We start from the raw sequence: 130,190 nt of genomic DNA, 5'->3' as shown, positions 1-130,190 counted from the left end.
CCCAAACCAAATAATTGGAGAATGAGAGTTCACATAAAGTGAAAAGATTCTGTTACTCCCAAAAGAAATTCAACCTGTGAGTCAGTGTAAAAAAAGTCACATAAAAAATGTTTTAAAAATCAAGTCGTAGATGATCGGCCATCTAAATTGAAGTCTCTATCTTGGTGCTTTCATTTTCTTTTGCTGCAAAGTGGTTAAGGTAAAACATATGCATGAGACAAGTATGTCTGCTTTCGAGAATCTTTTTTCATATATACTTCCCATAACCTTTTCTAATTGGATCACCTTACATTCTGCCCTAATTTCGACATCTTAGGAATATTACTAAAACAATATGGTAAGTCAAGGTCCAGTATTTTCATATTCTTGCTTTAATTTGCTGTGTGTGTTTTGGGAATCAATTTTGTGTTTAGGGTCCTTTTTGTTCTCCCCACTCCTTAGCTACACATTATTTGAGTGATTAATTAATAAAGATGGATGATGGATCTCTTTGGCTGTATTTACCTATAACTAAATTCAACATTATTTAATCATGTAGTACTGGTATTTATTCAATGACTTATTGGTTTTTTTTAATTATTTATTAAGAGAAATCATATCAATATGTGACCGTTAGTTATACGTAACTTTCTAATGTGTGATTGATTTCTCATAATAGAAAAGTAGAATAAAATTAGATGCAATCTCATCGGGAAAGAAATAGAATGATAATGTGTATTCGTCTATAGCACAATTATTACATGCAGGAGGAAGAAAAAGGGAAGATGAAAACGGCCCATGATGTTCACTAGTCGAAGAGAACAACTTTATAGAAAATGATATAATAAATGTGCAAAAGTAATAATGCTCTAATGAAGCTAGTTAAATATACTATTTTAAGGCCAATTCTATAAATAAAGGCATGTCCGCATGTTTATTTGCTAGATCACATACTGAAGCTTAATATTGTAAATCAAGGCTGTTAATGGCAAAACAGTTTACTTTTAAAGAGATTTTGGTTTAGAGTCTAAAATATCTTTATTGCTAATTATTGAAACCGTGTTAAACAGAATAGTAGTAGCATTACTGATGAATCCGCGAATTTTTGATGATGATGAATGCTCGTAAAAATAAATTACGACACAGAGAATTTTACGTGGTTCGATTTACTGAGGTAAATCTACGTCCACGGGGAGAAATGGGGGCAGGTTTGTATTGCTTGATCTGCCAATTACAGCTTACAACACAGACTTGCTATATGATTATTTCTCTAGAGAGATTCTAACCTCTTCTATCAGATCTAAGTTCTATTTATACATTGAACTAAGATCGTGGCTTACATCATCACTCTAGGTCGTGGATGTCGTGTAGGTCATGGCCTAAGATCGTGGCCTGAGTTGACGCCACGTGGTAGTGGGTGTGTTGGAAGTTGTGGAAATCCTGCATGGGTCCACTAACTCCTTGTTCGGTCGAATACTGAGACCGAACTGCTTTGGTTGCCGATCTGAGAGTAGAGCTTGATGCCGACCTGAGAGCAGAGCTTGATTGGTTGGCTTTTACCGAGCTGTAGGCTGAGGCCGAACTCTTTGGTAATGCCGAACTCATCCGAACTCTTTGGTCATGCCGAACTCATACTCTTCCTTGGGCTTCGGGCTGATGGGCCGTCATTGCTGTTGGGCTTGTTTAGTCCGTACCCCATCACTACCCCCCCCGAAAGACGAAGTGAATCACTTCGGCGAAGCGAGTCACTTCGGCATTCTGGATAAAGGTACGGGGGAGGCTGACGTCAGGGGACGTGCCTTGCATGTGACTGCATTAAATGCGACAGTAAAATCCGGCCGTTGAATCCTGAAAAGGTGGGATTCGAAACGGTGCGACGATTTTGAAATCTTCGCCGAATCTGATAAATATGCTCTTTCTTCCTCATTTGAACACCTTTGCTGTTGCGTCTTCTATACTCTCTCTTTCTCGAGAAATTTTCTTCCGCTTTCAAGAGCTTCTTCAGACTTTCTTCACTTTCAAAAAGTAAGAAAAATGTCTTCTTCTTCTTCTTCGGTGTCGGGTAGCGGTAGGAAAGGGGATAAGGGGTCTTCTAGCCGGAAAGAATCCGGGGAGAAGACCGTAGAGTATTTTCACAGTATCTTGAGTAAGGATACTGTGATATACCTTCACGAGAAATATTTTTTACCTGGGGGGAAGGCGGTGGTTCCCGACGATGATCATAGGGCTAACGACCCGCCGGAGGGTTATGCCACCGTTTACGAAGCCTGCTTAGAATGCGGGCTTCGTTTTCCTCTTCCCCCACCTTTTGTAGAGCTTCTTGATTTTTTTCAACTCCCTTTAGGTCAGGTGACTCCGAACTCTTGGAGGCACTTATCGGCTTTTGCTGCCGAACTGCGTAGGCTAGATAAGGATCTGTCTCTGAGGGCAATCCTTAATTTTTTCCAGTTTAAAAGGAAGGGATCTTGGTTTTACTTGATCCCCTTACAGTCTTTTAGGGCCTTCTGCAAAACCAAGTGGCCGAAATGGCAAAACCGTTTCTTTTTTTATAATAGGACTTCGGCTCCGGGCTTTCCTTGGAGAAGGCCGAAGTCCGTGATTCCCCATCCTCGGTTAGAACCGTTGGCCGAGCTCGAGGGCGAGCTCAATAAGATTCCTATGATTAGGAAACAGTATTCGGAAACTGAGCTCGTCAAGGGCGACCTCGTGTTCAATATCTCGTCTTCGGACGAAGAGGCCGAGGGTGAGGATTTCTCTTTATCTTTATGCTCTACTGCTTTAACGAAGAAAACTAGCCTTGTTTTCTTGCTTTTTGGCAGTGTTCATGCTGAATAAGGCTATCCGAAAGTCCTCCGAGCTTGAGGAGCCGGAGAAAGAGAAGGCTACCAGCTCGGCGCCTGATGCCGAGAAGAATCCGAAGAGGCAAAAGACCTCTTCGGGTCCAAAGAAGCCGGAGTCGACTTCGGCAAGTAGGAAGGGGAGGACCCAGAAGCCCCCGAGAGCGCCAGAGAAAGACGTGGTCTTGGCGCCTCCTTCGGAGCATATCTGTGAGCCATTTTTATGGCCCACGGACTTCGCCGAGGTGAATTGTCTTCTTGATTCTTGGGCCTGGCTTCTGTCCTGTATTTTTGGTGCCCTCTGTTGACTTTTTTCCTTATCCATTTTCAGAGGAACGATATGCTCTCCAAGCTCGTCGCCGTCGAACTCTCCAAAGCGTCCAACGACTATGCTGAGATGCAGAGGAAATTGGCGGCTGCTTGTCACCGGGCCGAGCAGGCCGAGGCAAACTTTGAGAAAGCCAGAGCTGCTAGGATTTCGGCCCAGGATGAAGCTCAGTTTGCCAAAAACCAGCTCGTCATCCAGCGAGAGCAGACGAAACGGAGTGATGCTGCCGCCGTGGTTGCCCAAGGAGAGGGTCTCCGTGTTTACACGGAGAAACTCTTTTTGAGCAGCCAGTTCTCGGCCTTTGTCGGTAGCCTGGTAAGGCTAATTGCCGATAAGGGCGAGCAGGGGGCCGATGTCGTGCTGCCTCTGTACAGCCGAGAGATAGCAGCTCGGCTTCAGAATCTGCCGCTCCTTGAGGAGCTCGCTTCATCCTCGGTCCTGCTTTCTGCAGACCGAGTCCGGAGTTGTCGAGCTGATCGGGACGAGAACCTGGAGGCTATCTTTGCCTCCGTGGGACCCGTTTCACCCGCTTCGACTTACAACGGAGAGGGTGAGGCCGAGCCGCTGGAGCGGGAGGCCGAAGTCGAGCGAGCCGGGCATCCGGAGGAGGAAGCCGATCAGGAGACGCAGCAGATCGGCTACGGTGGCGCCGAGCAGGCTGAGGAGAGCAAGGAGGCAGAGGCTGAAGCTGAAGCAGATAAGGAGAAGGAAGCTGAACCTCACCGAGAAGGTGGAGACGAAGCTAGCGAAGTATGATTTCGTCTCCCTTCTCTTAGTTTAGTTTCTTCCTTTATGTAAAATGGCCTTGAAGCCCTCCTTGTATAGAAAAATTTTTTTTTTTCTTATGAATGAAAAAATTCTTCTTTCTGCTCTTGTGTCTTCGTATAGCCTTTCGTACTCTCTTACTCCTGTTGTGGTTTACTACCTGCTCGGTAAGCTGAAATGCCGAACTGACGTAGCTGCTTTGTATTCTTAACTCTCAAGGAGCTGGAGGTACTTCACTGGAAGCGGCTGTACTCTTCGGCTTTAGACGAAGCTGAGAAAAGAGCTATAGCCGATCAGACGAAGAATGACGAGCTTCTGGCTCGTTTGGTGAAGCTGGATGCCGATAATAAGGACTTAGAGTCCGATAAGAATGATCTGGAGGCCGAGCTGAATACGACCATTGCTGAGAGGACTGCGTACGAGGATTACATCCGTGTGCGCGGGGGAATGACCATATCAGATGTTCAGAGTCGAGTTGACGAACTGTGGGAGGAATATAATGTACTCCGGAGGAACAATGCGCTGGAGAGCTCGGCTTGCCAACAAGTCGTGACATCATTGCGGCGCTGGGCTTCTCGGTACAACATTGTTCTTTCTCGGCGCCCCTCCATAGAAAGATTCCTTCGGCATATCGTGCCAACAGATGCTCGCACTCCAGATCAAACCTTTGATTCACTTGCTCAAAACCGTACTCCAAGTCAGCAACGAACTCTGGAACAGCCGGAAACGTCAAGACGAGAACAGGCTGAAGTTCGTAGAGGAGCTGTGATTATGAGTGAGCAAGATCAACAAATGCTTCGTGAAGAGACTCTTCGCCGCCGAGGTGCTAGGGCTTCCCGGGCTCAGAGAAGAGGTGGCAGGTCGATTAGAGCATCTCGTCGACCTGCTTATTCTGCAGCTGCCTGGAACGCCCGAACTCAGCTTCACGAGGATTTTGTGAATAGATGGCTCAACTTTAGCAACCCTGGACAGTAGAATAGTCCTTTGTAATAGCGTAACGCCATCTTGTAGGGTAGCGGAGTTGTGTGCCGAACAAGATTTGAAAATGAAATTTTGTTTTTGTTTTCGCTTCTAACACTGTGTATTTACAGCTTAGCGAAAAAAATTTCATCGTACTTGTCCTCGGTCTTATGAAGTAAACTTCTTTGACCGGACTTGTCTTTGGTCTGATGAAATAAACATCTTTGACCGGACTCGTCTTTGGTCTGATGAAATAAACATCTTTGACCGGACTCGTCTTTGGTCTGATGAAATAAACATCTTTGACCGGACTCGTCTTTGGTCTGATGAAATAAACATCTTTGACCGGACTCGTCTTTGGTCTGATGAAATAAACATCTTTGACCGGACTCGTCTTTGGTCTGATGAAATAAACATCTTTGACCGGACTCGTCTTTGGTCTGATGAAATAAACATCTTTGACCGGACTCGTCTTTGTGTTCTAATTTGGCGATTTTCGTCGCCGGGATCGAACTTTCCTTGTCCTAATTCGGCGAGTTTTATCGCGTGGATCGGACTTTCCCAGTTAACCGAAGTGGTCTTATGCAGTAAACCTCTTTGACTAGACATGGTCGTCCTCGGTCTTATGAGGTAAACTGCTTTGACCGAACTTGGTCGTCCTAATTCGGCGAGTTTTATCGCGTGGATTGGACTTTCCCTTGTCCTAATTCAGGCAAGTTTTATCGCGAGAATCGGACTTTTGTTGCAGTTCGTTTCAGACGAAGTGCTTGATTCTTAAGCAGAATTGTGGTCTTGTATCCTCTTTAGAAGCTTTGACACACAATCGTGGGCTTGTTGCAGCTCGTTTCAGACGAACTGCTTGTTTAAGCTGAATTGTGGTCTTGTATCCTCTTTAGAAGCTTTGACGCACAATCGTTGGCTTGTATGTTCTAAAAAGGGGATCAGCCTTTGAAGAACGAGATACCTCAGTTTTATTTGTAAGAGACGACACTCACATAGACAGACACAACGCACGTAGAGACAAGAACAAGTAAAAAACAAAGAAAACACATAAGACTGACTGACCGGACTGTCTCTTACAAATGGAACTTCTTGAGGTTGGAAACGTACCATGTTCGGGGTACTTGTGCTCCTGACGCGTGAGTCAATTTTTAAGACCCTTTGCCGAGGACTTCTGACACCCGATATGGACCTTCCTATGTGGGCTCGAGTTCGCCCAGCTTTTCTGCTCGGCTTACTTCGTTGTTTCTCAAGACGAGATCTCCCACTTGAAATTGCAGCTTCTTCACCCTTTGGTTGTAATACCGGGCTACTTGCTCCTTGTACTTGGCTGCTTTTAGGCAGGCCAATTCTCTTCTTTCTTCGGCAAGATCTAGTTCGGCTCTCAGTCCATCACCATTCATTTCTGAGGAGAAATTGAGTTCGGGGACCGGATATGCCGATCTCAACCGAATCACGGCTTCAGTGCCGTACGCCATCGAGTTCGGCTCCGGTGTGACTTCGGCCATTTCGCCGGCCTCTGATTCCGGCTGCTGTGATTGCTATGCTTGATGGTGCCGAACTGATTGCTTGGCACTTTTAAGCGCAATCTGCGAACACACTTGCTCTTGATCACCTCGGATGACCGCTATCTCTCCTTTAGTGGAGAAGGTGTTCGGCGAGGATGCCTCTGATCGCTATGACCGGGCTTCTTTTTGTCTTCTCTGGATGAGCTGTCTAAAGACCGTTTTCGACGGTCTGCCTCATCGGCACGAGAAAACTTGTCCGCAATGTCCCACATCTCTTGAGCTGTTTGCGGACCGCACTCCACGAGCTTTCTGTAGAGAGCTCCGGGCAGGATTCCATTTTGGAATGCCGAAATGACAAGTAGATCATTGAGATTATCTACTTGTAGGCATTCCTCGTGGAATCTCGTCATAAAATCGCTGATCTTTTCGTCGCGACCTTGACGTATAGAAAGCAGCTGAGCCGAAGTGCTTCTGGCTTCCGCTTTCTGAAAGAACCTCCTGTGGAAAGCATCCATTAGATCTCGGTAGGATCTAATGCTGCCTTGAGGGAGGCTATCGAACCACCTTCTTGCGTTCCCGATTAGCAGCTCGGGAAACAGCTTGCACATGTGGACCTCGTTGAGACCCTGGTTCGCCATGTTATATTGATAGCGTCCCAAGAAATCATGAGGATCCACGAGTCCGTCATAGGTTATCGACGGAGTTCGGTAGTTCTGTGGTAGGGAAGTTCGGGTAATATCGTCCGAGAACGGAGTCCTCAATGCTCCGTACATGGCGAACCCGACATTTCTTCGGTATGGAGGAGACGGAGTTCTCCTGTGATTCCGGTACCGAGGATTCTTTCTTCTGGAAGACACGACACTACTGCGGTAGTGACTGTCTCGTATGGAGGGAGAGGGAGAATCCGCCGTTTTCGCCTCCGGCTGCTTTTGGCTTCTCTGCAGGAAGGTTAAGAATTCCTTCTGCTTTTCAGCCAAAAACAGCTTGACAGCCTCGTTCAAATCGGGCTGCTGGGAAGACTCGGTGTGACGGCTTTTGGAGCGGCTTGTTCCTCCGCCATGAGAACTGGTGGTGGATTTATCCCTAGGCTGTTTTCCAGACCTATGGGATGGATTGGCTTCCTCCTGGTTCTCACGGGCAGGAATACGGGTACTCTGCGATCTGGTATGCATTTTTTGGGTTGAAAAAATGGTCAAAAATTCGCTTTATCACAAATTTGGTTCTCTGTTTCCCACAGACGGCGCCAGTGATGAATCCGCGAATTTTTGATGATGATGAATGCTCGTAAAAATAAATTACGACACAGAGAATTTTACGTGGTTCGATTTACTGAGGTAAATCTACGTCCACGGGGAGAAATGGGGGCAGGTTTGTATTGCTTGATCTGCCAATTACAGCTTACAACACAGACTTGCTATATGATTATTTCTCTAGAGAGATTCTAACCTCTTCTATCAGATCTAAGTTCTATTTATACATTGAACTAAGATCGTGGCTTACATCATCACTCTAGGTCGTGGATGTCGTGTAGGTCATGGCCTAAGATCGTGGCCTGAGTTGACGCCACGTGGTAGTGGGTGTGTTGGAAGTTGTGGAAATCCTGCATGGGTCCACTAACTCCTTGTTCGGTCGAATACTGAGACCGAACTGCTTTGGTTGCCGATCTGAGAGTAGAGCTTGATGCCGACCTGAGAGCAGAGCTTGATTGGTTGGCTTTTACCGAGCTGTAGGCTGAGGCCGAACTCTTTGGTAATGCCGAACTCATCCGAACTCTTTGGTCATGCCGAACTCATACTCTTCCTTGGGCTTCGGGCTGATGGGCCGTCATTGCTGTTGGGCTTGTTTAGTCCGTACCCCATCAATTACAATTTTTTTCTGGTATGATCTCAATCGAATCCTTTTCCCATTTTAAACAAACAAAACAAGGCCACCAAAGTTGACGAGGTTGCTCCATAGGTCGGAACTCCAACCGGGAGTCAATCAATGGCGCGATAATCAATACTTACGCTAACATCGGTTTCATAATAAAGAATCAAAAATTTGAAAGCAAAATTCCAATACTATTCAAAATGAATATGACACCGGACAACAACTTATCGCTCCTGCGACAATGCAAGTGCCCCATCCACATGTCAATCGGGCCAATTCATCGGGTTCAATCTAATATGGTCGAGTTATTTACATACGAGCCATTTGAGTTATAACTTTTTCAACCCTAATTTTACATTTTCGGATTGCAAGATAATCCATTGAGCCTATTAGGTTAAAAGTAATTGTTATAAAGTAATTGTTTTTACGAATAATTTTACATCTATAATAAATGAATACACACTGACACACATGATGTTCTTTGAAGTAACTAGAAAGAGCATGTGACTTTATTTCTCAATCCAACAAGTCCAGATGATTCACTAGATCACATGGCCTAGGAGATCATGAATCTATCAGAAATGGTCGTTGGATACGCTTTTTCTGCTTCAAAACCTCAACCTACTATACTATTGGCTAGTATATGGAAGTAAGGATCGATCCCACGAGGACGGACGTGCTACGAAACTGCATTCAAGATGTTTTGGGAGGGGTTGGCTGTTGCCACGCAACAAGTGGGTCGAGTGTTTAAACTACCGGACTTGAGAAATCAAAACTAGATTACTCTATCAACTGGGTCCAGGAAACGGGAACGTACGGCACATGCATGACTCAGAATGCAAAACTAACTTGAGAAACAAAATCAAACAAATTGGAGATTAAACAGACTTTCCCAAAATGGCCAAACAAACTAGCACAGAAAGAGGTGACCAATTTCCCTTAACTAGTCAGGTGCTGAAAGGTTGCAGAAAAGTAAGAGAACAAAGCAGGGAGAATAGACAGATTGCATATTTGATCCTAACTACTAACAAACTTCATCTTCTTCAGGAATCCAACGAAAAATGAAGAGTAAAACAGAACATCAAACACCATGAAAACAGAGCAAGTTTCAGATCTGGATTCAAACAAGAAATTTAAGACTAAACTCAACAGATCTAAACAAAGGTTGGCCACTTCGGGTAAATGCCGTCGGCAAGATAGTACCCCATTTTATACCGCCGGTTGTTAGCGATGAAGTTGATGGCCGACGCTTTACCATCCAAAACTTCGGCGAAGAGGTCGGATTGGTTGAGCACGTTGACGTCATTGTTCGATCCGGGGACCCTGAAGTACGCATGTCAAATCTATAGCCGGTAGTCGGCAACGGCCTCGAGTATAACGGTGGGGTGGGTGCCTTTATGGCCGCTCGTGTATGACCCCCTACACACCACAGGGCAATTCTTCCATTGCCAATGCATGGAATCGACCCTGCCAAGCATCCCGGGGAATCCGTGCACTTCTTCGTGAAGGTGGAGCAGAAACTGACAATCTGCCGTGCTTGGCTTCCGGAGAAATTCGTCGGTGAAGGCTGCTCGGACGCCTTTGCAGAAGTTCATCAAGCACATTCTCTCAGTGCTTTCTTCAATGTGGAGGTATTCGTCGAACAAATCCGTCGTTTGTCTAGTAGCAAGCTAACGAATTGCTGTAGTACATTTCTGCAGCGTCTTGTAGCTGGGACGGCCAACGGCGTCGAACCCTTCTTGGAAGAACTCTTCCCGGGCTGCTAATGTATTTGCGATGTGGAGAAATAACAGTTTCTGCATGAGGAAACGGCGACGGAAGTAGGTATCTCCCTATACCGGGTTATCACAGAAGTAGTCGCGTACTAACCTTGCGGTGGCTTCCTCCCGGTTACGATGGATGTAAGTTCGGGATCGTCTTTGGGGCGGCGCGGCTTCCTCCGCCTCCCTACGTTGATCTTCTTCAAGCGATTCTTCCATTATTCGACGCATTTGTTCAAATGGATCCATGAATGGATTAAATTTGGGAGAAGAATAAAAGAGATGATTTGAGATAAAAATTGGAGACGAATGAGAGATTATTTGAGAAGAATAGATGTGTGTGTGTGTGTGTGAAAGAGGAGTATTTATAGAATAAAAAATAATTTTTTTTAAAATGACCGTTATTTATTTTTATTTTTTTTTAAATATTTTTTTATTAAATTCGAATTTTAAAAAAATGATTTATTGCATCAGTGTGACGAAGCCCACTCGCGGGCAGGTGAGTGGGCGTCACTTGTGGCGCCAGCGCGCGCCACGTCGCGCGGGCGAACGGCTCGCCATCCGTCTCGGTGGGACGGGTGTTTCGGCGGGATGGTGACGAGACGGGACGCTGCAACGCGTCCCATTTCCGTCTCGTCTCGGAGGGACGAAATAAGAGACACCCGCGAGATGCGTTGCAGGTGCTCTTAATATTTTCCAATAATTATGGGAATTTTTTTTCTATCAGAAATCTAACAATAAAGTACTCCGTATACATGAAATGCGTTATCTGAAATTATGAATCACGGTAAACTGAATTTCTTGTTTGTTTTTTACTGATGAATGTTAGTAGATTCTAAGGTAGACGGAAGAAAGATTGTCTGATAAGGTTTGCAGTTTAGGCCTCCAACAATATGCTTATTTTATATATGCCACAAACAAAAAATGAACAAAAAAACAAAAAGAAAATGCTAGTGATTGGTAGTGAAGTGGGTGGCCGGAGTGATGGAAGCGAACTTAGCCAGCTCCTGAGGCAGAAACGGCCCAGCGCCGTCTCCGCCCATGCCGAGAAAATCCCTCGTGAAACCATGCAAATTAGCTGCGCCACCGAGACTGTTGCTGAAATTCATGATATTATTAGCGGCGGGATTCTCAAACACCCGATGCAGCTCGCTGGACGACGACGTCGCGGTCATTAGCCCGACCGCGTTGCCGAAGAAGGCCGGGCTACTCTTTGTGGACCCCATCTGTGCTGCGAAGAAGGCCGGGCTACTCTTTGTGGACCCCATCTGTGCTGCTTTCTGCAGTAGCGCCGTGGCGGAGTTGTGGCTGTTGGAGTAGATTGAAGCGAGAGAATCCGGCATCGTGGTCGCGGTTGCGGTCTCCTCCTTCATCATCCCTTGCAGTGGGGATAAGGAAAGATTTGCGTAGTTAACCATGGATGGATTGGAGGTGAAGAGGTTGTTGGACGCCATCTGAACGATGTCGTTTGATGAAGGTATGAACATGTTTGAATTGTTATCAGAGCTAGCCTGATCCAGCCAAAGCGACAGCCTCGGCTTCTGCTGATTTGGATTTCCGAAATTGTTCATCAAATTCCCACATAAATCATTCAGATTGCTGGGGGTAACGACAACCCTGGCGCTCTCCTCCGCGAGGGCGTCGCAGAAAGCGCGGTGGGTGATGAAACTGTCCTTTCTGTAAAATATATAAATGATTTATAAATTATTAATTGGAAAGCTCATGATGAGCATTAATTGATGGAAATAATACCTGGAGAAGAGGGTTCCGCAGTCGCATTTGTACTCTCTGGTGCCGCAGGTCTTGGAGTGAGCCTTCCAGTCCGACTGCACCGCGTATTTCTTAGAGCATTTCTCGCACTTCCACTTCTTCTCGCCGTGCTTGCGGCTGAAGTGCTTCTTGATCCCGGTGAGGTCGCCCAGGGCCCGGCCGGGGTCGTGGTGGACGCAGCTCTTCTCCGGACAGATGTACACCTTTTTCTTGATTTGGTCCTTGTTAGCTCTTTGTTTCAGCTTCCATGGCAGATTGTGGCCTCTCCTGTGCAGCTGCAGATTCTGGTCTCGCTGAAAGCCTTTGTTGCAGATTTCGCAGATGAATCGGTTGGTCGCCATAAGCGTCTTCGGCGAGAGCGCGATGACTTCCGCATCTGGATCTATGTATACATGTATAAATTCATCAATAGGCTTGAACGGAATTGGAATTAATGACACGTACCTGGCGTGCCGGGGAGATTTCTTCGCTTTTTAGCAGAGGGGGGTTTGGAGTTAGGGTTTATTTGGGGAGAAAACACATCAGCAGACATCATTTGATGAAGTGTAATTTGGGAGAAGGAGAGTAAAACAAGCAAGCTCTCCAAATACAAACAGATGGATGCTTTCGTGAGTATTCCAAACTAAGGAGACGAAAACACACAAGAACAAGACCACAAATTATAGTATACTACTTTCTAATAAGGTTTTGAAACACACCACAAGAATACAACTCACAAGAATGACTTAATTCGACGTCTTGCTCACAGAGATCTGTTGGAGGCTTTGTTTGATTTCAACACAAAAACACCAAAGAATATCACTCTATCCTAAAGAGAATATTTCCAAGCAACCCTCTCTCTCTCTCTCTGGCAATTAAGCTTCCTATCTCTTTATCTCTTAAATTCAAACTTGGTCAGCCATACAAATAGGAGATGGGGCCATCTCTCTCTCTCTCTCTAGATAGATAGATACACTTGTTTGTACGTATGCATTGGCTGTATGCTGCTTGTAACCAGAATGTGTAGAGCTGTGTGTCATCCGTGGTTTTTCGAGCTGATTTTATTAATTTATTATATTATCAACACCCTATAAATATTTAAATATATGTATTTTTCCGTTTATATTAGTAGTATAGATATTCAATACTATTTCCCCTCTCCTACCTAAGATTTTTTCGCCCTTGTTTTAGAAAAATGATACTAATATGTATAAGGAACCAAAAAATTGTTTGTTTGTACGCATTGGCTAGGACAGAGGGAGTAGTAGTTTGCTTATATTTGTACAATAGTCTCTCTATAGGTATGGCAATTGGCTATATGCAGCATGCATATATTTCTTTTTCGTTTTTACTTTTATTTTTTGAATCGTTTCAAATTGGACAATAAGTAATTTTATGCACATTTAAAATGTTAAATACTATGTAAACATATAGAAAAGGGTAAATATATGGAACCAAAAATTGAAAAAGGCGTGCCTAAAATAGAGTGAGAAAGGTCAAACGGGAAATGGTTTTAAGTTTCAACTTTTTGACAAACATAGGGCTCTCAGGCTCTGTGACATGTAGGCAAATAGATTTCTAATTTCAATACTTTTGGGTTCACACTTTTAGATCTCAAAGAAATAATATACTAGTGAAAAAGGAGTAATTTGTAAAAAGTGTGTTAGCTTTTTTGCTCGTGTGTTGGCGAATAAAATCATTACGACATAATTAAAAGTTTGAATATTTTATTCGATAATTGCAGATGCAAATATTAGTATATGAGAATAGAATACTAGTATACTTGCTAATGCTACCATTGTTTGATGATAAAGTAATTTATAAGTGGAGGAGCAGTGTCAGAATGAGTTTTTGCAATTCCCGATGAGGTTCCAGCCATCCGTGACCTAAGGGACCCATTATCAATCTCAAGTAGTATGATGTGATGACTATGTTGACAGCATCCGCAGTAGCGCATATTAAGTAGTACGTTAGATAGGATTAGCGGGATCGTGTCCATTGTAACAGCGGATGAGAGATAGGACGTCCCGAAGTAGGACGAGCGCTCGTCCACCCCCGAAACCGGATGTCCTGATTTTTTTATTTTTTTATTTATATTTAATATTTACAACTCATTTTATATATTTGATAAACACTAATAATTAAAATGATGTATTGTATTTTTTAATTTGTTTTATTGGCTAGGGCATCGGCTAGTCCTAGTGCTAGGCTATTATTGTGCAGTGGGATGTCCTAGTGATGTGACCGTACAGTAGGATATTCTAGTGACATGAGAGGAGGTGTTTTTGGGATGTCCTATTACTAAGCTATTGAGTTGTCTGTCCTACTGTAGATGGTCTTATAAATATGTAAGTATATTTGAATCAGTGGAGTCTTTGTTAAGAGAAATGGAGAATTATATTATTGTCTACTCATAGCATAGATATAGTCAGGTTTAACAATTTTATAACATAAACTTATTGAACATTCAATTTGTTAGGAGAAATAGAGAATTATACCACTCATACCGTTATAATAGTTAGGAAATTTAATTTTAGTATTCCAGCTAAAATTAAATGACTTTAACAAAAGCTTCCCAAAAAAAATAAAATATTAAGTATAGTGGAGAACTGTGTTCTCAACTTAAAATTATCTCTTTGCACCCTCAATTTTGATATTTTAAAAATTTTCTAATACAATTATGTAAATAATTGCGTCTCTAATTTTATATTATTATAAGATAAATTTCTTGTAGTTAATGAAGTTGAATTACCACACTCATAAGTCATAACACATAAGTTCAATGTGCTATGTTAAAACGACATAATTTTGGATTGGTATGTAACTCGTTGGTATTTGATAACAATTAGGAATTTGTTAAGTTTTGTTTTACAAGTTTATGCTTGAGATTAACTTGATTGTTAGTTATACCAAATTTGGACCACTCCGTTGAGTTGAAATTGACGCTTGAGTAGCTTGAAAATACTTATTTTATTTTCTATAAGTTGAAATTGAACCGAATTTTAAAGCCTATTGAACCATAAACATTCCAATCTTGATTTTATGTATAAAAATTTATAAAACTATAGGCTTGATTTTAATATGATAAGAGGACACATGCATGTTCCTGAATCCCGATCGTCTCATAATTTTACCAGTGGTCTATTCACTTTCAACGCAAGCTTGAAATTTTCCTCATAAATTTTGTGGTTCACGATTTAATCAAGAGGAATCATATATATCCATATAGTGATATAGATGTGGTCCATCAATCTCTATTATCTCACTCAATAACATATACAGTACTAGTATTTTTTTAATGGTGAAAAGAATATTAGTATTATCTACAATAGAGGTTTGAAAATATATTATCAAGATATGCCTATAATAAAGAATTAGATGAGCAATATACTCCCCCGTCCCACAAAGATTGTCTCACTTTGACCGGGCACGTGTTTTAAGAAATGTAATGAAAAGTGAGTTGAAAAAAGTTAGTGGAATATAAGTCCTACTTTTATATAATAAAATGTGAGTAGGAATAAGTTAGTATAATATGAATTCTACTGCAAAAAATGGTAAAAAAGTGAAATGAGACAAATTTTATGGGACGGACGAAAATGGAAAAATAGAACAATCTTTGTGCAACGGAGGGAGTATAATTTTAACTGTTTTTGGCAGCAAGCACTTGGATCTTACTACAAAACGAATTATTCTCCTCTCACATGTCCACTACCATACCCATATCTGTATCACACTAATTCTCTTCTCTCTCTCCCTGTATAATGATTCTATGTCTAAATTGTATGCTTTGACCAATTGTTCATAAGTTCACTGCAAATAACGTTTTTATTGTTGGTGCCCAGATAAAATAAGGAAATGCAAATGAAAACATCTTAAAAAAGCAAAAAATTAAGGTAATTTATCTTCAACTTAGGAACACCTTATTTTGCATCCAAAATTGTATTATTTTCAAATAAATTTAACGGATATACATAATTGCTTCTCTATTTTGTGTCCTCAAAAAATACATTGTTTAAAATCTTTCTTGGTTTGAATATTAATTTGGTTGTCTATATATATGTCTTAGAGATATATAAAAAGTTAATGTTAATCATCATCAAATCCTTACTAGCCAAAAGTTTCGAATAAAATTGCATGAAAATAATAAAATACAAGCACTTGTTGCTTAATTATACTATGTCTATAAGTAAATTGGTTGGTGATGAATAATCAATTAGACATGCACATGCATATGTACGTAGGGACATATTGGACCTAAAAATTTGCCTACAAAAAAATTAAAATAAGCCCTGATTTCGAGGGTGAAATTGAAATTGACGGATTAAGATTTGATTTGCTGTCGTCCGACCACATACGACATTACTTCCATCCATAACTTTCCTATTCCCTATATATAACTCTTCTACGCAACACAATATTTATTCTTAATTTGATGTGCTGCAAATTTTTAATTGATGATGGGAATTATTAGTTGAAAATTTGCAGCCTAAAACGCGTTCTAATGTCGCATTTTCAAGGCGCCTATAGAAATTAGTAAAACCCTACTACCAAGAAATTTGGGTCCATCATCAAACCCTATGCAATTCCTTATACACATTATTTAGTAGAGTAATATATTACGACCTTTAGGGCATTCGAAACGCGTCTCGTTGCGATCCCTATCTCGTCTCGGAGAGACGAGACGGGAGCGAGACAGTGTTGCGGGCACCATCTCGTCCCCATCCCGTCCCGTAACTCGTATCAGAGAGACACTCGGCGAGCTGTCTCGCCACGCACGTTGGCGACGTGGCGAGCTGCGGTTCGTCCGTGACGCCCACTCTCCGGCCCGCGAGTGGACGTCGTTTATTTGCGTTGAAAATGTATTTTTTATTGTTTTTTTAAAAAAATTCAGAAAAAATTCGAAAAAAAATTCCCAAAATTATACTAGCCGTTTTTAGCCGTTTTTGACAAATTTTTTTATTATTTTTTTATTATTTTTAAGCCCTCAATCACTTCTATAAATATCAAATCATTCCCACAAATTAATCCACAAAAAAAAACTCTCTATTCTCACTCAAACACTCTCAAACACTCTACATTCTTCATCTCAAAACATTATTCTTCTCCAAAAATTAATTCATTCATAGATCCATTTGAGCAAATGCGTCGAATAATGGAAGAATCGCTAGCAGAAGATCGACGTCGGGAGGAGGAGAAAGCCGCGACGCCTCAAAGACGATCCCGGACTTACATCCATCGTAACCGGGAGGAACCCGCCGCAAGGAAGAAATTAAGTTATGTATTTTTAATATTTTTTAAAGATTTTAATTATGTGTTTTTTAATTTTTTTTAGAATTTGAAGTTGTAATTTTATTTTGTTTAATGAAGGGTGTTTTTATTGATTGAATTTGTTGGAAATAAAAATAAAAAATGAAATTGAATGAATAGTTAAGAGATGAGATGGTTAAGAGACGGATAAGAGATTGAGGGTTGCAGATGATGTCTCTTAGTTAAGAGACGGGGTGAAAAGCACATTGGGGCCCATGAATATTTAGAGATGAGACGGTTAAGAGACGGATAAGAGACAGTGTTGCGGATGACCTAATGAGCTAACACAAGACTCTAAAGAGATCTTGGCTTTAATTTCGTTGTGGTGGAGTAAGTGTAGTATATTGTCTAAATTTAATCATAGAATTTCCTCAAATTTAATGGAGCCAAAGCATGAATTTTATAACAATGCATTAGAGCATCCACATCCGTGCTATTTGGCAAGAGCACGGATGTGGGCCCGGATCCACTTTTATTAATTTTTTACTCCATGTTCTTCCCCAAGAGCACAACACCCACATACATGCTCTTCCGCAAGAACATGCTCAAGGGTCCCACCATTCTATTATTCAATTTAAATAAAAACATTTCCACAATATTAAAATGCATTAAAAATACCCGGAATACTTTTACAAATTAAAAAAAATTAAAAATTTCATAATTAAGGTCTTAAAAATTAAAAATTACATAATTTAAATCATAAAAATTAAAAATTACATAATTAAATTCATAAAATTAAAAAAACCCACTACTCGTGGCCGAATTTCACCCAAATGGATGATGAATGTGTGTATTTATAGATGATTTTGGGATTAATTTTTTAAAAAAAATTCAAAATAATTTAAAAAAAAACGGTAATAAAATGACTATATTTTTGGGAATCAGAAAATATATATTTTTTCAATTTTTGGTATTATTTTCAACTTTAAAAAAAAGAAAAAAAATGCCAACGGCCAATAGAAACACGCCACGTCGCTCTGCTCAGCGGCACAGACGTGCTTTATGTATCGAGCAGAGCCGTGCTGTTGGTAAGAGCACAGCAACGGACAGGGGCGTGCCGTGCCAGCGGCACGGACTCCGTCCTCCTCAGCGAGCACCGCTTTGGATGCTCACTATTCTGAAAAAATGACGTAAATTTGTACCTTCATTGGAACCTTAGGCTGTACAATGACGCCAGAAAACACCATAAAATCTGATGGAGGAATCTCTAACACATTGGTCCCATTATTCTTTCTGTATTTTTTTCTTTTGCTCAAATTAATCATTATTTGTGAATACATATAATGGAGAGAATCATATATACTCATATCCTACAAACAACAAGAAAATTGTGGGAAAAGATCAAATAAAACACAAATTCGATCAATGTGCACCTCCAAGATTTAGTTATGACACGAGTTTTAAGAAATTTGTGGAGTGTGTAATAAATGAAGTGAGGTAGTGGTTGTTGGAGTGTGTAATAATTGAAGTGAGTTAGTGGAAAGTGAAACCCTTTTAACTTTTTGTATGTTTAGAATTTTATTTTGTTTTATTTTTATAAAAGTAATGACATTTGAGTCTAAATTTGATGAATAATGAGGTTAAATTTTATGTCCAAATATTATAGATTCTAAATGTGACTCTTAAATTGAGACGGATTTAAATGACAAAATGTGACAAAATGGGATAGAGGGAGTATAAATTTTAGTTTGGTACGGTAGTGATTAGTTGCTCTTTGAGGATCCAAGATCTTTCTAGTTGCGTATATTTAAGGAAGAATCACATCATGCAAGATAATATACTACTACCATATAGGCATATACAAGAATAAAAGAAAATAAAGCAAAAAAAAGATGGTACTACATATTTTAACTATTTAATTAGGCTTAGCGTACCGGCGCTTCTTAAGCATATATCGGCATGCTCTATTGTCTAATTAAAGTCTAATACGTGGGATTATTTTTTATTTTTTTCGTATTTTACTTCTTATTGATGTAATATAGATATTGTTCAAAAGCATATGATAATGTAAAGACTGAATACTGAATGTTCATCATTGTAAATATTTTTACTCTTTAAAATTGTAATATGCTTTAATTAAGATAAATGTTATAGTCTTAACACATAATCCATGTATTGGAAGTGGGTAAATTTTCATTTTGAAATTTGTATTAAGAAACCTGATCAATTTCCACCTACTCGTTCTGTCTAATTCCTAAAAAATACGTTCAAAAAAATTCATTCAAATTATTACTTTTCCCGAGTGTAACAAATAACATACTATAACAATGAAGCACAACTTAATTGGTAAGACGTTTCTCCTCTAATTGATAAGTCGAAGGTTTGAATCATCACGTGGACAAATAGAGAACCATTAATAATCTTTTTAAAAAATAAACAACATAACTAAGTACTCCAAATAATTGGGCAAAGATTCCACACATATACAAGAATAATCAGTGGAAATTAAGATTTGGCCTAAGGTGGGATACAAGTACACATAACACACATAGTAGTGTAAAATAAGGGAGTTTTTTTTTGAGAAAGTAAAATAAGAGAGTTAGGTCATCCGCAACGCGTCTCGCCGAGCGGCTCGTCCTTCCGAGACGGCTGGCGCGCGCTGGCACTAGGCGTGACGCCCACTCGCCGGCCCGCGAGTGGGCGTCGGCACGCTGACGCAATAAATTATTTTTTTTAAATTCAATTTTAATAAAAAAAATATATAAAAATTAAAAAACGGTAATATGACCTTTCAACGGTTATTTTTTAATATTTTTTTAATATTATTTTTTTTATTCTATAAATACTCTTCTTTCATTATCATTACACACACAAACACACATCTATTCTTCTCAAATCATCTCTTTCCTCTCCAATTTTCATCTCAAATCATCTCTTTTATTCTTCTGTCAAATTTAAATCATCTATGGATCCATTTGAGCAAATGCGTCTCATAATGGAAGAATCCCTAGCAGAAGATCGACGTCGGGAGGAGGAGGAATCCGCGGCGCCTCCAAGGCGATCCCGGGCTTACATCCATCGTAACCGGGAGGAAGTCGTCGCAAGGTTGGTATGCGACTACTTTTGTGACAACCCGGTATGGGGAGAGACCTACTTCCGTCGCCGTTTCCGCATGCGGAAACGGCTATTTATGCACATCGCAAATACGTTGGAATCCCGGGAAGAGTTCTTCCAAGAAGGGTTCGACGCCGTTGGCCGTCCCAGTCACACGACGCTGCAGAAATGTACTGCAGCAATCCGTCAGTTTGCTACTGGACAAACGGCGGATGTGTTCGACTAATACCTGCACGTCGGGGAAAGCACTGGGAGAATGTGTCTGATAAACTTCTGCAAAGGCGTCCGGGCAGCCTTCACCGACGAATTTCTCCGGAGGCCAAGCACGGCAGATTGTCAGTTTATGCTGCGACTTCACGAAGAAGTGCACGGATTCCCCGGGATGCTTGGCAGTGTCGATTGCATGCATTGACAATGGAAGAATTGCCCTGTGGCGTGGAGGGGGTCATACACGAGCTGCCACAAAGACACCCACCCCACCGTTATACTCGAGGCCGTTGCCGACTACCGGCTATGGATTTGGCATGCGTATTTCGGGTTCCCCGGATCGAAAAACGACGTCAACGTGCTCAACCAATCCGACCTCTTCACCGAAGTTTTGAATGGTAAAGCGCCGACCATCAACTTCATCGCTAACAACCGGCAGTATAAAATGGGGTACTATCTTGCCGACGACATCTACCCGAAGTGGCCAACCTTCGTGAAGACGTTCAACAGGCCGGTGAACGAAAAACAGGCTCTTTTTGCGCAGAAGCAAGAGGCTGCTCGCAAGGATGTGGAGAGAGCGTTCGGGGTTCTCCAAGCTCGTTTCAACATTATCAAAGCCCCGACTCGTACGTGGTTTATGGAGAATATGGTCGACATCATGTATACGTGCATAATCTTACACAACATGATTGTCGCCGACGAAGGACCTGAGGCGGGAAATTGGTTCGACCCTGAAACCCCGAGAAGCTCTACCGCAAGTAGTCCGCCTCGCAGTGGAGTGCATCCGTCTATGCAAGATCGATTGCCTATTCGGGCAAGGACACGTGATTCTACCGCCCACGCCCAACTCCAAGATGATCTAATGGAGCACATTTGGGCAAACTTTGGCAACCAGTAGAGTGCGCGGAAGAAATTAAAGTATGTATTTTTAATATATTTTTAGGATTTTAATTATGTGTTTTTAAATTTTTTTTAGAATTTGAAGTTGTAATTTTATTTTATTTTATTTAATGAAGTGTGTTTTTATTAATTGAATTTGTTGGAAATAAAAATAAAAAATGAAATTGAATGAATAGTTAAGGGATGAGATGGTTAAGAGACGGTTAAGAGATGCAGGGTTGCAGGTGCTGTTTCTTAGTTAAGAGAAGGGATGAAAAGTACAGTGGGACCCATAAATAGTGAAGAAATAAGACGGTTAAGAGACAGATAAGAGACAATGTTGCGGACGGTCTTAATTTCGGGTTTATGCATACATATAATATAAACAAATTTGGTATTTAGATCTTCTAATATTATTTGATCATTTATATACACTCCCATTGGCAGATCGAGAACCCTAAAATGGAGAGAGCAAAGTTAAATATCAAAGAATTAAATACTATAGTTTAATAAAAAAAATTATAGTAATATATTAATATTCAAGTAGCATTGGCATTTGTTAGCCTAAAACTACAATATAGATAACACTAAAAGTCAAATTACGTTTCGAAAATACATCAAAGTTTGCAATAAAAATAGGATATTCATGCAGATAATTGATAATGCATGTGTTTAAGTGTAAAAGGAATTTGATCATGTTTTAGTTCATCAGTCAAATTCGAAAAGAAATAATAAGTGGGAGAAACAAATTTAGTTTTATTGTAAATTTTATACAAATATATTTAAGTGTTAAAGATTAAGCTTTCAAAATAAATAAAATATATTATTTCCATCCTTTAAAAATAGAAACTATTTTCATTTTAATTAGTCCCTTAAAATTAACATTTTTTATTTTAGAAAAAAAAAATCTCATTAAGAGTGGTAACACAAATAGTGGTCATTTAAATGAAAACTGGTCAAATAGAAAGAGACATTTAAGATTGGTAATAAAAACAATAATATGTTCATATAGTATGAAAGAAAAATACCACAAATAGTGGTCATTGAAAACCAGTAAAGTAGAAAGAGACATTTAAGATTGGTAATAATAACAATAATATGTTCATATGGTAATGAAAGAAAAATGAAACACAATAGTGAAGTTTATGATTAATTTCTGTGACGATGTGAAAATATATAAAAAAGTATTAATCTCCACAACACAAGTTGCACGTTTGCCCATGGCAAACAATTCCATTCGATTACACATGGGGTTGTCTATTTATAGAAAAATATAAAGATGAGTATCCAATGTTCAATTTCTCTACTCAACCTACACGTCCACATCTCCCTTTCCACACCCTCAACAAAATCCCATTCAAATTTATATTTTTATTACCCCCAAGACTCGAGGTTTATGATATATTTGATGATAAGAATGTCAATTAACCCAATTTATACTCCAAACCCACTGAATAATGATATTATATTCTTTTAAAATAGATCCTCTTCCCCTATACATACAACAAGTTTATGTGTAATAATAGTACCCAATGTACAGAAATAAATAAATAGGTCAACTTTCTGGAGATGCATTAAAATTTATGGAACAATAAAATGAGTTCGGACCTAAAGAAATGGAGTTCAATTTTCAGGTTAATTGAACATTTTCAATAAGCAATCAAACAAGATATGAGAAGAGATGCAAATACATGGCCACTCAAAAGCATCCTCTCTCTCCACATGATTAAACATTTGCCCATGTCAGAATTATTAAAATCAAGATATTATATTTTTATATTCGTTTCAATTTTATTATCTCATAAATTTATTATTGACGTTACTAATTAATTTACATAAATATCAAAACTTGATCTATTTATTAGCTTTATAATTTCAAAAAATGAAATAAATCAAGCTTTGTTTTATATGTAATTTAAAATTTAATGATGTCAATAACATTATTTTATTTATATATTTATTTTAAAAAATACTCCCTCCGTCCCACAAGAATATGCACTCTTTCCTTTTTAGTCAGTCCAACAAGAATATGCACTTTCTAATTTTGAAAACCTCCTACTCACTAATGAGGTGGGACTCATTCTCTATTAACAATACTATATTTACTTTTTTCTCTTTACCTCTCTTACTTTACAAATTTTTTATTAAAATCTGTGCCGAACCCAAAGTGCATATTCTTTGGGGACGGAGGGAATACTATTGACTTAATTATTTTTATAAATTATATAAATATTAAAATTACTTTATTCTTTATATAACTTCGAATAGTAAATAAATAAACTTAAAGTATTAGAATTATACTAAATGCGTAAAATAAATAATGCTAACACCACTAAATAAGAGCGATGTATTCACTGATGTTGTGCTCGGATAAGTTATATAGCATAATAGATATTTCTCCGTGTGTGTTAAGTGGTCAGATTTTAGAAAATAAATGTGTTGAGATAATCTTTTATTAGATCTGTATGTTTAAAATAGAGGAAATCCTGAAATTCATCAAACAAATATACTACCAAGTAACATGGGTATGACTATCTTGGCCTGAAGTTGTCGGCATATAATAAAATTATGGACTCTGTATAATGGTGGGTGTTCAATCCCAATCTTGCTAATCAATTATTTATTACCAATTCTGCATTAACAATCTTGGTTAAATTGCCCCCTAGTTATGATTTAGGGGGCCAATAATAATATTAACAAGAAGTAAAATATCATCCCCTATATATTATTGTTTAATCACCCAGCTGACTCTGGTGATAACTAATTCAACATTATCTTACTCCATTTATTATATCGGATTTACCAACATACAACACCAATTACATTTTTCAAACTTCAGTTCTAAATAAAATTATAAAATCTTAAGTCAATATTATTGCGAGGAGAATTCTCTCAAACAATCTCACAGGCGATCAAGACTTGTTCAACATAAAAGCTTAAATCTTGACCAACAACAAGTTTTTATTAAAGCACACTACAAAAAAACCCTCATTAAGGACATTTTTAATGCAATTAAGGACGTTAAATATTTGTCCTTCGTTTAGGAACGCTTTCGTTTGCATCATAAATTATTTGTTATTTTTTAAAAATTCCAACACAAGTAATTCTGTTTCAATTTTTGTGTCTTAAAAAATGGAGTAAGTTTTTGTAGTGGCATATCAACAAAAAGGTAACTTTCCATTTTTTCTTAAAGTTAAGTTTCATTATATATATCTAGTCAGCAAATAATGAGAGATGTGTGTAAATATCACAACTGAAGAACATTGAATGTGATGCGCAAACAATAAACATCAATACAACAAAAACAAAACAAATTGTTGACAACGAAAAAGCAAAAAAAAGAGACATACAAACAAGGAGAAAATTAGCTGGAAACAAGTTAAGTCACCATTGTTTTATATTTTGATGTTCCCTTGAACGGTTGCATGTATGCATAAAGAAAGGCACATCACAAGAATATATACTAATAGATGTATATATTTCAAAAATTGAAATTTGCCTTCTTCATTTTTATTTACATAGAGCCTACTTATATATCTCCATCAAATGTCTATAAGCACATTGCATGGTAAATCTTTGCAGTCTTGAAAAGCACATTTCAATTCATTTATTTTGTGTTACACTGCTTCGTTTCCCCCATCTTAAGTTATTTCAACAAATGAAAAATATAGGATTCTATATTCTTATCAAACTGAAAGCGCAAACGAATCATCCATGCAATCATAGCATTGCAACCGAAATTGTAATAAAGTTTAATATTTTAATTGGAGTGAGAAAAAATAGTTGAATGTATTAAATGGAAATAGAAGTTACCAAAAATATAAATGTGTCATCTTATTTGAGACAAACTAAAAAATAAAATGTGTCATCTTATTTGAAACAAACTAAAAAAATAAAATGTGTTATTTTAATTGGGACGGATGAAGTAATAGTTTTTCTCCATTTAACTGTCTTACCAACTAAGTTGAGCTTTGTTATCTTTAAGCAAGTAGTGCTTGATTATCAAACATATATATATATATATATATATAGGTGTGATCAAATACAAACTCTCTAAAATACAAACTATACAAACTATGTCACCGGAGTATACAAATTCTGTCACCGGAGTGTACAAATTATGTCAACGGACTGTACAAATTATGTCACCGGGGGTCGATGTCAACGGAATGTACAAATTATGTCACCGGGGGATGTACGGAGTGTACAAATTCTGTCGACGGAGGTGTCCAAATTCTGATTTTTCGATGTCAAAATGTTGACATTAGAAAAAAAATCTCTTATATTAACCGTTGATTAATTGTATTAAGTGAGTATGATTAAATGTTGACATTAGAAAAATCTCTTTTATATATATATATATATACATTTTAGCACCAAAATTTTTTGTGGATTATCCACCTGAATTAAACCCAATCAGGATCCATGAATCACAATTACTATATAATATATTAATTATAATTAGAGTGTATCAACCATCATCACAATTTAACTCATTCAAATATATTATTTTGAATGAATATTTAACTAGCGCATGTGAATCGCAAAATGCAAATTCGACTGCAAATAAAAACACCCTATTGGAGTTTAAAATTGATGCAAGATATTAAAAAAGTTGATACTTTCTTTAATTTGGACTGGGCTACTGAGTGATTAAAGAACATGGGGTTTTCATAAATAATAAATAAGCCCAATAAATAACAAACCCAAATGTATTATTGCTCCTTTGGGATCGGATGAAAAATAAACACCTTCAGAAAAAGTCCAACATTTCTTCATCAAGACCGCTCCAATTTTGACACACTCAGATTGCCCACAACTTTGATTATTATTTCACACTCAGATTGCCAAATCTTGGGAAATCTCATTATGTGATTGTGATATATTCTTGAAGCAAATAGAAATATCACTAAGCTAATAGAAGAGGAAGTTGACATTTGACAAGGAATGCTGGTAGAATATGAGTCTAGTAATGAAGCAATAATAGTTGCTTCTGATATCTCTCGCTAACAGTACTCCCTTCGTCCTATAAAAGATATCTCACTTTCCTTTTTAATTTGTCTCATTCAAGATGTCACATCTCAATTTTCATGAAAAGTTCACTCTTACAATAATATAAATATTATATTTCCTCTTTCTACCTAACACATAAAATAAAATTTCCTAAAATTCCGTATCATTCTATAAGTGTGACTTTTTTTTGGGACGGAGGGAGTAATACGTAGATGATTTAAAGGTTATTTTTATAATACACTCAGTAAACATTCATGTGGTAGAGTTGTATTGTATTGGAATCATAATTGCACTTCATTTTCTATATTTTTGTCAATTTAAATTTCTCTACTTCTATTCTTGGACGACTATTCCGTCTTATCCTTTGTTATTCCTAGTATATTTAATTAAAATATCCGCTCGTTAATGACAAAAACACTGACAAACATATTAGGAAATATGTCAAATATCGGATAAACAAAAAATTCCAAGTCCTTGAAAGAAAACGAAAGTCAAAGAAGTGAAAATATAGAAAAAAACCACAAACGAAAAGTAATACTATAAAATAAGAATTGAGAAAATATAGAAAAAAACCACAAACGAAAAGTAATACTATAAAATAAGAATTGAGAAACATTATCTGTTTGTTGAAATTCCAATTCAATTAATGCTAAAAAATATCGTTGATGAAGTATCAATTAATTAGCACTACAAAAAAAAAGAGATTTTACCTAGCACCAAAGTGCTAGGAAAACCCGAAAGTGTTAGGAAAAACAGAGGTTTCCGAGCACCTTAAGTGCTAGTCATTTGCTCCCTCGGAATTATCTCCTAGCACCTATCCAAGCAACACACAAGTTTTTCCTAGCACCCGAAACGTGCTCGAAAAGTTGGTCAACTCCTTTATGAGATGTCCGAGCACCAGAGTATTCGGAATTTATACCTGACAGCTCTTCCTAGCACCAGCGTGTGCTCGGAATAATGCCATTCGAGAATCCTAGCACCAGTTGTGCTAGGAGGGACATTTCGGCCTTGTAATATTCCGAGCACTCATGTGCTCGGAGTTCTTTGATTTTTCATATTTTTCATTATTATTATTATTATTATTATTATTATTTCAGCTTCATTTTAAATTGTTAATTCAATGAAATTAAAATGGCATTAAACTAAAAGTAGGAATAATATATACATATTAAAATACCCATGGATTGCTGAGAATAAAAGTGTTTCACAAACGAGTTAAATTGTTTCACCCTAATTTTAAAATTTTTCAGTAAATAAAGTCTGTGAATGTGTTCTTGCATCTGTTCCTTCGTCAATTCCATTTTCTTCTCCGACGCTTCTTCGATCTTTCTAACTCTCTCTTCCATCCGGGCTTCCATCTGGGCTTCTATTCGCTCCCGCTCTTCTTGAAGTCTGTGAAAGTGTGTCCATGCAAACTACTGATTTGATCGAGTGGTGGAGCCGAGCTGCAGCTCAAAGAAGAGATCAAGAAATGAAGCTCGGCTTTGAGCTAGCTCGGCTAGAAAGGAGTTCGGCTAGAAAGGAGCTCGGTGAAAGGAGTTCGGTAAGCTCGGCTTACCGAGCTGGAACTAGCCTGGAACTAGCCGAGAAGAAGAAGGCAGAAGAAGGAAGCTCGGCTTTGAGCTGGAACTAGCCGAGAAGGAAGAGTTCGGTTTTGAGCCGAGTAGCGGTTATAACTAACTTTGGGAAATAGAGTTAGTTGGATTTTATTTCTTGATTGCATCTTGTATAAATAGCTCGATAGAGCTCAGTAGTGAAGGAGCAGAATTACACCATATACACACACACCCAGAGAGATTAATTCTCAAGATAGCGAGCGGTTGTGAGCGGTAGAGTGTGAGTGTGAGTTCATTGTAATTGTAAAGAGTTCATCAATAAGATTCCGGTCATCTTCTCCGTGGACGTAGGTGGTTTATCACCGAACCACGTTATATCGTTTGCGTGCTTTATTTTCTCGATTACGTGTGTGAGATCAGCGGCAACGCAACCCAACAGGTGGCGCCGTCTGTGGGAATTTCCCAAAGGAGTTCTTGATTGCTTTCTGGGATAGTTAGGGTCCAAGAATTCCGGTACTTGAGCTGATCTTGGCGATTGCCCACCGTCTGTTTGAGAAATGTCTACAGCTAAGTTTGAGGTGGAGAAGTTCACCGGGAAAAATGACTTTGGGCTGTGGAGGTTGAAGATAAAGGCCATCTTGATGCAGCAGGGCCTATGGAATATCTTGAAGAATGAAGTCGATGCCGAGAAAGAAGCGGAGGTCGATGAAAAAGAGAAAGGAAAGCTTCAGGATATGCAGTATAGAGCCTACAGCACCCTAATCTTGAATTTGTCAGATAGGGTTCTGAGGGAAGTCTCCAAAGAGGAGACAGCTGCGGGAGTATGGACAAAACTTGAGTCATTGTACATGACCAAGTCCATTACAAATCGTTTACACCTGAAGCAGAAGCTCCTTGCATTCAGATTCTCAGATGCGAGAGGAATTACAGAGCAACTTGAAGAATTTGGTAAGTGTGTAGATGATTTGGAAAATATCGATGAAATGATCAAGGATGAAGATAAAGCCTTGATGCTGCTGAATTCGCTTCCTAAGAGTTTTGAACACTTCAAGGATGCGGTGTTACTTGGAAGAGAGTCCAAGGTTACATATGAAGAAATTCATTCTGCTCTGAAAATGAAGGAATCGCATAAGAATGATTATTCCACTTCTACTAGACAAAATGATCCAGTGGCTGAGAGTCTTTTCTTGAAGAAGGGTCAGAACAAGAAAGTTTTCAACAAGAAGAAACAAAACAAAGATAAGGCTGAGGGAGAGAGGGAGACTAGAAGCTGCTACTATTGCAGAAAGCCGGGTCACTTGAAGAAGGCATGTTTTGCTTGGAAAAGGAAGCAAGAACAAGCGATCAATGCAGGTTCAAATACTGTAGATCTTGCTCAGGAAGTGGAGGCCAATGAGGCCTTGAATATACTCTCAGGGGCAAGAATTGAAGAATGTTGGATCATGGACTCGGGTTGCTCCTTTCATATATGCTCCCACAGATCCTGGTTTCAAAAGTTGACAGCACACACAGGATCAGTAATGTTGGGGAATGATCAGACATGTGATGTTAGAGGGATTGGAGAAATCAAGCTGAAGGTGAGTGATGGTAGTGTAAAAACTCTCACAGAAGTGAGGTTCATACCTCAGATCAAGAGAAACTTGATTTCTTTAGGGCTGCTAGAGTCCAAGGGCTACAGGTTTGAGTCCAGTAACGGAGTGCTCAGGGTGACAAAGGGTCCCAGAATAGTCATGGAGGCCAAAAGAAAGAATAGCCTGTATTACTTGGTGGGTGAAACCGTGATCAATGCAGCAAATGTTACTCAGTCAGAGAGCCTGGATCTGTGGCATGCTAGACTTGGGCATGTGGGGGAAAAAGGCATCAAGGAGCTTGCTAAGCTGGGTGTAATGAGGCTGGGGACATCAGAGAGGCTCAACAAATGTGAGTCTTGTATTCTTGGAAAGGCAAAAAGGCTACCATTCTCTGGTGGAAAGCACACTACAACAGCTCCCTTTGTATATGCTCACAGTGACTTATGGGGGCCTTCTCCAGCAGAATCCATAGGTGGAGGTAAGTATTTCATATCTATTATAGATGACTATTCAAGAAAGGTATGGGTTTACATCCTCAAAGAGAAGTCTCAAGCATTTGAGAGGTTTAGAGAATGGCATACTAGATATGAAAATGAGAGAGGGTCAGTGCTGAAGTACTTAAGAACTGATAATGGGATGGAGTTCTTATCTACTGAGTTTGATAGCTTCTGTAAAATGAAAGGGATAAGAAGGCATAGGACCGTGCCAAGGAACCCTCAACAGAACGGGCTGGCAGAGAGGATGAACAGGACGTTGCTAGAAAGAGTGAGATGCATGTTGTTCTACTCTGGAATGCCAAAGAAATTTTGGGCAGAGGCTGTTTCTACTGCAGCTGATCTGATTAACAAATGCCCCTCTTCATCAATTTCTAATGAGACTCCTGATCAGAGATGGTATGGAACTTTGGGAGACTACTCAGGCTTGAAGATTTTTGGGTGTGCGGCTTATGCACATATCAAGCAGAATAAGTTGGAACCAAGAGCAAGAAAATGTGTGATGTTGGGATACCAAGATGGAGTGAAGGGGTATAGGTTATGGAATATGGATGAAGGGGGTCAGAATATCATTGTGAGTAGAGATGTAGTGTTCGATGAAGGAGAAATGCCATTCAAGAAAAGTAGAGCACCCCCTGGTGGTGACAGTAGCTCTAGCATACAAGAGTTTGAGTTTGATGAGAAATCTGCTTGGTCTGATGCTGATGAGGATGTTGAAATCTCTGAACACCAAGAAGAAGGTGGAGCTTCCAGTTCTCAGTCAGATGAAAACACAAGAGGTGGAGATCCATCAAATCAAGGAAACAGAAGAAATCCAAGAAGGAATGCAGGCTTGCCCAGCAGGTTTTCAGATTATGATATGAGCTTCTTTGCTCTTTGTGTAGCAGAGGTGCTCATGTTCTCAGAGCCTTCAACCTATGAAGAAGCCATAAAATGCAAAGAAAGTCAGAAGTGGATCAGAGCCATGGAAGAAGAAATAGAGTCCTTGTTGAGAAATGGGACTTGGATTTTGGTGAATGACCCAGGGACTCAGAAACTCATAAGTTGCAAGTGGCTATTTAAGAAGAAGGTTGAAGTTGGGGAAGTTGAAAGCATACGTTTCAAGGCAAGGTTGGTAGCTAGAGGATTCACACAAGTAGAAGGTATTGACTACACTGAGGTGTTCTCTCCAGTGGTAAAACACACCTCCATTCGGATCTTATTGGCCTTGACAGCTCATTTTGATTGGGAGCTGCATCAACTCGATGTAAAAACAGCTTTTTTACATGGGGATCTAGAGGAGACGATCTATATGATGCAGCCTAAGGGTTTTGAAAGGCCTGGAGAAGAAAAGAAGGTTTGCTTACTTAAGAAAAGCCTATACGGGCTCAAGCAGAGCAGTAGGCAGTGGAACAAGAAGTTCCATGAGCAAATGGAGCTGATGGAGTTTGAGAGATCCAGCTTTGATAGCTGTGTATATGTCAAGAGAAGTGGAGATTTGATAATAGCCTACCTGTTACTGTATGTAGATGATATTCTACTAGCTGGATCAAGCTTGAGTGAATTGCAGATTGTAAAAGATGAGCTTAAACAAAAGTTTGAGATGAAGGATCTTGGGGAGGCAAAACGAATCCTAGGCATGGACATTGTCAGAAATAGGAAGAAGAAGGAACTGAGGCTTGTGCAAGCTGAGTACATCAAGAAAGTGATAAGGAAATATCAGGTGACAAATGCAAAGGCAGTCTCTACTCCATTAGCAGGCCATTTTAAGTTGAGCAAAGAACAGGCGCCTAAAACCGATGAAATCAGAAGGGAAATGAGTGCGATACCATATGCGAATATAGTGGGAAGCATAATGTACTTGATGATATGTACAAGGCCGGATGTGGCTCATGCTATAAGCGTGGCTAGCAGGTACATGGCTGATCCGGGTAGAGAACACTGGATGGCTCTGAAATGGATCTTGAAATATTTGGGAGGATCTGTTATGATTGGTTTGAGATTTGGTGGAAAAGCATGGTCTGAGAAAGATGAGATTCTTGTAGGCTACTGTGATTCTGATTATGCGGCCAACTTGGATAATAGGAAGTCCCAAAGCGGCTACATATTCACTTTGTTTGGTACAGCCATTAGTTGGAAGTCGAATCTACAACCGGTGGTCGCATTGTCCACAACTGAGGCAGAATATATTGCACTAACAGAGGCCGCAAAGGAGGGAAAATGGCTACAAGGAATCTTACAAGATCTGGGGATAGAGCTGGGAGCAGTAATGATTAATTGTGACAGCAATTCAGCCATATGCTTAGCCAAGCACCAAATGTTCCATGAGAGATCTAAACATATCGATGTAAGGAGGCACTTCATCAGAGACGAAATTCAGAGTGGGAAGATCAATGTGGTGAAGGTTCCCACTGAAGAAAATGCCTCAGACATGTTAACCAAGTCACTACCAACTTTGAAGTTCAAGCATTGCTTGAAGTTGGTGGAAATTGTGGAATGTTGAAGTATGGAACAGGATTGAGAAGGGAATCTAGATATTGATGGAGTTTTGCAAGGACAAGGTGGAGATTTGTGAAAGTGTGTCCATGCAAACTACTGATTTGATCGAGTGGTGGAGCCGAGCTGCAGCTCAAAGAAGAGATCAAGAAATGAAGCTCGGCTTTGAGCTAGCTCGGCTAGAAAGGAGTTCGGCTAGAAAGGAGTTCGGTGAAAGGAGTTCGGTAAGCTCGGCTTACCGAGCTGGAACTAGCCTGGAACTAGCCGAGAAGAAGAAGGCAGAAGAAGGAAGCTCGGCTTTGAGCTGGAACTAGCCGAGAAGGAAGAGTTCGGTTTTGAGCCGAGTAGCGGTTATAACTAACTTTGGGAAATAGAGTTAGTTGGATTTTATTTCTTGATTGCATCTTGTATAAATAGCTCGATAGAGCTCAGTAGTGAAGGAGCAGAATTACACCATATACACACACACCCAGAGAGATTAATTCTCAAGATAGCGAGCGGTTGTGAGCGGTAGAGTGTGAGTGTGAGTTCATTGTAATTGTAAAGAGTTCATCAATAAGATTCCGGTCATCTTCTCCGTGGACGTAGGTGGTTTATCACCGAACCACGTTATATCGTTTGCGTGCTTTATTTTCTCGATTACGTGTGTGAGATCAGCGGCAACGCAACCCAACAAAGTCGTTGCTCGTAGAGCTCGTCCATCTTCCTAGGGTCACTGCCGGTCGAACGTCCAGATGCATATGCTGAAGTAGCTGAAGGGAAGTATAATTTTGTTACACTTCCTGCACCGGGAATCTGCTTTCTCTTCTTCACCTTCCCATAAAGCTCCAAGAGGATGGCATCTTTATCCGGATTGTCTATACCTTCGGCCCTTCTCATAATATCATCCTTCCAACAAGCAAACACAAATTAGATACGCGAACAAACAAACAGTTTCACAGCTTTCTCTTCAATAGTGCAAGACAACAGTCAAATCAGAATTGCAGGGCAGAGGCAACAGTCAAATTTCATGCACACTCAGAATTGCATACAATTACAGAGTATAGACAGAACAGACCAAGTAACTAGTAAATGCAACATAGAAAATAAGCAGCAATTCAAGGTGAATTTAAACATTGCAGTTTCTATATACACATCAGCAGTTTTCATGATTCATGTATGGATTCGCTGCGAGCTCTTATTTCAAACCACAAAACATTTGCATGGATTTTTACTGTAGTTCGCAAAACACACTGCATCTTTTTTAATTCAGGAAAAGTTGGAACTACTGTTGGGGGATCCAGACTTCTAGCAATCTATATTTCTCAATTCTCAATAAAATGATCTACACATTTTCACAAAATTTTAAGTAACTCCAATGTTTGCATGAAGCATGTGAATAACAAAAAAGAGCAAATTATGATACAAAATTACATAAGTTACCTTGTAGAAAAATGGATGAAAATTTTGGCACTGTAGTTAGTTCATAGTACAAAATTACATATGTTACCAGATAATCTGCATCATTTAATCCGGGACTATGATGTGTAATATCAGGACAAGATATGGCAAGGTTATCATGAACTTTTAATGTGACAGGTAATGAATAATCTCATATGTACACTTCATACAGCAAAGTGGAGAGGGGGAATTAATTTAGTGTAGTATAGTATACTGTGTAACCTATAACTCAAGGAGAAGGGTCAATAATAACAATAAGATATCTAAAAAACCATTATCAAATTGCAAATTCGATCAAATCTTAAGTTCCCCACTGAACCAATACCAGAAATGACACAGTTACTATCAAACAGAAACGAGGAGGCTCACCAAGTAAGTAGAATATGAGAATGAAACTTACATTAATCTGAGAGGTGTTTTGTGAAACCATGCCTTGTGAATCTTTTGTTTTGAACATGTGGGTTTTACCAAAGACATCTATAAATATAGGCAATATCCCGTTGTTTTCCTCGGTCTGCAAACAACATTAAAAAGGATTTTAAAAATAATTAAAAAAGTAAACAAATTAAACTAGAAAAATAAAAAATTTACCATCTTTTCTACGGTCTCTTCAAATGGAATACAACCATTACAATGAGTTCCAAAGGCCTTCTCCCGCCCTGTCTTCGATTTTTCGAGCATGTTGGAATCGTGCTTGGTCAAATGATTTTTGACTAATAATAAATGTTACAAGACATTTAATTTTGTGAAATTAAATGCAATAACGTCGATCTACGTTCCGAGTAGATGACCGTAGTATATTCATTTTCTCAAATCCGATTCCCGGTGAGTGAGAAATAATATATTAAAGTTGGTCATAATAAAGCTAGAAATGAGCTATGTGAAAAGACTAAGGGATTAATTAACTAAGTGTTAATTATCCCACATCGAGGATGATAGACTTCTTTGATGAAGTATTTAATCAGATAAATTATCATGTGTAATAATTATCGTGGAATAAGATGGGTGACAGAGCCCAAACGCGCGCACACGCGCCGCCGCCGCCGCCCGCCCGCGAGCCGTGAGCCGCGACCCGTGCACCGGGTGCCTTGTGCCTTGTGCGGTTCTTTGGAGCTGGTCGTTGAGCATGGTTCGAGCCCCGCTTGTTCTTTTTAGACCACCCCAAACTCCACGATATCCCCGACGGGTCCTAGTCCACGTCATGGTCCCGCTGGACCTCGACGCATGACGGGAGACAAAAGGTCCCCGCTGGACCCCGACGCATAACGGGAGACGAAAGGTCCCCGATGGAACCCGACGGTCCATGGTGTATCCCATCGTGTAGCATGTCTAGGTGCGTCGTGTCTCTTCAGCTCCCACTGGCTAGTGCACCAGTCAGTAACCCCCAACGGTTACAGTCAAACCATCATGGCACACATGATGGCTGTTGACTCCATCAATGCTCCTGCGGGTGGACTTGGTCTATAAATAGGCAGCCACTTCATGCATTGCACACAAGATTAGACACACAACACATTTGCATAGCTCTTTCCCTCTCTGCATAGTCTTCCCATCGAAGCTCTGCCCTCGCCATCATCTAGTTCGCCGGAGCTTGTTCCTTCTGCGGTGCTGCAACGAACAAGACGAAGCCGTTTTATCTTTGGGGACGACACGCCAAACCGAGAGCACTACCGGGGCGTATCTCGTCTTGCGGAAAGAGGACTCCTCGACTCGGCTTACATCTTTATGGGTTATTGTTTCGAATTCTTCTTTGTAATTTCAATTCAATTTATTTTCCGTTTAATTTCTCTTTTCTTCATTGGGTTGTACTACGCCCTGTTAGTGTATCTTTGTATCGCAGTTAAACAATCATTTTCGACAACAATCGCAAGACGAGATATACTTTCCGTTGAAGAAGGAGTTTGAACTTTAAATTGAATCTAAAACTTTCGAAACTAATACCTTAGCGTGGAGATGGATCCCGTCGCTGCGTTCCCCACCGTCGCTTTCCCCGACTCCAACACCGACGTGCCCACTGTTCCTCGTCGGGTCCCCGCCATGACCACGACTCCCGTCGAGTCCACATCATCACACTTAATTACTCAAGCGCCTTGAGCGCTTACTAACCCATTTGGGTCGACTGGTGCATCCACCTTTGGTGGCACCGATTGTTCCACATTAAGTGGTTCCATTGGATCCTTGATAGGATCGAGTGTTGGACCTTCGAGGTCAACACGGGTGTTGGGGCCTTCGGGACCAACAAGAAGAAAGACGGTTCCACTTTTTGTGGTTCCGCGAGATCCTCCAATGGATCATGTGTTGAGTCCTTTGGGATCAACACGAGTGTTGGGGCCTTCAGGGCCAACACGCAAACTGACGGTTCCACTATTAGTGGTTCCTTTAGATCCTCTAACGGATCAAGTGTTGAGTCCACGTTTAGTGGCTCCATAGAATCCTCTGATGGATTGAGTGTTGGGACCGTCGGGTCCAACACGAGAGTTGATGCCGTTGGGATCAACACGACTGACTCCAATGTGGGGGAGAGACCTCATGAATGGCCAATGACAGGGAAGTCCTACGGGACGTCTCCCGTCGTTCTCATGGATAGGGTCGTTGGGCGTGTCCCATTGGTCTCAAGGGACGTCTCCCGTTCGTCGGGAGACATGGGAGACGTTTTACTCCCGTCCGTGCCTTAGAAAATGTTGGAAGACATTTGGCACACGTTAGGTACCAAGGGACGTCTCCCGTTCGCAGGGAGACATGAGGGACATTCGACTCCCGTCTGTGGCATGAGAAATCTCGGGAGACATTTCTCACCCCGTCCTTGTCTTCAAAACATCGGGAGACATGGAAGACGTTTCGCTCCCGTTAGTGCCTTAGAATCTGTCGGAAGACGTATGGCACACATCTGCGCCGTGGGAAATGTCGGGAGCAAATTTCGCACCCGTCGGTCTCCTGTTCGTCGGGAGACCTGGGCTCCCATCCGTGCCTTAGGAAATGTCAGTAGATGTTTTGCACCCTTACATCCCATGTGAAATGGCTGGACAAAATTTGCACCCGTCGATCTCCCGTTCGTCGGGAGACATAGGGAGACATTTGGCTCATGTTCGTGCCTTAGCAAATGTCAGGAGACATAAGGCACACGTCAGTCCTTTAGAAAATATCGGGAGACGTTTGACACCCGTCCGTGTCTTGACAAAATGTCGGGAGACATTTGGCCCCGCCCATTCCATGAGAAAGATAAAGCCACCAACCAAGAAGCTTGGTGGATCCAAATTTATCAAACATGTCAAAGGCAACATAGCCGTCGTGGTAACTGAAGAAGTCAACCACGTCGAGAACAAATGTGGTTGGTATATCGACACGGGCGTCACTGTCTACGTGTGTGCCTATAGAAGTAAATTCTACACTTACAAGACTGTTGAGGGGAGGAAGCTCAACATGGGGAACCAAGCCTCGTCCAAATGTGTCGACTTAGGAGATATGGTCCTCAAGATGACGTCCGACGTGACACTCACTCTAAGAAAGTGCTACATGTCTCGGACATACGCAAGAACATAGTTTCTGGACCAATACTTGCAAATAGGGGTTTTTACCTTGTATTTGAATCCGGTAAGTTCTTTGTATACAAGTTTGGAAAATCCATCGGAAAATGTTATGTAACTGAGGGTCTTTTTTTTTAAACTAAGTGTATCGGCTATTCGCCGTGTTTGAAAGGCCATTGGCTAATAATGAAAATGCAAATACTTCCTCCTATTTGTAGCATTATAGATTAGGACATGTGAATTCTAATGCTATAAAAGTTTAGTAAACTTGAATTTACTTAAGACAAAAGAAGTCTATACCCAAAATAAATGTGAGATTAGTCTTGAGGTGAAAAGTGACTAGATTACCGTTTCATTCTGTTGAACGGAACACGAAACCCCTTGAATTAATTCACCCCAATGTATGTGATTTAAAATTCGTGCAAACTAGAAGTGGTATAACATACTTTATCACGTTCATAGATGATTGCACAAGATGTTGCTATCTTTATTTTTTAAGAAGTAAAGATGAAGCAATTGAAGTGTTCAAAAATTATAAGAACAAAGTCGAGAATCAACTTGGATTGTAAATCAAAATGATTCGAAGTGATAGAGGAGGCGAATACGTAGCCCTGTTTGGGGAATTATGCAACACAAGTGGTATAATTCTTCAAACGGTTGCACTATATTCACCACAATCTATTGGTGCTACAGAACGCAAGAAACTGAATTCTTAAAGAGATGATAAATGCGTTACTGATTAGTCCAGGGATGCCCCAGAACATGTGGGGGAAAGCTATCTTGACAGCTAACTACATCCTAAACAAAATCCCACTCAAAAGTAAGGATGTCACTCCTTATGAGTTGTGAAAGGGAATGAAGTCATCCTACAAATACCTCAAAGTGTGGGGGGTGTTTGACAAAGGTGATGGCTCCTCTGCCGAAAGAAGTTACAATCGGTCATAACACGGTTAATTGCATCTTTATTGGGTATGCACTTAATAGTAGTGCATATCGATTTGTTGTCCACAAGTCTGAAATATCGACTGTGACCGTGGGAACAACAATCGAGTCAAGAAATGTTATATTTCTTGAAAAATATATTTCCTCACAAAGATAAGGAAAATATTGCACCCAATTCTGAGACGAGAATTGAGGATGAAGCCACTAGTTATTAATCAGCGGATGAAGAGCCAGAATCGCACAAACGAACAAGGCCCGATCCAAACGATACAATACTAAGACGTGGTAGTAGGGTCAGTACACCAAAGACATTTGGTCCTGACTATAATGCTTTTATGTTGGATGAAGAACTAACATTAATAAAAGTAGCCTTTGCTGGCCCAGATAGGCTGCATTAAAGACAAACTGTTCAAAGCGAAATTGATTCAATTTTGCTAAACCACACTTGGGTGTTGGTTGATCTACCTGAAGGTGCTAAACCTTTAGGATGCAAATGAGTCATTAAAAGTAAGTTTAAGGCCGTTGGAACAGTTGACAAGTTTAAATGGTGATTTAATATGAAATCTATATGGAATAACCTAAAAGTTTTGTAGTACCTGGACAAGAGAGAAAGGTTTGCAAACCGGTTAAATCCCTCTATGGATTGAAACAAGCGTCGTTGCAATGACAATTGAAATTTGATAATGTGATGTTATCAAATGGATTTAAAATCAACGAATGTGAAAAATATGTCTACATTAAGAACACTGATAATGGATACGTTATAGTGTATCTCTACGTTGACGATATGTTAATCATGAGTAGTAACACCTAAGTGATTAACTATACGAAAACCATGTTAAAGAGAAACTTTGACATGAAGGATATGGGTCTAGCCGATGTGATTTTTGGAATGAAAAATTCTAATTCAAAGGAATCATCTTGACACGATCTCATTATATTGAGAAAGTACTAAAGAGATTCAACGCCTATGATGGCATCCCGGCTAAGACGCCTATAGAGCTCAAAGTTCACTTGAGCAAGAACAAGGGCAAGCCCGCTGCATAAGAAGATTATGCACTGGGCAATGAATACATTATGCATTTGACTAATTACACTAGACTTGACATTGCTTGCATTGTGAACAAGTTGAGTCGTTACACGAGCAATCCAAGCAAAGAGCATTGGAAAGCTCTTGTAAGAGTTTTGAGATATCTCAAGTATACTCAAAATCATGGGCTATACTTTTCGAGATACCCCCGGTACTTGAAGGGTACTGCGATGCAAATTGGATATCCTCCAGTGTTAATTCACCGTGATAGACAAGCCGCTATTGGGAGGGTAAACAGTGGCTTGTACAATGGTAAGTCTCGACACATTCGTCGACGACATAATACCGTGAGACATTTGATCACAACAGGGGTGATTACAATTGACTACGTGAAGTCATTGGATAATCTAGTGGATCCGCTAACCAAAGGATTAAATCGTGATCAAATGAATAAATTGCTAGAGGGAATGAGTTTGAAATCCACAAACTAAAGAATTGTCATAGTGGTAACCCAACCATGATGACTGGAGATCCCAAGAACTTGGTTCAATGGGAAAACTAAGCTATGAGAGTTCGTGTGAAACACTCATCTACATCTATTCCCTAGAGTGCAATAGAGTGTTGGAAAACTTGCCTAGTGGTGAGGTTAAGTCTATGACTTTTAATGATCCCTAAAGGATCTCGTTGAGAAGAAGTTCTCAAGGAGACTAAGTATGACAAGATACTTAACGAGGAATCACCTATGTAAGTGTGAAGTGGAGCCACTTCAAACAATACACTTATGAATCCAAAGTGGTGTCCAAGGCCTGAAATGGACAAAAAACGTGAGAACGGATGAGGTTGATGTGTTTAAGTGTTAACATCATTGTCTCGGTGCTCGCCGTGGAGGAATAGTTCAAAGCATCGCGCTACTAGTCCGCCTGTGTATCCGGTGGTGTTGACTATGGATGGTTCAAAGCCAAAAACTACATATCCTTATGCTTACATACCTCTTGAGGGTTGAGCTTGTGTCTGCATACATATGCATTTGGCAATTTCCACTCATATGGGGGATTGTTGGAATCGTGCTTGGTCAATTGATTTTTGACTAATAATAAATGTTACAAGACATTTAATTTTGTGAAATTAAATGCAATAACGTCGATCTACGCTCCGAGTAGATGACCGTAATATATTCATTTTCTCAAATCTGATTCCCGGTGAGTGAGAAATAATATATTAAAGTTGGTCACAATAAAGCTAGAAATGTGCTATGTGAAAAGACTAAGGGATTAATTAACTAAGTGTTAATTATCCCACCTCGGGGATGATATACTTCTTTGATGAAGTATTTAATGAGATGAATTATCATGTGTAATAATTATCGTGGAATAAGACGGGTGACAGAGCCCACACGCGCGCGCCGCCGCCTCCCGCCCGCGACCCGCGACCCGTGACCCGTGCCCGTGCACCGGGTGCCTTGTGCCTTGGGCCTTGGATCTTGGCAATTGGTCTTTGGGTGGTCTTTGGGTTGTTCTTTGGAGCTGGTCGTTGAGCGTGGTTCGAGCCCCGCTTGTTCTTTTTAGACTACCCCAAACTCCACGATATCCCCGACGGGTCCTAGTCCACGTCATGGTCTCGCTGGACCTCGACGCATGACGGGAGACAAAAGGTTCCCGCTGGACCCCGACGCACAACGGGAGATAAAAGGTCCCCGCTGGACCCCGACGCATAACGGGAGACGAAAGGTCCCCGATGGAACCCGACGGTCCATGGTGTATCCCGTCGTGTAGCATGTCCAGGTGCGTCGTGTCTCTTCAGCTCCCACTGGCTAGTGCACCAGTTAGTAACCCCCGGCGGTTACAGTCAAACCATCATGGCACACATGATGGCTGTTGACTCCATCAATGCTCCTGCGGGTGGACTTGGCCTATAAATAGGCAGTCACCTCATGCATTGCACACAATTAGAGACACAACACATTTGCATAGCTCTTTCCCTCTCTCTGCATTGTCTTCCCGTCGAAGCTCTGCCCTCGCCATCATCTAGTTCGCCGGAGCTTGTTCCGTCTGCGGTGCTGCAACGAACAAGACGAAGCCGTTTTATCTTTGGGGACGACACGCCAAACCGAGAGCACTACCGGGGTGATGAGTCGGCGAATTCTTGATGATGACAAATGCTCGTAAAAATAAATTACGACACAGAGAATTTTACGTGGTTCGATTTACTGAGGTAAATCTACGTCCACGGGGAGAAATGGGGGCAGGTTTGTATTGCTTGATCTGCGAATTACAGCTTACAACACAGACTTGCTATATGATTATTTCTCTAGAGAGATTCTAACCCTTTTCTACCAGATCTAAGTTCTATTTATACATTGAACTAAGATCGTGGCTTACATCATCACTCTAGGTCGTGGATGTCGTGTAGGTCATGGCCTAAGATCGTGGCCTGAGTTGACGCCACGTGGTAGTGGGTGTGTTGGAAGTTGTGGAAATCCTGCATGGGTCCACTAACTCCTTGTTCGGTCGAATACTGAGACCGAACTGCTTTGGTTGCCGATCTGAGAGTAGAGCTTGATGCCGACCTGAGAGCAGAGCTTGATTGGTTGGCTTTTACCGAGCTGTAGGCTGAGGCCGAACTCTTTGGTAATGCCGAACTCATCCGAACTCTTTGGTCATGCCGAACTCATACTCTTCCTTGGGCTTCGGACTGATGGGCCGTCATTGCTGTTGGGCTTGTTTAGTCCGTACCCCATCACTACCCCCCCCGAAAGACGAAGCGAATCACTTCGGCGAAGCGAGTCACTTCGGCATTCTGGATAAAGGTACGGGGGAGGCTGACGTCAGGGGACGTGCCTTGCATGTGACTGCATTAAATGCGACAGTAAAATCCGGCCGTTGAATCCTGAAAAGGTGGGATTCGAAACGGTGCGACGATTTTGAAATCTTCGCCGAATCTGATAAATATGCTCTTTCTTCCTCATTTGAACACCTTTGCTGTTGCGTCTTCTATACTCTCTCTTTCTCGAGAAATTTTCTTCCGCTTTCAAGAGCTTCTTCAGACTTTCTTCACTTTCAAAAAGTAAGAAAAATGTCTTCTTCTTCTTCTTCGGTGTCGGGTAGCGGTAGGAAAGGGGATGAGGGGTCTTCTAGCCGGAAAGAATCCGGGGAGAAGACCGTAGAGTATTTTCACAGTATCTTGAGTAAGGATACTGTGATATCCCTTCACGAGAAATATTTTTTACCTGGGGGGAAGGCGGTGGTTCCCGACGATGATCATAGGGCTAACGACCCGCCGGAGGGTTATGCCACCGTTTACGAAGCCTGCTTAGAATGCGGGCTTCGTTTTCCTCTTCCCCCACCTTTTGTAGAGCTTCTTGATTTTTTTCAACTCCCTTTAGGTCAGGTGACTCCGAACTCTTGGAGGCACTTATCGGCTTTTGCTGCCGAACTGCGTAGGCTAGATAAGGATCTGTCTCTGAGGGCAATCCTTAATTTTTTCCAGTTTAAAAGGAAGGGATCTTGGTTCTACTTGATCCCCTTACAGCCTTTTAGGGCCTTCTGCCGAACCAAGTGGCCGAAATGGCAAAACCGTTTCTTTTTTTATAATAGGACTTCGGCTCCGGGCTTTCCTTGGAGAAGGCCGAAGTCCGTGATTCCCCATCCTCGGTTAGAACCGTTGGCCGAGCTCGAGGGCGAGCTCAATAAGATTCCTATGATTAGGAAACAGTATTCGGAAACTGAGCTCGTCAAGGGCGACCTCGTGTTCAATATCTCGTCTTCGGACGAAGAGGCCGAGGGTGAGGATTTCTCTTTATCTTTATGCTCTACTGCTTTAACGAAGAAAACTAACCTTGTTTTCTTGCTTTTTGGCAGTGTTCATGCTGAATAAGGCTATCCGAAAGTCCTCCGAGCTTGAGGAGCCGGAGAAAGAGAAGGCTACCAGCTCGGCGCCTGATGCCGAGAAGAATCCGAAGAGGCAAAAGACCTCTTCGGGTCCAAAGAAGCCGGAGTCGACTTCGGCAAGTAGGAAGGGGAGGACCCAGAAGCCCCCGAGAGCGCCAGAGAAAGATGTGGTCTTGGCGCCTCCTTCGGAGCATATCTGTGAGCCATTTTTATGGCCCACGGACTTCGCCGAGGTGAATTGTCTTCTTGATTCTTTGGCTTGGCTTCTGTCCTGTATTTTTGGTGCCCTCTGTTGACTTTTTTCCTTGTCCATTTTCAGAGGAACGATATGCTCTCCAAGCTCGTCGCCGTCGAACTCTCCAAAGCGTCCAACGACTATGCTGAGATGCAGAGGAAATTGGCGGCTGCTTGTCACCGGGCCGAGCAGGCCGAGGCAAACTTTGAGAAAGCCAGAGCTGCTAGGATTTCGGCCCAGGATGAAGCTCAGTTTGCCAAAAACCAGCTCGTCATCCAGCGAGAGCAGACGAAACGGAGCGATGCTGCTGCCGTGGTTGCCCAAGGGGAGGCTCTCCGTGTTTACACGGAGAAACTCTTTTTGAGCAGCCAGTTCTCGGCCTTTGTCGGTAGCCTGGTAAGGCTAATTGCCGATAAGGGCGAGCAGGGGGCCGATGTCGTGCTGCCTCTGTACAGCCGAGAGATAGCAGCTCGGCTTCAGAATCTGCCGCTCCTTGAGGAGCTCGCTTCATCCTCGGTCCTGCTTTCTGCAGACCGAGTCCGGAGTTGTCGAGCTGATCGGGACGAGAACCTGGAGGCTATCTTTGCCTCCGTGGGACCCGTTTCACCCGCTTCGACTTACAACGGAGAGGGTGAGGCCGAGCCGCTGGAGCGGGAGGCCGAAGTCGAGCGAGCTGGGCATCCGGAGAAGGAAGCCGATCAGGAGACGCAGCAGATCGGCTACGGTGGCGCCGAGCAGGCTGAGGAGAGCAAGGAGGCAGAGGCTGAAGCTGAAGCAGATGAGAAGGAAGCTGAACCTCACCGAGAAGGTGGAGACGAAGCTAGCGAAGTATGATTTCGTCTCCCTTCTCTTAGTTTAGTTTCTTCCTTTATGTAAAATGGCCTTGAAGCCCTCCTTGTATAAAAAAATTTTTTTCTTATGAATGAAAAAATTCTTCTTTCTGCTCTTGTGTCTTCGTATAGCCTTTCGTACTCTCTTACTCCTGTTGTGGTTTACTACCTGCTCGGTAAGCTGAAATGCCGAACTGACGTAGCTGCTTTGTATTCTTAACTCTCAAGGAGCTGGAGGTACTTCACTGGAAGCGGCTGTACTCTTCGGCTTTAGACGAAGCTGAGAAAAGAGCTATAGCCGATCAGACGAAGAATGACGAGCTTCTGGCTCGTTTAGTGAAGCTGGATGCCGATAATAAGGACTTAGAGTCCGATAAGAATGATCTGGAGGCCGAGCTGAACACAACCATTGCTGAGAGGACTGCGTACGAGGATTACATCCGTGTGCGCGGGGGAATGACCATATCAGATGTTCAGAGTCGAGTTGACGAACTGTGGGAGGAATATAATGTACTCCGGAGGAACAATGCGCTGGAGAGCTCGGCTTGCCAACAAGTCGTGACATCATTGCGGCGCTGGGCTTCTCGGTACAACATTGTTCTTTCTCGGCGCCCCTCCATAGAAAGATTCCTTCGGCATATCGTGCCAACAGATGCTCGCACTCCAGATCAAACCTTTGATTCACTTGCTCAAAACCGTACTCCAAGTCAGCAACGAACTCTGGAACAGCCGGAAACGTCAAGACGAGAACAGGCTGAAGTTCGTAGAGGGGCTGTGATTATGAGTGAGCAAGATCGACAAATGCTTCGTGAAGAGACTCTTCGCCGCCGAGGTGCTAGGGCTTCCCGGGCTCAGAGAAGAAGTGGCAGGTCGATTAGGGCATCTCGTCGACCTGCTTATTCTGCAGCTGCCTGGAACGCCCGAACTCAGCTTCACGAGGATTTTGTGAATAGATGGCTCAACTTTAGCAACCCTGGACAGTAGAATAGTCCTTTGTAATAGCGTAACGCCATCTTGTAGGGTAGAGGAGTTGTGTGCCGAACAAGATTTGAAAATGAAATTTTGTTTTTGTTTTCGCTTCTAACACTGTGTATTTACAGCTTAGCGAAAAAATTTCATCGTACTTGTCTTCGGTCTTATGAAGTAAACTTCTTTGACCGGACTTGTCTTTGGTCTGATGAAATAAACATCTTTGACCGGACTCGTCTTTGGTCTGATGAAATAAACATCTTTGACCGGACTCGTCTTTGGTCTGATGAAATAAACATCTTTGACCGGACTCGTCTTTGGTCTGATGAAATAAACATCTTTGACCGGACTCGTCTTTGTGTTCTAATTTGGCGATTTTCGTCGCCGGGATCGAACTTTCCCTTGTCCTAATTCGGCGAGTTTTATCGCGTGGATCGGACTTTCCCAGTTAACCGAAGTGGTCTTATGCAGTAAACCTCTTTGACTAGACGTGGTCGTCCTCGGTCTTATGAGGTAAACTGCTTTGACCGAACTTGGTCGTCCTAATTCGGCGAGTTTTATCGCGTGGATTGGACTTTCCCTTGTCCTAATTCAGGCAAGTTTTATCGCGAGAATCGGACTTTTGTTGCAGTTCGTTTCAGACGAAGTGCTTGATTCTTAAGCAGAATTGTGGTCTTGTATCCTCTTTAGAAGCTTTGACACACAATCGTGGGCTTGTTGCAGCTCGTTTCAGACGAACTGCTTGTTTAAGCTGAATTGTGGTCTTGTATCCTCTTTAGAAGCTTTGACACACAATCGTGGGCTTGTTGCAGCTCGTTTCAGACGAACTGCTTGTTTAAGCTGAATTGTGGTCTTGTATCCTCTTTAGAAGCTTTGACGCACAATCGTTTAGCTTATATATGTTCTAAGAAGGGGATCAGCCTTCGAAGAACAAGATACCTCAGTAACATTTGTAAGAGACGACACGCACATAGACAAGGCATATAGACAAATAAAAAGCACATAGAGACGAACAAAAACCAAGCAAACCAAAGAAAGCACATTGACCGGACTGTCTCTTACAAATGGAACTTTTTGAGGTTGGAAACGTACCATGTTCGGGGTACTTGTGCTCTTGACACGTGAGTCAATTTGTAAGACCCTTTGCCGAGGACTTCTGACACCCGATATGGAACTTCCCATGTGGGTTCGAGTTCGCCCAGCTTTTCTGCTCGGCTTACTTCGTTGTTTCTCAAGATGAGATCTCCCACTTGAAATTGCAGCTTTTTCACCCTTTGGTTATAATACCGGGCTACTTGCTCCTTGTACTTGGCTGCTTTTATGCAGGCCAATTCTCTTCTTTCTTCGGCCAGATGTAGTTCGGCTCTTAGTCCATCACCATTCATTTCTGAGGAGAAATTGAGTTCGGGGACTGGATATGCCGATCTCAACCGGAATCACGGCTTCAGTGCCGTACACCATCGAGTTCGGCTCCGGTGTGACTTCGGTCATTTCGCCGGCCTCTGATTCCGGCTGCTGTGATTGCTATGCTTGATGGTGCCGAACTGATTGCTCGGCACTTTTAAGCGCAATCTGCGAACACACTTGCTCTTTTTCGATCACCTCGGATGACCGCTATCTCTCCTTTAGTGGAGAAGGTGTTCGGCGAGGATGCCTCTGATCGCTATGACCGGGCTTCTTTTTGTCTTCTCTAGATGAGCTGTCTAAAGACCGTTTTCGACGGTCTGCCTCATCGGCACGAGAAAACTTGTCCGCAATGTCCCACATCTCTTGAGCTGTTTGCGGACCGCACTCCACGAGCTTTCTGTAGAGAGCTCCGGGCAGGATTCCATTTTGGAATGCCGAAATGACAAGTAGATCATTGAGATTATCTACTTGTAGGCATTCCTTGTGGAATCTCGTCATAAAATCGCTGATCTTTTCGTCGCGACCTTGACGTATAGAAAGCAGCTGAGCCGAAGTGCTTCTGGCTTCCGCTTTCTGAAAGAACCTCCTGTGGAAAGCATCCATTAGATCTCGGTAGGATCTAATGCTGCCTTGAGGAAGGCTGTCGAACCACCTTCTGGCGTTCCCGATGAGCAGCTCGGGGAACAGCTTGCACATATGGACCTCATTGAGACCTTGGTTCGCCATATTATATTGATAGCGTCCCAAGAAATCATGAGGATCCACGAGTCCGTCATAGGTTATCGACGGAGTTCGGTAGTTCTGTGGTAGGGAAGTTCGGGTAATATCGTCCGAGAACGGAGTCCTCAATGCTCCGTACATGGCGAACCCGACATTTCTTCGGTATGGAGGAGATGGAGTTCTCCTGTGATTCCGGTACCGAGGATTCTTTCTTCTGGAAGACATGCTACTACTGCGGTAGTGACTGTCTCGTATGGAGGGAGAGGGAGAATCCGCCGTTTTCGCCTCCGGCTGCTTTTGGCTTCTCTGCAGGAAGGTTAAGAATTCCTCCTGCTTTTCAGCCAAAAACAGCTTGACAGCCTCGTTCAAATCGGGCTGCTGGGAAGACTCGGTGTGACGGCTTTTGGAGCGGCTTGTTCCTTCGCCATGAGAACTGGTGGTGGATTTATCCCTAGGCTGTTTTCCAGACCTATGGGATGGATTGGCTTCCTCCTGGTTCTCACGGGCAGGAATACGGGTACTCTGCGATCTGGTATGCATTTTTTGGGTTGAAAAAACGGTCAAAAATTCGCTTTATCACAAATTTGGTTCTCTGTTTCCCACAGACGGCGCCAGTGATGAGTCGGCGAATTCTTGATGATGACAAATGCTCGTAAAAATAAATTACGACACAGAGAATTTTACGTGGTTCGATTTACTGAGGTAAATCTACGTCCACGGGGAGAAATGGGGGCAGGTTTGTATTGCTTGATCTGCGAATTACAGCTTACAACACAGACTTGCTATATGATTATTTCTCTAGAGAGATTCTAACCCTTTTCTACCAGATCTAAGTTCTATTTATACATTGAACTAAGATCGTGGCTTACATCATCACTCTAGGTCGTGGATGTCGTGTAGGTCATGGCCTAAGATCGTGGCCTGAGTTGACGCCACGTGGTAGTGGGTGTGTTGGAAGTTGTGGAAATCCTGCATGGGTCCACTAACTCCTTGTTCGGTCGAATACTGAGACCGAACTGCTTTGGTTGCCGATCTGAGAGTAGAGCTTGATGCCGACCTGAGAGCAGAGCTTGATTGGTTGGCTTTTACCGAGCTGTAGGCTGAGGCCGAACTCTTTGGTAATGCCGAACTCATCCGAACTCTTTGGTCATGCCGAACTCATACTCTTCCTTGGGCTTCGGACTGATGGGCCGTCATTGCTGTTGGGCTTGTTTAGTCCGTACCCCATCACGGGGCGTATCTCGTCTTGCGGAAAGAGGACTCATCGACTCGGCTTACATCTTTACGGGTTATTGTTTCGAATTCTTCTTTGTAATTTCAATTTATTTTTTGTTTAATTTCTCTTTTCTTCATTGGGTTGTACTACGCCTGGTTAGTGTATCTTTGTATCGCAGTTAAACAATCATTTTCGACAACAGAGCACCTCTCAGAAACCTTGATATTATCAGGAAGCTTCCAGGCATCGGTGTATGTTGTCCACTGGGCATCCGTGAAGTAGGCCGGTTTCTTCATTGTCTCTCTCTTATAACTAATGGAATTGCCATATCTAGCTTTGCATTGGCTGCGAAAAGTTTTCTTGCATTCCACTTGATCATAAGCTTCGCAGTTTGCATCTTTCTGCAAAATAATAAAGTATTAAATAATTTATGATAATTGAGTTACAAATATAAAAAGCGCAATTTGACCTGAAATTCTTTCCAATAATGTTCAATGTATTCTTCTGAAAGCGTTGCCTGACTGTATCCTCCCGGGTCAATTATGTGCTTGAAAGAACTATTGCATATGTTACCCGTCGGACACAATCTGCATATTAATATACAATTAGTAACTTAAAATAATATAATGAGTGCATAAAATTATCTAAGCACATACGTTCCATCCCTAAGGTGTACATAGATGCGGCCTCTTGCGTCCTTAAATCCATCTTTTTTTGACTTTTTTGCATTATTAGTACTTGCATCTGCCCCCGGCTGAATGTTCTCCTTCACTGTTCTCGTCCATTAACTCTAAAGTACCAAGTGGTGGTAAGTCATCAGAGTGTGTAGTTGAACGTCCCACCTCTCATTTCTACAATTAAATAACTACCACAGACAAGGCAGAAAGGAGCATGTGATTAGTACTTTTCAGTAGCCATGAAGAAAGAAAAACAATATAGTAATGTTGACATCACATATATCACCAATGACTATGTATCTCGCTGTCATTTAGAAGAAATAACTATGCTCTTTCACATTTATGTTTGTGGTTATATATATGAAGTGGGAAAATCAGTACACAAGTCTAAAAGATTTCCAGAATACTAGTGAATAATTTGAAAGAAATAGGCAAGGATTTTTTCTCTTTGGCCCTGAAAACAACAGATTTCTTTGAGTGATATAGTCCAGGATCAATAATTATAGGCCTAGCTCTTTGTTGTCAGCAAATAAGACATAAAATTGAATTATAGAAGAAGAAATGATCAATCAAGGGAAATGATGATATCAGAAAATGAAACTCAGTAGTATTGCTATTTCAACAAAATAAACACGAGCTAAAGATCTGGAGGCGATGAGCGTGAAAGATCTGCAGAACATGAAGCAGCAACTTGACAGTGCGAACTAAAGTAACAGAATCAAATATTGAAACAAGCAGAATATAGTAGTACTATATAAATGTCATTTTTGTGCCTTTCTTAATTTCCTCTCGTCTCTCGTGTAGTTTTCCTATAATTGGGTTTTGAAAATAGTTTCCAATAGAATGAGTTTATCAAAGAGAGACGAGAGACGAGAGAAGTGAGAGAGGAATTGCTTCATGATAAGATTACACACCACATTAATCTAAAAAGCTGAAAATTAATTACTTCATGATAAGATTACACACCACATTAAGGACTGCAATTGCTATTTTTCTAAGAGCATCCACAATAGCGCCTAGCGCACCGCCTAGCCGAGCGTTGGCACTAGGCGGTGCGCTAGGCGGTCTATTGCAGCCGCCCAGCGATTTTCACGAAAAAAAACCGCCTAGCGCTCGGCGGTTCCGTGGCGCTAGGCGGTGCGCTAGGAGATCCGCTAGGCGCTATTGCAGCGTCCGGATCGCCTAGCGCACCGCCTAGCGCGAATTTTTAATTTTGTTTTGTTTCCGAAACACTATATATACGCGACTTGCCCGACATGCGCCAAACGGAGGCTCATATTCGACTCCAAAATGATTTAATTGAAGAGTTATGGGCGTGGAGGACTGCACGGCATTAGTTTTTTTGTTAATTATGTAATTTTTTTTAATTAATGTACTTTTTAAATTTTAATAATATTATTGAATTTTCTCGTATATGTATCGTAAATTAAATTGCGTATTTTGTGTGATTGTTAATTATTTGTTTTATATAATTTTGAGTGATGTGGCTATTGATGTGGCTGGGCTATTTATGATGCGGCAGGAGGATTTTTAGTGTTGATAATGTGGCAGAAGGAGTTTGTGGCTAGGCTATGACTGGGCTATTGCTGGACTATTCCTATTGTGGATGGCCTAAGGAATTGCAAAAGTGAAAATGACATAGTTTAGAAACTTAATGTGTAATGCGTACAAGACATAATAAACTAAAAAGATAAAAATAATTGACTTTTGGAAAAGAGGAAATGACTAATTAAATTTAGGATATCTACAAGAAATATGAAACAATTTAATAATTAACGATAAAGACATGCTATTTAACAATTAGGAATTAATATAGTTATTAAAACTTAATAACCAACAATTAGAAAGTACTAAACCATAACTAACTAGAATTTAGTTGCAACCATCTGCACTAAGCATTTGCAGTTAATGTCATGACTTGATTGCTCAAGAGTAGTTTTAATTAAAATCCCGTGTCCAATAGTCAAAATCCTCATCCCATAATCAAATAATAAAAAAAGATTATGTTTACTAAATGCTGTACCAGGATTTGATATCGTAATTAGTTGCTTCACACGCAATACGTGTGGTCACCACGAAAATCACATATACTATATAATACAGTATCCTTTTATACTACTTCATTTGATAGAGACAATAGACCTAGTCTCATTCATTAATTTTATCGGAGTTGATTTTCCTGGTACACTTTTATTATAATATTCATTAATATGTCACCATATACTTTTTCTGTTTAATCTACTAACGACATCAAATTATTGAACAAATTAAATACTACCGACCATGGCGCACAATACTACGTGTGCTGTTTATATACTCCTCCATTCCGTCACAACTGAGACATTTCTTTAGGTACGAGATTGGAAAAAAAAAGATGTTTATTATGTTAAATGAAGGGAGAGAAAAGTAAGAGAGGAAAAATAGAGAAAATAATGTAAGAGATAGTTTATAGTAGGAAATGAAAAGTGATTTAATTATAAAAAATAACTCAACTATAATAGAACAAATAGAATAGTCTAAATATTGTTTCTACTACATATTTGAATAAGTACGATATAAAATTAAGTTTAGGTTCGACCAACCAAATTTCAAATATTGTTAAAGATGACTAAACACCAAATTATTGCATACTCCACTTGGTTTATCGTGGATGTTAGATTTGATTATATTAATTAGTTTCAAATTGTGAGCAAGAATCGTACTTATTCGTAATTAAAGTAAGAAATAGCGAGAATGGTCATACTAGCTGTATAGCTATTGCTCTTTATACAATGAATTTATTAGGAAATAGATCATCACATAAAAAAAACACACCAATTAATGAAACTACATTTGGTGGACTGAAATTCAAAAATAAAATAAATGGAAAGAAAGAAATCGGAACTAGCATTGGGGAAGATCGGCTGGCGGTGGAGGCAACGTTGTGTCCGGTGTTGGCCCATTCTCGATGATAAAAGCATTAGCCAGACCCCACGGCACGTGTCCATCTATGTGACAATGCACGAACCATACACCTGAAAATCAAAATTAATTTTTGTATATTTAGCGCGTAGAGTAAATAATTCATCTGAATTAAGTAATTACCTGGATTATTAGCCCGGAACCTAATGACCACCCATCCAAGGCTAGGAACGACAACTGTATTCCGCTCCTGCGGATTGACCAAGTTCAAATTGGCACCATCCGTTTGGGGGTTGTAGTTCCCCAGCCCTTGCCCAACCACGTAAAAACTGAGGCCGTGCAGATGCATCGGATGATCATCCGACGACAGCACCGCCGTATTATGGAACACCATCTCCACCGTCGCGTTGTACTTGAACTGCTTCACCCTCGTCGCCTTCTCCGTCGCAAACAACGCCGCGTTCTGCGTGTTGTTCGGGTTATTGTAGTCGAACACCACCGGCGGGTTGTCGGGGAAGTCCGCGGTGTAGACCCCACTCACGTTGTTCACGTACGCCTCCATGAGCGAAGTCCCCTGCGGCAGCACAAACGATACGTTGTTCATCGACGCCGCGACTTCCAGCCCGCCTGGCCCGAGGCAGACCCCGCTCGGGTTGCGGCACTGGATCAGCCCTAACCCGGTAGTCACGAACATGCGCTCGTCTATCTCCAGTGGGACCGGGATCCAGTGCGGGCTGCTGGTCAACCCGGTCAACCCGCTCAAGAACCTGTTCGCTAACTCCGTGTCGTTTCTGCGGGGCATTACGGGCATTAGTGGCGTCGAATTCCCCGCTGCCCCCGCGTACGACATGATGGCGGTGGTGGATGTTTGGACGTAGGGAGCGAGGAGTGGGATCACGTACGCGCTCGCCGCCATGTAGTAGCGATTTATCGGTTGATCGGCAGTCATGAGGGCGTCGACGGTCTGCCCCGGTGCTAAAACTAGCACGTCGGTGTTGTAGGGGTCGGTGTAGGCCGCGTCCACTGCCATCACGGTGAAATTGTGGTTGGCGATTTTGAAGAATAGCGGAGTGTTGAGTGCAGCGTTGATTACTCGGAGAAGATAGGTCCTTCCTTGTACCAACGTAAATCTGACAGTGTCTGTAGAAAACAGACTCAATTAATCGTGGAGTACAAATAGTTAATTTGATATATGTGTGGACTTACTATTTGAGGAGCACGGGAAGAGATCTCCGGGCTGACCGTTAATAGTAAAAGCATTAGAAGCATTGGGCGCACTCCCTGTTGAGACAGCTTCCTCTTCCACATCCATGATATCAGCATTCCACCATTCCCCTGCACCCAATATATCAATATTCACCTAGTATTACATATGTTTAATTAATGAATTTGAATATGAAATATAATACTGACCCAGAACAATTGGGATTTCACGGAATGGCGTTGGGAATGGGTAGGTGCGACCGGGTGCGGGTCGGATTATAAAGGCTCCATGAACCGTGGCTCGGAGTGCTTTGAAATGTGCGTGCCACAAGAGAGTCCCTTCTTGGCGGGTCACGTTGAATCTGTAGGTGAAGCTTTGACCGGGCCGGATCGGGCATTGCGTAATGTATTCGGGCCCATCGGCCCATGCGCTCAATAGCTGGAACACCCCATGCCTGTGCCCATTACACAATTATTTACCCAAAATATAAAATTTTTACAAATGCTAGCCTCTAATTTTGGCGATTAAGATTGTTTGAAAATATCGTTTATTGGTCGATTAATTAATTAATCAATATGCAACGACGACTTGACCTAGTCCCTGTATATACACACGATTCCGGATTTTTTGACGTATGAAATTTTGTATTATACATGTGGATCATCAGTTCATTTTAATGTATCATGATTTGATAGACTAAATTAAATTAATCAACTAGATGAGTGGCAATGAATATTGCATTGAAATTTCGGTTTTTTTTAACTTTTATTTAATTATGATATAAAAACAAGGTCGTTGTAAGATAATACTATATCTTTCGCTTTATATATAATCAAATTTAAAAAATTATTTAAGTTTAGATGAAATGACATACCAATGAATTGTGACATTATATGGTGATACGTTATTAACACGAACAACAAGCGTATCACCATCTTCGGCTACAATAGTTGGTCCAGGAAGACCGCCATTTACCGCAGTGATTACTTGGTCTCGGCATAGCCGATTCACAGTAAGATTTCCCACCTGCAATTTAGCACGTTAAGTTTGTTCGCTCAAATTAAATCAAATTATAACTCAATCAATTTAATTTTGACTGCATGCATAATATGTTGCACTCACAGAGCCAATAAAAATTGAAAAAGGAATATATCCATTACATTAAAAGTATGTCGAACGATTCGAGCAGAGGCAAATGACGAAGAGCACGCCAAAAGAGCTAAAGCCGAAGCTAAAAGCAACAAGGAGCGACGCATTGCTACGTATAGTAATTAAGATACGAATGAATTAATGAAAGGAATAAAAATCTCAAATATGAAGGAGGTAGATTGAATGTGAAGAGATGGATTAATTGGTGAAGAAAGTTAAGGAGATGAGTGCCTATTTATACCAAAAAAAATATGATCGACTTGGTCGTCGATTGATAATTGTCAAAGTCTGGTTTTGTGAAGAGTGTATATATGCAATTTTATAATGTAGAGGTGAGAATTAATGTACATAAAATAATGGTAAAATGTTGGATTTTCCATTGATTATGTAATTTAGCGTGAGGAAGAACAAATAAATATCCTGAGTTGTTGATTATGGCCGAAGCTAATAGAGAATTTGGTTGCAACAGAAGCTTCATATGATCATCAAATGAATTGAATATATATTTTTAATGCATAATGTCAAAGTGGTTACGATTTCCATTTACAACCGTGTTCTCTTGTCATTATTTTGACCAGCTCTTTCTTTTTTTACTACTATTACTAGCAATCCTATTTTGGTCTTGGTTATTCTTTTTCCAATTACTTGAAAATAGTAAAAAAAATAAAAAAAAAAATTATGCTCAATTTATGATCAAATGAACCGCAATTACAATTCATGTGTAGCACTCCAATTAATTAGGTCTATTTTTGCTGCTGGGGAAGTTGCAATTTTGATGATTGTATTTGAAGGATTGATGTCAAAATCTTCAAATCATTATTCCAATATTCTAGTATGTCAACGCCCGCACTTCTCTTCTTATCCGCGTTTTCGGATGGATAATCATTATTTTTATTGTTTAAGTTTGACTGTACATCATATAATACCAGAGACCTTGATTTCAATAATAAAACTCATCTAATTATTTCGTGTAAGCCGCTAAAGAGACTCATTAGATAAGCTTTTAATTTCAGATTAAATCTAATTTTCCAGATCAACAATTTTCTATCTCGTACTGATCATGGAATATTTGAAACAGCTTTTTGAATTAAATATTTAAATGCATTGGGTAAGAAGTGAGTTCACGTTCAATCCCTAAGCATGAAGAGTTAAAAGCTAAAGAGGAAAGGAAGAAGCAAGATAGGAACTAGCCGTTGGAGTTAGTTAGTTTATTAGGAAAGAGCTGTTGGAAGCTCTTGTTTCTTGATTCTTGATTCTTGATTCTTGATTCCATTCTGTTAGTGACAGTTACCATAATTGTATGAGCTTTAAGTAGCTCGGTTTTCACTTGTATTCTAGTGTTAGGAATCAATCAATAAAAGAGAATCCATTTTCTCCAAGAAATCATCTATCTCTCTTCTTCTTCAATTAGTGTGTGTTCTCTGTGTGTGAGTGTTCATACTGAGTGTGTGTGAGTTACTCGGAGAGTGTGTAAGTCTTGTGTGTTGTGTTAACAAGTGGCGCCGTTCTGGTGGGAAGTTGAGGCTGATTTGCAGAAGTTCAAATAGTCTTAGAGATGGCAGCAAGGCTAGATGCAGAGAAATTAAAAGGCAAAAACGATTATGGCATGTGGAAAATGAAGATGAAGGCAGTCTTGATCCAACAAGGCTTGGCAGCAGTTCTTGCATCTGCAACAGAGAAGGGAAAGGCTCTTGCTCTTGATGAAAAATCTCAGGTCAAGTTTGATGAGATGCAGCTCAAAGCCCATTCTGCAGTCATCTTGTGCCTAGGTGATAAAGTGTTGAGGGATGTGCAAGAAGCCAAGACTGCAGTGAAGATCTTAGAGAAATTAGATGAAGTCTATTTGGCTAAATCTTTAGCAAATAGGCTTTACATGAAGAAAAAAGCTATACTCCTACAGTTTTACTGCTGAAAGATCAGTAATAGAGCAACTGGAGGAGTTTAACAAGATCATTGATGATCTTTGCTCTGTTGATGTCAAGATTTCAGATGAAGATAAGGCTATCTTGACACTCAATGCCTTGCCTAGCTCTTATGATCAACTGAGTGATGCCATCATCTATGGCAGAGATAAGCCAATCACCTATGCAGAGGTGTATTCAGCTCTGATGGCCAAGGAACTTCAGAGAAGTACCAACAAAGGCTCTGATGTGCAAGCTGCAGAGGCCTTAAATGTCAAGAAATTCAAAAAGTAGAAATTCAAGAAGAAATTTGAAGATTCTAAAGCCTCCAGCTCTAATGCTCAGAAAGAAACCAGATCTTGCCACTGGTGTAAAAAACCAGGGTACTTAAAGAAGAATTGTTATGCATGGAAGAGGAAGCAAGCCTATGAGGAAAATGGACAAAATACTTCTGATTCTGTGGATAGTGTAGATCTTCCAGCTCAACTTCTGAATGTAGTTGATAAATGAGTCAGTCAGAGGTGGATCATGGACTCTGGGTGCAGTTTTCATATGTGCCCCAACAAGAGCTGGTTTCATGAGCTTCAAGAAACAGAAGGAACTGTTCTCCTAGGCAATAATCATATCTGACAGATCAGAGGGATAGGGAAGGTGAAGCTGAGGCTACAAGATGGTTCTATAAAAATTCTTACCGGAGTGAGATTTATTCCTGAAGTAAAAAGGAATTTAATCTCATTAGGAATGTTGGAGCAGAATGGCTTCAACATATTACTAAATCAGGGAAAGTTGTTTGTGAGGTCTGGGAATCAGGTGGTGATGGAGGCTGACAGAGAGCATATCCTTTATTATCTCACTGCTAAAGCTGTTGATGGTGAAAGCAATGTTGTGTCAGATGAGAGCTTGAGGCTGTGGCACATGGGATTAGGCCATCCAGCTGAAGGAAGCATGAAATAAGGATGTCAATCGAGCCAGCCCACCGGGTTTCGGGCCAACCCTATTCGGGTTGAGGGTCAATCGGGTGCGGGCTAATCGAGTTGTGATTTTTCCGGGTTATAAAAGTTCAACCCTAACCCTAAAAGCTCGGGTTTCGGGCTAGCCCATCGGGTTAATCGAGTTGCTACCGATAAAATTAACATGCGATCAATCTAATAAATAATGGTGAAAATTAGTTATATTTTTAAAATATACAATATTTAATTATGATAAATTTGAGATATATGCTTAAACTCAAACATAAATATGATCAAATACTAATATTTGAGATTTATGCAAAATAAAACATAAACATCAAGAAATTTTAAAGCATGTTTAGAAATTTAAATATATTTTTTAGTGAATTTGAAGTTTCTAATTCATTTATCTATTATTATATTAATAAAAACTTAATATATAATTTATATATTTAATATATAAAATGGAAAGTTATTTTTTCTGTAATCTATATTATAAAATAATCAATGAAGTGTCGAAATAGAGTTAAACAAATAAAATAATAGAAATTTTATCGGGTTTTCGGGCCAGCCCATCGGGTTTTCGGGTCTGGCCCTAACGAGTTGCGGGTTAATCGGGTGCGGGCTAATCGGGCTGTAATTTTATCGGCTGGAAATTTTCAGCCCTAACCCTATAAATTTGGCGGGCTATTCAGGCCAGCCCACGGGTTGCGGGCTAAATTGACATCCATAGCATGAAAGAACTGATAAGAAAGGCCTAATTCCTGAAGATAACAACAACAAGATGGATCCCTGTGAGCAGTGCATCCTTGGAAAGGAAAAGAAGGCTCCTTATCCTACAAGTATTCATTCCTCTACACCACCTCTTGCCAACATACGCAGTGATCTTTGGGGCCCCTCACCTGTTAATTCAGTTGGTGGTGGGAGATATTATCTTTCTATTATTATGATTATACTAGAAAGCTTTGGGTGTATATTCTGAGAGATAAGTCAGAAACTTTTGCAAAGTTCAAAATGTGGTGCAAAGAGGTGGAGTTAGAAAATGGAAGAAGTGTGAAATTCCTTAGGACTGACAATGGCCTAGAATATCTTTCTACTGAGTCTGATTTATTTTGCAAAGAGAATGGCATGAAGAGGCATAGGACAGTCCCTTGCAACCCCAACAAAATGGGGTTGCAGAGAGGATGAATTAAACAATACTTGAGAGAGTAAGGTGTTTGCTTCTTGGCTCTGGCTTGAGCAGCAGGTTCTGGGGTGAGGCAATGTATACAGCTGCCTATCTGATCAACAAATGCCCTGCTACAGCCTTAAAATATGAGACCCCAGATTATATGTGGTATGGAGCTCACAGTGACTACTCGAAGTATAAGGTGTTTGGGTGTGCAGCCTATGCTCATGCTAGGTAAAGTAAGCTTGAAGCTAGGGCTCTAAAGTATATAATGCTGGGCTATCAGAAAGGTGTTAATGGGTATAGGCTCTGGTGTATTGAGCCTGGGAAACAGAAAGTAATCATCAGTAGAGATGTGGTGTTTGTTAAGAATCAAATGCCTTACTTAAAAGAAAATAAGAACTCTGATGAAGCTGACAGTGACTTCTTCAAGGTAGAGTCTGTGGGACTGAGCCAAAGTGCAGGTGGAGTTAGTGACTCAGAGAGTGAGTCTGAGCTAGAGAATGATGATGCTTCAAATCAAGGTGGAGGCAGTACTGAGACTACAGCTACAGATACAAGAGAGTATCAGATTGCCAGAGATAGAGGAAGAAGATATGCTAAACCTCCTGAGAAATTCTCTGATGTGGTCTACTATGCTCTTTGTGCTGCTGAGAACATTGAGTTTGTTGATCCTCTCACTTATAAAGAAGCCATGAGAAGTAAAGACAGAGAAAAATGGATAGAAGCTATGAATGAAGAGATTGAGTCTTTATTCAAGAATAAAACCTGAATTTTGGTGGATAAATCTCAGCTCAAATCTGATGGGAAGGAAAGGAGATTAGTAAGCTACAAATGAGTGTTTAAAAAGAAGACTGAAACTACTAATAAAGACAGAATCAAGTTCAAAGCTCGTTTTGTGGATAGAGGTTTTACACAGCAAAAAGGTGTGGACTTCAATGAGGTGTTTGCTCCTGTCGTGAAGCACACTTCTATTAGAATTTTACTGACTGTGGTGAATCAATTAGATTGGGAATTGTAGCAGTTTGATGTCAAAACTGCTTTTCTCAATGGAGATCTTGAGGAAACTATTTTCATGGATCAGCCTGAGGGTTATGTGAAAGTTGTTGGTTATAGAATGACTGTGATACAAGGATACACTAACCGGGCGTAATACAACCCAATGAAGAATGGAGAAATTAAACGGAAATAAACTGAATTGAAATTACAAAGAAGAATTCGAAACAATAAACCGTAAAGATGTAAGCCGAGTCGAGGAGTCCTCTTTCCGCAAGATGAGATACGCCCCGGTAGTGCTTATGGTTTGGCGTGTCGTCCCCAAAGATAAAATGGCTTCGTTTCTGAAGTAGCAGCACCGCTAGCAGCAGAGCTCCGGCAAACGAGAGTAAGGCGGGGGCAGGGCTTCGACGGGAAGATTATGCAGAGAGGGAGAGAGTGTGTATGCAAGAATGCTTGTGTATGTTCTGTCCAGAAGGCAATGGATGCATGCCTATTTATAGGCCAAGTCCACCCGCAGGGGCATTGATGGAGTCAACAGCTATTATGTGTGCCATGATGGCTTGACTGTAACCGCGAGGGGTTACTGACTGGTGCACTAGCCATTAGGAGCTGAAGAGACATGACGCATCTGGACACACTACACGACAGGATACACCATGGACCGTCGGGGTCCATCGGGGACCTTTTGTCTCCCGTTATGCGTCGGGGTCCAGCGGGGACATGACGTGGACCAGGACCACCATGAGTCGGGGTCCGTCGGGGATAGCGTGGAGTTTGAGGTGGTCTAAAAAGAACAAACGGGGCTTGAACCACGCTCAAAGACCAGCTCTAAAGAGCAGCCCAAAGATCACCCAAAGACCAATTGCCAAGGCACAAGGCACACGACGCACGGGGCACGGGTCACGGTGCGCGGCTCGCGGCTCGTGGGTGGGTGGCGGCGCGCGCTTGTGGGCTCTGTTACCCATCTTATTCCTAGATAATTACTCCCTCCGTCCAGCAATAGGAGTCCCGTTTTTCTGTTTTGGGATGTCCGGGAATAGGAGTCCCGGTTCTACTTGCCATATTTGGACAATTTAATTACCCTCCCCCTTCTTACTAATTTACACAATTGCCATAAAAAAAACACCCCTCCCCTTCATTCTCTCACCCTCACTCTCGGTCTCCCTCATTCTCTCACCCTCACTCTTGACACTCTCGGTCTCCCTCCTCCTCTCACCTCTCCCAATCGCCGCCCCCCTCCTCCTCTCCCAATCGCCGCCCTCCTCCTCCTCCTCTCCCAGTCGCCGCTCTCTGTGGAACCATAATCCACGCCTCCTCCTCTTCCTTCTCCAAATCGCCGCCTCCTCCTCCTCCAAATCGCCGCTCTCTGTGTTTAATTCTTCATTTTAATGTTTTAATTTGCTAATAAGTTTGGATTTTGGATTTTGATTTGGATTTTGATTTTGATTTGGATTTCGATTTTGATTTGGATTTCGATTTTGGATTTGGATTTCGATTTGGATTTTCAATTTGGATTTCGATTTTGGATTTTCATTTCGATTTTGGATTCTTCATTTTGGATTTCGATTTCGATTTCGATTTGGATTTCGATTTTGGATTCTTCATTTTGGATTCTTCATTTTCATGTCCGATTTCAATTTTGGATTTGGATTTCGATTTTGGATTTCAATTTGGATTTCGATTTGGATTACGATTTCGGATTTGGATTTGGATTTGGATTTCGATTTCGATTTTGGATTCTTCATTTTCGATTTTGGATTCTTCATTTTCATGTCTGATTTTGATTTGCTGATAAATTTGGTGATAAGTTTCGATTTTAGAGGCAGTAAATTTCGAATTTTTGGAAGCCAAAAATTTAACACACTTGAGGTGGGTCCCAAATTCCACTATCACACACCATTTATTACACACTCCAACAACTTTCTTAAAACCCGTGCCATGGAGAAATGGGACTCCAATTGCTGGACGGAGGGAGTATTACACATAACAATTCATCTTATTAAATACTTCATCAAAGAAGTTTATCATCCCCGATGTGGGATAATTAACACTCAGTTAATTAATCCCTTAGTTTTTCTCATAGCTCATTTCTAGCTTTATTGTGACCAACTTTAATATATTATTTTTTCACTCACCGGGAATCGGATTTGAGAAAATGAATATACTACGGTCATCTACTCGGAACGTAGATCGACGCTATTACATTTAATTTCACAAAATTAAATGTCTTGTAACATTTATTATTAGTCAAAGTCATTTGACCAAGCACGATTCCAACAAAAGTTGGAGAAGAAGACAAAGTTTGCTTGCTGAAAAAGAGACTTTATGGACTAAAACAAAGACCTAGGCAGTGGAATATGAAGTTTGATGGGCAGATGAGGAAAATTGGTTTCATAAGGTCACAATTTGATGACTGCATTTACATAAAGAAGAAAGGCAGTACAACAGTTGCCTATCTATTGCTTTATGTAGATGATATGCTCCTTGCTGGATCACCTATGGTTGAGATACAGAAAGTCAAGGAAGATTTGAAGTCTAGTTTTGAAATAAAGGATTTGGGTGAAGCAAGGAAGATCCTGGGCATTAATATTCACAGGGACAGAAGCTGTAAAAGGCTGTGACTGCTTCAAACTGACTACATTGAGAAAGTTCTGGAAAAAATTCAATATGGACAATGCTAAAGTTGCATCAACATCTCTATCACAGAGTTTTAAGCTGTCAAAGTAGTAGACTCCTAAATCTAAACAAGAAGCATAGGAGATGGAGTCTATTCCTTATGCTAGTGTGGTTGGAAGCATTATGTACACTATGATCTGTACAAGGCCAGACCTGGCGCATGACATTTATATTACTAGCAGGTACATGGCAGATCCTGGGAAAGAGCATTCCAATGCTCTTAAGTGGATTCTGAGATACATGAAGTGCACTAGTAGCTGGGGAATTGTATTTAATGGCTGTGATAAGGTGAGTGAGGAGGTAATGGTGGGCTACTGTGATGCAGATTATGCTACAATTTGGATAATAGGAAGTCCCAAACTGGTTATCTCTTTACCATGTTTGGAACTGTGGTTAGCTGGAAATCTGGGCTACAGAGTGTTGTTGCTCTATCAACAACAGAAGCTGAATATATGGCTCTCACAACAGCTGTGCAAGAGAGCTTATGGATTCAGGGTGTGATATCAGATTTTGGTTTTGATCACAGAACTATGGTGGTGCATTGTGATAGCAGTTCAGCTATATGCTTGGCTAGGCATCAGTATTTCCATGAGAGGAGTAAGCATATAGACATCAGACTACATTTCATTAGAGATGAGATTGAAAGAGGAAGAGTGAAGGTGGTCAAGATTGATATTTTGCACAATCCAGCTGATATACTCACCAAGTCTCTAGGAAGAGACAAGTTTGATTATTGCAAGGAATTAATCAAGGTGTGCTGCAAGAACTGAAGTGTGTACTCAGGTGGAGAATTGTAAGAAGTGAGTTCACATTCAGTCCCTAAGCATGAAGAGTTAAAAGCTGAAGATGAAAGGAAGAAGCAAGAAAGGAACTAGCCGTTGGAGTTAGTTAGTTTGTTAGGAAAGAGCCGTTGGAAGCTCTTGTTTCTTGATTCTTGACTCCATTCTATTAGTGGCACTTACCACAATTTTATGAGCTTTAAGTAGTTCGATTTTCACTTGTATTCTAGTGTTAGGAATCAATCAATAAAAGGGATTCCCTTTTCTCCAAGAAATCATCTATCTCTCTTTTTCTTCAATTAGTGTGTGTGAGTGTTCATGCTGAGTGGGTGTGAGTTACTCGGAAAGTTCGGAAAGTGTGTAACTCTTGTTTGCCGTGTTAACACATTAATATATTTGTTTTACCAATTACGAAATTTGAGCGAGTTATGTTTTTCGAAATTTGAGCGAAGCTTATCAAACTGTATACAATTGTTATTAGCATTAAAATAGTATTAAAACTTAAAGAAAATTATGGATATTGAATCACCGGTATCAATAATAAACTACTATTATAACCTTCGTCCCTTAAATATATGAAATTATAATTTTTTTATTTTAAAAAATATTTCTTTTTAGTGAGGGTACTCATTTTCAATTAATATTACTCCCTTCGTCCCATAAAAATATAGGTGGATAAAATGACACGGGAATTAAGACAAAATTGGTAAAGTAAGAGAGATGCGGAGAATAATATGGTAAACTAAGAGAGATGAGAAGAATGATAGTTAAAGTATAGTTAGTGGATAGTGGGACTTATATTATTAAATTGATATAACTTTCCAAAAATGGAATGCACATATTTTTGTAGGACAGATGATGGTTGGGCGAATTTTTGATGGTAGTAAATGCAGGTAATGAATATAGATCACGACACAAGGAATTACGTGGTTCGATTTACTGAAGTAAATCTACGTCCACGGGAAGAAAGGAGGGCAAGATTGTATTGCTTGATCTGGTTTACAGCTTACAAATACAGACTTGCTATATGTTATTTGATGTCTAGAGCCCCCCCTCTATCTGATCTAAGTTCTATTTATACATTGAACTAAGATCGTGGCTTGCATCACCACTAACTAGGTCGTGGCTTGCATCACCACTAACTAGGTAGTGGATGTCGTGGAGGTCATGAGATCCTGCATGGGTCCACTATCTCTTTGTTTGGTCCGCTATCCTGCATGAGACCCTGCATGAGTTGACACCACTAAATAGATCGTCTAGTGGAGGTCGTGGAGGTTCTGCATGAGTCCACTATCTCCCAGTTCGGTCGAATACTGAGACCGAACTTCTGAACTATTGCCGAGCAGCTTTTGCCGATCTGAGAGTAGAGCTTGATTGGTCGGCTTTTACCGAGCTGTAGGCTGGGGCCGAACTCTTTGGTAATGCGGTTGGGGCCGAACTCTTTGGTAATGCCGAACTGATACTCTTCCTTGGGCTTTGGGCTGATGGGCCGTCACTGCTATTGGGCTTGTTTAGTACGTACCCCATCACTACCCCCCCCCGAAAAGCGAAGTGAATCACTTCGGCGAAGCGAGTCACTTCGGCATTCTGGATAAAGGTACGGAGGAGGCTGACGTCAGGGGACGTGCCTTGCGCGTGACTGCATTAAATGCGACAGTAAAATCCGGCCGTTGAATCCTGAAAAGGTGGGATTCGAAACGGTGCGATGATTTTGAAATCTTCTCCGAATCTGATAAATACGTCCTTTCTTCATCATTTGAACACTTTTGCTATTGCTTCTTCTGCATTCTCTCTCTTTTGCGTAAAAATTTCCTTCCACTTTCAAGAATTTCTTCAGAATTTCTACAGACTTTCAAAGAGTAAGAACCATGTCTTCTTCTTCTTCTTCTGAGTCAGGTAGCGGTAGGAAAGGGGGTAAGGGGTCTTCTAGCCGGAAAGAATCCGGGGAGAAGACCGTAGAGTATTTTCACAGCATCTTGAGTAAGGATACTGTGATATCCTTACACGAAAAATATTTTTTTCCTGGGGGGAAGGTTGCGATTCCCGACGACCTTCATAGGGCTGACTCGCCGCCGGAGGGTTACGCCACCGTTTATGAAGCCGGCTTGGAATGCGGGCTTCGTTTCCCTCTTCCCCCTGCCTTTGTAGAGCTGCTAGATTTTTTTCAACTCCATTTAGGTCAGGTGACTCCGAACTCTTGGAGGCACTTATCGGCCTTTGCTGCCGAACTGCGTAGGCTAGATAAGGATCTGTCTCTGAGGGCAATCCTTAATTTCTTCCAGTTTAAGAGGAAGGGATCTTGGTTTTACTTGATCCCTTTACAGCCCTTTAGGGCCTTCTGCAAAACCAAGTGGCCAAAGTGGCAACATCGCTTCTTTTTTTATAATAGGACAGCGGCTCCGGGCTTTCCCTGGAGAGGGCCGAAGTCCGTGATTCCTCATCCTCGGTTAGAACCGTTGGACGAGCTCGAGGGCGAGCTCAATAAGATTCCTATGATTAGGAAGCAGTACCTGGAGTCTGAGCTCGTCAAGGGCGACTTCGTGTTCGACTCCTCGTCTTCGGACGAAGAGACTGAGGGTGAGGAATTCTTTTTTATGCATTACTGCCTTGACGACGAAAACTAACCTTGTTTTCTTGCTTTTTGGCAGTGAACTTGCTGAACAAGATTAGTCGCAAATCCTCCGAATCTAAAGAACCGGAGAGGCCGAAAACCACCAGCTCGGCGTCTGATGCCGAGAAGAATCCGAAGAGGCAAAAGACCTCTTCTTCGGATCCAAAAAAGCCGGAGTCCACTTCGGCAAAGGGGAAGGGGAAGACCCAGAAGCCCCCAAGAGCGCCAGAGAAAGACGTGGTCTTGGCGCCTCCTTCGGAACATATCTGTGAGCCATTTTTATGGCCCACGGACTTCGCCGAGGTGAATTCTCTTCTTGATTTTCTGGCCTTGCTTTTTTCCTGTATTTTTTGTGGCCCCTCGGTTTACTTTTTCCTTTTTCCATTTTCAGAGGAACGATATGCTCTCCAAGCTCGTCGCCGTTGAACTCTCCAAAGCGTCCAACGATTATGCTGAGATGCAGAGGAAGTTGGCGGCTGCTCGTCACCAGGCCGAACAGGCTAAGGCAGACTTTGAGAAGGCCAGAGCTGCTAGGATCTCGGCCCAGGATGAAGCCCAGTTTGCCAAAAACCAGCTCGTCATCCAGCGAGAGCAGACGAAACAGAGGGATGCTGCCGCCGTGGTTGCCCAAGGGGAGGTTCTCCGTGCTTTCGCGGAGAAACTCTTTCTGAGCAATCAATTTTCGGCCTTTGTCGGTGATCTGCTGAAACTGATGACCGATAATGCCGAGCAGGGGCCCGAAGTCGTTCTGCCGCTGTACGGCCGAGAGATAGCAGCTCGTCTCCAGAGTCTGCCGCTCCTTGAGGAGCTTGCTTCGTCCTCGGTCCTGCTTTCTGCTGACCGAGTTCGTAGTTGCCGAGCTGACCGGGACGAGAATATGGAGGCTATCTTTGCCTCCTTAGGGCCAGTTTCACCCGCTCCAATTTTCCACGGAGAGGGTGAGACCGAGCAGCTTGATCAGCAGACCGGAGACAGGCAGGCCGAGCAAGAGGTGCTGCTGATCGGTGATGGGGGCACCGAGCAGGCTGGGGGGAGCAGGGAGGCCGAGGCTGAAGCTGAGGCAGACAAGGAGAAGGAAGCTGAACCTCACCGAGGAGCCGGAGACGAAGCTGGCGGAGTATGATTTCGTCTCCCTTCTCTTAGTTTAGTTTCTTCCTTGTTGTAAAATGGCCTTGAAGCCCTCCTTGTGTAAAAATTTTTTTTCTTATGAATGAAAAAATTCTTCTTTCTGCACTTGTGTCTTCGTATAGCTTTTCGTACTCTCTTTTACTCCTATTGTGGTTTACTACCTGCTCAGTAAACTGAAATGCCGAACTGACATAGGCTGCTTTGTATTCTTAACTCTTAAGGAGCTGGAGGTACTTCACTGGAAGCGGCTGTACTCTTCCGCTTTAGACGAAGCTGAGAAAAAAGCCATAGCTGACCAGATGAAGAATGACGAACTCTTGGCTTGTTTAGTGAAGCTGGAGGCCGACAATAAGGACTTAGAGTCCGAAAAGAAAGATCTGGAGGCCGAACTGAATACTGCTGTCGCTGAGAGGACTGCGTATGAGGATTTCATCAGCAGGCGCGGGGGAATGACCATCTCTGAAGTTCAGGAACGAGTTGACGAACTGTGGGAGGAATATCATGTACTCCGGAGGAACAATGCGCTGGAGAGCTCGGCTTGCCAACAAGTTGTGAAATCATTGCGGCGCTGGGCTTCTCGGTACGACATCGTTCTTTCCCGGCGTCCTTCAATCGAGAGATTCCTTAGGCATTTCCCGCCAACAGATGCTCATACACCAGCTCAAACCTCTGATCCACTTGCTCAAAATCCTACTCCAAATCAGCAACGAACTCAGGAGCAACCGGAAACGTCAAGACGAGAACGGACTCAGGAGCAACCGGAAACGTCAAGACAAGGACGGACTGAAGTTCGTAGAGGAGCTGTGATTATGAGTGAGCAAGATCAACAAATGCTTCGTGAAGAGACTCTTCGCCGCCGAGGTGCCAGTACTTCCCGGACTCAAGGAAGAGGCGGTAGGTCGATCAGAGCATCTCGTCGACCTGCTTATTCTTCAGCTGCCCGGAACGCCCGAACTCGGCTTCACGAGGATTTTGTGAATAGATGGCTCAACTTTAGCAACCAGGGACAGTAGAATAGTCCTTTGTAATAGCGTAACGCCTTCTCGTAGGGCAGCGGAGTTGTATGCCGAACAAGTTTTAATAAATGAAATCTTCATTTCGCTTCTATCACTGCGTATTTACAGCTCAGCGAAAAAATTTCGTGCTCGTCCTCGGTCTTATGAAGTAAACTTCTTTGACCGGACTCGTCCTTGGTCTTATGAAGTAAGCTCCTTTGACCGGACTCGTCTTTGGTCTTATGAAGTAAACTTCTTTGACCGGACTTGGTCCTCGGTCCTATGAAATAAACTTCTTTGAACGGACTCGTCTTTGGTCTTATGAAGTAAACTTCTTTGACCGGACTCGTCTTTGGTCTTATGAAGTAAATTTCTTTGACCAGACTAAGCTTGTGTCCTAATTTGGCGAGTTTTATCACTCGGATCGGACTTTCCCTTGTCCTAATTTGGGGATCGGACTTTCCCTTGTCCTAATTCGGCGAGTTTTATCGCGTGGATCGGACTTTCCCTTGTCCTAGTTCGGCGAGTTTTATCGCGTGGATCGGACTTTCCCTTTGTTGCAGTTCGTTTCAGACGAACTGCTTGTTTCTTAAGCTGAATTGTGGTCTTGTATCCTCCTTAGAAGCTTGGACTCACAATCGTTGGCTTATATATGTTCTAAAAAGGGGATCAGCCTTCGAAGAACAAGATACCTCAGTAACATTTGTAAGAGACGACACGCACATAGACAGACAAAACGCATATAGACAAACAAAACGCACATAGACGAACAAAACGCACATAGACAAACATGAAAAACAAGTAAAAAACAAAGAAAGCACATACCCCTAGGACCGAACTAGACACAAGACTGACTGACCGGACTGTCTCTTACAAATGGAACTTCTTGAGGTTGGAAATGTACCATGTTCGGGGTACTTGTTCTCCTGACATGTGAGTCAATTTGTAAGACCCTTTGCCGAGGACTTCTGACACCCGATATGGACCTTCCCATGTGGGTTCGAGTTTGCCCAGCTTTTCTGCTCGGCTTACTTCATTGTTTCTCAAGACGAGATCTTTCACTTGAAATTGCAGCTTTTTCACCCTTTGGTTATAATACCGGGCTACTTGCTCCTTGTACTTGGCTGCTTTTATGCAGGCCAATTCTCTTCTTTCTTCGGCCAGATCTAGTTCGGCTCTTAGTCCGTCATCATTCATTTCTGAGGAGAAATTTAGAGTTCGGGGACTGGGTACGCCGATCTCAACCGGAATCACGGCTTCAGTGCCGTACACCAGACTGTACGGAGTTTCACCGTTGGAGGTTTTGGGTGTAGTTCGGTAGGACCATAGGACTTGAGGGAGATTTTCTACCCATTGTCCTTTGGCTTGTTCTAACCGAGCTTTTAACCCTTTCACCAAGATACGGTTTGTTACCTCCGTTTGTCCGTTTGCTTGTGGGTGGGAGACCGAAGTGAACCGCTGTTGAATATTCAGCTCTTGGCACCAATTCTTGAATGTCTTGTCGGTGAACTGAGTCCCATTATCCGAAATGAGGATGTGGGGTATGCCAAATCGGCACACTATGTTCTTCCAGACGAAATCCAATGCCTTCGAGCTCGTTATCGTAGCTAATGGTTCAGCCTCCACCCACTTCGTGAAGTAATCCACGACAACGATAAGGAATTTCATTTGCCGAGGAGCTTGTGGTAGTGGTCCTACTATGTCTATGCCCCATTGCATAAAAGGCCAAGGGCTTTGCATAGCACATAGATCGGTCTGCGGCATCCTTGGGATATTTGCATGAATTTGGCACTTCGTACATGTCTTGACGAGCTGCACTGCTTCTTGTACCAAAGTTGGCCAATAATATCCCCATCTCAGAACTTTTTTAGCTAAAGCTCTAGCTCCGATGTGGCTACCGCAAGATCCTTCATGAACTTCTCTAAGGATGTAGTCCGTCTCTTCTGGTCCTACACATCGCAATAACGGTTGAAGGTAGGACTTTCTGTATAGGACTCCTTTATGAAGTTCATACCGAAGTGCTCGGCATGTGATTTTCCGAGCTTCTCTCTTATCCTCGGGCAGTTGTCCTTGATCTAGATACTGTAAGATCGGCGTCATCCAGTTCGGCGAGCTGGTTACTGAATGTACCTCAGCTTCATCAATGCTTCGGTGTAGTAATTCCTCCACCTTTGAGCTCGGATATGAGGCCAACTTACTTAAAGTATCTGCTCGGCTGTTTTCCGCTCTGGGAATACGGATTATCCGAAAATAAGAGAAACTTCGGCTAATGCTTTGCGCTTTGTCCAAGTATTTTTTCATCCTCTCATCTCGGGCTTCACTTGTACCCAGCATGTGATTCACTATGACTTGTGAATCACAATGGATTTTGAGAGATTTGACAAATAGACTTTGCGCTAATTGAAGTCCGGCAAGGAGGGCTTCGTATTCGGCTTCGTTATTAGTAGTTGGGAATAAGAACCGAAGTGAATAAGTTACCTCGTGTCCGTCGGGAGCGATAAGTAGAATACCAGCTCCACTTCCCGTCTTATTCGAAGCTCCATCTACGAATCCACTCCAGCAGTCCGGCGGTTCTACTTCGGATTCTTGGGGCTGTGTTAGTTCGTCATTGGCAGGATTTTTCTGTTCGGCAATAACAGGGATTGCTTGATCGAACTTTGCTTCTGCAAGAAAATCTGCCAAGGCTTGTCCCTTGATGGCTTTCCGAGGTAGATATTCTATTGAGTGTTCTCCCCACTCTATGGCCCATTTGGCGATTCTGCCTGATGCTTCTGGCTTGGTCAAAACTTGCCGAAGTGGCAGATCGGTTAAGACGCATACCTTGTGAGCATAGAAGTATGGCCGCAGTCTCCTTGCTGCATTTACTAACGCCAGAGCAATTTTTTCCAGAGGTTGATACCTTGTTTCTGGACCTCTTAATGCTCGGCTTGTAAAGTAGATGGGAAGCTGCTTTAGGCCTTCTTCTCGTACAAGCACCGCGCTAATGGTTTGATCTGATGCCGCTAAGTATAAGAATATCACTTCGGCATCTGTTGGAGCAGAGAGAATTGGAAGCTTGGCTAAATAACTTTTGAGCTCGTCAAAAGCCTTTTTCTGCTCGGCTCCCCACTCAAACTTTGGTGCCTTTTTCAACACTTTGAAGAACGGTAGTTGCTTTTCGGCTGCTTGGGAAAGGAATCTATTCAGTGCGGCTAGACATCCAGTTAGTCTTTGCACATCATGTATGGACTTCGGCATCGCCATGTTCTGAACAACTTGAACTTTTGAGGGATTTGCCTTGAGTCCGTCCCTTGAAACCCAACAACCCAGAAACTTTCCCGAATCTACCAAAAAGGTACATTTTTGGGGATTGAGTTTGAGGTTGGCTTTTTTGAGCACGTCGAGGGTGGATTTGAGGTTGTCTTCGTACTCCGAAGTGCTTCTGCTTTTGACGACTATGTCGTCAACATACACTTCAACCTCTTTTCCGATCAAATGCCGAAAGAGCTTATCTACCATCCTTTGATATGTGGCTCCGGCATTCTTTAAACCGAATGGCATCTTTTTATAAGCAAAGATGCCGAAGTCAGTAATGAAAGCCGTTTTTGAAGCATCATTCTCATCCATTAAAACTTGGTGGTAGCCTTTGTATAAATCAAGAAAACAGAAAATTTCGAAGCCGATCAAAGCTTCTACTTTTTTATCTATGTTCGGAAGGGGATAGCAATCTTTAGGACAGTGCTTGTTTAGATCGGTAAAATCTATGCACATCCGCCATCCTCCTTCTTTTTTCTTGATCATCACAGGATTGGCCACCCAAGAAGGATATTTCACCTCGAATAATACATCCGCTTTCAGTAATTGGCGGACTTCGTCATGGATGACTTGATTTCTTTCTGCCGCAAAGAGTCTTTGCTTCTGTTTTATAGGCCGGACTGAAGGATCAATATTTAACCGATGAGTGATTACCTCAGGGGGCACTCCGGTCATGTCCAACGGAGACCATGCAAAGACATCTTTGTACTCCTTGAGGAGCTGGATGGTCTTTTCCCGGAGTAGGGGCGTTCCCGCGAAACCGATCTTGACCGTTCTGGATGGATCATCTTCGTATAACTGAACGGTCATTGAGTTCGACTCTGGTGTGACTTCGGTCATTTCGCTTGCCTCTGACTCCGGCTGCTGTGATTGCTATGCTTGATGATGCCGATCTGATTGCTCGGCACTTTTAAGCGCAATCTGCAGACACTCTTTTGCTCTCTTTTGATCACCTCGGATGACCGCTATCCCACCTTTAGTGGGAATCTTGATGGTGAGGTGATAAGTAGAGCAAACGGCCCGAACTGCGTTGAGCCAGTCTCTTCCCAAGATGATGTTGTACGGGGACCGAGCTTTTACCACAAAGAACTCGATCATCGTACTGGAGCTTGTAGGCGCTTTTCCCACCGTGATCGGAAGGCTGATAATACCTTCAGGGCGGGTGTCCTCCTGGGCGAAACTTTTCAGAGGAAGTGGAGCCGGACTGAGCCGAGCTGGATCCACTTCTAGTTTATCGAAACATTCTTTAAAAAGAATGCTGACTGACGCTCCGGTATCCATAAACACTCTGTGGATCAGTTTGTTTGCCACTCCGGCTTGGATGACAATAGCGTCTTGATGAGGAGAGATGGCCGGGACGGGATCTGCATCTGAAAATGTAATCACTTCGTCCTGCTTCAGCCTTTTATGCGTTGGCTCCTCTCGATTGAAGCCTCTGCGCTCTGACTTCAGGGACGATTTGGTCTTCCCGGCAGGGAGAGCATCAATAGTCAGGATTACTCCATCATATTGCAGCTCGTCATCGTCTTCGGGGTCCTGTTGCTTTTTCGGATCCTGAGGAGCGCAGTTCGCACCTCTCTGCTTTTTGTTCTTTTTCGGCTGCTTGCTTTGGTATTTTTTTAACGTCCCTGCTTTCACAAGAGCATCAATACCTGCAGCCAAATGTCGGCACTCCTCGGTATCGTGACCGTGGTCTTGATGGAAGGAGCAATATTGATCCTGAGGTCGACGCGCGGCCGATTTCGTCATCCGCTTTGGTTTTTCGAACATATCGGAATGCAGTTCGAAAATTTCCGCTCTCGACTTGTTCAATGGTACGAACTGAGCGGGCGGCTTCTCAGGATTGAGACGTGGCCCCAATCGGTCTTGCACCGGAGCCCTTTGAATCCTTTCAAAAGGAGTTCGGCGAGGATGTCCCTGATCGCTATGATCGGGCTTCCTCCTGTCTCCTCGGGATGAGCTGTCTAAAGACCGTTTGCGACGGTCTGCCTCATCGGCACGAGAGAACTGGTCCGCAATGTCCCACATTTCTTGAGCTGTTTGCGGACTGCATTCCACGAGCTTTCTGTAGAGAGCTCCGGGCAGGATTCCATTTTGGAATGCCGAAATGACATGTAGATCATTGAGATCATCTACTTGTAGGCATTCCTTGTGGAATCTCGTCATAAAGTCGCTGATCTTTTCGTCGCGACTTTGACGTATAGAAAGCAGCTGAGCCGAAGTGATTCGGGCTTCCGCTTTCTGAAAGAACCTCCTGTGGAAAGCATCCATTAGATCTCGGTAAGATCTAATGCTGCCTTGGGGGAGGCTATCGAACCACCTTCTTGCGTTCCCGATAAGCAGCTCGGGAAACAGCTTGCACATATGGACCTCATTGAGACCCTGGTTCGCCATGTTATACTGATAGCGTCCCAGGAAGTCATGAGGATTCTCTAACCCGTCATAAGTCATCGACGGAGTTCGGTAGTTCTGTGGCAAGGGAGTTCGGGTGATATCGTCCGAGAACGGAGTCTTCAATGCTCCGTACATGGCGAACCCGACATCTCTTCGGTATGGAGGAGATGGAGTTCTCCTGTGATTCCGGTACCGAGGAGGAACAGGAACATGTCGGGGTTGAGGATTCTTCTTCCTGGAAGACACAGCACTACTGCGGTAGTGACTTTCATGTCTGGATGAGGAGGGAGAATCCACCGTTTTCGTCTCCGGCTTTTGGCTCTTTTGCAGGAAAATTAAGAACTCTTCCTGCTTCTCGGCCAAAAACAATTTGACAGCCTCGTTCAAATCGGGCTGCTGGGAAGACTCGGTGCGATGAGTCTTTGAGCGGCTTGTTCCTTCTCCGTGAGAACTGGAAGTAGATTTCTCCCGAGGCTGTTTTCCAGACCTGCGGGCTGGACTAGCTTCCTCAGGGTTATCACGAACGGTATTATGGGTGTTATGTGATCTGGTATGCATTTTTTTTTTTTTTTTTTTTTTTTTTGGGGTGGAAAAAGGGTCAAAAATTCGCTTTATCACAAATTTGGTTCTCTGTTTCCCACAGACGGCGCCAGTGATGGTTGGGCGAATTTTTTATGGTAGTAAATGCAGGTAATGAATATAGATCACGACACAAGGAATTACGTGGTTCGATTTACTGAAGTAAATCTACGTCCACGGGAAGAAAGGAGGGCAAGATTGTATTGCTTGATCTGGTTTACAGCTTACAAATACAGACTTGCTATATGTTATTTGATGTCTAGAGCCCCCCCTCTATCTGATCTAAGTTCTATTTATACATTGAACTAAGATCGTGGCTTGCATCACCACTAACTAGGTCGTGGCTTGCATCACCACTAACTAGGTAGTGGATGTCGTGGAGGTCATGAGATCCTGCATGGGTCCACTATCTCTTTGTTTGGTCCGCTATCCTGCATGAGACCCTGCATGAGTTGACACCACTAAATAGATCGTGTAGTGGAGGTCGTGGAGGTTCTGCATGAGTCCACTATCTCCCAGTTCGGTCGAATACTGAGACCGAACTTCTGAACTATTGCCGAGCAGCTTTTGCCGATCTGAGAGTAGAGCTTGATTGGTCGGCTTTTACCGAGCTGTAGGCTGGGGCCGAACTCTTTGGTAATGCGGTTGGGGCCGAACTCTTTGGTAATGCCGAACTGATACTCTTCCTTGGGCTTTGGGCTGATGGGCCGTCACTGCTATTGGGCTTGTTTAGTACGTACCCCATCAACAGACGAAAATAGAAAGTGCAGATATTTTTATGGGACGGAGGGAGTATTTTAATCAATTTTTTTTTATCTCTCTTGCTATTTTAATCGTGCATTAAAATGTATCTACCTTTAAACGTTTATACTTGAAGAGATGGATGGAAGTATAATTTCTACAATTTTTTTGAGATGAATAGAGTAAAATGGAGCAAAGCTGGCATATAATAGTCAACATTTTCGAGATATTTTCAAATAAAATCAGAAGTGGAAATAATCGAGCACATCATGGATTGTAACTAAGTATGTAGGAATTTAATTGCACAAGGCTAAGTCAAAAGGGTTATTATAACAAAAGGAATGCTTGACGATTATATAAAGGGTTGAAAATGACTGTAATAAAGTAATAAACATGAATATTTTGTGATTTGAATTCCCCCATCTAGAATATGAATATGAATATGAATATGAATATCAATGTTTGGTAAGTTTGTAAGGATGTCAAATCTAGCGGAGCCACCAAGTGATCACCTACTATCCTTAATTTATACTCCGAGTTGAAATTTAAATCACCATCCAAATTGAACGAGGCATTTAATTAATCTTTATGGTTCTAGAATTTGAAATCACCATCCAAATTGAACGAGGCATTTAATTAATCTTTATGGTTCTAGAATTTGAATTCGTAGACATATTAATTTGTTGACTATTTAGATTTTTTATTCAAATTATTTGGGTAAAAAATATTTCTTCAAGTGTAATGGGACTTATATAAGAATGCTGACTTGAAAAAGAGAGTAGCTGTGTAGTTTATAAAAATTTCTTCCTATCGGTTTGACTATTTGTGTTTAACGTTGTTCCTCGTCTTATAATTCTAGAGAACACACTCTTTCTCACTTGTATTTATATACGCATGTCGTTAACATATAGTAGTATTATACTATATGTAATTATGATTAAAATTTAATTCATCCCAGAAAATAGTCCTCTACTCCTCTCTATATTTTTTTTATAGGATATCTGATTTTAATATAGTCAGACTTCTTTTTTTCTTGAGTTAACTACATATTTAGTTCCTAAGCTACGTGGTTCTCACACCACAAACCCCTAATAAAAATTTTCGTCATTTATCCCTAACATATAACTTAATCACGAATGGTGTTTTTGGGGTCTAAAACACCCCCAACTCCTGAATGGCATTTTTGACCATCACTATTTTTATTGTTTTAGCTTTTGCTTCTTATTTTTCTTTTGCTTAGATACTTTGTTTATAATTAAATTATTTTTTTATTATGATTTCAGTATTTATCTCATGAACTCTTACTCGATTGTCAACCCATGTCGTACTAGTATATTTTTTTACTCCTATTTTGTGAAATATATATGTAAGAAATAGAAGATTAGATTCTTCAATTAACTAATTAGTTGCTTTAACAAAAAGTTATATCGATTACTTTAATTAGTAATACTTCTGATAATAATTTAATTTGTCAATAATATAATTACATACGCCAGAAGTTAGAATGGTAAATTTATTAAAATATTTATGCTATTTTTTATTTTATAAATTTTAGAATTCATAATGTAGTCCTATTTACTTCAATCTTATTGTACTAATGGTTGTGTTTACTTTTTATTTTGTGTATATGATAGCCTATAGTATTCTCATATTTAAAACAGAGTAGATTAATTTTAAAATAAATTGAAGTTATATTTCAAATAAATAATATAGGCCGGTATGATGGAATGGATGGAAGAATGAAATAGTATTCCTACTTCTATTCTTTTTTTCTTTGCTTGGTACTTCTTTTGTCCAACGAAAGTATGCATTTTTGGTTGGGTATGTGTTTTAATAAATTAAGAGAAAGAGGTAGATTGAAAAAGTAATTAAAGTATTGTTAATGGAAAATGACTACCACCTCTTTAGTGAGAAACTAGTGTAAAAAATTAGAAATTGCGTACTATTATGGAGCGGACTTCAAAGGAAAAAGTGCATACTTTTGTGGAATGGGGGAAATATAATTTTTTTTCTTAGGAATCACCATTCAATGGAGATAGTGATCCATGAACCTCTTAGTTTAAAGAGAACAACTCAACCACTAGGCTATTAACATTAATAAGACAATTATTGAAAACCCTTATTTTTCTATGTAAAATGGGGTGATTTTGCTATTTTCTATTTGACGCTAAGGAATATTTAGGCACTCCAGACTAGAGATGTCAACTGGACCGGGCCAGCCCAGCCCAGGCCCGGTCCATGTCCGTCCATCAGTGAAACAGAGCGGGTCTGGGTTGGGCTCATTAGTTGAGATGGGCTCCAATTGGGCCATTTTGTAAACCCAGGCCCGGTCCAGGCCCAGGACCATCTGAAGCCCAGCCCAATCCATCATTGGCCTGACTTCTATAATTAGTTTTTTTTAATGTAATTAGGTGAATAATCACTAATAATAGTATATTTCTCTATTTATGCATGTCATCTTGTGCACGAGACGTTTTAATTTTGTCTATATCATTCCGATTTTTTGGATGTCTCCGAATGGACTCAAACACTAATTGTTTAATATTAATATGTTTCCGACCAAATCATGAATGCAACATTCAATCTTGACTACATCTATTTTTTTTATCCAAGATGTAAAAAAGATGGTTATGAAGTTTAACTTTAAGAATATTACGTATTCAAACCTTAATATTTGATGAATAATTATGGAATTCTTTAAATTTGTTAGTTAGTTCTAGGGATGTCAATCGGGCCAGCCCACAGGGTTTCGGGCCAACCCTATTCGGGTTGCGGGTCAATCGGGTGCGGGCTAATCGGGTTGTTATTTTTTTCGGGTTATAAAAGTTCAGCCCTAACCCTAAAAGCTCGGGTTTCGGGCTAGCCCATCGGGTTAATCGGGTTGCTACCGATAAAATTAACATGCGATCAATCCAATAAATAATGGTGAAAATTAGTTATATTTATAAAATGTAAAATATTTAATTATGATAAATTTGAGATATATGCGTAAACTCAAATATTAACATGATCAAATACTAATATTTGAGATTTATGCAACATAAAACATAAACATCAAGAAATTTTAAAGCATGTTTAGAAATTTAAATATATTTTTTAGTGAATTTGAAGTTTCTAATTCATTTATCTATTATTATATTAATAAAAACTTAATATATAATTTATATATTTAATATATAAAATGGAAAGTTATTTTTTCAGTAATCTGTATTATAAAATAATCAATGAAGTGTCGAATTAGAGTCAAACAAATAGAACAATATAAATTTTATCGGGTTTCCGGGCCAGCCCATCGGGTTTTCGGGTCTAGCCCTAACGGGTTGCGGGTTAATCGGGTGCGGGCTAATCGGGCTGTAATTTTATCGGGCTAGAAATTTTCAACCCTAACCCTATAAATTTGGCGGGCTATTCGGGTCAGCCCACGGGTTGCGGGCTAAATTGACATCCCTAGTTAGTTCATATACTTGTAGTTTTAAAAATACAACATTAACCTATGTGTCATCATTTATTAACAAAACTAACAATATTGGTTATTCATTTATTTTTGAGATACACTTACTTTTAAATAGAATAATGAACTTAAGCGTATTATTTAAATTTAAATTTAGTTAATGAGATATAAATACAAGTTATATGTTTTATTTTTGCATATAATACATTTAGGATATCTTTAAAATACATAAACAAAAAATCTAAACAAAGCCCAGCCCAACACGTCCCGGCCCAGCCCGGATACCATGGCAAGTGGGCCTGGGCCGGACCAGGCTTAGCAAAATTAGAAAAAGTCTAGCCCAGCCCGCCTCAGACATGGGTCTGGGCCGGGCTGGACCTCAATATAGGTGGGCCTGGGTCGGAATGGGCTGGCCCGACCCACTTGTCAACTCTACTCCAGACTAGGAGGAGGCGTCCGTCCCCTCCTGCCCCTAAATCTGCCAGTGTACACCAACACATACTCTCTACATACATACCAACACACACTGTCTAACCACACACACCAGCGCACGTGCACACACTACACGCTATTGATTAAAATTGAAATTAAACTCTAAAATAATTAATTGTTCATATATTATTTCATTTTATTCCATTTTTATATTATTTATAGTTATCAAAATAAAATAGGAAATCAAGTAATAACAATTCAATTCCTTTTTGTGTTTCTTATGCTTGCTAAACACAATGAAATAGAACTTTCAATCCATTCAGATCTTCATTCTCATTCTCATTCTCATTCTCATTCTCATTCCTAGACTTAGTGCAATAGTTGTTGGAAAATAATGAGTTGGATCAAAGCCCAGAGGAAATACTGGGTCGAATCTGATAGGCCCATTTATTTCGGAGAGTAAAAACCAATCAATTTTATCGATTCGGCCGACAACAGAGAAATGCAAATCTTCGTGAAAACCCTAACCGGCAAAACCATCACTCTCGAAGTCGAGAGCTCAGACACAATCGACAATGTGAAGGCGAAGATCCAGGACAAGGAAGGGATTCCGCCGGATCAGCAGCGCCTGATCTTCGCCGGGAAGCAGTTGGAGGACGGCAGAACCCTAGCCGATTACAACATCCAGAAGGAATCCACGCTCCACCTCGTCCTCCGCCTTCGCGGCGGCTCCGGCAGCACCTGGCGGATTCCTTTTGTGGCCAATCACTTGCTGAAGAAGATCACCCAGCTGAACGAGGTCTCTAAGAAGGAGTTGATCAAGACCTGGTCTAGGGCTTCCACCATCATTCCGGAAATGGTGGGGCACCGCGTTTCCGTCTACGATGGGAGGAAACACGTGCCGTTTCGCATCTCTGAGAATATGGTGGGGCATAAATTGGGGGAATTGAAGCCGCGGCGCCACAATCGGAAGGAGGTTCATGCGCGCGCCAAGGCTGCCACTAAGAAGAAGAAGTAAGCCACTCTTGCGGAACAGATTTGTTGGTTCAATGGTATGAATTTTATCGCGCATTAGCATTAGAGATTTTGAACTGATACCAGTGGACAATTAACTTTGGTTCTATCTTGAATAACAAGCATTGTCTTTTCCAATTTAATTTGGATCGTAATGATATGCAATTCAGCCCTGAAATCTGATGACTATGCAATGGTTCCCCTTTTTTATGACATGTTTGCTCCTAGATGATGATCATGATATTCATAATTTTGCATTATCGTGGGCTGGTAAAATATGGTCTCCTTATTAAAATGCTAGAATTTGCTTCTTTGAAGCTAGTGAAGCAAGTGTTCTCGTTTAGAATCTCCCTTAGGATTCAAGTTTCATCTGAAGCTTGAAAAGAGGGTGAAAATATGGCTAGAAGACTAGATAAGGAGAAAGTGGCTAGTGTGCAAGTGTCACTTGAGGCTGATCTGTAGAGGGGTCCGTGGCCTCTGTCGGAGTTGAAGCAAAATAAGAATGTTAGAACTGTATCGAAATGAATTTTGGTTGGGTAATGTTGTCACTAAGTCATCTCATGGAACTTTTGATGTCATCTAGAATCATCACATGGTAGTTAGTATACATGGGTGGCGAACGTTGCATTTGCTGTGCAAATTATTGGATTAGAGGCTATGAAAATACCAAAATAAATTTGCCCATTTTTTATGGGAAGATGTTAATACCCATTAGTTGATATTTGCTATACTCAAATTTGCTAAATAGCGGCTATGGCGGTGATATGGCGCTATATCATATCGGTTAGTAATGAAAACGTCATCGCCACACCGATTTATGGCATTTTTCTGTATCTGCCGCCATGCCCGCCACGGTCGTGGCGACATTATATCCTCCATGGCGGTGTTTTAATGAAATTTTGACTTTTTAATGGATTTTTTACTTTTTGATTGAATTTTGGTATAAGCCCAAAATTGAACCGGCCCACCCAACCATTCTAATCCATTTTATTATATAATTAAAATGAAAATAGATTAAACTTAAAATAGAAATTGAAACCCTAATTATAGTGATGAAGCAATGGACGCTGATGATAGTGATGAGTAGAGGTGCCCATGGTCTGAACCGCCGGTTTCGGTTTTGGAAATGGCCGAATTGGAACCGAACCGCGAGGGTGTTTCGCGGTTACGGTTCCAAAACCGCCAGTTTCGATTTCGGTTCCGAACTGGCGGTTTTTTTGTAGTTTTTCACGGTTCTGAACTGTCGGTTTTCGACGGTTTTTTGCGGTTCTGGCTCGGTTTCGCGGTTTTCTGGCAGTTTTTCATGGTTCTAGTTTAGAACCTCCCGGAACCGGCGGTTCATGTATGGTTTCAGTTCGGAAATTTTAGAACCTGAACCGAACCACGGTTCTAAAATTGGGGTTTCGGTTCAACTAAATTCTCACGGTTTCTGTTCCGAACCGTAATCAACGGCTACGATTTCGCAGTTAACCGCTGGAACCGTAAACCTTGGGCACCTCTAGTGATGAGGATGAACTAGAAGACTATGTTGAGTTGATGATTGATGATTGATGACTATTGGTATTGCTTAGGATGGCTTTATGTTTTGTTGAACTAAAGACTTTAATTATTAGACTTAATATATAATAGCTTTTTATTTTTTGCTTTATTAATTGTTTAAAGTGTTTCTGAATTGTGATGTTAGATTATTATTATTTTCTAATTTTTTGAATTATATATAAATGTTATTTTATTTATTTAATTAATGACTGTCATATCCCTGTGGCGGTTTTCGGGCGGACCGCCATACTGCTTTGACAACATTGGCTATACTATGGCTTGTAAACATTAGTTTTTCGTATATCTGGGTGGTGTTGATATAGCCACTTGAGCATTCGGGATAGGATGAGAGGTAACGTTTTTCTAATCTTGCAAACCACTCAACTTCTGAGTTTTCTCAAAGGAGATATCTGCTGAATTGGTTTCACAACGTAGAAGAAGGATGGTGAAGTTAGATGGTTTGGATGTTGTTGTCTCCATCTCCTCTCCGATCTATTATATACGACGATCAGATGTCTTCCTTCTGTAGTTAGTGCGTGGAATTGGAATTTTGGTAGAGATATGCATTTTCTGCTTTCAAGCTTACAATAAGTTTTGGACAGTGATGGATTATCTCTGCGGAATAAAAAGGTATTTTAATGCAGCTGCAGAGCATTTGTGATATATTACTTTTATTTATGAATATATATCTAACTTATGTAGCAAAAGCAGATGTTATTCGAGGCTAAAGGCAGAAGTGATGTTCCTTAGCATCATCTAATTTATTTATTTGTGTTACCAACTTGAGTTAACTATCAATTTGCCGTTGAAGAAAGCATGTTTATTTTCTGATCTCCAACCATAATACTGCTCTTGATTGTTAATTTATTATGCTCAATTTGTAGGCATTCTTCTGGATGATTACAATCTTTCAACGTTGGTGGGCAACGTAATAATCAATACAAGTTGGACCGTTCTTGGTCTAGAAATCAACATCGTTTTCTGAATATATTATTTACAGATTAGAATGTCAAAATAAACATACATATATGTACACACATTAATCTTAGTAGATAAAATATAGTACTATTATGGATATAAGATAGTGGTATAGATTATTATAAGGTTCATAAATACATTTCCCAATTTCACTACATATAATATTCACGCTAAAAAACGTTGCGGAGTGCACATTTATGCTACTAAACATATGCAACAAATAATAAAAATTAACGAATTGAGACAAAAAAATTGGAGGCAAATAATTTGTGAACAGTATAGAATCGAAAAAATTTAAGGGGCATTCCGAGAATTGAACTCGGGACCTCTCGCACCCTAAGCGAGAATCATACCACTAGACCAAATGCCCAGTTATTAACAAATTTCCTTAATTTCATACATACTAATTTGGCAAGCATGTATCATTTTTGCATGATTTAACTCGTCGTCCGTTTGGTTTTCAAAGGAAATTATTGTATCTGTTTTAATCAATTGCAAAATGATACTCGAAACCTCTAACTTAGATGCAAATTTATCCCATCATTGATTCATTATGATACAAAGCGAGTCGAGAAAAATATCAATTGACTTCATGTTCCCATTGAAAATAAATCCAAAAGTCACTATGACTATGACTATAACTGAAATCGGAATCTGCTTCAGTCTTTTTCATGCCTTCATTTTCAGTAGTTAATAAAAATATTATTTTTTCCAAAACAATGTGAATTCAAGAATGTTTAAATAATGTTGTTTTCGGTTTACAGTGTTGGACAAAGTGTGTGTGCGTTTGTGTGAATTCATGAATTTGTAAGCCATGCTGTTTCTGGCTTTTTTTCTCTTCTTTAAGGCCTCATCATATGTCACAAAAGTCACATTTCACAAGTGATACTACATACATAAAAATACTCTCTTTATAGTACTTACCTAATTGACCATAAAAATCAAGAGAAGAAGGAATCCTTTCATCTTGCTTTGGTGGAGCAATGGCGGCCGGAGACTCCGCTTCTATCTCTCTGGAGCAAACTCCAATGTGGGCCATCGCCACTTTGTGCTTCGTCATCGTCTCCATTTCTATTATACTCGAGCACATCTTCCAACTTCTTACAAATGTGAGCTCATCATGTCTTGGTAGTAATTAATAAACTCAGTTAAATATAAAAAAAAAACATGTTGTAAATCACTGCAGTGGCTCAAGGGACGTCGAGAAACTGCGTTATACGATGCTATGGGGAGGCTTAAATCAGGTCTTCAACCACTTCTTCTTGTACATCTATTTGCTGTATAGTTATTTCTTCTTCTTTGTCTTCATTTTATTTTCGGTTGGTACAGAGCTTATGCTTCTCGGTTTCATGTCGCTGTTGCTAGCAGCAACGCAACAGTACATTTCCAAAATTTGTGTGCCCTCTGAGGTGGCGGACACTATGCTCCCATGTCGAAAACAAGTTGTTATAGCAGAGACTCAATCTTTATCAGCTTGCAGAAACTTTGTTGATGGACCGAGTGCTTATGGTTTGATATCGGATGATGTGAAGAAATTAATTAGTAGGAGATTGGCTGAAGATGTTGGAGATGGAGGTCAAGTTAACAAGACAGAGAAGAATGATAATGCTACCGACTCTTGCAGCTCCAAAGTATGTACATGTCTTTGTTATAATCGCGCTTTCTTTTCTTGAAACATAATTTGAGACCGTTTCAGGGAAAGGTTTCATTGGTGACAGAGAAAGGGATTCAACAGCTGCAACACTTCATCTTTGTGCTAGCAGTTATGCAGATTGTGTATAGTGTCCTCACCCTTGCATTAGGAAGGGCTAAGGTAAAGGCTAATTGTTGCAATACATAACACACTTTCTCTATATGATGCCTAAGCCATTTGTCTCTTATTCGATAGATGAGGCGTTGGAAGGCTTGGGAGAAAGAAACTCAAACAACTGATTACCAGGTTGCCAATGGTATGTTGGATTTTCAAATATCCGAACTGTTCTTAGCATGATTATCTACTTTTCATCGACAAATTTGACTTAGCGACTGTTTGGAGCTCTCAAGGAAGTGGTTAGGAAATTGGCTTTGTTAGTAATATGTTTACCTTACTGTCAATTTTTGACATTGTAAAGTTCTAAGTAAAGGATGCATAAAGTTGTTCGAACCTTTTGGTTTGGTTTAAACTTCTCTGATCTCGATTTTGTGTAGAGGCGAATGCGATAATGCCAAAAATGTAAATTGAGATTTTTTAAGTACTGCATTGACACTTGATTTCCTCGTAACAAGATGAATATTTGTTTCACGTGATGCAGATCCAAATAGATTTCGACTCACGAGACAGACTACATTTGGCAGACGCCATTCAAATTGCACAGACACGTCGATTCAGCTCTGGATAGTAAGTATTTCTGCTGGCATATAATATGGTTACCTAAATTTATGACTCCTAACTGTATTATGTATGATCTGCTGGAACAGAAATGTTTTTTCAGGCAGTTCTTCCATTCAGTGGCGAAAGTCGATTACTTCACCATAAGACATGGCTTTATCATGGTAATGAGAGTGAGAGAAAGAGTATACACACATGTGTAGCACAATTCTTATTATTGGCAATTTGCAGGCTCATTTCTCCTCCAGCCAGAGTAACTTCGATTTTCAGAAGTATATTGAGCGTTCTCTCGATGAAGATTTCACCGTTATGGTCAGCATCAGGTTCTTATTTGTCTCTACCACATTCAATTTTTATCTGATATGATTTTTAAAAAGGAAATGTGAAAATCATCAACACTAACCTTCCATCTTATATGTGTTTTGCAGCCCTATGATGTGGTTTTTAGTAGTCATCTTCATGCTTCTCGATGTTCGTGGTAAATCACACAACTGATTCTCTCTGTTTAATTATTCTATAACTTTCCCTTGTATCTACATAGCATAAACTTGAGATTTATTTTTTAATCAGGTTGGCATTCATATCTTTGGATATCATGTGTTCCATTATTGGTAGGTTTGTGATTGAAATAATATGAGATACAAACCAGACACTAATATTGACAATATTTGGGATGTGAAGATAGTCCTAACACTGGGCACTAAACTGGAGCTTGTCGTTACAAAAATGGCCGTACAGCTCAGAGACAAGAACAACGTCATCATAGGTGTGCCACTTGTGAAGCCCAACGATGAACTCTTCTGGTTTAAGAGGCCGGGGCTTGTGTTGAGCCTCTTGCACCTAACACTCTTTGTGGTACACGTTTCAGCTTCATCTACTCTCTCAAATTTCTGCAAAGTCGCGTTTTAACTAAACATGGTTGTTGCAGAATGCATTTGAGCTGGCCTTCTTCATTTGGGTCACGGTTAGAGATCATGTCATCACTATCCATCTTTCCAACCTCAACCAGATTTTTTTATATATGAGGCCTTTTGTTGCTTTTGTGTGTCAACAGATACAATTCGGGTTTAGTTCTTGCTACCACGAGCACACGGTGATTATAGCGACTAGAATAGTGTTGGCGTAAGCATTTACATATCATCGCTTCATCCCATTCCTGAATCATCACTAAGTTTTTATGGAATGGATGGTGCTGCAGAGTTGCTGTGCAAGTTATTTGCAGCTACATTACTCTGCCCCTTTATGCTCTGGTGACACAGGTTTTTCAACCCCAACATATGAAGTTGCATAAATGAATATCTTGATGAAGAAAATGGAGCTAATATATGGCTGGTTTTGGTGACAGATGGGTTCCGAATTCAGAGGTAAGGTGATCGGGGAAAGAACTGCGCTAGTTCTAAAGCAATGGCATGCTCAAGTAAGGGGTAAAAGAAAACAACAACAACAACAACAACAACAACAGCAACATAGTGTCATGATGCAATCCCCGCCTCCTATAATGTCGTCTCGTCCTACCAATCTCAACCATACTCCAGATTCAGAGCTGACCGTGGTTAATAGTGCATCGAGGATCACTGAAATCACAGAGGAGCAAGATGAGGAGAGGTCATCTTAGGCTCAAGCCAACATCTTATGTGTTTTTCATGCATTATATATTGTTTTTGATTATGTGAGTAATAGTTTTACTTGGAAGTGTTTTTTATTATATATGTAAATCAATATTTCAGAGTGAGTAGTATATGTTTTGAGAGTGAATAGTATATTTCAGTTGGATTCATCTCCATCGATTATAAGATTTTATTTTTATTTTTGGAAGTATTAGTATTCTTTAGTTGTATATGCATTCTACAATATGTAAGTGTGGAAACTGCAAAGTTATCAAGTTTTGTTTGATTGCGTCCTCTTTAATTCAGCTTCTTTAGTGCATCATTAATGAGATTTTAGTCTTCTCAGGGGCCACTTTTCTTTATATCTTACTCATCTATGAAACCCTACACACTTTCTTTTCATGAGTGATCAATTATTTATTTAACTATTTTTAAATTATTCTGTATATTTTAATTGAATTATTGAATGAAACTAAAAATAAAAAGATTATTTTTAATATAAAAATTACATAATTAATATTCTAATATTACATAATCAAATCTGGAAGTTTTATAATTAAATCTGAAAATTACATAATTAAAAGCTGAAATGATTCAAATCATGCCCGACTTCCCTTGTATATTTTGGATAAATTATCACTCCAATCCAATTGTTGTTATATAATAATTGACGTTTCTTTGTTGTAGACTTTGAAACTCTCAAGTGACGTCTAAACATCAATAACATTAAAGTTTAGGGATTATTTATATAGTCATTTTTCATATACTTCCTTCCTCTTATAGAATTCCATATTTTTTTTATTTGTCATATAAAAATAGTCCATATTCATTTATGGAAACATTTTCTCATCTACTATTACTTTATTTTTTATGAGTCTGGTAATCTAATAACACTATTTCCACTATATTTTCTCATTCTTTCTTACTTTATAATTTATGAATATGATCATCAACTAACACTATTTCAACTATATTTTCTCCTTATTTCTTGCTTTATCAATTATGCGTTAAAACTCGTGTCTTCTCTAAACTAGTATTAAAACATGTGCTATGCACGGGACATAAGAGTTTCAAATAATGAATACAAAATATAATAAATATATAGAAAATAAGAATTCAAAGCAATGTGAAGATTTAAAAACATAAAAATGTACTTATAATCTAGGTGGAGTAAAAACAATAAAATTAATGATAAAAAGAAGATGTGTGACTAATGATCAAAGAGTATGTGTTAATTAGATTTAGATATACATTAAAGAAAATATGTGTTAATAAAGATGTTTATTGACAATATGCAAGTCATTAATCCAGATAAAAGGTAAATTAATACTATATAAATTTAATAGCTTAACTAAAAATATTAATTTGAAAAATATATATATGTAATATTAAACATTTCCACATTAAATATATGAATAATTTAAATAATAAAAATTTAAAACTTCTTTGAAAAGTCAAGTTAGAAAATTTATATTATCCAATAATCACATTTTAGTTGACTATTTATTTCTTCCATCTGATTTCAGACCATAGCATAACTTGATATACATGGGCAAAGACTAAATAAATTTTTAATATTGGAAAGTATACATTTCTTACTTCCTGCCACATATGCGTATAAAAAATAAATTATCACTTAAAATAACGATAATGTTTTATATATCTTGTTTGTCTTGAATAATGTGACAATTTACACTTTTCTTTATATTAAGTTATACAAACTTTATAACTTAGATTTAATTTTAAATATATATAATTTCATTTTATTCTGTAATTTTATCTATGAACTTAGTAGTATTGTTTAATTAATTAGAGGTGAATTAAAATATAAGAATTAAAAACTTTAATTGAGTAAATGTAGGATGAAAACTGTAAATTACATATTTGTGTTGTCGTTTAACTTATGAATTAATTCGGAGAAAAAGTATTGCAATAAAAGATTAAATCTCAATTTTAACCTAAATAAATGGAAGCAAACTAAACTCTCTAGCAAAATTCCAATTTTAACCCAAACATAAAGCTAATTAATATATAAATTTAATAACTTAATTACATAAAAAAATTAATGGTGGGGCACTATTTAAATGTGTTTCAAAACTTATTCAAGAAGCTAGCATTTTATTGGACTATTATCTGTCCAATCGTTTTTGCCTTAAAAAATTAATTAATTAATTATTTTCATGTCTAAAAATATGTTGGAAGACTCAAAATAAAGTAAAGAAATAAAGACAATCCATCTTTCCATTTTCCCTCCAAAAAGGGCATCAAGGTCTTTTCACCAAATTTGCAATTTAGATTAGGATAAATAGATGATAGTAGTATATTTCTATGGGAGAAGGGAGTAGATAGTACTATCTTTTAACTAACTAAACTTGTTGGTGATTTAAACATTACTATTTATCAAGAGTTGTCTAGTAGAGTACAAGACACCTATTTACTGTATTGGATTTAAAATTTCAATTGGCTATGGTATGAGTACTGTACAATCTGTCTTAAACACCTCTAAGGCCATCCACAATAGGAATAGCTCAGCCATAGCTTAGCCACTGCCACATCATCAGCACTAAAAATCCTCCTGCCACATCATAAATAGCCCAGCCATAGCCTAGCCACATCATAAATAGCCCAGCCACATCAATAGCCACATCACTAATAACAATTATATAAAATGACATAATTAACAATCACACAATATACGGAATTTAATTTACGAGACATATACGGGAAACATTAATAATACTATCCAAATCACTATTAACAAATATATACAAAATGAAATAATTAACAATCACACAATATACAGAATTAAATTTACGCCACAAAAACGAGAAAATTCACTAATATTAATAAAATTTAAAAAGTACATTAATTAAAAAAAATTACATAATTAAAAAAAAACTAACGTCGTGCAGTCCTCCGCGCCCATAACTCTTCAATTAAATCCTTTTGGAGTCGAATATGAGCTTCCGTTTGGCGCATGTCGGCATGTGCTTGGAGGCGGCCGTCTTCATCGTGGGGTACCCCACTCCGTACGTTAGGGGCGGCTACACCGTGGCTTGGACCAGCTTCATTATCGTCGTTGGCCCAATCAGTCAGTTGTCCAACTTCATCTTCGACAATCATGTTGTGCATGATTATACATGCGTACATTATATCAGCAATGCAGTCGACGTGCCACAAACGCGTTGGCCCCTTAACTGCCGCCCATCGAGCCTGGAGCACACCAAATGCGCGTTCCACGTCCTTGCGCGCCGACTCCTGCCGTGCTGCAAAGTAGGCCTTATTCTCATCTCCTGGGCATCGGATCGTCTTCACAAAGACGGGCCACCTAGGGTATATCCCATCCGCCAAGTAGTAGCCCATATCATGTCGGTTGTCGTTGGCGACAAAACTGATGGCCGGACCGACACCCTGACACTGCTCGTTGAAAAGTGGCGACGAGTTGAGGACGTTGAGGTCGTTGTTCGAACCATCTATCCCAAAATACGCATGCCAAATCCACAGCCGGTAATCAGCTACGGCCTCGAGGATCATCGTGGGATTCTTTCCCTTGTAGCCGGTAGTGTACATCCCCTTCCAGGCGGCGGGGCAGTTCTTCCACTCCCAATGCATACAATCTATGCTGCCTAACATCCCTGGGAACCCATGCTGTTCCCCGTGCATCCGCAGCAGATCCCAACAGTCATCGGGGGTAGGGCTTCGAAGGTACTGATCACCGAATATTTCAATCACGCCCTGACAGAAATACTTCATACACTCCAGGGCAGTCGTCTCACCGATGTGGAGGTACTCGTCCCACATGTCTGCAGCGCCTCCGTAGGCCAACTGCCGGATTGCCGCAGTGCACTTTTGAATAGGAGTGTGGCCGGGTCTGCCCGCCGCATCGTGCCTAAAGCGTAAATACAGATATCGTTGCTCCAATCCGTTAACAATACGCATAAACAGGGACATGCGCATCCTAAAACGGCGTCTGAAAAGGTTGGCATTGAACCGCGGCTCCTGTGCGAAGTAGTCTTCGTATAGGCGCTGATGTGCAGCTACGTGATCACGATCAATCACCGCTCGGCGGTGTACCACTGGTCGAGGTCGAGGTACCGCCGGCTGCAAGGCCCTCTGCATCCATTGATCAATCTCACGGTTCGTATAGGCCTCTAGCGCTTCGTTCATTATACGCTCGTACTCCTCAGCATCCCCACCACTCCCACCACTACCACCGGCGTTACTCATTTCTAGGTGTTGATCTTGTACAGAAATTAAGATAGAGAGAGTACTCGTTAATACAAGTGGTGCGAATGAAAATGACGGGCAAGTCGCGTATATATAGTGTTTCGGAAACAAAAAAAAATTAAAAATTCGCGCTAGGCGGTGCGCTAGGCGATCCGGACGCTGCAATAGCGCCTAGCGGATCGCCTAGCGCACCGCCTAGCGCCGCGGAACCGCCGAGCGCTAGGCGGTTTTTTTCCGTGAAATCGGCTAGGCGGCTGCAATAGTTCGCCTAGCGCACCGCCTAGCGCCGGCGCTCGACTAGGCGGTGCGCTAGGCGCTATTGTGGATGCTCTAAGAGAAAAAAAAAATCAATTTGGCTTCTAATTAGTTACCATTCCATTGCCCAAGATTTCATAATTTACTTGGTTACGAAAAAGCCCCATGTAATAACAAATCAAAATAATAAATAATTAATGATGCATGTGTTATATACCTCTGATATTTGGGCACCATTCCCATTTTGTTTGGTTTGATTTAACATGCACAATTGAAATAATTCCTACTAAATTGATATGATTATGAGTTTGTTGAGTTTTAAAGGATGAATTGTCTAAAAAGGGAGAAAATGTAAAAACACGAAACTAGAACTTGAAAGGGGTGTAGAGCGAGAAGCCATAGCCATAGGTCGTGTGCGAGCAAACCAGCTTCGCACGGTCTTTGCGTAGTCTGCTTCCTATCTAGGTGAAGCTGGAATATTTATTTATTTATTTATTTCTGCAAGGAGGTAAGAGAACTTTTAAAGATATCTTCATCACTCAGTACCTATAAACACAATGCACAGACTATTTACATTCTTTTGTTTGAATTGATGAATAAAGGACAAAAACAATATAAACAAAATTTCTTTCTTTCTCATAAAACTGAAAAATAAATTTACGTACGTATAAGCATTTCAAAGCATACTATTAATACATACATGTCACAATAGTATGTGTTTTGGTGATGGAGTAGCACTTCCAACCCTTACATTATTTATATCGAATGATAGCAAACTGTTGTAAAATTGTTTGTTAGTAGTAGAAAAGAAGAAAATGACTTTGAATCTATAAATAAATCTCGATTTGAGTCCAGCCCTAATATTTTATTGCTCAATGCCACAAACCCTTTGTACCCTAAAACCCCAAGAAAAATAGAAGGGAAAACAGATTATTTATGATCAATAAAGTTGCAGTGTAAGTGAGTTAACGATTCATCTATATGTTGAAACGCACTTTCAACTTTTCTTTTTTATAATTTATATACTATATAAAGTATAAACATCTTTAGCCTTCAGGGATCTCTCCCTTTTTTCCGTTTCTTTCTAGAAAAGGGACTGTCCATTGTAAAGTTACGTGTGAACTTAGGTCTTGGACCAACTCTAATGCTACTCAACATGTACTACTAGTATATAATTTCAATGGTTCTCTAAAACTAATCTTATTTTAGGTTTTTTAGTAAAAAATACCTACTTTTAGGTTTACACAAAGAAATTCATATCATTTTTTCAAATTTTGTAAGTTAAAAAATATAATGGATAGTAAATATTATTTGAGGTTTGAGTTTAGTATAAATGGTTAGAGAAAAATTACTATTTAATGTGATATTTACAGTAAAATGAGTTTAAACTTAGTGTATATAAACGGTTAGAGCATCCACATCCGTGCTCTTGCCAGCGAGCACGGATGTGGGCCCGACCCACTTTTTCTGCCTGCTCTTAGGCAAGAACACAACACCCACATCCGTGCTCTTCCGCAAGCACGAGCACAAGGGTCCCACCATTCTATTATTCAATTTAAATAAAAACATTTCCACAAAATTAAAATTCATTAAAAATACCCGGAATAATATTACAAATTACAATAAAACTAAAAATTACATAATTAAAATCCTAAAAAATAAAAATTACATAATTAAAATCCTAAAAAATAAAAATTACACAATTAAAGCGTAAAAATTACATCCGGGGAAGACTAGTCATCATCCGGCAATACCCCAACGTTCTTTGGAGACCCCGTATCATCGCCATATGCGATCGAAGTTGCTCGGGGGTCATATTTGACCTATCGGCCAAATTGAGTTGGGCCAAAACCCCCCACAACGAGTTGGTGGGGGGTTGAGGTGGCACATAGGGAGCAGGAGCGGGTTCGGGATCGGGGGCGGATGGAGTCGCGGCGCGACGGCGGTTGGCCACCGCCTTCTTCCTTCCTTGCGGTCGGTGTTGGGAACCGCTCTGGCCGGCGTCGGGGCTACTCAAGTTAGCTCCGGCAAGTTGGCTAGCCACGTCTTCGGAGCCGGCATCGGATAGGGATACCGATCTTAACCGTTTGGAGGAGCCGCTAGAGGAGGATGTTACGCCTCCCCTATACTTCGGATGCGACCGCGTCTCCTGCCAAATGTTGAGGTACTTGAACGGCTTGTAGTTCATGGATTGGTAGGTCGACAAGGCGGAACTGATGATGTCGACCTCGCTCCGGCCGCTCCCCGCCGACCGCTCTTCCTGGAGATAATACCCCTGGAACTTTTGGATTTCTTCGTTGGCTCTGTATATGGCGTTGCGCACCATACTCTCGTTGCGCTCGATTGTTCCACCCAGCCGGTTTTCATTAGTTCGTGCCAAACTCCGGATCTTCGGAGATTGACAAGAACGCTTTGAACAATTGCTCCATATCCGCCGGAGTGTACGGTGTGCGGACACCTCGAGTAGGAGGAGTCGGAGTTTGGGAGGGGCCGCTCGACCTCGCTCTAGGCTCGGGTGTCCACCCGTATTGACCTTCAGGGTCATCTTGGTCGTCGATCGGGTAAGGCCGGTAGCCACCCGGAACCACCGAACCTTGGGTCTGAGGAGGGGCCGACTATTCCGTTTCCGGACTAGGAAACGGTTGTGAACCAAACCACTCGGGGTTCCAACCGTGGGAGCTGGGGGGATGATCGTCGTGGCCGGACATTGTTATGTTGTAGGAGTGGAAGAAAGATTGAGAATTGAGAATGGAAATGAGAGAATGTAGATGAGAATTGTGTAGTGTGGTGTGAATTTTTGGGTGTGAAAGTGAAGGTATTTATAGATGAAAATGTGTATTTTTTGGGAAAAAATTGAAAAATAAATTAAAAGTGGGTAGAAAACGGATATAATTTTTTGGGAAGTGGGAAAATATTTTTTTTTATTTTTAATCGGATTTTTTAATTAAAATCTTATTTTATAAAAATAATCAAATTGCCAATGGCTATGTCGTTGGCCAATCACCGCCTGCCACGTATGCTGCTCGCTGGCACGGACGTGCTCGATGCATCGTGCAGCGCCGTGCCAGCGGCAAGAGCGCAGCGGCGGACAGCGGTGACGCGCCGCTGGCACGGACGGACGAGCTGCAGCTCGCCGATGTGGATGCTCTTAGTGATACTCTTACACTAATTATTCCTTGCATTGCACCAAAAATAGAGAATTTGTCTTTAATATAATGAAACTCGGGACACCTATTTTTCACCAATAAAAATAAACCCATTATTGCAACAGAGTTTAAACATAGTACTTAACACTTTAGAGTTTTACCTTTCCCACTTGAGCAAGGTGGAGAAGTGAAGGTTGAATGTATTGCTTCAACCACTAATATGCTACTATTCAACCAACCATGAGTCCATGACATCTTTTTATCTATTATTACAACTCCCCTCCACAAATTATTCCACTTAACACTGATTTTGGGTGATTTTAGGCGACTGCGCATGGCCAAGGAATCAACATTCTAATGATTACCATTTTCCATTACCATTGATTTTCTTTTATTTTATTTTTCTATATTTACCCTTTTGAGATTATTTGCAAGGAAGCCGATACTTTTTAGGGAAAAGCTATCCAGCCATAATATAGCGGGCCATAAAATGACATTTTAGTAACTATATCAACCGTAGATACTATTTATTTAATTATCTCCATTAATTCTCAAATATTTTTACATTACTACCCTTTCTTTTTTTCAAAGCAAACGTTTTTTTAGTTCTCTACTTGATTTTTATTATGTTCCTTTTCTTCTAATAATAATTTTTTTCACTAATTTATTTTTATTTTTATTTGTTTTGCATTGCAGGAGTATAATTTTAGTAACAATTTATATAATTAAAGTGTGAGAATATAGATAAGAATGAACTATAATAGTTATTATCTGATTTTTTAAAATAAACTGATTCAACATTCACTTTTCCATACTTAATAAATATTTATTCCCCTTTTCCAATTAATCTATTATACATCAAATACTCTTTAATTAATCAAATGAACCTCCATTTGATAATTGGGAATTCGATTCAATTAATGATAGTAATTACGCATTATTTGAATCTTTTGTTCTCCATAAAATAACATATACTAGTATATGCTATTACAGGATATTATGATAGTCATGTAACTCTTCTTCATATTAAATTGTGACATAACATTATATAAATTCTATAATACCTAAATATAGATTTAAATATATCATACTATTATTTAAATAATTTGATATTTCAAATTATCGTATTTTCAGTTTATCAATTGATAATTTTCATTTGTTTTCTATTCAATTGAGAATCTTATGTATTTAGGTCTATTTTGAGATATAATTAATCTTTACTTCAAATTGAGCCGTTCGAGAAATTAAATTAAGTTGGAAATTTGGTTGATCTTCAGTCAAATTGAAAAAATATAGTATTTTAATTAATGTTATATTTAACTGAACAGTTAAAATTTTCAATTGATCTTAGAATCACTTAGAGAATTACAGATTCAGTTGAATAAATTGAAATTTTGTTAGTCTTGATTTAATTGAACATTTGAAGATTACATTTGATATCCAATTCGATTGGGGACGTCAATTGATCTTTTGTGCAAAGGAAATGTACCAACATTGGTGAATCTTATGATTAAAAAATTGTGGATTTCTATTTATGTTGAATTTAATGGAATATAAATTTCAATTGATTATATATTCAATTACAAATTCTATTGATTTATTATTAAATTGAATTATTGAGGATTTCAAATGATTATTTATTATGGACAACAAAAGAATCTATGTCACAACTTAGTTTTATGAATTATTAAGGATTTCACTTTATTTTAATGAATTCGGTAAAACTAGAGGATTCCACTATTCAATTATACTTACATTAATTAAAATCGTCCGCCATTCAATTGAAATGAAGATCAACCGACTCCCACTACCGAGTATGATAAACTGAAATTTGAAAATGTTTAACGAAATAGTGTAAGATTAATTGGAATCCCAATTTTTTAGAAATATTTAGAGAAACTGAAAAATAAATTGAATATCTAAAATATTACACACAAATTAATATTCATTTTTTAAGAATATATTATTACATTTTATTTAATTCTATCAAATAGAAACTAAAAAAATCAGTCAAATAAAAAGGAATCATAAAATATATTAGTAGAATTATAATTTAATATTTATGTGCACAACTGGTTAGAAATTAATTACGTCTTACGTAAATCTATATTTTTTATGTACATATTCTTTTAAATATTCCATCATTTGTTGTTTCTGTTGTCAAAATGATAAATGATAAAAAAAGAGAACCACTCTTAATTATGCTTTTTTAGTAGTAAATGTAAGGACTCAAGAGTAGAGAAAAAAAGGGTATAATTGTCCTTCAAAATCTGATGCTTTTAAGATGAATAAATTCTTATTGAACTGGTCCGGTTTTTCATAAAAAATCTGTTTAATGGCGAACCATAAGAGTGTCCACTATAAGGCGGACAACTCCAATAGTCTCGCCCTCTTTTTTGTCTACAGCCCCAGTTTTTTTATCCGCGCCCAAAAAAAAGGTTTCCGCCACTATAGGCGGACACTTCCAATAGCCCCAATTTTTTTCGTTTATTTTAATTCAATTATAATTAAAATTATCGGACTATACGTAATTAGAAAAAACGGCTATAAGTGAAGAAATTAAAATTAAACACTAAATTTTTATCGTATTAAAGTACTGAAAAAATTATACAACGAAATATTAATCTATTGAACATCACGATGGTGTTCACACTGCACCGCCACCTCCCCTACGTGCTCAAACTTCTTCAATCAAATCGACCTGGAGTGCGGTATGTGCTGTGCTCCTGCGCATATCAGTGAAACGTTGGATCAAATATTCATTGCTCCGTGGTACACCCATCTGGATTGGCGCGGAGGCAACAAATCGTCCATTTTAAATACCAATGGAATCCACAAATTTTAGAGCATCTCCAATGGCGGCGAGCGGGCAGGCTAGCCGATTCCCGACGCTGGCCAGTCCGCTCACCGAACCATTGGAACCGGCGAGCGCCATTTCGGCGAAAAAATCGGTGACCCAACGTCGATTTTCGGGCGCTGGCCGATCCGCTCGTCGGTCGGCTGGCCGCCATTGCAGGCTCCCGACCGGCGAGCGATCGGCCAGCTCAAATTTTTTTTCCGAAACACTATATATACGCGATTTGCACGTCATTTTCATTTGCACTGCTTGTTTTAACGAGTTTTCTCTCTCACTTAATTTCTGTACAAGAGCAATAAAGAAAAATGGAGAACAACAACGAGTCTACTCCAGTGACGAGCATGTCTCAAACTCCCACGGTACCCGTGGGAGGTGGATGAGGTCCGATGGCCGGGTACTAGAACATGTACCCTTGGCAGCAGATGATGCCCGGGATGGCAGCCAGGGGTAGTATGCCGGGATGGCAGGGGATGCAGGGCGGGCAGGGGGTACCGAGATGCAGATGATGCCGGGGTGGGTAGTCGGGATGCAGATGATGCCGGGGTGGCAGCCGGGGATGCAGGGGATGCCCGGGGGGGGGGGGGACAATGTCTATCGCCCCAGTCTTGATTTTTTGACTGCTTTTGTAACGCCTCACTTTTTGAACCCTAATTTTCGAACCCTAAAATTTTGCATTAAATGTTTTAATGCCGTGAAGTATGTGGATTAATTGACGAGTGAATTAATTGCTTTATTTCTATGTGACATGATTGTGCTTTGGAGTTGAGACTTGGTTTGAATAGTCAACATTGTTGGGGAAATGACGTGACCATTGAATGGTCAATATCGTTGAAGACGTGACGAGAATGTGGAATAGTCAATCTTGTTGAATTATGACGTGACTGTTTGAATGAATGTTGCGGGGTGAAATATATAGTGTGGTGAATTATTTTTCTAAAGGTGAGTGGGATTAAATAGGATCATCAATAATTACCTTGCCCTTTTTATTTGAAATTTTCGACCACTATTATTTATTGGAGAGGAATTCTATTTTTTCCTGGATTTAATTATTTGTTGGGATAATTATCCTAATTAAATCCAAAACCCGATTATTCTTTATTCCTCCATGAGAAATTCGACCCCTACCTTATTCCTAGGGAGATTTCAAAATTTCCCTTATTTAAGGGAAGAAGGAATTGTTTATTATATATTTTGATCCCTTATTTATTCCCTTCCATGAATAAATATAAATATTCTAGCAAATCTTACCATACCTAAGGAGATCTTTCCATATCCTATTTTTATTAGGATTTGAGTTTAATTTCTTGTGGAAGAATGAATAAAATCGCCTACTCCATATATTATTGGGAGTATTATTATTTTTATTCTGCTCCGTATTATTTTATTCTACTCCATGAAATACCAAATTAAATCATAGGCTAATTAAATAGCCTAGATTTTGAATTCCTCCTATTTTTTCTCCTATTTCACGCCAACTTCCACTACTCCATATCTTTTCAAATCTTTAATTTATTTAATTAAAGATTAAATCTTGCACTCTATAAATAAGAGAGAAACCCTAAACCTAAATCACAAATTACACGCCTCCCACTCCCTTGAAATTCACGCCTCACTTTTCCCTCTCCCTCCCAATTTTTCTTCTATTTTCCCTCCATGAATTCTTCATCTTTTGAGAAGAATTTAAGTTGAAGCCTCAAGAATTTTTGAAGAATCAAGATTATACTTTGTTTCTACCGATTGCTTTTGATCAAGAAAGGTATAATTGAACTTCTTTTCCTCATCCTCTCCATTGAAACCTCGCTTTTGATTCCATCATGCATATAATAAGTGTAGAGATCGTAGATCTAATATTTAATCGGGTGGGATTGATGGTTGCATGAGAAAAAGATATGTATATGCGTTTATGGTTGTTTATGAATGAACTTATGGATGATTTGTGGTGAATGCTATGTGAATATATGAGAACATGATGGTGAGATCTTTTTGAAGCATGATTATGTGTTGGAAGCATGAATATATGTGTTTGGATGAATATTTGATAAACCCTAATTCGAAATTTGGAAGCATGACAACTGTGGTGTTTGGACAGTAGATTCCGACGTATGTTTGACTGACCAAACGATCTTATTTTTGTTCGAAATTTTAACTGAGTAAACGTCAAGGTGTCTTCTATTCTGTGTGTAAAATTCAGACGCTTTGGGCAACAGATGAATATTTAATGAATTGTTGAAGTCGACTGCGCAGTTCTGCCAGAATTTGTATTCTCATCCAGTGAGTTTCATTTTTTATTTGACCAACCTAAAGATGTGATTTTGATGTGAAATTTTAACTGGATGATCTTTGTTGTGTCTACTATATTGTGGTAAAATTTCAGCCCCAACAGAGGTCGGATGAATTTTTAATGATTTTTACAAAATGACTGCGCTATTCTGCCAGATTTTTATCATACAAAAATAATCTATGTTGTTAAGTTTTGAATGATATGCATGATGCATATGTGTTAAGGAACCCATTCTATGATGTAGTGATGTGTTGTACGTTGATGTATTCTATGGTGTGTTTCCTTATGTTGATAAAACGCATTGATGGGAAAAGGGAAACGTTGGGGACATGCATGATTTTGAGTCGATAATTGAGACTGATTAATGATACACATAAATTTTAAAGGTGATAACTCGCGCTCTCAGCGTGATAGCAAGGGGAAGAAAGTACTTGAGATCTAAGCCGTCGAGGTGGGCTTTCTTTTAAATAAGGACGATGTCCTAAATGTTTTATCGATGGGAATGAAACTGTGTTTATCATGCCTTGTTTGATTTTAACGTGCCTATCTGATATGACTTTATGCCATTATTATTTCAATCGAATTCGGGTCCTCGTAGGGCCGCAAACCCTACTTGGACTAGTGTACACCTATGGTAGATCGTGTGCTAGCGTACAGGTTGGCCGGTCTAGTGACTTGGTTTGTGGCCACATTCCAAGTCATGTATTGGCAGATATGGTAAACGTCTATGGGAAAATGACTGATCAGTCGACTTTTACAATGGGAAATGATTTTGAGTGCCTCGGGCCTTTCTAAAGATAAAACCCCGATGGTTACTTATGTATGGCATGATAAATAATACTTTTATTGAAAATGTTTTCGGCATAAGTCCACTGAGTATCTTTATAGTACTCAGTCATGCATGTGTTTTCCCTATGTGCAGGTTGAGCGGTGGCGAGAGTATGGTGGTGTTGAGCAAGTTAATTGATGAATGAATTGTTTATCTTTGATCTGTGAGTGTCGTTGTGTCTTCACACATAACTTCACTCTTCTCTTGGATGCTTCCGCTGAAACATGTTTTACTTATTGTTTGATCTTGACACTATTTTGAGTTCCGTTTAGAATCTAAAGACATGATACGTTTTTTAGTACGTTGAACCCCTTGTTATCTTGAATACAAATGATTATAATTGTTTTCTCCTTTGGTCCATCTGTCAAAGCGTCACCCTAACCCTTTTCTCTTGATTGATTGTTCATTTATTTCCTTGGTCAAACCCCTTTTTATAAAACCCTAGCCCCTTTTAATTGATTGCATTTAAGTCCTGTTAGGTCACGATCGCCGCATTTAATTACCCTAGAAGGGCGGTCGTGACAGCTTCTTCGCACACATCGACCCCATCGGAGACGCAGTTCACTGGGTGTGACACTTTCTCCTTAGAGGAGTTGGGGATAGATCTCGAGGATGTGGACACTCCCGTTCAAACGGGGGAGTAGGGTGGGGTCGGGGCGCACCAAAGAAGAAGAAGGGCAAGGGGAAGAGCAAAAGGGTGGTCGGCGAGTCGTCGCAGCCGGCTGACGACGACAGCCCGGCACTGAGAAAGTGGATGGATGCGGAGAACGTCGCGCTGTCCAAGGCTTGGGTGAGTGTTTGCGATGATCCCCTCTATTCGAACAATCAGAGGATTGTCAACTTGTGGGCTAAAATATCAGCAGCCTACAAGGCATTTTGCCCGGAGGGGAGGCCACACAGCGGGGAGGAGTGCCGGAAGGGGTGGGACCGAATCAGGGCTGCGGTCTCCCGATTTTCGGGCTTGTACACCAACGCCCTCCGAATGCAGACCAGTGGCCAAACTGACGAGGACTGCAGGAGGATAGCGGAGAAAGACTTCCCCGTGCCCGGGCTTTATAAGGAGTTCACCTACTGGAACTGCTATGAGGTGCTGATGGACTCCGAGAAGTTTCGGGCAGGTGTCGATGCTGGCTGGCCGAAGAAGCAGCGACTGAACTATGCCGGTGATTACAGCGGCGGTTCCCACGACCTCCCCCAGGATGTTCAGGAGTTCCCGTCCCCTCCATCGTTTACTCGCCGCACTCGCCCGGTTGGTCAAAGGCGGGCGCAACGGGTAGCGAGGGGGGTCGCCCAGGGGTCCTAGGAGGTCCAGTCGGCATCCCCCCTGTTGGCACATCACCAACCGAGCTCGCCTTCTTCGCGCGACAACAAACGCGGGCTCAGATGCACAAGATCTTAGCTGAATGGAGGGCGGCAACTGACCCGTGGAGAAGAGGTTTCTTCACTCAATGCTCGAGAGTATGCGGGTCGATTTGGATGTCGCCTCGGCACAGTTGGGGGGCTCAGATGCCACAGATTTGGGGGTCCTGGATAGCGGCGACAACGGCGGCGACGGCGACGGCCACGAGGTGTGAGGCGGAGGCGGGGGCTCGTGTGTGGAAGAGGGTTTTTTTTTAATTAATGTAATTTTTTTAAATTAGTGTACTTTTTTTAATTTAAATATTATTATTGAATTTTCCCGTATATGTGTCGTAAATTTAATTCCGTATTTTGTGTGATTGTTAATTATTTATTTTTTATAATTTTGTTTATTGTGGCTAGCCTATTGCTTGTCCAGTTGCTTGTCCTGGTGATGTGGCAGGAGGAGTTTTAGTCCTTATGATGTGGTAGGAGGAGTTTGTGGCTATCCTATGGCTGGCCTATGGCTAGCCTAAAACCATTGGAGATGCTCTTAGTGAGAGAAAGTATGAGTGAAGAATTGGAATGGTGTAAAAATAATGAGTGAAATGAGGTGTATTTATAGGTAAATTAAATTGAATTTAAAAAAAACAAAAAATAAAAAATCGTCCTCCCTGCCCCGCCCCGCCGCAAACCGCCCCCATTATAAGCCGGCGCGTCCTCGCACATTTCTCGGCGGAAGGCCTTCCGCCCCTTTTTTTTGTCCGCTTCGGGGCGGACGTCCCGCTCACTATAGACCGCCTCGCCTTCGCCCCCGCCGGGGCGTTCTGCACGCCTATACTATAGTGGACACTCTAATATGGTCATTTAGCACTACTCTATTTTTTAATGGAGTTATATTTTGTAAGTGCCCGCCTCCTTACGTGAAAGATCGTCATGCAAAACTTTTCACTTTTATTCTATGGCCATCTGCAACGCTGTCTCTTATCCGTCCCTTAACCGTCACTTAAATTACTATTCATGGGCTCCACTGTACTTTTTTACTTCATCTCTTAACTAAGGGACGGAACCTGCAACCCTCCATCTCTTATCCGTCCCTTAACCGTCTCTTAAATTACTATTCATTCAATTTCATTTTTTATTTTTATTTCCAATCAAATTCAATTAATAAAAACACACTTCATTAAATAAAATAAAATTACAACATAAAATACAAATACAACTTAAAAATCAAAAAATTAAAAAAAACACTTAATTAAAACTCCTAAAAAAATATAAATTACATAATTTAAAATACAGTTTTATAGAAAATAAAAAAAAAAACTACTCCGCCGGCGAATCATCCCCCGAAGGCCGTGGAGATGATTTGGGAAGAATAGATGTGTATTTGTGTGTGAAATGAGGATGAATTAGGAGTATTTATAGAGTAAAAATATATTAAAAATAAATAAAAACCGGTAATATTAATGGTAATATTACCGTTTTTCGTTTTTTTAATTTTTTTTAATTCAAATCTTTTTAAAAAATAATTTATTGTGTCAGCGTGACGATGCCTACTCGCGGGCCGGCGAGTGGGTGTCACACATGGCGCCGGAGCGCACCGCGTCGCGCTGGCGCGTGGCGAGACGTCTCGTCATCCGTCTCGGCGGGCTGGGGACAAGACGGAGCGCTGCAACGCGTCACTCCGTTGTCTCGTCCCGACGTGACGGATTACGGGCCACCCGCGTGACGCGTTGCGGGTGGCCTAAGGGATTTAGGGATTAAATAAATTTTGATCTCTGTAATTACCAATTAACAGGATAATTCATCAAATCATTTGTCCATCCTTTTAATCAAATGTGTTTAACGTCCATAACAACTATTATCACTTAGAATCTTAAATTTCAAAGATATTAAAATAATGGAGTTTTAGTTCAACAAATTGACGTGTACATCTTTTATTAATTTAAGATTAGCTTTTTTTGTCTTATCCTGGTTTCGATATGTTCCTACTCCGTCCGAAGCAAAGTATCTTTTCTTCGATAATTTTAAATTTATAGTCCCTAATATGAATAACTAAACTGGTTAAAATAAATAATTTAATAATATTATAATACAAGAATAGTACAAAGGGTTGGATAGTAATTCGCTACCCGCGGCCCGCCTTGTGCATTATTATGATCATTAATTTGAAAATAATATACATTTCTTAGTAGCAAAATTCATTGAGTTTCGCTAAGTTGGAAATCATCTAGTGCCTAGTTGTGCAGCAGTGACCCACAAATAATGCCCATAATTCAACAGTCAACTTAGCAGCCAGCTTGTCTTTTTCTTTTGTTAGTTTTTTTTGTATATTATCTTTGTGAACAGTTTAATTAATCCGTGAATAATGTCCCAGCTAATTAATACTATAACTTTATTATTGAGTTTATTTAATCTGAGTAAAGAGACTACTTATGTAGCTTAGACCTAGTGGGGAACTTTTAGTATTTAGCATAGGAAATGGCGGATCCAGGATTTGTCATCTGGGGGTACGAGTCATATGATAAATAATTACATAACACTTAAAAAAATAGAAAATAACGGTAAAATAATATTGAAATATTATTCAATTTTGAACTCGTGTATTTTAAAATAAAATAAACCAAAAACTAAATATAACATCTAATTTATTTTTCTACGAGTCTTCATTTCCTCAAAGTGATGTGATATATCATCATCAGAGACTTGTAGAAACATTTCTTTATCAATGAAAGTCACCAAACAATCATTCAAAGGTTTATCACCAATTCTATTTCGCAACTTATTCTTCACAAACGCCATTCCAGAAAATATTCTCTCTACACTTGCAGTAGCAACCAGAAGAATCAAAATCAACTTGATAAGCAAAAAGACAAAGGGGTAAGCCACATCCCTCTTTGTTTCAACAAGCTTCATTGAAAGAGAACTAAGATCTTGCAAATTCTGAAAGTCATTATCGCTTCTCATATCCTCCATGAATATATCAAGTTGACAATCAAGAGACCTCAAATCAATGCTTGAAAAATCAGAAGGATAAAATGTTGCAAGTTTGAGTGCACTTTCTCTGTCAAAAGAAGAGAAGCCATCTCTAGGACTGAAGCAAGCCATGCATCTGATCAACTCCATATTGACTTCATCAAATCGATTGTCAAATTCTTGAAGTAATAAATCAATTCCCTCTATAAACACATCAATGCGAAAATGATGACGATAGGAAACTTGTTGAACAAAGCGCTTTGATCTTCCATGAGGCACATAATAAGCTTCCAGATCTGGAACAACAATGCCATAATTATTGCAAAATGAGATTACCTTGTTCAAGTGAATCTCCCATCCATCATCCCTCGTTTTTTACAGTTGCCTTTTGGTTAAAGAGACAAGCCTCATAGCATTAATTATATCTTGATCCCTTCTTTGCAAGGCAAGACACAAATTGTTAGTGCACCCAAATATAATAGTCATTAGTTGTGCCATAAAAACAAAGCCAAATGACTCCATTGAGTACAAAATGCCTTGAGCTTTGCACTTATCATCCGATTTAGAGTCATTCTTTCCAATAATCATAAGAACCTTAACAATTGTAGAAAATAGGTCCATGACATTTAAAAGAGTCTTGTAGTGAGAACTCCAACGAGTGGCCCCGGGCCTCTTCAAACCAAGTTCTTGATTTAACCCAGACCCTGTTTCAAGTTCGTCAATTACCAAGGCTTGATCAAGTTTTTGTGCTTGAATTTCACGAATCAATTCTCGTCTCTTGCAAGAAACTCCTACAACATTTAATAAATTTGCAATCGTATCAAAAAGCCAAGCACATTCATCGTTCTTTTTTGCAATGGCTACAAGAGTCAGTTAAAGTTGGTGGGCGAAGCAGTGGACGTAGTAAGCACTTGGAGTATCTTCCATAATCAAAGTCTTCAATCCATGTATTTTACCCTTCATGTTACTAGCCACATCATATCCTTGTCCTCGAATATTAAATGGACTCAATGAATGTTCAATAAGCAATGATATGATTGCACTTCTAAGAGATAAAGCTGTGGTATCACCAACATGAGCAAGACCAATGAATCTTTCCACTACATGTCCCGTTTTTCTATGAACATAGCGTAGGCAAAGAGATAATTGTTCCTTTTGGGACACATCACTTGATTCATCAGCTAATATAGCAAAATAGTCAACACCAAGTTCTTCCACAATTCGCTTAGTTGTTTCTTTAGCACAACAATTGATAATATCCTTTTGAATAGTTGGAGATATCAATTGAAAATTTCCAGGAGCATTTTTCGAAGTCACTTTTGAAACAACTTCATTATGTGTCCTTAACCATTTCAAAAGTTCAAGAAAATTTTCTCAGTTAAGGAATTCACTATTTTCTCTATGTCCACGAAAGCCCAAACCTTGCTGCAGTAGATAACGCAAACATGAAATAGAAGCCTTCAAGCGAATGTCATATTCTTTTATGGTCACCTCGGTGGCATTATTAAGAGAAACAAGAAGAGACTTTTTTTTGCCACCTCTTAAGTTCACATATTTCTCATAAGCAAGATTGTGAGCACTTTTTACTCCACCAATATGCTTCGTAAATCTGTCCGGCTTATTCCACGACTTAAATCCTTTGTTCACAAATGTATCTCCCCCCGCAGTAAGTCCAACTTCATTCTTAAACAAGTAGCAAACAAAACAAAATGCAACATCTTTTGTTATGCTATATTCAAGCCAATCCCATGTATCAAACCAATAAGGCATAAATCAACGTCCTCCAATTTTTTTCTAGGAAAGTTGTGAGATCTTGGTTGACAAGGCTTTTTAAGAATATATGCTCTCCTAACTGCGTATCGCTCATTTGGAGGATATTTCATTATACTATCTCTTTTTGCAGGATCATGATTAAGTTTATCAACATCGTAAATCAATTCTTTTTCCTCTAACGGGACACTTCGAGTCGGAGATACACTAGCATTTGAAGGAGTCACAGTAATATTTGAAGGAGTCGGAGACACACTAACATTTGAAGGAGTCACGGTAACATTGGGAGGAGCCAGAGACGCACTAGCATTTGAGGGAGACGTATTATCATTTGGAGCCGAAGAACTTGAACTATCATGAGATTTCATTCTTTTGAACATATTTCGAAGATCAGATTGTTTCTTCATTCTTTTTAATTCTACTTTCTGCAAAAATATTAAAAATATACAAACTTATATCTAACTAGAAAGGGTATTTTGCAGCTTATAGATAACTCAAACTATATAAAAGTATAAAACTCATGCTTTCATAATTCCCAACTACAAGTCTACGGCTACAACTATAACTAGAATGATAAATTTAACAAACATTAAATTAAAGTTTTAACAACATAGCAGATTAGCAGCATTGCAATAAAGCTTTTAATACTCATAGAAATCAAGAAACAAACTTGGAGGCTTTGACTGAGGCTGGATGGCTGGATTGAATGTTCTGCAGTTGACGGAGCGCCGAGCACGACTCTGCTCCCGCAGGCTGCTGATCACCGGATGGGAAGGGAAGGTGGAGGATTGCGGACTAGAGACTTGGTTTGGCAATTGACTGAAGGAGGTTTTTTTATATATTTTAATTAAGGTTTAATTTTTTAATTTAAATTTTATCTCAAACCTTATATTTTGATTTATTTCCTTATATTTAGATGAATCTTCCTTCAATATTCATAGCTATCTTTTGGAAATTTTTGTAAAATACATTACTAATAAATTATATATATAATACTAGTAGTAAACAAAAATTTGGGAGTACCACCGTCCCCCCTTGTCCTGAATTCCCTCCGCCACTGATGTTAGTCCTACTTATCTATGCTTTTCTTATGTTTGATTGTCATGTTACCACTATCTCAAAGCCCAAAAAAAGTGAAAAGCCAGTCTCGGCCCGGTGGACTATCCATAAAATGGAGATTACACTATACCACTAAAACTAAAATGATGTGATAGTCTACTGTTTCTTCCAGATAGTCAATATTGCCCCTTTCTCTCTATCTACTCTTCTCTCTTCCCCCACTTTCACCCTCACTTTCTCTCTCTTCTGCAACACGTCTCTTCCTCCTCCTCCCACCTTCCACATCCGCGTTCTCCCCCTACCTCTCCTCAACGACGCTTCTTCTCAACTACCAAAACATTCTAACAACTTTAAAAAAAATTTGCACCCCTTACACCCCTTTTGAATTCCCCGTCGTCCCCGTCTCTCTCTTCTACAATTTCCTCCTCCGCAACCCCTTCCTCACTCACAATCTCGAAGACGATGAAGATGATGATTGGATTCTGATTTTGTAATAGAGGAGACGGTGAAGGAGATTGAGTATAATTAAACTTGCGTGCCTTAATGAAGAATAATTATCACAATTTTGCTCTAATGATAATAGCTGTAGTAATATTTAGTAATCAATCATAAGTTATCAAATTTATTTAATAAACCAATAATATAGTTAATTTAATTAAAATTAATATGGAGTTTTAAGATCCATAAAACAAATTAAATACATAAGGGTATTTTTGTCCTTATAATTTTTATCTACAAAAACTATCTTGTTAATCAAACAACATCATAAAAATACTATCTAACACTATCTCACTTTCGGCCCGAAAATTAGGGCTGACAATTTTCGACATGACACGATAATCCGACACGAATCCGCACGAAATTATTGGGTTGGGGTCAAGTCTTATTGGATCCGTGTTCTTATCGGGTTGACCCATTAAGAACCCCGATAATTTCGGGTTGGGTTCTGGTCGGATGCGGGTCGGATACGGGTAACCCATTAAGAAATAATATTATTATTTTTATTATTATTTAAAAATATATATATATTACTTTAATTTTTTAATTTCTTATAAATTAGGTTTAAATAGTATAAAACGAATTTTAATTGTGTAAATTAGGTTAAAAATTAAGGTTTAATCGTGTAATATTAGGTTTTAATCGTGTAATATCAGGTTCGGGTTGTTATCGTGTCGTGTCAACCCATATTATATCGTATCGATAACGGGTTCGTGTCGGGTGCGGGTCGTGTTCGGATTTGAAGGTAGCAGGTCGGGTTCGTGTTCGGATTTACAGTTTCCTTAACAGGTCGGGTTCAGGTTAGGCCTTATTGGGTTGGGTCATTATCAGGTTGACCCGATAACGACCCAATCCGCACGATTTGCCAGCCCTACCGAAAATACTATCTTAAGATAACTATGTTGTTATTTCCTCACATGGTAATCAAAACGAGCCCTTAATGTAATAAAAAATGATGAAATTTGTCAGTAAATATGGATTTCCAGTGGATCTTTTGTACTCTATTATAAGTAGAATGAAATTATAAAATCAAGATTTCTATGAATAAAAAAGGAGTTATAGTGGATAGAATTGGTGGAGCATGCAGCCAATTTGTAAGCGTGGTGTGAAGTGGCCGAAAGGTCAATTTATTGCGGCTAAGTGGATCAGCCTCTTAAATCCCACCTAATTGCTTGCTTTGTGTGTGTATGTGTGTGTGCAGGTGCAGCCTGCCCCTATATATACAATACGCCCTAATTATAAGAAGAGTGTAATTAATCCCTTCAATTCTGTGTTTATCCCAAACAAACTAAAGATGGCTAGTTTTGCATCAGCTTCCATCATTCTGTTAATACCGTTGCTCCTCCAATTCCCTTATGGTAACTTGGTTTACTCATTTATCACACACTTTTTATTACCACTTGCACATCAGGCCATACATGAAATGTGTATGCTTAGTAATAATGTCATGGCATGTCATCAAAGAGTTTGCATAAGAGTATACCTTTCAATTTGTGTAGTATTAGTTAGTAGTTAGTAGTTAGTACTAGTATATAGCAATAGGTAAATAATATGTGTGTGTGAATACTTATTTGAAGGGGAAAGTGAGATACAAAACAATTACTACTCGGAGAGTTGTCCGAAAGCAGAAGAGATCATAAAGGAACAAGTGACCGCCCTTTATCACAAGCACGGAAACACCGCCATTTCCTGGATTAGAAATCTCTTCCACGACTGTGTTGTTAAGGTCTCTTGCACTCTTCGCGCGCGCGCACACACACTATATAATTTCCATTAATGTAAACTGTGACTGATCATATAATTGTACACAACAAAACACAGTCATGCGATGCATCCCTGCTATTGGAGAGTGCGAATGGCGTGGAATCGGAGAAGGCCACGTCGAGGAGCTTCGGGATGAGGAATTTCAAGTATATCCAAACAATCAAACATGCTCTCGAGAAGGAGTGCCCCTCCACCGTCTCTTGCGCTGATATCGTCGCTCTCTCAGCAAGAGACGGAGCAGTCATGGTATGTAATAGTAATAATCATCTTCATCTTTTAAGTTTGTATTAATTAATGAATATGAATTTGGTGGTTGGAGTTGGGAGGGCCATATATAGAGATGAAGACCGGCAGAAAAGACAGCAAGGTAAGCTACGCCGCACAAGTTGAGAGCTCCATCCCCAACCACAACGACACCGTTTCAGCAGTCCTTTCCACCTTCCAAGCCATCGGCATCGATACCCAAGGAACAGTCGCTCTATTAGGTACAATCACTATTTCAATTTCATAACTATACACGTTAATTAAGGGACGTGATCAATTGTTAATTGCTATTTGCTAACTATATTATATATATATATGCTAACTATATTATATATATATATATATATATATAATATAGTTAGCAGTTAGCAATTTAAGACAGACAGCGACCTGACATGACCCTGTTAATTAAATAGGGGCGCACTCAGTGGGGAGAGTCCACTGCATCAACCTGGTGCAGAGGCTGTACCCCACGGTTGACCCGACCCTGGACCCGGACTACGCGGAGTATTTAAAAAAGAGATGCCCGTCCCCAAACCCAGATCCGAAAGCGGTGCTGTACTCGAGAAACGACCGGGAGACGCCGATGGTGCTGGACAACATGTACTACAACAACATAATAAAGCACAAGGGGCTGTTGGTGGTGGATCAGCAGTTGGTTTCGGATCCGAATACTTACCCGTTCGTTCAGAAGATGGCAGCGGATAATGGATACTTCCATGATCAGTTCGCCAAGGCACTCCTCATCTTGTCAGAGAACAATCCTGTGAGTGGGGATGAAGGAGAGATTAGAAAGGATTGTCGATTTGTCAACACAAATTGATGTGTATTACCTGAATCAATGGCCTTCTCTTCTGCTTATCAACATCTGTAATAATCTATTTCTCCTTTCTAAATAATTTACTAGTTTTATGGAAATTATTATGATTGATAAGGGGAGTGGGTAATTAAGAAAATATACCAATAACTCATTAATTGTTCTAGTCTTTCACAAACTTTTTCAATAATGTACGTTTTGATTTTAACTTTTGACAAATTAATAGTAGTACATAATTTTTTAATACCGTGAAAAAATATCGTATTTTTTTAGTATGTATACGATCTTAAGTCTCATTTATTTTTTTTATTTTTATTAAATGAACATCAAATTTTATTAGTTATCAAACTTCATTATAAAATTAATACTTTCTCCATCTCAACTTAGTTGAGTTTGTATTATTTTTTATTCATTTCTTTATTATTTATATTAATAAATTAGCATAAAAAGAAGAATAGTTATGTACTACTATTTGAGAAGAAAATTGAAAAATATTATACTCCATTAAGGAGTACAATTTATTTTGTATTATGATCTATACTCGTTAAGGAATAGTATTATTCCCTCCGTCCACTAATAATGATTCTATTTTATTATTTTTATTCGTCCATTAATAAATGTCTCATTTATTTTTTTATTAATTTTAGTAAAGACTTCTTATTTTATTATCTTTTCATTCATTTTTTTTGTTATATTTCTTAAGATTTTTGTGAAGTTAACCTGAGCCTCTATTCATGAATGGAGGGAGTATTAATATCAGGTATAACGGTGATACTGCTGCTTTCATGATGATATCGCCAGCTCTTTTTAATTCTTTCTCCCATTACCCATCAAATACATAATGACAAAAAAAATACTCATACTTCACGATTAATCTCTCTTACAGAATGACAAAAAAATACTCATACTTCATAATTATTAATCATGAGCCCCCGATATTAAAACATGGCACCGTTTCTAAAAAATTTCTCTTTGCTCTCCTCTTCTAATTATTTGGTAGATATACCCACAATCAAACATGTAAATTGTATATTTTGAACGGCATAATCATAGATCAATCATCTATGACATAATTTGAATAAATAATTAGACTGGGATAGGTAGTATCGTGGTCATTATTAATTAATCAACCGTAGCCTGCTCCACTGATGGATAATATTAATAGCATTGTATATAGAAATATAAAATAAAGTATATACTTCCTTTGTTTAAAAAAATAGAAATTTCAGAAACGTCACAGATTTAAATGTAAAATTGATAAAATTAAAAAAATAGATAAAATAAGAGAAAATAGTAGAAAAAATAGTGAAAATAATTTATGGAGTACTTTTAGGAAACGGATGGATTAGTGTATATAAGGCTTGGTTTGACTTATAAGTTAGAAGCATAAACGGACAGTTATTATCGAGTGTTCAGTCACATGCATCAACTGCACACTGGTTCAAACGACTTCTCTCTTCTTCTTCTTTTTATCATCATTTATTTTATTATTGACTAGAATAATAGACGGATACAATTTATTTTTCAAATACTGGTATGTGGAATTTGATTCCATATAAATAAAAAGATATTCTAAATAAATAACAAGTTACGTTTTCAATAAAAGAAAAATAGCTCAATCTTTAGCAACTATACTTTAGCCACTCAATCTCTTTTTACTAGTTTATCACATTATTCTGTACTGATACTTCAAAATATATAATTAATGAATCCCATTATATTACTTATGATTTTCTATGATTAACAACATGAAATTTTTTAAATTGCAAACCATAAAGTGATTCCTTAAAGCTTTCAAGTCAAAATGAAATTTCTTCAGTTAATGCATATCTAATTTGATACTCCAGTACTTTAGATTTTTAACTTTGAGAAATTAAATTGCACCCCGCAACTCTATTTTGAGTTACAATACTTTCAGTATGATATCAATTAGATTTATCGATATTTGTCGATCTTTGATATAAATTTTTCTACTAATATCAAACTTCGAATTCCACAATATTCTTTAGACTTTAGATAACCAGGGCGTGCTTGCAATACCATTTATGCATAGTGATAGTAGTGTAAAATACAGAACAAATATATTTGATACTCCAATTTTTAACTTGTACTCACCCACCCTAATAAATGTTTCATATATTCTTTTATTTGGCGACCCCAAAAAATATTTAATTTCATTTTTACTATTTTTAATAAATAGATCTCATTTTTACTCACAGTTATCATAAAACTAATACTCATATAAAAGTATGGCTCACTCTCCACTTACTTTTTCTATTCATACAGTTTTATAAAATTAAATAATTTCTTAAAATATGCAATAGTAAAATATGAGATATTTAATAGAGTATGTAAATTTTTCACAAAATTCAGTTTTGCCCAAATTTAATCCTATATAAGAATGTTTACATTATTTTTGTCCGTCTCCTTTAAAAGCATAATATTTATTTTAATACAATTTTATGTATTTCTATTTTTTGTAAATTAAATAAATGGAGAATAAAATGGAATTGAGAATCAGATTAGGGCTGGGTCGATACGATATATCGTATCAAAAACGTTGTATCGTGTATCGTATCGAAAATATCGATATAAAAGAATTTCATATCGTTATCGTATCGAAAAATTCGATATATCGAAATTCGATATATTGAACTTTCGATATGGATAATATCAACATCATTACCGTATCCATATTTCGATATAACGTACCGAAATTCGATATATCGTTCTATCGAAATATCATACCGTTTCAATTACCTGTATATCGAAAAATATAATTTCAAAACTGAAAAATAACACAAAAATTAATAAAACTTCAACACAATAAAATGCATATATATATTTTCTAAATATATTAATGAATTAAATGAATATATATATATAAGGAGATGATCAAAACAAGTATGTGTTATATATACATCCATATATATATATATGGTTGTGTTAAAGATAGAACCATTCTGCGTTAAAGATAGAACCATTCTTAAGTGTAGAACCTAGAACTCTACATATTTTATTCATTGGATGAGGAAAAAATGACGGTCAAGATTAAAAATCATACATATTAGACTATGTTTTCACGACATTCCGGACTCAACATGTGAAAAAACTCACATGTTGATGGAAGAATGAATGAAACGAAGAAGAGTCCATACATGCTTTATTTTTTCACTTCTCTGCATTCACCCATTAATAATAGTTTTGGTTGTAATGGGAAGTTGCTGTGCAAATCAACACCATTGGATTAAAAGATCTAACGACCTCCGTTTGGCATTTGTTCTACGTTTAAGAATGGTTCTACGTTTAAGAATGGTTCTATCTTGATCACAATCCTATATATATATATATATATATATATATATATATATATATATATATATGTGATTTTAAACTTCAATATGTATTGAATTTCAATATGTTTTGATATATACGGTATATATCGATAATTCAATATGTATTGATTTTCGATATAATTCGATATATCGAAAATATCGATATATATCGTATATTCGATATAATACGATATATCGCGATATAAGGAAATTCATATCATTATTGTATCGAAAACTTACGATATGATATTGTATCGTATCGAAAATTATGATATACCGAAAATTCGATAATTTTTTGATATTTTTCAATACGATACGACCAGTATATCACTTTTTCGATATTTTTTCACAGCCCTAAATAAGATAGAGATGATATTTTCATTTTAAGTAAAAAAGTGATTGCTTATATTAATAAAAATAGAAAATTTAATTTTATTACAACTAAAAAATATGTTATCTTAGTTGAAATGGAGGAAATAAATAAATATTAGTCACATTAGGAAAGCAATTTCATGAGAAAATAAAATTGCAAACGTCGGCAACTGCAAAACCACATTCCAATTTCCATCCTGCCCAAAAAATAATTAGCTTTAGGGTATCCACAAGGGCGGCACGTCGGCCGCCCTGGAGTCGTCGCAACCGCGCCTGCATATTGTGCAGGAAACATCCGCCCCGGCTTAGCCGGGTGAGAGGCCACGGAAAGGCCATCGCCGAGTATTCGGCGAGGACGCGGCGGGATGGGGAGCGGCGCGGCGGTCTACTGTGCGGCGATTGCGCCGCAACAGTGGACAATTCTTTTTTTACATTTTTTTAATTTATTTTAATTGCCTATAAATACACCTCATTCCCCTCATTATTTTTACACCATTCCAACTCTTTATTCCTACTTTATCTCTCTAAATTTTGTGGATTCCATTGCTATTAAAAAATGGATGATTTGTGGAATGACGCGTGAGATTCTCTGATTCAAGAGGTGACGAGGGAAGCCGACGAGGAGGATGCGGCGAAGGCGGCGGAATTGCGGCGGCGGCGCTCCCTCGTGCGATTCATCATCGTCGGACAATCCCACGAGACCATACCGGAGCGCACCAGCGGCTGATGGCAGACTACTTTGGCGATAACCTCCGTTACCCACCAGAGATTTACTGTCGGCGTTTCAGAATGTCACAACAGCTTTTCACCCATATAGCGACGACATTGGAGGCGCGGTACAGGTGCTTCACCCTCCGGAGTGATTGCACTGGCCGGATCGGGTTGTCTACTTTTCAGAAATGCACCGCTGCAATTAGGCAGCTTGCCTATGCCGGACCGGCTGATATGTTCGACGAATACCTACAGATGGGTGAGACGACTAGCCTAGAGGTGCTCCGGCAGTTTTGTAAGGGCATCCGGGAAATCTTTGGTCCGGAGTTCCTACGAAAGCCAACCTCTGATGAGTGCCAGAGACTGCTAGATATGCACGGTTCGGTGCACGGTTTCCCAGGGATGATAGGCAGCATCGATTGTATGCATTGAGAGTGGAAAAACTGCTCGGTTGCGTGGAAATGCTAGTTCACTACTGGTTTCAAAAGCAAACATCCCTCGATGATTCTGGAAGTTGTTGCTGACTACCGTTTGCGGATCTGGCATGCGTATTTCGGTGTTGCAAGTTGGAACAACGACATCAACGTTCTGCAGACATCGACTCTCTTCAATGATGAGTGCCGAGGGGAGGGTCCAGAAATCAGATTCGTAGCCAATGGCACGCAGTACCACAGGGGATACTATTTGGCAGATGGGATATACCCTCGTTGGCTTGTATTCGTCAAGACAGTTCGCCAACCGGTTGGAGCGAAGAAACAATATTTTGCGCGAAAACAAAAGGCTGTTAGGAAGGATGTTGAGCAAGCTTTTGGTGTGCTCCAAGCGCGATGTGCCATTATACGGTGCCTGGTACGAGTTTGGCACGAAGATGATGTCGCGAATATTATGTTAGCATGTATCATATTGTACAATATGATAATAGAAGATGGAGGATTTGCTGCAGAGCGCTAGACATCGGAAGATGGTGCAAGTACAAGTCACGGTATTACCTCCGCACCGATACAGATGGGTGTACCACTTAGTAATGAATATCTACTCCAACGTTTCATTGATATGCGCAGGTGCACAGTACATACCCAACTCCAGGCCGATTTGATTGAAGAGGTCTGGGCACGTAGGGGAGGGGGCGCAGCGTGAAGAACATGTGTGATTTTCCATAGATGAAATTTTCATTGTAGAATTTTCCTATTACTTTAATACGACAAAAATTTAGTTTTCAATTTTAATTTATTTAATTAGTCTTTTTTGTCTAATTATGTATAGTCCGATAATTTTAATCTTCATTGAATTAAAATATACAAAGAATAAAATAAAGTGAAATGTTGTAAAAAAAAAAGTGTCCATTATGACTGTAGAAACTTTTTTTGTGGCTGTAGACAAATCAGAAGTGGCTAAGGATAAAAAAAAAGTGGTTTGTCCATGGAAGTGTTCTTCCTATTGTGAATACTCCCTCGCATTGATGGATACTCTATACGGTGTTTTTTTATGACAACCGACCGACCTCAGAAAATATTACCGTTGAAACAGCTACGTGGCATCCACATGTCCCGTTGCATTCCTCCTTGGATTCCCTTTTCTCTTCTATCTTCCTCCACACCCTCTTCATCACTCTCTCTCTGCCTCACCTTTCTTCCATCGCTACAAATCGGAGAAACAAACATTCCCTCCCTCATTCTCTCATGGAACATTCTCCAAATTAGACAATGACGACATTTCCCGGCGGGATTTCTTATTGTTTTGCAATCACAGCCCTTTTCGCTTCACTCTCCCTTTTCTCCCCCAATGCGGCCACTGACTTCGACTTCGGAACACTGACGCTCTCCAGCATGAAGCTCCTCGGCGACGCCCACTTTAGCAACGGGAGCGTGAGGCTCACTCGCGACGTCACCGTCCCCTACTCCGGCGCCGGCAGGGTCCTTTACTCGAAGCCGGTCAGTTTCCGCCGCCCCGGGATTCCGTCCACGGCGAGCTTCTCCACATTCTTCTCCTTCTCCGTCACCAACCTCAACCCCTCCTCCATCGGCGGCGGCCTCGCCTTCGTCCTCTCCCCGAGCGACGAGTTCGTCGGCGACGCCGGTGGCTTTCTGGGGCTGATGGAGGCGGAGGGCGCCCCGAAGGGCGTCGTCGCGGTTGAGTTCGACACGATGATGGACGTCGAGTTCAAAGACATTAACGGGAATCATGTCGGTTTGGATCTGAACTCCATGGTTTCCACCCGAGTTAGGGATTTGGGGATTTTCGGGGTGGATTTGAAAAGCGGCGACCTGGTCAACTCGTGGGTCGATTACTCCGGACCAACTCGGAGCCTCAAGGTCTACGTGTCGTATTCCAATTTGAAGCCCAAGGAGCCCGTTTTGTCTGCCGCCATCGACCTCGGTGAGTATATCTCCGACGATTTCATGTTTGTCGGCTTCTCCGGGTCGACCCAGGGGAGCACCGAGGTCCACAGCATTGAGTGGTGGAGCTTCACCTCGTCGTTTGAAGAAACCAGCTCCCCGCCGCCGCCGCCGACTTCGAGCTTAATGAATCCGGCGGCGGAGACGGTCAATCCCCCACCACCTTCCCCTGCAGCTCCTCCGCCGGAGGCGGAGGCTGCAGCGACGACGGGAGGAAAATGCCACAACCAGCTGTGCAGAAGTGGGCCCGGGGCGGTGGTGGGGGTAGTGACCGCCGGCGCTTTCGCGCTAGGATTCTGCGCTCTGGCGCTGATTTGGCTTCACAACAACAAATTCAAAAGGCGGAAAAAGCCCGACATTATGGCCTCCGATGTGATCAAGACGCCCAAGGAATTCGGGTACAAGGAGCTGAGCGTCGCCACGAAGGGATTCGACTCGAATCGAGTGATCGGGCACGGCGCGTTCGGGACGGTCTACAAGGGAGTCCTCCCGAGCACCGGAGATGTGGTGGCAGTGAAGCGGTGCACCCACGCGGGGCAGGGGAAAACAGAGTTTCTATCCGAGCTTTCGATAATCGGAAGCCTGAGGCATAGGCATCTGGTGAAACTTCAAGGATGGTGCCACGACAAGGGCGAGAGCCTACTCGTTTACGACCTCATGTCGAACGGGAGCCTCGACAAGGCGCTGTTCGAGTCGAGGACGCCCCTGCCGTGGCCCCAGCGCCGCAAAATCCTCCTCGGCGTGGCCTCCGCCCTTTCCTACCTTCATCAGGAATGCGAGAGCCAGGTGATCCACAGAGACATCAAGAGCAGCAACATTATGCTAGACGAGGGTTTCAACGCGAGATTAGGCGATTTCGGATTGGCGAGGCAGATCGAGCACGACAAGTCCCCGGACGCCACGGTGGCGGCCGGGACGATGGGCTACCTGGCTCCGGAGTATCTCCTCACGGGGCGCGCCACGGACAAGACGGACGTGTTTAGCTACGGGGCGGTGGCGCTGGAGGTGGCGTGCGGGAGGCGGCCGATCGAGAAGGATGTGGCGAGTAGGAATCTGGTGGAATGGGTGTGGGGATTGCATAGGGATGGGAATTTGATGATGGCGGCGGATAGGAGGCTGGGGAATGAGTTCGATGAGTCGGAGATGAGGAAGGTGATGCTAATCGGGCTGGCGTGCTCGCATCCGGACCCGATGGCGAGGCCGGTGATGAGGGCGGTGGTGCAGATGCTGGTGGGGGAGACGGAGATTCCGGTGGTGCCTGCGGCTTGGCCTACGTTGAGCTTCAGCACTTCGGACCTCCTCTTGACGCTGCAAGATAGCGTTTCCGATATGATCGCGCTGTCGACGTCCTCCTCTGAAATCAGCTTCTCCGGCGACGGTGCTCTTGACATGGTTTAAGTGTAGTGTAGTCATGTTTTCTCTTGTTTTATTAGCTTTTAATTTTTATTATTTATTCATTCATTCATTTATTACAGTGTATGTAAGCTTAATACTTTTAGGTACCAAGCTTTAATTGTTGTTACCTCGTCCGTTTTAGTTTTGGCATCCCCAGAGGTTGCGTGGCCGACCCCACATTTATTAATTTTTTACTCCATGCTCTTCTCCAAGAGCACAATACCCTGATCCATGTTTTTTTACATGCTCAAGGATCCTACCATTCCATTATTTAATTTAAATACTTCAATTACTAAAAAATATTTCTACAATAAAAATTAAATAATTAAAATCCTAAAAAATAAAAATTAAATAATTAAAATACTAAAAAATAAAAATACATATTTAAAATCCTAAAAAATAAAAATTACATAACTAAAATCCCACATATTAAAAATTACATACTTAAAATACCTTCGTGGAAGACTATTCTATCCTAAATGTTTTTCGGAGACCTCGTATCATTGCATAATGTGCATCAAGTTGCTCGGGAGATATGTGCGACGTATTGGCCATATTGAGTTGAGCCAAAAGGGTCCACAACGAGTTGGTGGGCTGTTGAGGTGGCACAAAGGGAGCGGCAGCGGCGCGATGACGGTTGGCCGCCGCTTGTTTCCTTCCTTGCGGCCGGCGTTGGGAACTACTCGGGTCGGCGTCGGGGCTACCCAAGTTAGCTGCGGCAAGCTGAGTAGCCACATCATCCGAGCCGGCGTCACAAAATGACCTAGACCGTTTGTTGGAGGAGCTGGAGGAAGATGATAAGCCTCCCTTATACTTCGGATGCGTACACACCTCCTGCCAAGCGCTGAGGTACTTGAATACTTTGTAATAACAAGATTGGTAGGTCGCCATGGAGGCACTGATGATGTCGAGCTCGCTCTTGCCACTCCCCGCCGAATCCTGTTCCAGGAGGTAAATCTCCTGGAACTTTTGGATTTCTTCGTTGGCTCTGAAGATGGCATTGCGCACCATACTCTCATTGTGCTCGATGGTTCCCTCTGGTCGAGAGGCATTGAACCGGCGAGAGACACGGAACCAAAACCTATCCCCGGTTTGATTCGTGCCAACCTCCGGATCTTCGGAGACTTCCATATAGGCTTTGAACATCATATCCATCTCCCTCGGAGTGTACGGGGTGCGGACGTGAGGATCGCCGCCACGACCCTGAACACGAGTGCTACGAGGAGGAGGAATGGGAGGAGTTTGGGAATCGCCGCTGCTCCCTCCCGATCCTTGTTCGGGTGCCCACCCGTATCACCCATCGGGGGCATCTTGCTCGTCCACCGGGTAAGCACGGTAGCCACCCGGAATTTGAGAACCTTGGGTTAGAGGAGGGGGCGAGAATTTCGTTTCCGGGCTAGGGAACCAATCGTGGTTCCAACCACAGGAGCCGGAGTGGTGATCGCCGGAGCCGGATATTTTTTTTTTGCAAGAGTGAAGTGAAAGATTGAGAATTGATGAGAGAATTTAGATGAGAATTGTATAGTGTGTTGTAAAATATTTTGTGTGGAAATTAGGGTATTTATAGATGAAAAATGTGAATTTGGGGGGAAAACGGATATATTTTATTGGGAAGTGGGAAAATATTTTTTTTAAACTATTTTTTTTAAAAAAATGAAAAATGCCAATGGCTAAGCCGTTAGCCAATTGGGAGTTGCCACGTCGCCATTCTTAGCGGCACGGACGTGCTCAATGTATCGAGCAGCGCCGTGCCGACGGCAAGAGTGCAGCGGCGGACGAGGTTATGTCCCGCCGTCGGCACGGACGTCGTCCGTCCCATCAAGCACCGTTGGGGATGCTCTAATCTTTTTTGTACTTTTTTAGGTTAGGGAAGTCTCTTTTTTTATCCATGAAATATTCTATACTCATTCTATCCATGAATAAATATCTCATATTTGACCTACTCAGATTTTAAGCAATTGTTTAGTTTGTAAAAGAAATGCATAGAAAAAGTTAGAGGAAGTTCAATCCTACAATTTATATTTAATTTTAAAATAAAATGAGAGTGAAATGAGTTATTGTAATAAGGGTATCCACAATGGGACGGATGTCTCGGCGGACATCCCGACGGAATTCCCAAAAACATCTTCTGCCACGTCATAAGGACATCCCACTGCACTGCCACGTCATAAGGACATCCCACTACATAATGGCGGACATCCCCAAGGACATCCCGACGGACATCCACAAAAAACAATAAAAATCGGGACGTCCGTCGTGTCAACTCAATGGCGGACGTCCCGGAAAGCCGCGGTACTCCGGTGTCCGCAGCGGACGTCCGTATCCGTATGCATGTTGCCTAATGGCGGACGTCCCGCGCGGACGTCCGGCACGCCGGTCTGACGTCCGCCGGGACATCCGCCATTGTGGATGCTCTAAGGGGTCTACTTTATAAGGCCATCCACAATAGCGCCTAGCGCACCGCTTAGCCGAGCGCCGGCGCTAGGCGATCTATTGCAACCGCCCAGCCATTTCCGGAATTAAAAACCGCCTAGAGCTCGGCGGTTCCGTGGCGCTAGGCGGTGCGCTGGACGATCCGCTCAGCGCTATTGCAGCGTCCGGATCGCCTAGCGCACCGCCTAGCGTGATTTTTTTTTGAAACACAATATATACGCGCCTTGCACGTCATTTTCATTCGCACCACTTGTTTTATCGAGTACTCTCTCTATCTAAATTTCTGTACAAGATCAACAACGGTAAATGGATCTCAACAACGAGCCTACTTCAGGGAGTAGCGGGTCTCAAGCTCAAACTCCCCCGGTCCCCGTGGGAAGTGGATGGAGTCAGATGCCACCATACTACAACATGTACCCGTGACAACAGATGATGCCCGGGATGCCAGCCGGGGGGAGTCCCCCGTGGGGGATCTGGCGATGCCGGGGTGGGCACCCGGGATGCAGATGATGCCCGGGGGGGTACCGGCGACGCAGTGGACGACGGGGGGATCCCAGGCGACACAGGGGACGCCGGGGGGGGGGGGGGGTACCGGCGACGCAGTGGACGACGGGGGGATCCCAGGCGACACAGGGGACGCCGGGGGGTACCCGCGACGCAGTGGACCACGGGGGGATCCCCGGCGACACAGGGGACGCCGGGGGACGTCTATCTCCCCAGTTTTGATTTTTCGACTAGTTCATCGCACACATCGACCCCAACGGAGGCGCAGCCGTTGCCCCAATTTGACACTTTCTCTTTCGATGGCTTGGGGTTAGATCTTCTCGGTGTTCCGGATGCTCCCGTTCAAACGGGGGCGCAGGGCGGGGTCGTGGCGCCCCAAAGAAGAAAAGCAAGGGGAAGAGGGTCGACAAGTCCTCACAGCCGGGTGAGGACGACAGCTCGGTACGGAGGAGGTGGACGGACGTGGAGAACGTCGCGCTGTCCAAGGCGTGGGTGAGTGTTTGCGACGATCCTCTCGTTTCGAACAACCAGATGATCGTCAACTTGTGGGGCAAGATAGCAGCAGCCGGAGAGGCGATGCACCGGGGAGGATTGCCGGAAGGGGTGGGACCGAATCAGGGCTGCGGTCTCCCGATTTTCGGGCTTGTACACCAACGCCCTACGCATGATGAGCAGTAGCCAAACGGAGGAAGACTGCAGGAGGATAGCGGAGAAAGCCTTCCCCCTGAAGGGGGTGTATAAGGACTTCACCTACTGGAACTTCTATCTTGTGCTGAACGACTCCGAGAAGTTCCGAGTAGGTGTCGACGCTGGCTGGCCGAAGAAGCAACGACTGAACTATACCGGTGATTTCAGCGGCAGCAGCGGTGGTTCCCACGACCTCCCCGAGACGGCCAAGGAGGTCCCGACCTCTCGTTCGTTCGCTCGCCGAACTCGTCCGGTTAGGCACAAGCGGGCTCAACAGGAGGCGAGGGGGGTCGTCGGGGTTCCCAGGAGGTCCAGTCGGCATCCCCCCTTGGCCAATCCACAGCGGATCTCAAATTCTTCGCGCGTCAACAAACGCGCGCTCAGATGGTCAAGACGATGGCCGAATGGCGGGCGGCGGTGGACCCCGTGGAGAAGAGTTTGCTTCAAACATTGCTCCTGAGCATGCAGGAGGATTTGGAGGCGGCACGGAGGGAAGCCGCCGGGAGTAGAGGCGGCGGCGACGAAGGCGGAGGCGATGGTGCTGACAACGACGGAGGAGACGACGACGGAGCAGAGGAGTGAATTATTGTACTTTTTTGTTAATTATTGTAATTTTTTTAAATTATTATACTCCCTCCGTCCCGCACTACTTGCACTTATTTCCTTTCCGGGCGTCCCAAGTTATTTGCACTCTGTCAATTTTAATTAACAATTTATACCTACAACCGTAATTGTTGACTTTGTCTATCACTCATTCCTTAATCTCCGTGCCCAAAAGGAAAGGTGCGAGTAGTGCGGAACGGAGGGAGTACTTTTTTTAAATTATTGTACTTTTTAAAATTTTAATAGTATTATTAATGTTTCCCGTATATTGTGTGATTGTTAATTATTTTATTTTTATATAATTGTTATTAGTGATGTAGCTATTGATGTGGTTGTGCTATTTATGATGTGGCTAGGCTATGGCTGGGCTATTTATGATGTGGCAGGAGGATTTTTAGTGTTGATGATGTGGCAGGAGGAGTTTGTGGCTAGGATATGACTGAGCTATTGCTGGGCTATTCCTATTGTGGATGGCCTAATAAAAGTCAAACAAGATATTTATTGGTGGATGAATAAAAAAATATTGATATTTAATGGCGGACGGTGGGAGTACCGCGTTGAAACAATTGTTATAATAGTGAGTAAATAAAAGGTATTGTGAATATTGTTCGTCGATGTGTGTATTTAATGACCTGAATAACTTCTCACAATAGATTAAATGATGTTTGAAGATTTATATATATGAACCCGGGTCCCATTCTATGCAAATTCACTCATTATTGTAGAACTGCAGAACTATGCTAAATTACGGTTTTTAGATTTAGTTTTTTAGGGATGAGATGCGCAAATGTATAAATTATTTTCGCCTTCATCATGAGCCTATTTTTCACTTCAACCCAGGGCAAAAAAGTCATAACATATTAGGAGGATTTAACTTCATTCCAGTAGGTTTTTACTTCATTCCAATAGGATTATTACTTCATCACCGCCGCCACACTGCTAACAACAAAATAGAATGATAGCCTAAATAAATGGTGTAATAAGCACATGGAATGATGTAATAAACTAATTGAATGAAATATGTGTAGAAGCATTTGAAGTCTTACTGGAATGAAGTAAAAACCTTGTCCAATGAAGCAATAACATTTTTTAATGAAGTAATGAACCTACCCGAATGAATTTACTTTTTAAAGTGAATAAAGTAAAAACTCAGTTCAATTAATTCGAATGAAACATGTGTTGAATCATTTCAAAACCTACTTAAAGTAAGTAAAAACATACTGTAGTTTCAAAGTATCATGTACCAGAATGAAGTAATAAACCTATTATAATGAAGTAAAATGAGCTTGTAATGAAAACTGAAATAATTTACACATCAACGTATATCATAAAAAAACTAGATCTAATGGACCTAATTTGGTCTCTAGTTTGGTTTTTAAAGTAATGAACCTACCCGAATGAATTTTACTTTTTAAAGTGAATAAAGTAAAAACTCAGTTCAATTAATTCGAATGAAACATGTGTTGAATCATTTCAAAACCTACTTAAAGTAAGTAAAAACATAATGTAGTTTCAAAGTATCATGTACCAGAATGAAGTAATAAACATATTATAATGAAGTAAAATGAGCTTGTAATGAAAACTGAAATAATTTACACATCAACGTATATCATAAAAAAAACTAGATCTAATGGACCTAATTTGGTCTCTAGTTTGGTTTTTAAAATTAGTTCGACCTTGATCACAACTCCATGAATCTCTTTTACAAGAAAGTTAATTCAACATATATCAATTTTTAATATTTCATGGTTTTTGAAAAGAACATCAAAAACAATTTTTAGAAAAATAAAAAAAGAAGTATGTCAATTGTCGACATGAACAAAGGGTATGGAACACTCATAGTACTTTATAAGCGAGACTTGTTAACTTGTATACTTATAAGAGTGCCATCTTTTTACCATTTCACAATAGAATATATGGATTTATTTCTTCTTTTAAATTTCACTGAAAAATCTCATCTATATTCTCTTGTAGCATCACATGGGCAGGGTAGGCTGGATATTTGAACGTAGAAAGTAGGGCTGACTAATTGAAACTCCATTATTCAAAATGTTCAATAATGTTAGTAGGTACAGTATGAAATGTGAATGCAACACAGAAAATTAGATTATGCTCCTGACAAACTATTGCAAGCTTATTTTACAGTTGTATTAATTTATTATTTTCCAATTCAAGGTGTGTTCTGATAATTGACTTAGGACTTTCGTTGTGTGCATTATTGCTGGCTACTTGGTGAATGTTTTAGAGCATCCACGATAGGGACGGATGTCCTGGCGGACATCTCAGCGGACATCCCAAAAACACCTCCTGTCACGTTATAAAGACATCCCACTGCACAATAGCGGGTATCCCCAAAGACATCCCAGTGGACAGGAACAATAATCAAAATTCACAAAGTCACAAATATGCAATTTTACGGAATTAAAATTTCGACACAAATATGGGAAAAATGCAACCATTTAATTTTTAAAAAACATACATAATTAAATAAAAAAAATACATTGTTCAATGTACACTCCTCCGCGCCCACAACTCTTCAATTATATAATGCTGGAGTCGAATATAGGCTTCTTGTTGGCGCATGTCGGCAAATGCACGGACCCGATCGGCGTTCCCATGAGGTATCCCCATTCGTACATTGGCGGTGGCCATGCCGTGGCTTGGACCGGCAGCATCAACATCATCATTGGCCCAATCAGTCAACGTTGGACCTTCATTTTCGACAATCATGTTGTGCATGATAATACAACCATACAAGACATCAGCGATGAACTCAGGATACCCTTCACTGCTGCCCATCGAGCCTGTAGCACACCAAATGTCTGCTCCACATCCTTGTGCGCCGCCTCTTGCCGGCTCACAAAGTAGACATTCTTTTCATCTGTTGGACATCTGATCGTCTTCACAAAGACGGGCCAACTAGGGTATATCCCATCCGCCAAATAGTAGCCCATATCGTGCTGGTTGTCGTTGGCGACGAAATGGACGGCCGGACCAACACCCATGCACTGCTCGTTGAAAAGGGGCGACGAATTTAGGACGTTGATGTCATTGTTCGACCCGGCTACTCCAAAATACGCATGCCAAATCCATAGCCGGTAGTCAACTACGGCTTCGAGGATCATCGCGGGATTCTTGCCTTTGAAGTCGGTCGTGTACAACCCTTTCCAAGCGGCGGGCCAGTTCTTCCACTCCCAATGCATACAATCTATGCTGGCAAACATTCCCAGAAACCCGTGCTGATTCTCGTGCATATCCATCAGAGCCTGGCAGTTTTCGGGGGCAGGCTTCCGAAGATACCTATCCATGTATATCTCAATAACGCTCTGACAAAAATACTTCAAAAACTCGCGGGCAGTCATCTCGCCGATTTTGAGGTAATCGTCGAACATGTCGGTCGCGCCTCTGTATGCCAGCTGCCTGATTGCAGCAGTGCACTTCTGTATAAGCGTGAGACCGGGTCTACCACTCGCATCCTCCCTAAACCAGAAATACATATACCAACGCTCTAAAGCGTTCACGATACTCATAAATAGCGGCCGGTGCATCCTAAAACGCCATCGGAAAAAGTTCTCCCCAAACCGTGGCTCCTCCGCGAAGTAGTCCTCAAACAACCGGCGGTGTGCAGCGATGTGGTCCCGGGGTACTACAGCTCGACGATGGATGGGGCGAGGTATCACCGTCTGCAGTTGCTGCTGCAAGTGCTCTTGTACCAAACGATTTATCTCGGCGGACGTATAAGCCCGCAACTGTTCATTAATTCGCCGCCTTGTGTCAGCAGCATCCCCACCACTACCGCCCACACCACTACCACGACCACTAGCCATTTTGGATCTACCGATAGAAACATAGAGAGAGAGAAGAAAAACTCATTAATACAAGTGGTACGAATGAAATGAAGTTCAACGAGTCGTAAGCCGTATATATAGAGTTTTTTTTTTTAAAAAAAATAGAAATTGGGACGTCCGTCGTGTCACCGCAATAGCAGACGTCACGACGGACGTCCGCGCACACCCGCGGATTACCTCTCGTCCACATGAGATGTCCGCGTCCGTCTCAATCGAAGCAATAACGGACGTCCGCTGGGACATCCGCTATTGTGGATGCTGTTACGATATATATTCATAACCACTTCTGCTGATTGACCTCTCCATCATCAATCTAAATATAATCCCAATTGTTTTAGTAAGCTGATTGACCACTTCTACTGAATTAATTTAATCAATAAATGTGAAATACTTAACTTACAATTAAGTAATTAACATATGTTAGAAATTAGAATAATACATAATCGGATTATCTTACAGATATTAATTACATAAATAATGCATTTGGATTTTGGAGAGTGGTGAAAAAGATTTACAAGTTTCGTGGACATTTTTGAATTTTAACTAATGTGAGGCCAAACCAAAAATTCCGAGGAATAAAGGACCAAATGTATAAAATCTGGATGGTCTCTTCATAATTTCACCAACCTCGCTCTAAATTTCCTTTGTTTCTTATAATCCACTTTCTTTAGTTTTCCAAGTTTTGAGTTTTCACATGTTGTGACTTGAATCTGTATTGTTTGCCGCTAATCAAATCGACGCTATGCTATGTTTCTGCTTTAGGCACTAATAGTTATATTGAGCCTAGCCCGTAGTCTGGTGCCTATTTATATAGAAGTAGGACACATAACTCTGTAATCCGAACACAATTTGATACTCCCTCCGTCCCAGTTTAGGAGTACAATTTTGTTAGGGCACGAATTTTAAGAAATTGTTGAGTGTGTGATAATTGAAGTAGGGTAGTGGTTGTTGGAGTGTGTAATAATTGAAGTGGGGTAGTGGAAAGTGAGACCCTTTTGACTTTTTGTATATTTATGATTTTTTTTTTGTTTTATTTTTATGAAAGTAAGCGCATTTGAGTGTAAATTTCATCAACAATGAGGTTATATTTTATGTCCAAATATGGTAAATTCTATATGAGACTCTTAAATTGGGACGGACGAAAATGGTAAAATATGACTCTTAAACTGGGACTCATCCAAGCCAAGTTGCTCTAGTGGCAACCAGCGCTGGATATCCGTGTCCCTTTCCCAGGTGGTCGCGTGTTCGACCCCTGGTAGACGCAAACAATTTCACCCTTCCTCCTTGTATAGGAGTTAATTTAAAAAAAAAAAAAAAAAAAAAAAAAACTGGGACAGAGGGAGTACAATCTATCCTCCTTTCCTGCTTGTGGACGTAGCCAACACAACGTGGTGAACAACATAAATTTGTGTCTCTTTACGTTTCTGTTTGTCTCGATTACACAATTACTCTATTCTGTCACAACACACCCAAAATTAACGATGGATTCCAATGGAGATCAATCGTCTCCCTCATTTGACCGAACGGTACTTTTTTATGTTCGATGTCTCTTCAACTACAATCATTTATACTAAACTCAAACTCATTTTTGGGATATGTGAATACCAAAAGTAATTTTACTCCAATCATTTATGTCAAACTCAAAGCCAAAAGAATATTTCATATCCACCTACTTTTTATACTTTTTTAATTATAAGTTATACATTAATCCCACGACACTTTATCAATAATTTAAATTCAGTTAAATAAACAAATAATTTTTTTATTAATATATTTATGTAATTTTAAATATAGAGTAGTGATCTAAGGAAACCACTACTGAAATGCATAACTAGAGAACACGGATTTAGTTCACTATAAGAGTGATTTAGTTCACTACACGAAGGAGTGAACCAAAACGCCATTACAGTGAATTAAATCATTGATGAAGTAAATACTTCAGTATAAAGGTATTTTGGTTCACTCCTTGTTTTTAAATTCATATTGTGAACTAAAACGTCCATATAATGAACTAGATCGTTTTGATCTAGTTATGCACTTAATATGTGTGACGCCCCAACTTTTCCTACTCCTTTTAGTTTGTTTTATTTTGGATGATCGTCGAATTTTAGCCAAATATCGTTTAGTTTTATTTTGAGAGTTTATGGAATTTTTTTCAGAAGTCCAAAATATTAATTATTAATTCTAGTCAAGCAGTCAAATTTTGGTCAAATATATTTCTCCCAATCCCATTACGATACGGTTTCTCCCATATCTCCACCATCTTGGAAAGAGAGATATATTCTCAATTTTGTCAATTCCTATATCCAAACGTGTAGCCCATATATATCTCAACTACTCCATATCAGTTTCAAATCTACAATTTATATGTGAATATATGCACCCAAACCGTTCCACAAATTTTTACCTTTCCTTCAAATTCTGAGATAGCAAAAGAGTCGGGCAGCCGTGAGTTTCCAGATTTTGCTCCACAAATTTATTCCTTCAAACTAGAGGTATACTCAAGTCTCACGTTTCTTTCTCAATGGCATTTTTCATATTCATGTTAGTTCACCCACATGAAATTGATACTGTATTTTGAAATCTTTTGAGAGAGTTGCAGTAGAGAGAGAGGAAATATTCGACAGTTTAGAAAAGGAAGTATATAATTTTCTTTTCATTCCATCCTCTTTATTAAAATGTGTTGGTTTTATGTAGTGGAATGGCAGTGTACGTGTGTTGAGGGAGTATGTATATGTTTTCTTAAAATTCTTTTATTTAGTTTTGCTTTTCTGTTTTCGAGATCAGTGAGGAATTGGGAATGTACTAGTACATATATATATATATATGTGTTGGGTAAGGAGTATATATATGTTGGTGGCTGGGAGTATAATATGTATTTCCTGTTTCTTTATTTTGTTTGAATATGATTTGTTAGGGCCACTGGGCGAGTGGATTGATTGCTATGGGATTATTTTCTTTTGGCTACGTTACGTTAATTTCATGAGTGTCTCTTGTACGCAAGACTAATGCCGATTGGTGGAAGTATAATTTTTGTTTGAGACATGTTTTATTTAGTTGATGGATCTGTTTTATTTGATGAGAACGAAGAATTATTTGAGCACACATCCATAGGATGTATGCATTGGTAAATTTATTTATTTTGCAAAGTCTAATTTTTACATATCGTGTTAGTTCGAAAAGGGTGAATTTGTGCAAGTTGTTTGCGGTGACAACGTAAAGTGGTTTGAGGAGTTAAACTTTTGAGGTAGACTTTCTTTTTAAATAAGGGCTATGTCCTAAGTATATTTTTATGAAAAATGTTGTGAATATTTGTCATGCCGTGTTTTGTTTTATTCTATGGAACCTATCTGATGTGGCTTTTGCCATCAATGGATAATCGAATTCAGGTCTGACTAGGGAGTGAGTCCCTATTCAGGCTAGTGTACACCTATGGAGATCGTGCGCCATCTTTCGAGTTGGCCGGTCTAATGACTTGGAATGTGGCCACGTTCCTTGTCATCAATGGATCATATATGGTAGACAGCTATTAAAAAATGGTTGATCAACCGAATTTTACGATGGAAATTATTTTAGTGTCTCGGGAATTTCTATAGTTAAAACCCCGAGGTCACTCAATGGTGGCATGATAAATACTTTTTATAAAATATTTTCGGCATGAGTCCACTGAGTGCATCAAGTACTCAGCCCTGCATTTCTTTTTAAAAATGTGCAGGTTGAGCGTGACGGGTGTGGTGGGTGTTGAGCAAGACCGTTGAAGAAATTTAAGTGTTTAGAAT

At 40.4% G+C, this 130,190-nt stretch overlaps 6 protein-coding genes, 1 non-coding gene and 1 pseudogene across 8 annotated transcripts; 4 read left to right on the top strand and 4 right to left on the bottom strand.

The window, feature by feature from the left end:
- Positions 1–10,882: 10,882 nt before the first annotated feature.
- LOC121801190 (zinc finger protein JACKDAW-like) lies at positions 10,883–12,652 on the bottom strand. 2 transcript variants are annotated; one of them, XM_042200640.1, is made up of 3 exons: positions 12,221–12,652; positions 11,759–12,152; positions 10,883–11,683 (listed from the first exon to the last, which is right to left on the bottom strand). In XM_042200640.1, the coding sequence occupies exons 1-3, from the start codon at positions 12,309–12,311 to the stop codon at positions 10,957–10,959; spliced, it is 1,212 nt and encodes a 403-aa protein (XP_042056574.1). In that variant the 5' UTR covers positions 12,312–12,652; the 3' UTR covers positions 10,883–10,956. The 2 variants fall into 2 exon arrangements, with proteins under 2 accessions (XP_042056574.1, XP_042056573.1); XM_042200639.1 differs by having other exon boundaries at positions 11,759–12,158; positions 12,221–12,651.
- Positions 12,653–51,922: 39,270 nt separating this feature from the next.
- LOC121798714 (laccase-7-like) lies at positions 51,923–54,655 on the bottom strand. The gene is made up of 6 exons (XM_042197852.1): positions 54,454–54,655; positions 54,168–54,319; positions 53,503–53,747; positions 53,296–53,424; positions 52,273–53,229; positions 51,923–52,202 (listed from the first exon to the last, which is right to left on the bottom strand). The coding sequence occupies exons 1-6, from the start codon at positions 54,547–54,549 to the stop codon at positions 52,072–52,074; spliced, it is 1,710 nt and encodes a 569-aa protein (XP_042053786.1). The 5' UTR covers positions 54,550–54,655; the 3' UTR covers positions 51,923–52,071.
- Positions 54,656–79,012: 24,357 nt separating this feature from the next.
- LOC121799578 (ubiquitin-60S ribosomal protein L40-like) lies at positions 79,013–79,697 on the top strand. The gene has a single exon (XM_042198984.1). The coding sequence runs from the start codon at positions 79,043–79,045 to the stop codon at positions 79,556–79,558; it is 516 nt and encodes a 171-aa protein (XP_042054918.1). The 5' UTR covers positions 79,013–79,042; the 3' UTR covers positions 79,559–79,697.
- Positions 79,698–82,369: 2,672 nt separating this feature from the next.
- Positions 82,370–82,441, bottom strand: TRNAP-AGG. The gene has a single exon. It is a non-coding gene; the product is annotated as a tRNA-Pro (tRNA).
- Positions 82,442–82,868: 427 nt separating this feature from the next.
- Positions 82,869–86,254, top strand: LOC121798588 (annotated as a pseudogene).
- A 17,368-nt stretch (positions 86,255–103,622) lies between these two features.
- LOC121800776 lies at positions 103,623–106,132 on the bottom strand. The gene is made up of 5 exons (XM_042200281.1): positions 105,809–106,132; positions 105,377–105,638; positions 104,867–105,283; positions 104,492–104,746; positions 103,623–104,251 (listed from the first exon to the last, which is right to left on the bottom strand). Exons 1-5 carry the CDS (start codon positions 106,130–106,132, stop codon positions 103,623–103,625), a joined length of 1,887 nt encoding a protein of 628 aa, XP_042056215.1.
- Positions 106,133–108,486: 2,354 nt separating this feature from the next.
- LOC121799002 (peroxidase 21-like) lies at positions 108,487–110,228 on the top strand. The gene is made up of 5 exons (XM_042198302.1): positions 108,487–108,640; positions 108,860–109,008; positions 109,104–109,292; positions 109,366–109,531; positions 109,727–110,228. Exons 1-5 carry the CDS (start codon positions 108,577–108,579, stop codon positions 110,131–110,133), a joined length of 975 nt encoding a protein of 324 aa, XP_042054236.1. The 5' UTR covers positions 108,487–108,576; the 3' UTR covers positions 110,134–110,228.
- Positions 110,229–116,248: 6,020 nt separating this feature from the next.
- On the top strand, positions 116,249–118,339 carry LOC121800775 (L-type lectin-domain containing receptor kinase VIII.1-like). Its single transcript, XM_042200279.1, has one exon. The coding sequence runs from the start codon at positions 116,249–116,251 to the stop codon at positions 118,337–118,339; it is 2,091 nt and encodes a 696-aa protein (XP_042056213.1).
- Positions 118,340–130,190: the final 11,851 nt, after the last annotated feature.

Source organism: Salvia splendens, chromosome 4, assembly GCF_004379255.2.
Source record: "Salvia splendens isolate huo1 chromosome 4, SspV2, whole genome shotgun sequence".
Lineage (NCBI taxonomy): Eukaryota > Viridiplantae > Streptophyta > Magnoliopsida > Lamiales > Lamiaceae > Salvia > Salvia splendens.
Note: the sequence above shows the minus strand (reverse complement) of the source record. Positions and strands in the feature narration are given on the sequence as shown.

Bases quoted from the DNA above. Each gene is read 5' to 3' on its own strand.
- LOC121799578 (XM_042198984.1), top strand. From the start codon at position 79,043: ATGCAAATCTTCGTGAAAACCCTAACCGGCAAAACCATCACTCTCGAA.
- LOC121798714 (XM_042197852.1), bottom strand. From the start codon at position 54,549: ATGCGTCGCTCCTTGTTGCTTTTAGCTTCGGCTTTAGCTCTTTTGGCG. The intron at 53,425-53,502 runs GTCAGTATTATA...TATTGGGTGCAG, and splicing joins TGAAATCCCAATTGTTCTGG to GGGAATGGTGGAATGCTGAT. The intron at 52,203-52,272 runs GTAATTACTTAA...TTTGATTTTCAG, and splicing joins GTTCCGGGCTAATAATCCAG to GTGTATGGTTCGTGCATTGT.
- LOC121800775 (XM_042200279.1), top strand. From the start codon at position 116,249: ATGACGACATTTCCCGGCGGGATTTCTTATTGTTTTGCAATCACAGCC.
- LOC121799002 (XM_042198302.1), top strand. From the start codon at position 108,577: ATGGCTAGTTTTGCATCAGCTTCCATCATTCTGTTAATACCGTTGCTC. The intron at 109,009-109,103 runs GTCTCTTGCACT...AACAAAACACAG, and splicing joins TCCACGACTGTGTTGTTAAG to TCATGCGATGCATCCCTGCT. The intron at 109,532-109,726 runs GTACAATCACTA...TTAATTAAATAG, and splicing joins AGGAACAGTCGCTCTATTAG to GGGCGCACTCAGTGGGGAGA.
- LOC121800776 (XM_042200281.1), bottom strand. From the start codon at position 106,132: ATGAAGAAACAATCTGATCTTCGAAATATGTTCAAAAGAATGAAATCT. The intron at 105,639-105,808 runs GTTAGGAGAGCA...TACTTGTTTAAG, and splicing joins CTCCAAATGAGCGATACGCA to AATGAAGTTGGACTTACTGC. The intron at 104,252-104,491 runs GCATTTTGTACT...TTGTTGTTCCAG, and splicing joins TGATAAGTGCAAAGCTCAAG to ATCTGGAAGCTTATTATGTG.
- LOC121801190 (XM_042200639.1), bottom strand. From the start codon at position 12,311: ATGATGTCTGCTGATGTGTTTTCTCCCCAAATAAACCCTAACTCCAAA. The intron at 12,159-12,220 runs GTACGTGTCATT...ATGTATACATAG, and splicing joins AAATCTCCCCGGCACGCCAG to ATCCAGATGCGGAAGTCATC. The intron at 11,684-11,758 runs GTATTATTTCCA...TATATTTTACAG, and splicing joins TGCGGAACCCTCTTCTCCAG to AAAGGACAGTTTCATCACCC.